This window comes from Nicotiana tomentosiformis, chromosome 6, assembly GCF_000390325.3.
Source record: "Nicotiana tomentosiformis chromosome 6, ASM39032v3, whole genome shotgun sequence".
Taxonomy (NCBI): domain Eukaryota; kingdom Viridiplantae; phylum Streptophyta; class Magnoliopsida; order Solanales; family Solanaceae; genus Nicotiana; species Nicotiana tomentosiformis.
Genome location: NC_090817.1, coordinates 1,452,510 through 1,576,168, shown reverse-complemented (window position 1 = coordinate 1,576,168; position 123,659 = coordinate 1,452,510). Strand labels below are relative to the sequence as shown.

At 39.6% G+C, this 123,659-nt stretch overlaps 1 protein-coding gene and 4 pseudogenes across 1 annotated transcript; 4 read left to right on the top strand and 1 right to left on the bottom strand.

The window, feature by feature from the left end:
* Window positions 1-10,450: 10,450 nt before the first annotated feature.
* LOC117280658 (U2 spliceosomal RNA) lies at window positions 10,451-10,701 on the top strand (annotated as a pseudogene).
* Window positions 10,702-11,078: 377 nt separating this feature from the next.
* LOC117280660 (U2 spliceosomal RNA) lies at window positions 11,079-11,201 on the top strand (annotated as a pseudogene).
* A 7,112-nt stretch (window positions 11,202-18,313) lies between these two features.
* Window positions 18,314-18,460, top strand: LOC117280659 (U2 spliceosomal RNA; annotated as a pseudogene).
* A 14,624-nt stretch (window positions 18,461-33,084) lies between these two features.
* LOC138893471 (uncharacterized) lies at window positions 33,085-34,066 on the bottom strand. The gene is made up of 3 exons (XM_070178086.1): window positions 33,907-34,066; window positions 33,397-33,683; window positions 33,085-33,093 (listed from the first exon to the last, which is right to left on the bottom strand). The coding sequence occupies exons 1-3, from the start codon at window positions 34,064-34,066 to the stop codon at window positions 33,085-33,087; spliced, it is 456 nt and encodes a 151-aa protein (XP_070034187.1).
* Window positions 34,067-36,389: 2,323 nt separating this feature from the next.
* Window positions 36,390-46,733, top strand: LOC104099849 (two-component response regulator ORR24-like; annotated as a pseudogene).
* Window positions 46,734-123,659: the final 76,926 nt, after the last annotated feature.

Below are 123,659 nucleotides of genomic sequence, written 5' to 3'. Positions count from 1 at the left end.
CCCTCCGCCCTGACAATATCAATAGCCACCCTTATCACTCCTATAGCCACTCTTATCGCTCCGCCCAGACAATACCCCAACACACGTAACAACAGTGCAATGCCCCCCATATGCCCACATAATATCAATAGTGATACGCCGCCCTTATATCCTCAAAATGATAACTCAATTATCACAACAATTTACACGGAATATTATCACGACAACGTAACAAAAAGCAATTCATATCACATTTTATTTTCCAATGGCCACAACCAATTTCAAGGATATAACAAAATCAATTAATTTTACAACAAATACCCCAAGGCTTCACACAATATATATAAAACCTAAAAAATAATCAACAGAGATAGAAAAATAATCAACATAGGGCACACCTTCATTTAATCCAAATCTAGATAATTATATTAACACTTCTTCTTAAGCTTGCTTAATTAATTATTTACATAGGAAAAATTCATAATGAAATCAAATTCCAAGAAATATCAAACCATCAAACTCACGGAAATCACATAACTATACAAGTAATAATTACATCGAATTGTCATATAAAAACAAGTTCAATAATTATGATTTGAGGCATGGCAATTACATGATTAAATATTTACCAACAATTATCCAATTTACTACATAATCTGCCCAAGACTTTAACTCAATATATTTTACACATATAAGCTCAAGTACGTACTCATCACCTCGTGTACACGGCTCTTCATATTTCACAAATGTCACATAAGACTCGATGCCTACGGGGTAATTCCCCCACTCGAGGTTAAGCAAGACACTTACCTTTTTGAAGTTAGGCCGATATTCCAAAATAGCCTTCTTGCTTGAATTGACCTCCGGACAGCTCAAATCTATCCAAATTAATTATATAACTTCATTAAAATTCATCAGAAATAATTTCGGATAATAAAACATCGACTTGAAAATTTATTCTAAAAAGTCAACGCGGGGCTAGCGTCTCGAAACCCGACATGATTTTTACAAAATCCGAACACCCGTTCCGATACGAGTTCAACCATACCGATTTTATCAAATTCTGATAACAACTCGACCTCCAAATCATAAATTTTCGTTTTTGGAAGATTTTGCAAAAATCATGATTTTTCTTCCACAAATTCACGAATTTATGTTGTAAATCAGTATGGAATCATGAAATATAATCAATATAGGATAAGGAACACTTACCCCAATGTTTTCCCATAAAAATCGCCTAAGAACCGTACTCCAAAAATCCAAAACGAAATGAAGGAAATGATCATTTTTGGTCCTTAAGTTTCTACCCATCCGTCACTAAAAGTCCATTTTCCGTCACTAAAAGTCCATACCAGAACTTGCTTGCACCAGCCTTCATTCAATCGATCATAACTTTATGTACAAATGTCCAAATGCTAAATGATTTAACTTTATAGAAACTAGAATAAAAAGACTACAACTTTTATGTTTTGATAATTTTTCGATTCTTTATGAATTGCGACATATAAGCTTCTAAAATCAGCTCCACGCATCAGAAATTTCTGACGAAACTGCTCTACCAGCTTTCATTCAATCCATCATAACGTTATGTACAAATGTCCAAATAATGAATGGTTTAACTTTATGGAAACTAAAATCAAAGGGCTACAACTTTGAAATTTTAGAAATTTCAGATTTCTTATTGATTGCGAGATATAAGCTTCCAAAGTTGGCTCCACACACCAAAGATTTCTGGCTAACAACTCTGCAACAGAAATTTCCAGCAACCCTCTATGTCCGAAATCCATTCTGTTTACCTTCCGAAATTTACCCGAGCCCCTCGGGACCTTAACCAATTATACAAATATGTCCCAAAATATAATACGAACTTAGTCGAGGCTTCATAACACGTCAAACAACACCGAAATTACGAATCACGCATCGAATCGAATCGAATTATGAGTTTTTAAATCTTCCAACTTCTATATCTTGCGCCGAAACGTATCAAATCAATCCGGAATGACTTCAAATTTTGCACACAAGTCATAAATGACATAATAGAGCTATTTCAATTTTTAGAATCAAATTACGACCCCGATATCAAAAAGTCAACTCTCGGTAAAACTTTCCAAAAATATTATATTTTCCAACTTTCGTCAAAATGCACCGAATTGTCCTATGGACTTCCAAATCCAAATCCGGATACACGCCGAACTCAGAAATCACCATACAAAGCTATTTACATCATCATAATTTTATTCCGAGGCCGTTTGCTGAAAAGTTAACTATTTCCATTTACGCTTCAAAATGAAAATCTTTCTTTAAATTTAATTCCAAATCTTTCAAAAATCAAACCCGTCGACACACGCGGGTCATAATATATTTTACAAAGCTACTCGAGACCTTTAGTAGCTGAACGAGGCGTAAATTCTTAAAATGATAAATCGGGTCGTTATAGTTTAAATACACTATAAACTATGAATATATATTAAACAACATGTTTAAAAGTGACTGTATGGTGTCATTTTCCACTCTGATATCCCAATAAAGCCCATAAGGTAGTAATGTTAAGTAGGGGTGGGCATTCAATATTTTGATATTTTGATATTTCGGTTGGGTATTAGGAATTTTGGTTCGGTATTTCGGTATTCGATTTATCAATTATGTATACCAAATACTGTACAAAAGTAATTCGGTACAGGTCGGTATTTCTTATTTTGGTTCAGTATGATTTTGGTACTATTTCGGTTTGATACATATTCACGTGTCACGTACTACCAACTGCTAAGAGCGTTAGCAAGCAGAAACAAAATTTCAGTGCATTCCTAATTAAGGAAAATCTTTCCTTAATTAATATGAAAGGGAATGGAATCCAGAGGCATCAACATTCAACACCACTAATAAGTAATATCTTTCATTTGGAAAGAAAAATGATATTGACTAAATTTAATACTACTATGAAAGGAAAGATTCTGACTATAAGGAAAATCTTTCTTAAATGAATCAAATCCATAGGCATCACTAGTCAGCACCACTAAAACCAAAAATGTACTGCTAAATCATTCTGAAAATTCTTAGCAGCAGCCGAGCATCAGAATTTCTAACCTAACATCATAGTTTTTAACTCAAATTTACACTTTACACAGATGCAACCAAAACATAGATGCATCATGCAACAACCACTAACGAGTAGTAGCAGCAGTAAACACAATGCAACAAAAACAGAGTGAATTCAAGTTTACACCAATAAGTAATAACAACTAAAGTGCCACACACTCACAAGTCACAACAGCAACATTATGCAAAGTTTGCAAACCTACTGGCTACTGCCATTCTGCCAAGCACAAAGTTGTAAGTTTAACTAATCAGCAGGCAACCAACAACAATATCAACATAAGATGATAAGAACATAATGCCATAAGTCTAAGTGTCTAACACATTAAGCTTAAATATGTTTAACAAATTCTTAAAAATCGAAATAACATAAATAGTCTCGACTCTCGAATCAACTTTAGGAGCACGTGGCATGATTGAACCTAAAAAAAAGAAGATAAAATAATAAGTTAGAATACTATATTTTGATGATAAAAGAACAAAACTACAAAAGTATACCACTAAACAAATAGGGTATTAAACTCACCACTCAAGTTGCAACTATATGTGAAAGTGATCAAATAATGGTAGTAGTGCTTCCATTATTTTCCATATCTAAAGATAATTAGACAAAATAAATATGTCAAATATATAAACAAGTGTAATATATTATTTTGAACTAAAATACACAAAACAAATTAAAGCTTACCAAGCTCGAGTTCCTCAAGATACTCCAAGTCTTCTTCAACACTAATATGATTCTTCTCTTATTTAAGCCAATCTTGAACACAAACAAGAGCTTGCACGCATTTAGGAGTCAATGAACTCCTAAATAAATCAAGAATACGGCCACCGGTGCAAAACGCATATTCTGACGCCACACTAGAAATTGGAATGGCCAACACATCACGAGCCAACTCTGGAAGAATAGAAAATCTAGGAGCATGTGTTTTTCACCAACTTAAGATATCAAATTCTTCACTAAAAGGATATTGCTCTTCACTAATGTATTTATCCAACTCTGATTTAGCACCCCCACTTCCATTGTCTTCCTTTTGTTTCTTCAAGTGAAGCTTCGTCCTTATTAATGGTGTAGTTATAACACTTCCACTAGATGTATTAGATGTGTTATTAGATGAAGTAGATCTAGATGGAGGTTGAGGACATGATCCTGCTGAATACCTTTTTAGATATTCTCCAAACAAATAATTTATATAAACATACAGCTCATCATTTATTTTCTTCCCCTTTTCCTCCCCCAAAAAGTTCTTCAAGTGCAAGACTAACATATTCAAATTTATTACGTGGATCCAATACGGAAGCAATAAAAATTATTTTATTCATATTTTCAGGTTAGGTCACCCAGAGCCATGTATATGATGTGGGCTAAAGCACATGAATATCTAAGAATCGGAGGAAATTCTAGTTTGATGGCCCTAAAATGCCAAAACAATGAACAATCATGGCGAGGTGATGATTATTGTTCTTTATGTCATTTTTGATGGGTAGAAAAGTTTTTTGGCCATCTGGGTTTGATCGTCCGGACCTATGCAGATGGCGGAGCACACAAAAATCTGGGAATCAGGCGTAATTCTAGTTTTATTGCCCTAAATGCCGAAAAATATGAAACAGTCTTGGCCAGGCGATGACTATTGCTCCTTAGGCCATTTTTTGTAGACCGACAAAGCTTTAGGAGACCTGGGTCTATTTCGTACGTATCCATGCAGATGGCGTGGGCTATAGCACATGGAAATTTGAAAATCAAGCGAAATTTCAATTTTACGGCCCTAAAAAGCCAAATAACGAGGAACAGTCATGGGGAAGCAATGACTCTTGTTCCTTAGGTTATTTTTGATGGGCCGATAAAATTTTAGGATATTCGAGTCTGGTCGCCCGACCCATGCAGATGGCATGGGCTATAGCATTAGAAAATTTGGGAATTAGGTAGAATTAGACTTGTATAGCCCTAATATACCAAAAAATAAGTAACGATCATGGCGAAACGATGACTATTGTTCCTTGGGTCATTTTTTATGAGCCAGAAATATTTTAGGTGATTCGGGTCCGGTCGCCCGGGGCATGTAGATGGCGTGGTCTATAGCACAAAAGAATATGAGAATTGGGCGGAATTCTAGTTTTATGACCCTAAAACGCCAAAAAATAAGCAACGGTCATGGAAAAGCGATGGCTATATTTTCTTAGGTCATTTATTATGGGCTGACAAAATTTTAGATGATTCGTCTAGTTTCCTGGATGCATGCCGAATGCATGAGCTATACAACACACGAAAATCTGAGAATTGGGTTGAATTCTAGTTATATGGCCCTAATACGCCAATAAAAGAGGAACGATCATGGAGAAGTGATCACTATTGTTCCTTAGATCATTTTTTATGGGCCGATAAAATTTTAGACAATTCGGGTCCGGTTGTCCAGACCCATGTAGATGACGTACATGAAAATTTGAGAATCAGACAGAATTTCAGTTTTATGGCCTTAAACGCCAAAAATAAGGATCGGCCATGGCGAGGTGATGACTATTCTTACTTAGGTCATTTTTGATAGGACAGTAATATATTGGGCGATCAGGGTCAGGTCACCCAGAGCCATGCAGATGGTGTGGGCTATAGCACATGAATATATGAGAATCATACGAAATTCCAGTTTGGTGGACGTAAAACGCCAAAAAGAGGAATGATCATGGTGAGGCGATGACTATTGTTACTTATGTCGTATTTGATGGGTCGGCAAAATTTTTGTCCATCCGGGTTCGATCGCCCATTCCATGCAAATGGCGGGACACACGAAAATCTAGGAATCTAGCAAAATTCTAGTTTTATGTCCCTAAATGCCAAAACATGCGGAACGGTCTTGGCCAGGCGATGACTATTTCTCCTTAGGTAAATTTTGATGGATTAACAAAACTTTAGAAGATCTGGGTCTGGTCGCACATACCCATGCAGATGGTGTGGGCTATACCACATGAAAGTTTGAAAATCAGGCGAAATTCCAGTTTTACGGCCCCAAAAAACCAAATAACGAGGAACGGTCATGGAGAGGTGATGACTCTTATTCCTTAGGTTGTGTAACGACCCGACCGGTCATTTTGAGACTTTATGTCTTTTTCGGCAGCATAAGGCTCTGAGAAACCTCATATAATGTGTATTGACTTGCGTGCATTGTTGAATTCGGTTACCAGTTGTTTCGGAGTGATTTGGGACACTTAGTCCCTAAAACAGAAGCTTAAGTCTTAGAATTTTGACCGTAGTCGGAACTATGTGAAGACGACTCCAGAATGGAGTTTCGTAGGTTCCGTTAGCTCCGTTGGATGATTTTGGACTTAGGGGCGTGTCCGTACTGTAAATCCGAGGTCTGTAGCTGATTTAGGCTCGAAATGGCAAAAGTCAAATTTTTGGAGATTTGGACCGGAAGTGGACTTTTTGATATCAGGGTTAGAATGCGATTCCAAGAGTTGGAACGACTCTGTTATGTTATTTAGGACTTGCTTGTAAAATTTGACGTCATTCCGGGTTGATTTGATAGGTTTTGGCACGGGTTTCAGAAGTAGAAAGATTTAAAATTTATAAGTTAGATTCATGGTGCGATTCGTAGTTTCGACGTTGTTTGATGTGATTTGAGGGCTCGACTAAGTTTGTATGGTGTATTAAGATTGGTTGGTATGTTTGGTTGAGGTCCCGGGGGCCTCGAGTGAGTTTCAGGTGCTTAACGGATTTAAAAGTTTGATTTGTGTTACTGCTAAGTCTTCAGGCTTCTGGTATTTTCGCAGCTGCGAAGAAGAGACCGCAGGTGCGAGAGCACACATACGGAGAAGCAAGTACAAAAGAGGAAAGGTGGAGGAGTGCCAAGGGTTGCAGGTGCGAGGAAAATTCCGCATCTGCAATGCCCACAGATGCGAAGGTTTATGCGCAGGTGCTAGAAAAGTTAGACTCGACAGTCTCCGTAGGTGCGGAGAAATTGTGCGCATCAGCGGCTCCGCAGAAATGAATTTTGGCACGTAGAAGTGAGAGGAAGTGCATGTGCGGTTTGGACGTGCGTACCTGCGGTCGCGCAAATGCGGCTAATTATGCGCAGGGCAGAAAAGAGAAATCCGAGGGTTTGGTTTCATTCTTTGTTTTTGGACTTGAGAGCTTGGAATTTGGTAATTTTTCGAGGGATTTTCAGAGGAAACTTTGGGGTAATGATTCCTAACTCATTTTTGGTTGTATTCTATTAATCTATAGTTATTTTCTCCATTTAGTGTCGGATTTTTGGGGTTGAAATTGGGAAATATTGGAAGAACTTCTTCAATAACGATTTCGAGTTTTGAAAAGGGATTTGTGGTCGGATTTGAGTAATTCTTATATGGTTGGACTCGTGAGTGAATGGGTGTTCATATTTTGTGATTTTTACCCGATTCTGAGATATGGGCCCGAGTCGACCTTTTAGGGCAAATTTTGGAATTTTTATTAAAATATTGATTTCATTAATTAGATGAGTCTATTATCGTTGTATTCATGATATGCAATTGTGTTTGGTTAGATTTGGACCATTCAGAGTCGGATAATTGAGGAAAGGACATTCTTACAGACCGTTTGAGCTTGGTTCGAGGTAAGTATCTAGCCTAACTATGTGTGGGGGATTTTTCTCTTAGGATTTGAGTCTTCTATGTTGATTGTAGCCCGTGTGCACGAGGTGACGAGTGCGTGCACGGACTTATTTGTGGAAAGTTGGCCTTTTAGGATTCTTAGGTCCTTATATTCACTGAGTATGAAGTTGTTTTTGATATGTTTAAGTTCCTACTTACTAGTTTCACCTCTGCATGCTTTAATTAGAATTAATTTCTTTCAGGATTCACTCTTATTGCCTATTGGACTCTTATTTGACTTAACTAAAGATTTTATCTCTTCTATCGCCGTGCTATATTTTTTATAACTGCTTATCTTTAATTGAAATTATTATTTTCTCACCCTATAATTGTTTAGTCTTAATTGGAGTTATGATTATCTTTCGCTGCTTATCCTTACTTGAATTATTGAATTTTCCTCGTAATTGCTCAACCTCAAAAGAAGTTTAGATAACCTATATCTTAGTTGACTTGCCATTATTTGGAACTATTTGACTAGTGTTGGCTTCTTATTGTTGACTTGAATATTGTGGAATTGTTGCTACATTTTTGTTTTGTTTTCCCTTGTTAAGCTGCTCTCCTTGTGCCTAACATTCTTTACTGTGGTTATTCCTTGTGAATGAGTTATACCATTCTTGTGATTTAAATTCTTGAGTTGATTTGCTCGCCGTACTTTGCATTTCTGTCATTGTTGCTTTTGTACTCGTTGTGGTGATTTACGAGGTTTCTGTCGTGTTATAGTTGTTATCTCTATTGTTTGCGCTGCATATTTAAATTGGGACTATAGACGTATTCCGGGAGATCCCCCAACATTGCATATTTAAGTTGGGACTACGGACGTATTCCGGGAGATTCCCCCGTCTTGCATATTTACTTTGGGACTACGGACGTATTCCGGGAGATCCCCCAACACTGCATATTTATTTTGAGATTACGGGACGGTATTCTGATAGATCCCCCAGCACTGCATATTTAAATTGGGACTACGGACGTATTTCGGAAGATCCCCCTGTCTTGCATATTTACTTTGGGACTACAGACGTATTCCGGGAGATTCCCTAGCACTGTATATTTATTTTGAGATTACGGGACGGTATTCTGATAGATTTCCCCTGTGGTTATATCTGTGTTCGGAGCTGCAGATCTTCCATGATTAGGTGTCATAGGGTGACTTATACTCGAAGGATATTATTTGAAAAGTTTATATTTGAAAATTATTTATCTTGAAGGAACTATATTTGAAGATATTTATTTTAAAGGGTTATACTTGGAAAGTATTTATCTTGAAAGAACTATGTTTGAAGGCTAATTATTTGAAAAGTTTATATTTGAAAAGTATTTATCTCGAAGGAACTATATTTGAAGATATTTATTTGAAGGGGTTATACTTGAAAAGTATTTATCTTGAAAGAGCTATGTTTGAAGGTTAATTATTTGAAAAGTTTATATTTGAAAGGTTTTATCTTGAAAGAACTATGTTTGAAGGAAGTATATTTCAAAAATAATTTCTTATTGGAAAGGATTATATTCTAAAGACCTCAATTTAAAATCTTACGGGTGAAAGTTTACACTTGAAGGATTTGACTAATTTATTGGGGTTGTTGGCTGAGACCTGATGTGAAAACTATTGCAGTAGCTGAGTTACTACTTGCCTTTACTGTATTGTGATTTTTGCATTGGGTTATGTTTTCGTTCATTCTTCTGTGTCTTATTCTGGTGTTCCGCTGTTACTTGATGTTTTTCTTTCCTTATTGCAGTTACTATGTCGTTAGCCATATTGCGGGGTACTTAGATAGATGTCATGTTTATACTATAATGCACTCACAACTCTTAAGAGGTAGTAAAAATGATAAGTCCTTTCTTTTACAGCATCTCTTACCGTAGGAGGGAACCTATGCTATACAGAGAGGGGTCACCGACACATGTAAAGTTCGGCAAAAATTCAATGTATACATGTATATGTCTTTAGAAAATAGTGATGTATTAGTAGTGAGTACCCTATATTCGAAACAAATTTTAGTTGAATCCAAAAGTGCACCCGCGACCTTTAGATACTGGGTCCGCCTCTGGTCATGGCGAAGCGATGAGTATTAATCATTAGACCTTTCCTATGGACCTACGAAATTTCAGGTCAATTAGAGCCGGTCAATTTTTTTTTATAACTCTAAGAAATTTCAAGTCGTTCCGGGTACATTTTTGGTTCACCGCGGTAGCTTGCTATCGGGACTTTCTAGTGTCACCTTGGTGTTGCACTATTACCTTGGCCAGGCGCACCCCACCAAAGTTTTATTTGCCCAAATATAAGTGCATGCAATGAATGCTGTACTCGTGCCTTTCTAAGAGCATGCAAAATTTCTTTTGTTCATTGTTTCTCTTAAATGGTTACCTTAGTTTAAGAAGCAGATGCTAAATTTAATTGATAAGCAAGAAATGTGCTCTGCTGAGAAACGGTATACAAAAATAAAAACTGAGTTGCACTATATATATGAAAGAGTATAAATTAATAGTGCATTTGGAAAATCAAAACGTTCTGATTAGCTGATAATACTAGAATTAATTGAAAATTTTTGTGATGGATTCAAGAGACAAGTTCCATAATTGGAACCTTTGGTTTAGGCAAAAGAGTTTATTCTATTACTTTTGGTTTATGATAATTTTATTCCTCTAGGTACAATGCTTGCAGTTTCCATTGTGTAGCGTCCCACACTGGAAGTAGAAGAAAGCAGAACAAAAGGGAACTAGTAATAAAACAGATGGGCTTTGCACTTTAAAAAGCATGTCTTTCTCTGCCTTTTTGCTAAGATAAGTATAGTATCAGGCGCGGAGGGAGAGTATAACTTATGGGTTCGGCCAAACTCAGTAGATTTCGTTCAAACCATGTATTTATCTTTAATATTCTATATGCGAGTCATTGACTCACACGATATTAACTCAATTTTAGGGAAAAGTTCACTACTGTGGCTTGCTATCGAGACTTTCAAATGTTGCCTTGGTGTTACACTATAGCCGTGGCCTGGCATACCCCTCCAATTGTAGTCTAAAAGTGTTTTGGTCTAAATATAGCGATGATTTTCTTTTCTACAGCAGCTAATTGGATTTTCAAGAGCTATTGTTATGAGTATTTTTGGCTCTTTAATATTCTGATTGGACAGCTTTGACTTGAACAAGAATTCTAAATTAAAATGACGCATTTCTTTATTCCTTGCCTCATTTTTAAGGAAAAAAGTAAAAGAAACTAAGATGATTTCAAATAAAATATTTCCAGCAAGTCGGTGCTCAAAGATTTTAACCTTGGAGCAATGGTAAAGGTGTCTCCGTATGACCTATAGATCACGGGTTCGAGCCGTAGAAACAATCACTCTCCTTGGGGTGCAGCCTTCTGCCGGACTCTACATGAACGCACAATACTTTAATACTTTATAATAACTCAATTTTCTTAGGGAGAAAGTACACCACGATAGCTTGCTATGGGGGCTTTCAAGTGTCGCCTTGGTGTTGCAATACTGCCATGGCCTGGCACATCTCTCCAATTGTAGTCCAGAGTGTTTTAAATACATGCAATCGATGTTGTTCTCATGCATATGTTGGGAAACGTGCCAGGTTAATAGAAGAAAAAAATATTTGAAAGAGAAAAGCAAGAAATTGCACAAGGCAAGACAAGATAAGATTTACGTGGTTCAGCAATTTTGTCTACTCCACGGCCACACAAAGAATAACTCTTTATTAATTGAAGAGAGAAAGAAGAAGTTGAGGGATGATTTGTAAATGATAATGCGTACCCCTTTTATAGGCATTTGAATGTCCTGCCGAGGTAAACGCTTATATCATAGGAATGCCGATGTAAGCACTTATATCATACGAATGCCGATGTAAGCGCATACATCATAAGAATGCCGATGTAAGCGCTTACATCATAAGTTCATCTCTTTTTGATTTTTCTTTCTTTTGTTTTGTCCACTTTTCTTTCTTTCACATACAATAACAGGTTTGCTACTATCAATCTCCCCTTCAAACCTATGTTACATCAAGAAAGAAATTAAAATAAAGATTTGTTATTCTCTAGTGGTGCCTTCAACCTATCAGTCTTGAAGGCTAACTGAGGCAGTGCACAACCTCAGTTTGTCAATACCGACAACTTTGGTCAACATGTCTGACGGGTTCTTTGATCCTGGTATCTTTTGCAGGAAAAAAGTTTTTCACTTATCAACTCTCGGATATGATGATACCTCAACTAGATATGCTTTGATATTGCATGAAACACTGGATTCTTGGCAAGATGAATTGCACACTGGCTATCGCTGAAAAGCTCACAATTGTCCTGCTCTTTACCTAGCTCTTTAAGAAAATTCTTGAGCCAAATCATCTCTTTTCTAGCTTCTGAGATTGCCATGTACTCTGCTTCAGTGGTAGATAGAGTAGCACTTTTCTGAAGTCTAGACATCCAGCTAACAGCAGTACCACCCAAGGTGAACACGTAGCCTATGGTACTTTTTTGACTATCCAGATCGCCGCCTAAATTTGCATCAGCAAAATCTTGTAAGATAATATTGCTCCTATTAAAATAAAGTGCAATACCTGAGGTGCCTTTGAGATATCGCAATATCCATTTTACACCTTCCTAATGCTCCTTTCCTGGATTTGACATGTATCTATTGACAACTACAACTGCATGGGATATGTCAAGTCTAGTGCAAACCATAGCATAAATCAAACTTTCTACTGCTGAAGCATATGGAACTTCAGACATGTACTTCCTTTCTTCATTTGTCTTAGGTGATTGGTCCTTCGACAGATTAAGATGGCTTCCGAGTGGAGTGCTTCTAGTCTTTGCATCATGAAGACTAAACCTGCTTAGTACCTTCTGTATGTACTTTTCTTGAGATAATTTTAAGGTTCCTTCAGACCTGTTTCTGCTAATCCTCATCCCAAGCATTTGCTTAGCTGGTCCTAAGTCTTTCATTTCAAACTCCTCCGCCAGTTGTTGCTTAACCCTGTTGATCTCATTTATGCTAGATCCTGCAATTAACATATTATCAACGTACAACAGTAAAATGATATAAGATTTATCAAGATTTTTGATATAACAACAATGGTCCATCTCATATCGTGTGAAACCATTATTATGCATGAATCCATCAAATTTCTTGTACCATTGTCGGGGTGCTTGTTTCAACTTACACACAACTTACTTCAGGTTCCTTCATGTAGATGTCTTCTTCAAGGTCACCATGTAAGAAAGCAATTTTAACATCTAGCTGCTCCAAATGTAAATTTTCTACAGCTACGATACTTAGGACCAACATGATAGTAGTTAATTTGACTACATGAGAGAAGATCTCGGTGTAGTCAATCCCTTCCTGCTGCTGAAATCCTTTTACTACTAATCGTACTTTGTATCTCTTCTTACTATCATGCTCTTCCTTGATCCTGTACACCCACTTATTTTGCAATGCCTTCTTTTGTTTTGGTAACTCTATAAGTATCCATGTTTTATTCTTTTGAAGAGAATTAGTCTATTCTTTCATGGCTAGCTTCCACTTATCAGAGCTTATCACATGCATTGCTTCAACAAAATGCTCTGGTTCTCCAACAACAGTCAGAAGTAAATAGTGGAGAGAGAGAGTTAACCTATCTGGAGCATTCATGACTTTTTTAGATCTCCTTAATGTAGGTTCATGATTAACCAATCCCGAATTTGATTCAAGTCCTGACTCCAGATTTGGTTCTCCATCTGATTTTATCTCTAGTTCTGGTTCTGATTCTGATCTAGATTCGGCATCTTCAATTTCAAATCCAGTTGTAGTCTCTCTAGCCACTTTATTTTTTGAGATTTATTATAAGTCAACTGCTTCAGATATCTGTCTACTGGTGCTGGTTGGTTCTACTTCAAGCTTGTCTTTGTACATCACATTTTAATTAAATGTGACATTCTTGTGTCTTAGGATCTTTCTATTATGATCATCCCAAAATCGATAACCAAAATTATCATCACCATAGCCAATAAGGAAACATTTTTTGGCCTTAGGATCAAGTTTATCTCTATCATTAGAGTTTACATGCACATAAGCAACATAACAAAATATTTTCAGATGTGAGAGAGTTACCTTCTTTCCTGTCCATACCTCTTCAGGAATTTCACAATTCAGCAGTATAGAGGGTCCCCTATTTATGAGGTAATATGCCGTGTTAACAGCCTCAACCCAAAAATATTCTAGCAATCCAGAATGTATTCTCATACTTCTGGCTCGTTCATTCAGGGTTTTGTTCATCCTCTCAGCAATGCCATTTTGTTCCGGTGTTCCAGGAACTGTCTTGATCATTCTGATACCATTATGAGAGCATAATGCTTTAAACTCTTAACTATCATACTGTCCTCCATTGTCAGACTTTAGATATTTTAACTTTAGACTTGTCTGATTTTCAACTTCAACTTTCCATCTTTTAAAGGTAACAAACACATCAGATTTATTTTTCATAAAATAAATCCATACCTTTCTTGTGGAATCATCAATGCAGGTGACATAATAGTTTGAGCCTCCCAGAGAAGTTACAGGTGTTGGTCCCCACACATCTGTATGCACTAGTTCCAACTTCTCTTTCTTTGGCGTCATTCCCACCTTTGAGAAACTAACTCTCTTTTGTTTCCCGTAAATGCAATCTTCGTACAAACCTAATTCAACACGCTTTAGGTTTGGAAACTTTTCTTTGGATGCCAACAACTTCATTCCCTTCTCACTCATATGCCCGAGACTCCGGTGCCACAATGTTGTATCATGACCATGATCAATTGTTGTTATAGTATCTCGCTGTATTGCAGTTGCATATAGTGTTCCCTTCTTGAAGCCTCGTGCCACAACCAAATTTCCTTTGGTTATCTTCCATGATCCATTACCAAATGTTGTTGTATATCCTTCACTATCAATCTGACCCATAGATATCAGATTTTACTTGAGGCCAGGAACATGTCAGACATTTTGCAATTTCCATAGCGTGCCTTGTAAAGTCTTTATATGAACTTCACCTTTCCTGACAATGTCCAGAGGTTCGCCGTCTGCTAGATAAACTTTTCCAAATCTTCCAGCAATATATTTATGCAATAATTCTTTGCATGATGTAGAGTGAAAGGAAGCACCTGAGTCGAGAATCCAAGATTCGACTGGACTGTCTGCACAACAAATTAGTGCATCACCTACTTGTTCAGCAATTGCATTTGCTGAATTATCATACTTGTATTGATCGTTCTTCTTCTTCTTTGGCTCTCTACACTAACTACTGTAGTGGCCCTTTTTATTGCAATTCCAATACATTATGTCTTTGCGATTTTTGAATTGCCCTCTTCTCCTTGACTTTAATCTGCCACGACCATGACTTTGTCCCCTTTGGTTGTTTATCCCCCTACTTTCGATATTCAAAGAAGATCCTGGGGAATCACTTGATTCTCTCCGGTGAATATCTTCGCTTAGAACCAAGTCTCTAATATCATCCAATTTGAGTTTGATACTTCACGATGAACTGCTAACTGCAGTTACTGTTACAAACCAACTCTCCGGTAGAGATGATAATAGAATCAACGCCCTAACTTCGTCATCGAATGTTACATTGACAGAACTCAACTGAGTTGATATTACATTAAACTCATTGATATGTTCTGTGATAGATCCACCTTCTGTCATCTTTAAGTTGAACAATCGACGCATCAAATAGACTTTATTTGAAGCAGATGGCTTCTCGTACATATTTGATAACGCTTTCATCAGACCTGCAGTGGTCTTCTCGTTAATGATGTTAAACGGCACATTTCGTGTCAACGCCAAACGAATCACACCATGAGCTTGGCGATCTAATAGATCCCAATCCGCTTTGGCCATATTCTTTGATTTTACCTCGATCAGAGGTAAGTGTAGTTTTTTCTGGTACAAATAATCCTCTATTTGCATTTTACAGAATCCAAAATCTTTGCCATTGAATTTGTCAATCTTAACCTTCCCTTCTTCCGATGTTATTTTTCAAAAAACTAATTTATGTGAATAGTGTCGGTGAATAGTAACGATGATCAATAATGTCGCACTATTCTTGAGAATAGTACCTGCACCGATACCGTACTTTTCTACCAGAATTACACTGTCTGTGCTCTGATACCAGTTGTTGGAAAATATGTCAAGCTAATAGAAGAAAACAATATTTGAAAGAGAAAAGGCCAAATAGGTGTACGGCCCCTTAAACTTGGCTCCAGTTTCCATTTTGACACCTTAACTAAGTCCATTACCTATTAAACACTTCAACCCAAATCAATGTATGCCGATTAAACACAAAAACTGACATGGCAAGAGAGTTGTATTTCACCCCCTCTTGCGCGCGTGAATTTAATGGGTTTGAGATCATATATTTTTTTTGTTTAAATCAAAATTGACTTTTTTTTATAAAGGCCATCCATAACCACCTGATCCCCGACGAGTAACGAAAACAGAAGAAGAACGACAATAAATTTTATTGCCGAAATTAATGGAGATCGCCGAAAAAGTCAGAACTCCGGCCAGGTTCAAAGAGGCGACAAGCAACAGTAATATGTTATCAAGATTTTAACATTTACACACCAACCACGAAATCAGTAATAGATAGAACAAGAATGAATCTCTGATACCACAACGATGGAAGACCAAAAATGGCGATAATATCGCTGATTTTAATTGTAACCCTCAAAATATTAAATGTCCAGTTACTTCTTTCAGTTTTGCTCTTTTATCAGTTAAAACAACAACGAAATATAATAATAGAGATAAGGAGGAAAGGAAATGAGCAATGGTCGGTGGTTGCTAGAATCGCCATATTCTTTTTTGTTTCTTCCCTTTTTTCTCAACTTAGATTTTTTCTTCTCCACTTAGCTAAGAGAAGGGATTTTAAACCCAAAAAAGAAAGAAAAAAATTGACATAAATTTCTCCCTTCCCCAGATCTGAAAATTCAAAAACGGTACCTGTATTTTTTCCTTTTGGCAGATGAAAATGGTAGTCTTCTGGTGGTTGAAGAGCCAAGGAGATTTGGGAAGGCGGAGGTGGGTTTCTATGGAAGGGGCTGGTGGGATTCCATGGAATGAAAAAAGAAAGGGGGTGGTTGGGAAGAAGGTGACGATGGGAGGGGGGTGTTTAAAATAAATCTTTTTTGTTTTCAAAACTTCTTTTTGACTATTTGGACCCAAATGTCATGTGTCTCCCTCTTATTTGTCATTTTGCTAAGTCATTCATGTGTAAATTACACGCACCTTATTGTTTTTACTGGTTATGAGTAAAGAGTTCAATAGATCACTTTATATAATATTAAAGTGTTCAATAGGAAAAACGCTAAGTTAAAGTATCAAAATGGAAACTGAAGCCAAGTTTAAGGGGTCGTACACCTATTTGGCTAAGAGAAAAATAATAAATTGCACAAGACAAGACAAGATTTACGTTGTTCAGCAATTTTGCCTACTCCACGGTCACACAAAGAATAAATCTTTAATAATTGAATAGAGAAAGAAGAAGTTGATGGATGATTTGCAAATGAAAATGCATACCCCTTTTATAGGCATTTGAATGCCCTGCCGAGGTAAACGCTTATATCATAGGAATGTCGATGTAAGCGTTTATATCATACGAATGCCGATGTAAGTGCATACATCATAAGAATGCCAATGTAAGCGCTTACATCATAAGTTTATCTCTTTTTGATTTTTTTTTCTTTGGTTTTGTCCACTTTTCTTTCTTTCACTTACAACAACAAGTTTGCTACTATCAACCTAACCTTTCAAATAGATTTTTTTTTAAAGGACACAGAAATCAGTCAGATGATTTGAAACAAAAATTTCCATCATCTTGGTGCTCAAAATTTAGCTTCTCAGTAAAACTTTAAGAATTCACAATGAGTAGCTTTTCTCTTGTGTTACTCCACTGTGCCATCTTTTGATGATAAAAGCCAAAATGTTTACATGTCCTGCTTATAGTTCTAATTTGGTTAAAAATGAGAACGCCTATGAATTATTAGGATGGCCGAAGATTGATTTGGTCTTTGGACGACAAGAGAACTAGACATCGTGGACGAGAGGTTTGCGAGGAAGAGTCAATGGCTAATGATTCTACAACCACAATTACAGCACTCATTCCAGTTTAAGGTATTAGTCAATCAATTAATAGATAGTAAATGGACCGGTTTGATGAAAATTTTCTTTCCTTTAGGCACCGCTAATTAACCTAAGTTTAAGTAAGATAAATGCGAGCTTGATGATTTGCTTGCATTTTTGTATCATAGAGTGCAGATCTATTTCATTTCTTTTCTACTATTTTCTTTCCCATTTCCTGATTATAATATTTCTAGTATTCTACATGTCACAACATTTAGGAACTGAGAATGTATATCTTTAGATCAAAAAATAGTGTAGGCTTTCTTCTATTTTGCTTCTAGGGAAGCATTCAAGTTGAATAAAAGAAGAAACATTGATTGAGTCAGAAAAGAGTTTAATTTTTCCCTTTTGTCCTTTTGAATTGTCATTTTTCGGTTTGGAAGAATTCTTGGCAGTTTCTATTGTGTATTGTCCCATACCGGAAGCAGAATGACGCTAAGATAGCAGGGAACTAGCATAAAAAAAATGGACCTTGCACTTTTAAAAGCATACCTTTCTCGGCCTTTTGGCTATATCTGTTCTTATCATTATATTAACTTAATTTTTAGGGTGAAAATCACTACGGTAGCTTGCTATCGGGACTTTCAAGTGCCGTCTTGGTGTTAGCACTATAGCCTTGGCCTGGCACACCCCACCAGATCTATTTAAAACCTAGGTAAATGGTGTTAGCACTATAGCCTTGGCCTGGCACACCCCACCAGATCTATTTAAAACCTAGGTAAATTGCCCGCGCTTCGCGCAGTCATAAACTGCCTCATTAAGTTTACAAATGATCCTTTGCTAATATTCAAAAAACAAAATAGCGAAAAGATAGATTCTTCTAAAAACTAAACATATTAAGAGCATTTAACAAAAATGGAAAGATTTAGCATTATCACATATCTGAAGAACCTCTAACGAATGATAACAAAAGTCTTCCCTCTTATCATTTTATCTTCTACTTATTTTTCAATAGTAACATTTGTTCCTTGATACAATTGGCTTTTCAATATTGAATGATTTTTCACAAAATAATCAAGTATCCCTTTCTCTATTTTTATGTTCACAAAATGTATACAATGTTCTGTTTCACGACGTGCACTATACTTGTTGGCAAGAGATTCAGGTTCCGCAATCAATCCCAGATCCATCTATTTGAGGGAGGTCCAATTTCGCGCTCTTCTAATTGCTTAGAAGGGTTCAAGAACCCCTTTACATCTAGGTCTCATCGAAGCCCTATTCTGTGTATATTCAGGAACAGGGCTATCAAATGGTCGACTGCGAAACCCATAAGGTTTTCTAATGTCACGACCCGAAATTTTTCACCGACGGGACCGTGATGGCGCCTAACATTTCACTTGCTAAGCAAGCCAACATTAGAAAATCGTTAAACCAATTCCTTATTTCCATTTAGTAAATAACAATAATTAACTAAGATGAAATATAAGAGGTGCGGAATTTTATAAAACTGTATTAATTACTACCACCCGGATCTGGAGTCACAATTCACGAGTATTCTAGAATTTACTACAAGTAATAGTCTGAAAGAAATACAGCAGTCTCAATGAAGAAATAATAGAACAGAAAAGACAGAGGGGGACTTCAAGGTCTGTGAACGCCGACAGATCTACCTTGAGTCTCCGGACAGCGGACCAATAGCAAAATCTAGATCAACCCGAGCCGGTATCAAAATCTGAACAGAAAGTGCAGAGTGCAGTATCAGTACAACGACCCCATGTACTGGTAAGTGTCGAGCCTAACCTCGACGAAGTAGTGGCGAGGCTAAGGCAAGGCACCTACAAATCAACCTGTACAATTTAATAACGTATATGCAAATAACAGAAATGAAGAACTAAACAGGAAATGTCGGGAGGAAAAATATACTAAGGGGAATACAAGATAAAGAACTACAACAGAATGATCCCCGGAGAAGTCAATATACCATGAATCAACAAGAATAGTGAATACGGTAAGAAAACAAAATGCACGGCATCACCCTTCGTGCTTTTACTCTCAATCTCACCATAAAATTAATAGAAACGACACGGCATCACCCTTCGTGCATTAACACTCTCAATATGGCACGGCATCACCCTTCGTGCATTAACACTCACAATATGGCACGACATCACCCTTCGTGCATTAACACTCACAATATGGCACGACATCACCCTTCATGCATTAACACTCACAATATGGCATGACATCACCCTTCGTGCATTAACACTCTCATTTACCATAATGCATTGCATAAATAATAACAGGGAGATAGAATAACAAGTACAAACCTTACTTCAACATTTGGTTCCATAATATCAATCTCAACTTTGAAATAAAAACTCAGTTATCACCAGAAAAATCTGTAAACATGATAAGAACGATAATTTGAACAACACTAGTATAACACGTAGCAATTTGGCATAGGAATGAGACAATATCAGAAAAACAAAGAAACATGGAAAAACAGGTAAATTGGCGACGCATAGGTACTCGCCACCTCACATATGCGCCGCTCACATGAATTTCACTTAGCAAATAATCTAAGGTTCCTAATTTTCTCAAGTCAGGGTTAGCCACAATACTTACCTCGCTCTGAAGGCCGCTTAATTTTCAATCACAACTTTTCCTTTGGAATTCACCTCCAAACCACTCGTATCTATTCAAAAATGACTCAATAATATCAAATATTGATAAAGGAATCAATTATATTGCATAAATTAAATTTCCCTAATTTTCCTCCAAAAAGTTAAAAAATCGACCCCGTGCCCGCTTGGTCAAAACTCGAGGTTCGAACCAAAATCCTTTTACCCATTCACCCCCGAGCCCGAATATGTAATTAGTTTTGGAATCCGACCTCAAATTGAGGTCTAAATACCCAAATTCCAGAAATCCCTAGTTTCTACCCTAACCCCTAATTCTACCATGAAAACTCTAGATTTTAGGTTGAAAATTCAAGAAATGTAATGGGTAATTGAAAGAAAATGGTTTAGAATAACTTACAAACAATTTGGGGAAGAAATAATTCTTGAAACATCGCCTCTCACCGTTTGGTTTTTGAGAAAAATGAGTTTTTGGCTAAAATCCCGTTTTTGGGTTCTGTTAAGTTTTGGGCGACAATGTTCATCGCGTTCGCGAGGCTACCCTTCCCTGGTCTTTGCGTTCGCGAGACATTGTTCGCGTTCGCGATGAAGAAAAAGCTGACTCCCCCTCCCCAGTGCCTAACACTACGCGTTCGTTAAGGGTAACGCCCCTATCGTTTCGCGTTTGCGACCAAGCCTTCGCGTTCGTGAAGAAGATATCCTCAGCTGCCCAGTTTACTCTTCGTGTTCGCAAGAGTACCTTCGCGAACGCGAAGAAGGACATTCCAGAACACATATTATGCAGAAAAACCAGATTTTCAAAGTCCAAAACATCCTGTGGCCTATCCGAAACTCACCCGAGCCCTCGGGGCACCAAACCAAACATGCACACAACTCTATAACTATCATACGAACTTGCTCGCGCGATCAAATCGACAAAATAACACCTAGAACTCTAAATTTAGTACCAATTCAAATAAAATTCTCAAGAATACTTTAAAACTTCTAATTTCTCAACTGGTCGTCCGAATCACGTCAAATCTACTCCATTTCTTACCATATTTCACAGACATGTCTTAAATATCTTAATGAACCTGTATCGGGCTCCGGAACTAAAATACGGACCCGATACTAACAATGCCAAATATCAATCAATTCTTAAAAACAAATAATTTTCAAACTTTTAATGTTCATCAAAAATCCATAACTCAAGCTAGGGAAATCCAAATTCAATTCCGGGCATACGCCCAAGTCCCATAATTCGATACGGACCTACTCGGAGTGTCAAAGTACGAATCCAGACCCATTTACCAAAAATATTGACCGAAGTCAACTAAAATTAACTTTTAAGGTAAAAATTCTTATTTTCATTAGTTTTCAACATAAAATCTTCTGGAAACCTGCCCGGACTACGCACGCAAATCGAGGAGGGTAAAAATGAGATTTTTAAGGCTTAAGAGCGCAGCTTCAAGTTCTAAAATATAAGATGACCTTTTGGGTCATCACATTCTCCACCTCTAAAACAACCGTTCATCCTCGAATGAACATAGAAAAATACCTGGGTTGGTGAAAAGATGGGGATATCTACTCCGTATGTCAGACTCAGACTCCCAAGTAGCTGCCTCAATAGGCTGACCTATCCACTGCACTCGAACTGAAGGGTAACTCTTGTATCTCAACTAGCAAACTTGCCGGGCTACAATTGCCACCGGCTCCTCTTCGTAAGTCAAATCCTTGTCCAACTGGACATAGCTGAAATCTAACATGTGGGACGGGTCACTATGATATTTTCGGAGCAAAGACACGACCAGATGAATTGAGGATAACCTTGGAGGCAACGCAAGTCTATAAGCTACCTCCCCCACTTTCTCGAGGATCTCAAATGACCTGATATACCTGGGGATCAACTTCCCCTTCTTTCGGAACCTCATTACATCCTTCATAGGTGATACACGAAGTAACACTCTCTCTCCGACCATGCATGCAACATCACAAACTCTACGGTCGGCATAACGCGTTTGCCTGGACTGAGCTGTACGAAGTCGATCCTATATAATCTTGACCTTGTCCAAGGCCTCCTGAACTAAATCTGTACCCAATAACCAAGCCTCCTCCGGCTCAAACCACCCAACTGGTGACCTACATCGTCTACTATATAATGCCTCATAGGGAGCCATCTGAATGCTCAACTGGTAGCTGTTATTGTAGGCAAACTCCGCTAACGGCAAAATCTGATCCCAAGAACCTCCAAAGTCAATAACACAGGCGCGTAGAATATCCTCCAAGATCTGAATAGTGCGCTCGGACTGCCAGTCCGTTTGAGGATGAAATATTGTGCTTAACTCAACCTACGTACCCACCTCACGCTGAACTACCCTCCAAAAGTGCGAGGTAAACTGCGTACCTCGATCAGAAATGATAAACATGGGAACACCGTGAAGATGGAAGATCTCACTAATATAAATATCTGCCAACCGCTCCGAGGAATAGGTAACTGCCGCAGGAATGAAATGCGTTGACTTAGTCAGCCTGTCCACAATGACCCTGTCACGACCCAAAATCTTACCATAGTCGTGATGACGCCTATCGTGTTACAAGGCAAGCCTACTTTCCAAAATATTTCTACTAAACCAATTATAAGAATTTAACAAAACATTTTAACATTTGAATTTCTCATAAACTAAATCAACTTTAAATATAATTTTAGAAATACGAAAACTAGCCCCAAACATCGGGGTGTCACTAAGTCATGAGAGTCTAAATCTATGAACTAAGAAATGAAACTGTCTAACTGTCAATACAATCCAAAAGAAGAAATGATAATAAGAGTAACAAGGTCTTGCGGACGCTAGCAGCTACCTTGCAATCTCCACAGATAGCCGGCCTGAACTCAATGATCGCCGAGCTCTAACTCACCTGAATCTGCACATAAAGTGCAGGGTGTAGCATGAGTACAACCACCTCAGCATGTAACATAAATAACTAAGGAACTGAGCAATAGTGACGAGCTAAGTAAAACAGTCCAATTATTTATTTTTCACAATTTTAAAATAAACAGAAATAAACAGGTAAATTCCATAACTCAGTAAATGCCACAAAGAAGTTTAACAGATAAATGCAGCAACACAAATAAATACAACCTCACAGTAGTGTCACTCCATCACTCATCACTCGTACTCAGCACTCAATACTGAAAACACTCAACACTTTGAGCTCATTGGGGGGGAGGGTGTACAGACTCCGGAGGGGCTCCCAAAGCCCAAGCGCTAAGCACGAACAACTCACGTGCCATCATATCAATACTTGGATCCACATGGTCAACTCACATGCTACACGGACAACTCACACGCTATGGTATTAATATCCTCACAAGCACGCCCTCAGCCTCACTCAATCATGTACCTCACTAGCCTCATCATCACCAACAAATAAGGGAACAAAGCCCACATCAAGTATCACAACATATTAGCAAATAATAGAGACTGAGGTAAACATGTACGATAATTTCTATGACTAAGTAGAATAATGTGAGCATGAATAAAGCCTAAGCATGATCTCTAACATGAAGGCAAACAAGTTCAACAACAATTAAACACATAACCACAGATAATAGTCATTAGGCCTCACGGGACGGACCAAGTCTCAATCCCTCGCGGTGAACAGCCACAGACCCGTCGCCTAGCGTGGGTATCACTTCCAAACAATCACGTGATGTCAAATCTCTGGGTTTATACACTCAAAGTCAGAGTTAAAACTGTTACTTACCTTAACAGCGTAAACATCCTACTTCGGGATGCCCTCGTCTCTGGACCCCATCTCCAAATGTTCTGAATCTAATCATAATCAGTACAATACCATCAATATACGCTAATGGAAGGAATTCCACAAGAAAAACTACAAAATATACCAAAAATCTGAAACCGACCAAAACCTGACCCCCGAGCCCACGTCTCGAAATCAGTAAAAAATGGCAAAATAATAAACCTTGTCCTCTCCCGAGTCTAACCATACCAAATTCATTAAAATCTGATATCGTTTGGTTCTTTAAATCCTTAAATTACTCCCAAAATATTCCAAGCCCTAACCCCTCATTTTCACTAATTACCATGATTAAACAACGGAGAATCACCATATATACAAGTATTCAGGCTCAAGTAACTTACCTCAATGAATTCCCTTGATTCCCTCTTCAAATCTCTCCCAAAAGCTCCAAACATCGAATAGAAATGGTGAAGAATGCACAAAAATCGCCAAGGGTTCTATTTATGGTTTCTGCCCAAGTTTTTCGCACTTGCGCTTCCGCATCTGCGGACACAGGTGCGCACCTGCGCATTCCACTTCACCGACCAGACTTCACACCTGCGGCAGCCTCCTCACACCTGCGAGCCCGCATGTGCGATCCACTCTTCGCATATGCGACCATCTCCGCATCTGCGAGCCTCCCATGCACCTGCGATCATCGCACCTACGGTTCCCAATCCGTAGGTGCGGACACACCAGAACAGCAGCTCCCGCTGCATTTTCCAACTTCCAAACTCCCCGATACCCATCCAAAATAACCCCGAGAACCTCGGGACCTCAACCAAAAATACCAACAAGTCATATATCAACATACCAACTTAGTAGAACCTTCGAATCATTCAAAACAACACCAAATTATCAAATTACCCTCAGATTCAAGCCTAAGAACTTCTAAATTTCTAAATTCGGCACCCGATGCCGAAACCAACCAAACCACGTCCGAATTACCTCACATTTTGCACACACATCAAAAATGACACTACAAACCTACTCCAACTTCCGAAATTCCATTCCAACCCCGATATCAAATTTTTCCACTGCCGACCAAAATCGCCAAATTTCCAATTTCGCCAATTCAAGCATAATTCTACCACGGACCTCCAAATCACATTCCGGACGCACTTTTAAGTCCAAAATCACCTAATAGAGCTAACAGAGTCATCAGAATTCAAATCCGAGATCGTTTACACATAGGTCCATTTCCGGTCCACTTTTCTAACTTAAATTTTGCAATTGTGAGACTAAGTTCCTCATTTCACTCCGAGTTCCTTCCGGACCCGAACCAACTAACACGATAATTCATAAATCAATTGCAAGACAAAAATTGAGTAGTAAATGGGGGAACGAGGTTATAATATTTAAAATGACTGGTCGGGTCGTTACATTCTCCTCCTCTTAAACAAACGTTCGTCCTCAAATGCGTCTAGCAGAAGAACATACCTGAAATCACAACATCTGAAGCAATAGCATCTGGCCTGGATGGGAGGCATAGAAACGAGTCTGACCACCCCCTGATCTGCCTCCCCCTCTCGGGCGACCCATAGCTGACAAGGCTCTGCCCCTAGCTGGCTGAACTCCACCCCTAGATGGTTGGGCGGGTGGTGAGGTAACTGGTGCTGTAGTCGGAGGCTGAGTACTCCGTTGCGGAGTCCCACCCAACATCCTAGGGAAATATCTCGCAATGTGACCAAAATCCCCGCACTCGAAACAACCCCTCCTCTGACGAAATTGTTGCTCCTCATGCCCAAAAATATTATCCGAAAATACCTGAGCGGGCGGGGCATAATGAGAACTTTGTGCTGGCAATGCACTGAATGATGACGGGCCCTGCTAAAACTGGTCCTGCTGAAACTGGCCTCCCTGAGGAGCACCACTGAAACCACCCTGACCACGAGGCCTTTTAGCCTCCCGCTCAGTCCTCTCCTGACCTCGAACCATCTTAATCTATCGAGTAATGTCTACAACTTCATCAAAGGTAACCCCAGATGCTCTCTCCCTAGTCATAAGCAATCGAAACTGAAACCCGAGGCCATCTATAAACCTCTTGATCCTCTCTGGGTCTGTGGGAACCAACCAGACCGCATGACAAGCTAACTCGGAGAACCGCATCTCATACTGTGTAACAGACATCTCACCCTGGCGATGCTGCTCAAACTGCCTGCGTAGCTCCTCTCTGCGGGACTCAGGTACAAGCTTCTCCAGAAAAAGAACGGAGAACTGCTGCCAAGTAAGAGGTGCTGCGCCAACAGGCCTACGCCTCTCGTAAGTCTCCCACCATCTGAGTGCAGCCCCAGAAAATTGAAAGGTAGTGAATGAGACCCCACAAGTCTCCAAGATACCAGCAGTACGGAGTATCCTCTGACACATGTCCAAGAAATCCCGAGCGTCCTCTCTCTCTGTGCCACTGAAAGGTGGCGGATGGAGTCTCCCAAACCTCTCCAACCTACGCTGATCATCCTCGGGCATAGCAGGAACCACATAGTCCTGTGTAGCTACAACCGGCTGGGCTGGTGGTGCCTTGGGTGTCTTAAATCCCTGAACAACCTGCTCGAGTGTGCGAGCGATGGGAGTCTGAGTTCCTCCCCCATCCTGAGAAGTGGCTGCGACCGTCGAAATAGAGACCGCCTGAGCAAGGCTGGTACACGCTGTCAAAATCTGAGCTAGGGCCTCCTGAAGGCCAGGAATCACAATAGGCACAGGTGGTGCCTGAGCTGGTGTATCAACAAATGGAATCTGGTCCTGTTCTGGGACAACCGGTGGATCTGCAGATACTGCCCCAGCTGCTGTACGGGCTGCACCTCTGCCCCTACCACGGCCTCTACCGCGGCCTCGACCTCTTGCGACCCGAACCGGTGACTGACCCTCTTGACCGGTAGCACGAGTCCTCACCATCTGTGAGAGAATGAAATACAGATGTTTAGTTACTAGAATACACAGAACGCTGCTCTCGATTACAGCTTGTAGACATAGAATTACTGTTGCCTTTTAGAATGTAAACTAATTGGGGGTTCTATCAGTATGCTCGATGAAGAATTCCCGAGACAAGATTGTGACAAATGTGAGCACGAGTACATTCATACAAAACGACTAAAAAATTGGAAAAACAAGAAAAGTTGATAAAGGAATATATATCAAGTATTCCTTGTCCACAATTGTATTAACTGTGGCATGGAACTCGACATATTGCGTGTCTATTAACGTTCAAATTACATCAATCCTTGCACTGTAAATCTCATAGCACAACAAAAACCTTGGATAAAAGGCCAACTCGATCATTCCCATGTAGTTGTAGAGCTGTCAAACCATTATAGTCTTTTGAACGTTAATGATGAATTGCCTCAAGTGACTATTTAACAATAGCCAAGAAATTTAGATTTATTCTAAACTCATTCAAGCACATTCGTAATGTATGTTAAACTGATATGATCATGCGTATCAAAAAATTGATATCAAAGCAAATAAAGAACCCAAAGTAACAGAGTTTATATGTAATTATTGGAATCACATCTATATAAAAACCTGTTCAATACAACTGATGATACTTCCGCCTGTAAACTTCTTTCCATCCAAGTCATGAGTAATGTGATAAAGTACATATAAAGGAGAATTCGAATGGCAACAATCAATTAAAACTGTTACGTAAAATTCTTCTACACTAAAACGTTTAATGAATTGAGCACACAATAGATACAAGCTTTCTTAATTGCAATGATTAAAATATAATACGGAAGACATATTTCTTGGTAATACATTAATTCTAGTATTCAATTAACCATATTTAAAGTTATAAAAATGAAAACAAAAAATTACAAAAATAAATAAATACATTGCGACACTAATCGCTATTACTTACCTAATTCCTTCATAGCACTGCAATTCAAGTCTATCATTAATATAATACGTCAAAATTAGCAGTAAGAAGAGTGAAGGGTGCTGGCTACTTCTCTTTCTCTGAAGTTGTAATGCATGAAACTTCTTTTATATTTGCATCCCAAAAGGATAAAATTCAAGCTCAAACCCTAAAATCACGAATTTTGTAGCATAATTGAGAAACAACCTTAGATTTTTTAGCCTAGTTTTGCATATTTCAAAAAAAGAACCCAACAGAAAGAAGGAAAAATTTAACTCCATAGAAAGAAGGCAGGAACAACATACATATGAACTTGCTGGTTAAAAGGAAGAATAGGACTTTCATGGTAGGGCTTGTAAACCTGACACACTCTATCTCTTGCAGAAAAGTGATTGTGCAATACTTGGCAAAGGAGATCAGAGTACTCTCACCAGAGAGTAGGAATAAGATGAAAGCCATAACATGGATTGTACTGTGGTTTTGTTTGAAGGAATAAGGGATCCTCAATAAAAAAATGATGGTTGTGGAATCGTGGGTTTGGTTTTAGCACCGATAAAAACTTTGCGCTTCTTGGAATAAAGAGAAAAAGGAACAAATAGAGTAGAAGAGCCGTTTTTTTTAATCGGTATCTTTTGTATGCGAAGGTTGTTTTTTCTTTATGATGTAAATCCGTATAAAATTCCAAAAGGTTGTGGGAAAAGATAAGTGTTATTCCTATTCAAATAGAATGCCACGTATCTGGCTAATTCCCCTGAATTATATATATATTGATTTTGGAAAACTTAAAAACAATGATGATTAGTTGAGGTAACTATATACTGTAGTTCATTTGTTTAACTTGGAACATTATAGTTGGATTTTAAATGTTTAGTTACTTAAAATTTGAACCCAAGGTTCTTAATTTTGTACTTCCCTTAGGTAAATATAAGTATCTCCACTAGTACACAAACATTCATGGATATGCTAAAATGCCTGATATTTTCACTTGTTTGTCCTGATTTACTGAAAGTTGTAAAGAAGCCAACTGAAACAAATTTTATTATCATACTAAAAGTAGTTATAAACAGAATCATTAGAGACAGTTTATTGCTTCATAAAGCCAAAGAAGAGTCTCAATCTATCATGAGCTAAGCAGTTTTTGGTGAGATATGCGTAGTAGCACTTGTAATGTCAAGCTTCTAATCTCTCACAACATTATTGTCACTGATACATAAATCTGCAGACGTGGTCGACTCGCCTCTTGAGGCGAATCAGGATCCAGAGTCAATGAGTTCAACATGAGTGCAATCTTATTATATGTATAAACTTTAAACCTTTTCCGCATATAACTACATAGTTTGAAATGAAAGCAATCGGTTAAGTTGAACTTCCAGAACCGATCCTTCAAAAGCAACAAGTAATTAGCATTTGAGTGTTTTCTACGATCAATAACAATATTCAGCTTTCGAAAGGAACAATGGAAAAGAAGGCAGGGGTGCAGTGGTAGTACTTGTAGACTTATTGTTAGACTCCTGAATGAGCAAATAAATCTTCCTAATATGATAGTTACAGAACCTCATAAACCTGACCCAAAAGAATAAGCAGCAAATCCAAATTCTCCCCCTTCTAACATGGCTCCATCTTGTTGCTCCTGCATCACGCAAATAAAATCATTTAATATGTTAATTTATGTCATGCAATATGCGATATCAATAAAGAGTGCATTTTTTCCTCCTGCTAAAGTACTAATATTATAATGACTGATAATCTGATCTTTGTGGAGAAATAAGAAATATTAGGATCATATATTCCTATTAGGATACATTAATTTGCATCCATGACATAGAATTCCTAGAGTCAGGGGCAAGATGCAGCTAAGTAGTACCGGATTTATCTGAACCCAATACTTCTGAAGCAGGGTATAAATTTATATATAAAAATCTATCAAAATTATAGTAAATAGTAAATATGAACTCATAACTTAAAAATATAATGAGTCAAATGCTCAATATCTAAAAGGTTTAACCTATAGATCTATTTCATGAGTTGGATACATGGTTACCGAGGTATAACTTATATCATTCTCAATTCATATAAAAAGAATTATATACTCTAATCAAGGATACCAATTTAAGAGTTATTTCCTCTAGAAAAGCTTGATCAGTCACACACTTGATATTGATTACACAACTAAATATGGAATACACATGTTTAGGCAGTTTCGTTTTAGCACATAAAACATTTTTCTCTACTGTGGAATAAGTAACAAATCAATTACATTATTCTTGTGTGCACATGAGGAAATTAATTTTTAAATTTTGTGCGCTCCCTATCGTTCTAGCTCAGTCTTTTAATGACGGTAAAAACAGTCGTCGGAACGAAGCCTATTATTACATCGGCCATCAAAATATGCCCTTCTCAAAGATTTGATGAAGTGACACACTCCATGGAAGGCTGATCGGTTGAACATAATTTGCCAAAAAAATATAGTATTATGTATTTAGATTAAATATTACGTATTTTGTACATTTATATACTAAAATTTGAACATCTTTATATCTCTCCATATACATATTAATTGGAGCGGATCCATGATCTAATTTAATGAGTCAACTATTAAGATTTTTAGCATTGAAATAATTATACTGTTAAAATTATGGGTTGAAACATAATATTTGTTAAGAGTTTAGTAGGTTTTTACATATAAATTCATATTATGCGTCGAAAGTTAAATCAAACCAGAACCAAAAGGCTAGATCCGCCTTTACTATATATAGACACACACATTTAGTGAGTATCATTTTATCTAGGCTATCGAAATTCATGGCTTTTTCAGCCAACTATGAAGTGATGAAAGCGCCCCAACCCCTCTTTTCTACAAAACTAACCAAACTATCGTTTGGTTATTGATTTCCAAATTTGTTTTGAAAAATATGATTTGAGTGAAGTTTGGTTTGAAAATGAGAATGTGTTTGAACATTAGTTTTTAAAATATATTTCACCTTTTTTTTTTTGAAAAAACATGAAACATGACTTATACCTACAAGTTCTAAAAACTATCACAAAAACCCAACAATACATTCATCAATAACATACATTATCATTATCACAAACCATAGTTAACATAAATAAATTTGGTACAAAATTATCATTTTTATAATGAACTACATAATATATTATCAGATGACTGAGAAGACGAAACAACATTGTTACAAAATAATAAATCGTGGGCTCTTTTATAAAATACAAAAGTTTGGGATAATTTTTAAAAAATGTAATAGTAATATTTTGGGCCAAAACCATCTCTTGCACTAGTTTTGGGTTTTGGGCCAAAGTATGGATAAAATTTATGAACAAACATGTATTTTCCAAAAAGAATTTGGCAAAAAATTGGCAAAATCTATGGTCAAACGGGTCCTAATTATTTTCATTTATAAACCCCTATTTTCTAATGAAATACAGTGTCGTACTAAAAAAATGCCTCATGAATGGGATAAATAGTCATTTCATACACTAATTAATGGGAAATTGTTTCCTTAAAAGTTGAATATAAAAGTTGATATCCTAAATATTTGATCGTTTCTTCAGTTATTGGAAAACTATCATGAGCAGTTAAGAGACAAGATTCTCCATTCTACTCATCCACGAAGACTATAAACAAAACTATACTATATATATTGATCTTTTTAGTGATAACTGTGGAGGAAAGGGAAAATTTTGATAATTTTCCTATTGGTATGAGAGTTATTGCTATTGATGATGATGACCCTATTTGTTTGAAGTTATTGGATGGATTGCTTAGGGAATGCCAATATCAGGGTATGTTGCTTCAATGGTTTTTGCTAAATTCTTTTGGTGTCTTACAAATTCCATTTTGGGGCATTAATTAAAAGGTGTTGTAAAGTTTTTTGAATTGGTTTGTACTTTGAGGCTAATTGCAATTTCTGTTGTTTGAGAAGTTGTTTTCTGTTCCATTGTTCTGATTTAGACTTTCAAAAGGAACAATTTAGATCTTTTATTTTTATTTTTATTTTTGAACTGTAATAGGAGCAGTTTTTTTTTAAACAACTATACCACTCGACAACACTTGCTTAGTGGCTAATATATAAATAAAATTCCAAAATGGGTCCAATGCTTACAAGATGTCCAAATCAAAATAGAAGTTGCATGAAGCTACTAGCTATTAAGAAGAAAGAAAAGCTAAAATCTAATGAACTAGCTATTACAACATGATAAGTTGAATGCTTCCTTCTCCTATTAGTGCATGTGAATTCAATTGTCATTGGCAAATACCAAGCAGCACCTATCAAGCTCTCACCAGGCGCCGGGGTATATCGTCCATAGGCTAAAATGAATTCCAAACATCTTCACCATAGAGTTGAAGTCAGCATAGTCTTCCAAGTGTCGCTACTATATGATCTCCACATGCAGTGGACTAATTTTGTTCTAGTATTAATCATGTGCTCACTTATCAAGATTAATTTGTAGAAGAGGAGCCTGGCTTTAGGCAGGCTATGCAAGGCAAAAGTCAGGCTTGAGTTGGCTTTAGGCAGGCTTTACAAGGCAAAAGCTAGGCGTGAGCTGGCTTTAGCCAGGTTTTACGAGGCAAAAGCCAGGCATGAGCTGGCTTTAGCCAGGCTTTACAAGGCAAAAGCCAGGCATGAGCTGACTTTAGGCAGGCTTTGCAGGCCAAAGGCCAGGCGTGACCGGGCTTTAGGCAGGCTTTACAAGGCAAAAGCCAGGCATGAGCTGGCTTTAGGCAGGCTTTACAAGGCAAAAGCCAGGCATGAGCTGGCTTTAGGCAGACTTTACAAGGAAAAAACCAGGCATGAGCTAGCTTTAACTAGGCTTTACAAGGCAAAAGCCAGGCATGCGGTGGCTTTAGGCTGGCTTTACAAGGTAAAAGCCAGGCATGATCTGGCTTTAGGCATGATTTGCAAGGCAAATGCCAGCCTTTGAAATTGTGCCTTTTTGAGATCTTGTAAGCTCAGATCCTTCCCTACTAGAACCTTTAATGTAGACATCATTCTAAACATAGCTAAACCATCCCCAGATTGAGCATGAAAGCATGTTAATACCACTGAGAAATGATTCAACAATCTCCAAAAATACCATATGCTGGGTTCAGCAGTTTCCTTAGTATTTGGACATATCAGTTTGTGCAGAGTCCAATCTTGTGAAGCCATCAGTCTGGGGTCCTTCTCTTTGCTATCCTAATCCTATGGTTAGGTGATTGAGATTTTTCTAGATTGATCAACCTCCTCCCTGCACTAGGCAGTTCAGAGAATGAATGAAACTCAAATGTACCTGCAAAAGAGAACACAATGTTAGCTATAAAATCCGCCACTGCGTTGCCTTCTCTGAACACATGTCGAAAGATCACATTGAAGTTGTCCTTCATCTCTATAATTTTCTTCACATCTTGTTCAATTACCCAAGAAGGATCCCATTCCCCTTCTATCGCCTTCTTCATCACCAATGAATCAGTCTTTAGTATGAGAGGGTAAAAATCATGCTCCACACAATATTCCAACCCTTGAAGAATAGCCTTAGCTTCCGCCGCCATATTAGTTTTCACTCCCAGGTCTACTGCCCTAGCATACACCACATCACCTTCATCATCCCTCTTACAAAAGCCTAGGGAGCTAGGTCCAGGATTGCCCTTTGAAGCTCCATCAGTATTACATTTGTACCAACCATGACAAGGAAGTTGTCATGTTACTCTTGTAGTGATCAATATATGTTTATATCCTTCAAAGTATTGAATCATGTCTGGCCATAACAATGGAATATTAGGGATCCAAGCATACCTCACCCTTGCCAGTTGATGCAATGTCCTATTTATCTCATGAATCACCCTATTTGTGGACCTTGAGCCACTATGTTTACCTACATTTCTTCTCTTCCACAGCTCCCAAGTGATGATAGCTGGTACTGCTTGAAATAGTGGATTTAATTTCGGACAACACAGAGCATACCACCAATGCCTCATAATCTACTTCAATTGAATCAATTGCACAGAAATTCCAGCAGCCCTCATGAACAAGTTCCATACCTTAGAGGCAGTAGGACTTGTGACAAATATATGCTCAATGGATTTCTCTTGGGGCTGTTGACAACACTAACATCTAGACATCACCATTTGCCTTTGCCTCCTCCACATGTCATCAGTGGCTATTTTCTGCCTCCACAATCTCCACAAGAAGAAGGATATCTTGAATGGCAAACCTTTAATCCACATTAACTTGAATTCCTGATTAGGATTAGTCCTATGCCTTAATATTTGCCAAGCACTGCTAACACTAAACTTGCCTGAAGGAGTTGGCATCCAATATGGCCTATCCCAATATCCCTCACTGCCTTCATAGTGCACATTTAGCCTTATATGTTCTGCAATTTCCTCATTGAAAGTTTGATCTAGCATCTGATCATCCCATGTTTCCCCTTGCCATAGTTCTGCCACCTCCTGAAGACCTTCATTGATTGAAAAGTCTTTAGGTAATACATGATAAAGTGCACCCAATCCAGTACAATTTTCATGCCAAATAATAGTTGTTCCACTCTTCAATTCCCATACGATCTCATGTTCTACTTCTTCCCTAGCATTCAGCATTTGTTTCCAAACATGAGACCCTCTCCTAAAATGCACCACTGTTGGTGGCTCCTTCTTATAATACTTATTCTACATGAAATTAGACCACAAAAATTTTGTGGTCCTAAACCTCCACCATAGTTTAGCAAACAGTGCCTTTGAGACATCATTTAAGGACCTAAAACCTAGCCCTCCTTCCTCTTTAGGAAGGCAAAGATTTTGCCATGAAGCCCAGTGTCTGCTTCTCTCTTCTTCCTTTATGCTCCAAAAGAACCTAGCAAAAGTCTTATGTAGATGCCCCAGGATGCTGTTTGGTGGATCAAGGACTGATAACATGTGAACTGACATACTTAGCAACACACTAGAGATGAGTGTTGCCTTTCCTCCAAATGATAGCAGCTTTCCTTTCCATGAATACAATTTAGCCTTTACCTTCTTGATAAGATCCTCATAATAGTCCTTCCTTCTTCTAGTGTAAAAAATAGGACACCCTAGATATGTGAAGGAAAATTTACCTCATGCAAATCCAGTAATAGCTCCAACTGCTTGAAACAATCCATTAGCAACCTTTGAATGCATGTAGTATGAACTCTTATCTATGTTGATCATCTGACCTGATATCTTCTCATAGTTCCCAAACACTGCCATAATCTTGCTCAAAGAGAGAGGATAAGCAGATGCAAAGATTATCGTATCTTCAGCATACGTCAAGTGGTTTAAAGAATCAGACCTCTTAGGCATTCCAAATCCCACAAATGACTTGTCTTCAAAGAGCTTATTCAAAGACGTGAAAAGTACCTCAGTTGACAGAATGAACAATGCTGGAGATAGGGGATCCCCTTGTTTCACACCCCTTGTCGACTTAAAGAACCCTGAGGACTGCCCATTCACCAATACTAAATTCCAGTTATTTGACATCAAGTTCCACACCATGTTGATGAAGTGTTCAGAAAATTCCATCTTCCTTAGCACATGCAATAAGTACTTCCACGAGACCCTATCATAGTCCTTAGTCATATCAAGCTTGATCACCACATTAGCTGGATTTCCCCTTAACCTTATGTCAGTGACAATTTCTTGAGTCAATAAGATGTTCTCAAATATACTCCTACCCTTTACAAATCCGGATTGATTAGGAGCTATTAGAGATGGCAAAAAGCTCTCCAATATATCATGTAACACCCTAGACAAGACCTTGTTAATGAAGTTGCTCAAACTAATAGGTCTTAAGTCAGAGAAGGTCTCAACTCTAGGTTTCTTGGGCAGCAACACTAGATAAGAGCAGTTTGGCTCTCAACTTCCAGAAAAAGGTTTTCAATTTTGTTTTGCATAGTTCCAAGACCTTTTCATGTTTTTCGATCGCTTTTAATCATTCCTTTTTATTTTGGTATTGTTTCTTTTTCAAGTAATTGGACTTATTTTGATTTGATTTTAGGCCTTTTTTTTAGTTTTTAATATGTAAATGTTAATAACAAAGTCCAAATTCTCCATTTTGTACTCTCATTCTGAGTTAAAGTTCTCAATATGGTTCCTAAGAATATCTGAGTATCTGATCTTTCAATTTGTCCTATGGATAGTCTAGTTTGAAGCCTAGGTTTCTCTCAGATGTTCATTGGAGTTCAACTAAACTCATATACCACTGTAAATTTGTTAGGAGATTTGAATGATTTGCTCTCTGTCATTTGAATCTTCCTAGGACTGATTTTGTTGTTCATTTATTTTGAGTTCTTCTCTCCCCCCCCCCCCCCAAATAAAATCTTTAATTACATTGCAATTTTTTGAATATGATCTGTTGTGTCACAATAACTACGACAAGTCATGCAAAAACAACATTGAAGATGTTGAGGAAAAATCGAGATAGATTTGACCTGGTAATCAGTGATGTCCACATACCTGAAATGGATGGCTTTAAACTTCTGGAGCTTGTCGGTCTTGAGATGGATCTTCCCGTTATAAGTACGTGCAATCAAATATCCCTAAAACAACTTTGTTTGTCCTGATGCTTTCTTGGCTTTTATAGTGAAAGGTTTCACACCAATAACAACATTTGACGTTTAAATATTATTTGATTATTATAAAGAGATAAATTATAACATAAAAAATTGGTTACGAGAAAAACGACTTTTATAGTGTGAGCGATATATAAGATGTTATTATAGAAAGGTCTGAATGCATAAATGCTTCATTTAACTTAATTGTAGATCTATCCTTGATGTTCTTTTCCCCCTGGCTTCCTTTAGACAAAATATTCTTGCATCAAGCTTTGAATATCCTTCCCTTTACTTATATTGAGCTATTTTGTCTAGTGTTGTCAACAAACAGTGATAGCAGACTTGTAATGAAAGGAATAACTCATGGTGCTTGCGACTATTGGTGAAACCTGTCTGGCTTGAGGAGCTGAAGAATATATGGCAACATGTAATAAGGAAAAAAAAGTTGAACCTAAGAACCACATCAAGTTTGATGATCAAGACAAGGCAGATCAGGGAGGTGGGGAAGGTGGCAAAGGACCACAACTTTCAGATAACGCAGATCAAAACGGGAAGCTTAACAAGAAAAGGAAAGATGAAGAAAACGAAAGCGATGAAAATGGAAATGACGATGACGATCCAACAACTCAGAAGAAACCTCGTGTTGTTTGGTCTATAGAGCTTCAAATGAAGTTTGTTGAAGCTGTTAATCAGTTATGCCTTAAAAGTGAGTTCTTTAGCTTTAATATGTTAGTGTTTTTCTATCTTTATTATGTATGTTTCCATATTAGCAGAATGGTTACTCATCCTGTTTGTGACGCAGAAGATGTTCATAAGAGGATTCTCGACATGATGAATGTTGATGGACTTACAAGAGAGAATGTGGCTAGCCATCTTCAGGCATTAACCTCTCTTTGTTATTTTATAATTCTATATATTGCGATTGAGTCCCGTGTCTTTACAGGTTTAGCTAGCTATTTGTCACGACCCAAAATCCCAACTTGTCGTGATGACGCCCAAATACAATACAAAATCCCACAAATACTGATACAAACACTCCCCAAAACCTGGTGTCACTGAGTATACGAGTATCTAATATGGATACAAGTCAAAAGGAAACTGTCTATAATAGTCTAAGACCAAATACAGTAAAAAAGGAGATAGGGAAGGAGAGACAAGGTCTGCGAAACATGACAAGTACCTCTAAATCTTCGTATAATCAACTATGCGAGAAAAATCATCACCTGCTATGTCCAGAAGCACCTGGATCCGCATACGAATTGCAGGGTGTAGTATGAGTACAACCAACTCAGCAAGTAACAATAAAAAATAAGGAATTGAAAATAGTGACGAGCTACATAGTTATAGTTCATTTTCAGTAATTCCAACAGTGAATAGACATGCTTTCAAATCCAATAGTTTAAGTCAAATCAATTTATACAGTTCATGTAATCCGGATATAAAATCTTTCAGAGAACTTCACAACAATGATAAATAGCAACTAAGTGCAACAACAAATGAAAAGCAAGCGCCATAATCTGCACGGACAACTCACGTGCTGCATGAACAACTCACGTGCTATTGCAGGGATAACTCACGTACCATAATATCCTTACCTCACCGACAGGCCCTCGGCCTTGCTCCGTCCTCAACCTCTCTAGTCTCTCGTGCTCTCAGAAATCAAAAAGATCAGCCCAAAAATAGATAACATAGTGTATCAACAAATATCCAGAATAGTAAGGTATAATACACAAGAAAAATCATGACTGAGTACAAGACAACAATTAGCAAATAATTAAACAAGTACGTGACCATTGCGGATCCCAACAGTACTATAACATAGCCTAAGCATGATTTACAGTCAAATTTCTTCAACACATAAAGAGCATAGAGCTAACAATAAATTATTCAACTATACAATTTCCACGGGACGGACCAAGTCACAATCCCCTCGGTGCATGCCCACACGCCCGTCACCTAGCATGTGCGTCATCTCTAAAATAATCACATGACACAAAATTTGGGGTTTCATACCCTCCGGACCAGATTTATAACTGTTACTTACCTTAAACCGCGTAATGTTTTATTCCGTTATGCCCTTGCCACGAGAATTGGTCTCTGAAAACCTCGAATCTAGTCATAAATAATTAATTTCAGTTATTTAAATTTATTGGAATTAATTCCAAAAGCAAAATACTATTTTTCCATAAAAATCCGAAATTTAGCTCAAACATCGCCTGTGGGGCCCATATATCGAAACCCGGCAAAAGTTTCAAAATATGAATGCTCATTAAACCATGAGTCGAACCGTACAAATTTTACTTAAATCCGACATCAACTCGACCCTCAAATCTCTAATTTAATCCAAGAGAGTTTTCATAATTTTCCAACTTAATTCACCGATTAAATGTTAAAAATAACCACGGATTCGGGTAATTTAACCAATATTGAGTTAAGAACACTTACCCCGTTGTTTCCTCTGAAAATCTCTCAAAAATCGCCTCTTCCCCGAGCTCTAATTTGTCAAAAATGGAAAATGGGACGCAAAATTAAACTCTCTGCCCAGATATTTGCTCTACGCGATCGCGGGCAAACACATGCGATCGCGAAGCACAATTTTCCACTGCCCAGAAAAGACCCTAAGCAATCGTGAACTTTCCCATGCGATCACGATGCACACCATCACAGACCTACGCGATCGCGTAGTAGTCCACGTGATCGCGAAGCTCAAACGCGTCATTTCCATTTCTGCCCATCTCCTCTATGCGAATGCGACCTTTTTCACGTGTTCGCGAATAACAAACTCGCATAGGTACGCGATCACGAAGTACAAAATGTCACCGCCTCAAATGAACCCTACGCGATCGCAGATATCTCCACGCAATCGCGTAGAACAAAACCCCCACTGACCAACTATTCCTACGCGATTGCATACGCATTCACGCGATCGCGTAGAAGAAAAACAACATCAGATATCAGAAAATTCCAGCAGTTCTTCAAGTCCAAATGTCAATTCTTTTAACCCAACTGGTGCCATACGATACGGAGGAATAGAAATGGGCTGAGTGCCCTACACCAAGTCAATACCAAAATCAATATCCATGTCGGGTGGCATACACGATAGGTCTGTAAGAAATACATCTGAAAAGTCTTGCATGACCGGTACTGAATCAATAATAGGAGTATCAACATCAACATCTCTCACAAAGTCCAAATATGACAGACATCCCTTTCCAAACATACATTGGGCCTTCAAATAAGAAATTACCCTGCTAGGAACAAAATCTAGAGAACCTCTCCATTCAACCTTTGGCAACCCCGACATCGTCAACGTCATAATTTTTGCGTGATAGTCCAGAATAGCATGACATGGAGAAAACCAATACATACCCAGGATTACATCAAAATCAACCATACTGAGTAATAAGAGATCAATTCTAGTCTCCAGTTCCCCAATACTTACCACACACGAACGATACGCATAATCTACAATAATAATATCGCCCACCGGTGTAGATACACAAACTGATGAAACTAAGTACTCACAAGGTATATCCAGATAATGAGAAAAATATGATGATACATATGAATAGGTGGAACCGGTGTCAAATAATATAGAAGCCTCCATGTGGCACACTAAAACAATACTTGTAATCACTACATCTGAGGCACCAACATCTGGCCTAGCAGGAAAAGCATAGAATCGGGCCTGACCGCCACCTGACCGACCTCCCCCTCTTGGGCGACCCCTAGCTGCCTGACCCCCACCCCGAGCTCGCTGGGCGGATGGTGTAACTGCTGGTGCTGTTGGTCGAGAACTGTGCTGCAGAGTCCCACTCAATTGCCTAGGACAATCTCTCTTGAAACGACTCAATTCTCCGCACTCAAAATAACCCCTCATCTGATGGAATTGCTGCTCCTGATAATCCGAAGGATAACTTGTAGAAGCCTGAGTGGACGATGCATGATGAGAACTCTGCGTTGGTAGTGCACTGAATAAATACTAGCCTAGTGAGCAATGTAAAAATCGTGGCTAGCTGATGCACCACAATTAGCGGGATGACCTGCCTGAGCATGTCTGTAGAAACGACCCATACCGTGGTAAACCTGACCCTCTGAAGGAACACCACTGAAATCACCTTAACCACGAGGCCTCTTAGCCTCCCGCTCAACCCGTTCCTGGCTGTGAACCATCTCAATTTGACTAGCAATGTCGACAACCTCATCGAAAGTAGCACCAGACACTTTCTCTCTAGTCATGAGTAATCGTAACTGAATAGTGAGGCCATCTATGAACCTCTTGATCCTTTCTCTGTATGTGGGAATCAACCAGATAGCATGTCATGCCAATTCTAAATATCTCATCTCATACTGTGTCACAGACATATACCTTTACGAAGCTGATCAAACTGGCAGCTCCTCTTTATGGGACTAGGGCACGAACTTCTCCAGGAATAGACCGTAGAACTGCTGCCAGGTAAGGGGTGCTGCACCGACTGACCTACACCTCTCGTAAGCATCACACCATCTGAAGGCAACCCCAAAAAACTGAAAAGTAGTGAATGAGACCCCACTGGTCTCTAGAATACCCACTGTCCGAAGCATCCGTTGACACTTAACCAGAAAACCCTAAGCATCATCTCACTCTGCAATGCTAAATGATGGAGGTCGAAGCCTCTCAAATCTCTCAAGTCTCCTTTGCTCATCATCTACCATAACAGGAACTACGGAGGTAAGAGAAGCTGCAGCCGGCTAGGCTGGTAGTGCCCTCGGTATCTGAAGTCCCTGTACTACTTGTTCTGGAGTACGGGCAACATGGGTATGTGTACCTCCCCTGGATTGAGAAGTGGCAGGTGCATCCTGAGCCGAAACCGCCTAAGCCAGACCAGTGCAAGCTGCCAATATCTGGGCCAAAGTCTCCTGAAGGCCTGGAACCTCAATGGGCACAACTCGTGCCTGAGATGATCTTGTCAGCTCAACTATAATAGGAATCTGCTCTTGTGCTAGAGAAACTGGTAGTACTACAGGTGTTGGTGCAACTGTGGTACGAGCTATACCTCGACCTCTACCTAGACCCCGACCTCTACCACGGCTCAGGCCTCTCGCGACTCTAACTGGTAGCACTGGTGGTTGACCATCCGATCCGGTAGTATTTGTCCTCACTATATATGAGAGAATAGATTAACATTAATTTAGTTTCCGAAATCAACAAATTCGCACGACAGAATACAAGAAAGTGAAATTCTCCTAAGGGTTCTGCAGCCTCTCGAAGATAAATACAGACGTCTCCGTACCGATCCGCAAGACTCTACTAAACCTGCTCATGACTCATGAGACCTATGTAACCTAGGCTCTAATACCAACTTGTCATGACCCAAAATCCCATCCTTGTCGTGATGACGCCTATTTCGATACTAGGCAAGACGATAATATCATAAACCATAATTTCCCTTACGTTTGAAAATATAATATTTAAATACAATACAAAATCCCACAAATACTGATATAAACACTCCCAAAAACCTAGTGTCACTGAGTACATGGGCATCTAATATGGATACAAGTTAAAAGGAAATGGTATATAATAGTCTAAGACCAAATACAGTAAACAATGAGATAGAGAAGGAGAGACAAGGTCTGCGAAACATGGCGGCTACCTCTAAATCTCCGGATAATCAACTGTGCGAGAAAACTCAACACCCGCTATGTCCAGAAGCACCTGAATCTGTACACGAAGTGCAGGGTCTAGTATGAGTACAACCAACTCAGCAAGTAACAATAATACATAAGGAATTGAAGATAGTGACGAGCTACACAGTTATAGTTCATTTACAATAATTCCAACAGTGAATAGGTATGCTTTCAAATTCAGCAGTTTAAGTCAAATCAATTTATACAGTTCAAGTTCATGTAATCCGGATATAAAATCTTTCAGAGAATTTCACAACAATGATAATTAGCAACTAAATGCAACAACAAATGAAAAGCAAGTATAGCCACTCAGGGCAACAATGACTCCACTCGTCACAACAACTCAACCACTCGGCTCTCAGCCCTCAGCACTCACACTCAATGGGTACCCGCACTCACTGGGGTTGTACATACTCCGGAGGGGCTCCTACAACCCAAGCGACATAATCTGCACAGATAACTCACATGCTGCACAGACAACTCACGTGCCATAATATCCTTACCTCACCGACATACCCTCGACCTTACTCCGTCCTCAACCTCTCTAGTCTCTCGGGCTCTTAGAAATCACAAAGATCAGCCCAAACAAAGATAACATAGTGTATCGATAAAGATCTTGAAAGACAGAGGTATAATACGCAAGAAAAGTCATGACTGAGTACAAGACAATAATTAGCAAATAATTCAACAAGTACGTGACCTCTGTGGGTCCCAACAGTACTATGACATAGCCTAAGCATGATTTACAGTTAAATTTCTTCAACACATAGACAGCATAAAGCTAACAATAAATTATTCGCCTATATAGTTTCCACGGGACAGACCAAGTCACAATGCCCTCGGTGCACGCCCGCACGCCTATCACCTAGCATGTGCGTCACCTCCAAAACAATCGCATGACACAAAATTTCGGGGTTTCATACCCCTAGGACAAGATTTATAACTAGTACTTACCTCAAACCGCGTAATTCTTTATTCTGCTATGCCCTTACTACGAGAATTAGTCTCCAAAAATCTCGAATCTAGTCACAAATAATTAGTTTCAGTCAATAAAATTTATTGAAATTAATTGCATAAGAAAATACTATTTTTTTATAAAAATCCAAAATTTAGCTAAAAAATCGTCCATGGAGCCCACGACTCAGAACCGGATAAAAGTTATAAAATATGAACGCTCATTCAACCATGACTCCAACCATATAAAATTTACTCAAATCCGACATCAACTCGACCCTCAAATCTCTAATTTAAACCAAGAGGGTTTTCACAATTTTCCAACTTAATTCACCGATTAAATGTTAAAAACAACCGTGGATTCATGTAATTTAACCAATATTGAGTTAAGAAAACTTATCCCGTTATTTCCTCTGAATATCTCCCAAACATCACCTCTTCCCGAACTCCAATCCGTAAAAAATATCCCATTTTCAGAACTTAAACTCTTTTCCCAGACATTTACTCTACGCGATCGCGAAGCACAATTTTCCACTTCCTAGAAAAGACCCTACGCGATCGCGTACTTTCCCACGCGATCGCAATGCACAACATCACAGACCTACGCGATCGCGAAGCACAAAAGCGTGATTTTCATTTCTGCCCATTTCCTCTACGCGAACACCACCTTCTTCACGCATTCGCGAATAACAAATTCACATAGCTACGCGACCACATTCCGCTTCACGCGATCGCGAATCACAAAATGCCACTACCTCAAATTAACCGTACGCGATCGCAGATATCCCCACGCGATCATGTAGAACAAAACCCCCACTAACCAACTATGCCTATGCTATCACATACGCGTTCACGCTATCGCGTAGAAGAAAAACAGCATCAGATATCAGAAAATTTCAGCAGCTATTCAAATCCAATTTTTTGATCCTTTAACCATCCAAAAACTCACCCGAGCCCTTCGGACCTCAACCAAATATACCAACTCCCGGTCAAACTTCCCAAAAATTAAATTTTTGGCATTTCAAGCCTAATTCCACCACGAACCTCCAAATAATTTTCCGGACACGCTCCTAAGTCATAAATTACCATACAGAGCTATTGGATTCATCAAAGTTCAAATATGAGGTTGTTTACACATATGTCCATATCCGGTCAACTTTTCTAACTTATATTTTTAATTACGAGACTAAGTGTCTCATTTCACTCTGAATTTCTTCCGGACCCGAACCAACTAACCCGGTAAGTTATAAAACAGTTATAAAGCATAAATTGAGCAGTAAATGAGAAAACGAGATTATAATACCCAAAACGACCGACCGGATCGTTCCACTATTAAACTTAAGAATGGGAAAGACCATATAAAAATTTTCTTGCTACCTTTTCTCAAATGTTAGTTAGCTAATGTTTGCATTTTATTTTTAATTAATACAACGAAGGGAAGCATTGCAGTAATTCTCTATAACAATCACAATGGTGTTTATGAGTTGTCCTGTGCGTGGTTTCCTTTTCTTAAGAAAAGCACAAAGGTATATAGTTTGAAAAGTTTTAATAAGGCTTTTCTTTTTGTGTCACAGAAATATAGGCTCTACTTGACAAAGATCAGCTCAGAATATACCTGTTAATCGGGCCGGGCTGACCCGTTTACAGTCCGGTTCAACCCGGTACTGTAGTGTGTGTGGGGGGAGGTGGGGGCTGGGACGGATTGGGTGGGGAGAGGGTTTCAACCGAACAGTTGTTTGATACCGGTGCACCGGAACTCGCTAAGCCCGTTAATCCGTTAACGGGTTGTTAACGGGCTACAGCCCGGTTCAGCCCGTTTTTAACTTCTTCTTTTTTTATTTTTTTTAATGGACTAACTGAAACTCGTGATATTGACACTTGTATTTCTGATCTACACAAACATTTAGAAACATTATATAATTATTATGCTAATATTGTTGATGCTTTTTCTGATGTAGATGCAAATATTCCTTCAAGTTTAGTTTCAACATCTGGGACCAGTGCTTTGGATGATAATGATGGTGTTGAAGATTATTTGATTTGGTCTACACTAGGGGAGCATCAACAAACTAGTAGCAGGAATATTGATGAACTTCAATTCAACTTGCAAAAGTCAGCAGACCCCCGCACAAAGCAATTTCTACCATTGGGTTGGTGGAAGAGCAACTCAAATAAATTTTCTGTTTTTTCGGTCATGGCTCGAGACGTGCTAAATGTGCCGATTTCAACAGTCGCATTAGAGAGCGCATTTAGCCAAGCAAGGCAGCAACTAGGAGATACCCGTCATTCATTGGGTAGCAACGCTTTGGAAATTCTAGTGTGCTTCAGAGATTGGATAAGATCGTAACGACGAAATCAAGGGCGTGACGAGGTAGATTAAGCGGAGGACCAAGAAATTGGAGATATAATGATTTATGGTGCTGATTCAACCAATGCCGGAAACCAAGAACCTCATGTTGACATGGATGAACTTACAAAAATGATGCAAAGCATGTGATGTACTTTTTTCTTTTTTTTTTATAATTGTTATAAACTTTTAATTTGCAAGTTCAAAAATAACAAAATCAAAAAAGAACTTGCAACTTAATTTAAAGTATTATATATTATTCAATAAAAATATCAAATGAAAGTCTTCGGAGATTGATCCTTATATATTGCCTATTGGCCTTATTAAATAATTTTTTGTAGCCACTTACTTTCAAATTTTAATTTTAAAATTATAAAATTCAAATATCAAATTTAAAACTTTAAACTTCAAAGTTTAATTCTAAACTTTAAAAGTTTGCAAACACTTAAGTATCAATAACATTGAATAAGAAAAAAAAATTACTTTTTAAAAAAAAAAATCCATGGCTCACTAATAACCCACTAACAGCCCGAACCCGGACAGACAAAAAAAAACCCGAAAAAATATAGCCCGTTAATAGCCCGCAACGCTAAACTGACGGGCTACTTTTTTTTGTGTCCAGCGTGTCCCAGCCCGCTCGTTAAACACCCATAGGTCAGAAGTAACCCAGCAAGCCAACATGGTTACCGCATTAGGTTGAAAAGATTCTGCGTACATGCGAATGGGTTCACTTGACGGGCTTGGTGGTTTACGAACATTGGCTGGATCCGGAAGGTATGGTCATGCCATCTTATCAGCATCATATGCATCAGGAGGTGTAAGCCTTCACAGTCTGGCATCATCGCCGCTGCTCCAACCTAATCATGGTCAAAGTTTAAGCAACTCCATAAATTCTTTTACGAAGTTGAATCCAAATGCTCCACCTGTAAGCCAGAATGCTAGTTTATTCCATGGAATTCCTACATCTTTGGAGCTTGATCAATTGCAGTAGAGTAACCGTGCTATACACATGGGAGAACTGAATCCTTTGGATGAGCACGGACTGCTCACAGCGGGCAGTAGTACATTCACGGACTCTAGAATCTATGGTTGGTAACTCAAACAGCTCGTTGTCTAATGTCTTAAATAATCCTATATTGCTTCAAGTGAACTCCCAACAATCAGCCGTTTGCCTCAAGATAGGGTAAGAGAGAATAGCACTTCAGCCGGCCCTCATTTGCAGAACAACACTGTTGATTTTCCTTCCTCAACCATAGTATCCCTACCTTTTGAAGCTTTAAGAGGAGAAACACAATGCCTGGAAAGTTTAGGGGATGGTGTTCAGATTATGAACCAAGCGTACTGCCAATGGTGGCCAGATCAGAACCAACATTATTCCCAGAACTCAAACCATATTTTTGGCAACATGAGCTCTCAAGTTTCCAGCAATGGCGGCGTGGCGTCTTTACCAAAACAATGAAGTGGTCTACAGAGGGGTGGACGTCTCTTTGATTGGCAGATCAAATGGAGGTTCTTCAGCACTCATACAACATAGTCCCGACTCGAGGACGAGGACAAGGGAAGACTATCTCTTGGAGACAACAAAGCAACAAGTTGGTTTTCTTCCTCAGGGCTATGGCTCCCTTGATGATCTAATGAGTGCAATGAAACGGGTAAGATAACTTTTTTTTTGACTTGTCTTTCTTATTTTTGAAGCTTTCAAAATTTTATTTCTATAGTTCTATTGTTAACTATTCATTGATTCTGAAATCTGAACGACAATCTAGAAAACCACATACATATGTTAGTTGCATGTACTATTGATTTTGAAATAAAGATGAATATCATTACTTGACCTCAATCCTCAGTGTATCAAGTGTGTGACTGATCAAGCTTTTCTGGAGGAAATGACTCTTAAATTGGTATCCTTGGTTAGAGTACATAATTCTTTTTATATGAATTGAGAATGATATAAGTTATACCTCGGTAACCATGTATCCAACTCATGAAATAGATCTATGGGTTAAACCTTATAGATATTGAGCATTTGACCCATTATATTTTTAAGTTATGAGTTCATATTTACTATTTATTACAATTTTGATGGATTTTTATATATAAATTTATACACTGCTTCAGAAGTACTGGGTTCAGATGAATCCGGTGTTACATCTTGCCTCTGACTATCCTAAGTCATTATAACATTAGTACTTTAGCAGGAGGAAAAAATGCACTCTTTATTGATATCTCATATTGCATGACATAAATTAACATATTAAAGGATTTTATTTGCGTGATGCAGGAGCAACAAGATGGAGCCATGCTAGAAGGGGGAGAATTTGGATTTGATACTTATCCTTTTGGGTCAGGTTTATGAGGTTTTGTAACTATCATATTAGGAGGATTTATATGCTCATTTAGGAGTCTAACAATATGTCTACAAGTACTACCACTGCACCCCTGCCTTCTTTTCCCCTGTTCCTTTCGAAAGCTGAATATTGTTATTGATCGTAGAAAACACTCAAATGCTAATTACTTGTCGCTTCTGAATGGCTGGTTCTGGAAGTTCAACTGAACCGATTGCTTTGATTTCAAACTATGTAGTTATATGCAGAAAAAATTTAAAGTTTATACATATAATATGATTGCACTCATGTTGAACTCATTGACTTAGGATCCTTATTCGCTTCAAGAGGCGAGCGACCACGTCTGTAGATTCATGTATCAGTGACAATAATGTTGTGAGAGATCAAAAGCTTGACAGTAGAAGTACTACTACACATATCTCACCAAAAACTGCTTAGCTCATGATAGATTGAGACTCTTCTTTGGCTTTATGAAGCAATAAATTGTCTCTAATGATTTTGTTTAAAACTACTTTTAGTATGATATTAAAATTTGTTTCAGTTGGCTTCTCTACAACTTTCAGTAAATCAGGACAAATAAGTGAAAATATCAGGCATTTTAGCATATCTATGAATGTTTGTGTACTAGTGGAGATACTCATATTTACCTAATGGAAGTAAAAAATTAAGAACCTTGGGTTCAAATTTGAAGTAACTAAACATTTAAAATCCAACTATAATGTTCCAAGTTAAAATGAATTGCAGTATATAGTTTACCTCAACCAATTATCATTGTTTTAAATTTTCCAAAATCTATATATATATAATTTAGGGGAATTAGCCAGATACGCGGCATTCTATTTGAGTACGAATTACACTTAACTTTTCCCACAAAACCTTCGCATACAAAAGACACAGATTAAAAAATAACGGCCCTTCTACTCTATTTGTTCTTTTTTCTATTTATTCCAAGAAGCGCAAAGTTTTTATCGTTTCTAAAACCAAACCCACGATTCCAAAACCATCACTTCTTTATTGAGGATCCCTTACTCCTTCGAACAAAACCACAGTACAATCCATGTTATGGCTTTCATCTTATTCCTACTCTCTGGTGAGAGTACTCTGATCTCCTTTGCCAAGTATTGCACAATCACTTTTCTGCCAGAGATAGAGTGTATCAGGTTTACAAGCCCTACCATGAAAGTGTTATTCTTCCTTTTAACCAGCAAGTTAATATATATGTTAGTTTTCTGCCTTCTTTCTATGGAGTTAAATTTTTCCTTCTTTCTGTTGGGTTCGTTTTTTGATATATGCAAAAATAGGCTCCAAAATTTAAGGTTGTTTCTCAATTATGCTATAAAATTCCTTAGTGCAAGATATGAACAGATTTATGCAACGACTCGGCCGGTCGTTTTGAGTATTACAACCCCATTTCCTCATTTACTGCTCAAATTGTACTTTATAATTATTTTGTAAATTACCGAGGTAAATGGTTCGGTTCCGGTGAAGTTTTGGAATGAATTGGAATACTTAGTTTCAAGGTTTAAAGGTTAAGTTAAAATAGTGACCGGATGTCGACTTATGTGTAAACGACTCCGGAATAGAATTTTGATGATTCCAATAGTTCCGTATGGTGATTTTGGACTTGAGAGAGTGTCCGAAAAATTATTTGCAGGTCTGTAGTGGAATTAAGCTTTTTTGTTTAGTCAAATATTCCACTAGGCATACTGCCTAGTGGCTAATATATATATATAAATAAACAATAACTAGGATCCAATGTTTACAATTTGTCCAAACAAAATATCAAAAATGGAAATCTAAGGCTAATGCTACTGAAGTATAAATTCTAGCTATTACAACTTCTGTCCAATCCAACTCCCCTCTAAAGATGTTTTTATCCTAGCCAAGTGCAAAACCTCAATGTAGCATCTCCAAATCTCTCATCAGGCGCCAAGTTTTACGTTCCATAGGAAAGGCAAATGTGAATCTCCAAACAACATCTTCAACTGGGGTTGTCCAAACATCCATCCAGCTGATCAAAATATGCATCAAAACTGATTTCCATGTGTGAATTAGCCGAAGCACAGTCCAAGGTGAACCTATGAAGAATAATGTAGTCCAGCAATAGACAGTAGAGGATGAAGTTCTATGAAACTTATTCCATGTGATAGTATTGTTGAGACACCTCCAGATTGGACATGAATATATATCAATACCACTGAATAATGTCCCAACCTTACCATTCACACTGCTATGAAATCCTACACCCTCCAAAAACCCTTGTAAACGAATTTGTAGGGCTATGTATGTGTGATCCAATAACCTACTGCACATGCCTACATAAAGTATCAACATTAGCCAGCAACACCCTTTAACTTTATGCCAACTCTGATGAATGAGAGACTCGTGTGCACTGCCAGACCATCTCCAGGTTGGGTATAAAATACCAATACCACTGGATGATGTCCTAGCAACACACACAAGCATATAGTTAAACAACCAACCTAATGTATCATTTGGATACTATCTTTCTGAAGCAAAAGCCATATAATCAGATCATATCTAGCACCATTGTTGTTGACAATCCAATCTATGTTCTTATTCCTTTGAGTAGCATTTGTATAAGCCAGAAATAGTATGAAATACACTATCCTTAGCCTGCTTAACATAACGGATCTATACACTAACAAAGCACCTCCATAATGAGCATGTAACCATGCTAATACCACTGAATAGTACCCTATTAGTTCACAAAATGTGATCAAATAATTGTGCCAAGCAGGCAAGTGCAATATCAAACCTTTTGTAGCCATTAATCTGGAGCTCTTATCTTAGCTATCCTAACCCTGAGATTAGAAGTTTGTGACTTGTTAAGATTGATTAATCTCCTCCCTACAGAAGGCAGTTCAGAGAATAAATGAAACTCAGATGTACCTGCAAAAGAGAAAGCCAAATTAGTTAAATAGCCTGCTAGTGTATTGCCCTCCCTGAGTACATGTTAAAAAATGACATAGAAGTTGTTCTTCAGTTCCTTGATCCTCTTCACCTCCTTTGTTATGCACCATGGTGTTTCCTATTGACCTTCTATTATATTTTTCATCTCAAGTGAACCAGTCCTTATTATAAGTTAATGAATTTGTTGGGTAACACAAAAGGTTAGACCAACTGCAATTGCTTTTGCTTCTGCAACCATGTTAGTTGTTTCTTCAATTTGTTTTTCCTTAGGAAATATCAAGTCACCTCTTCAGTCTCTCACACAGAAACCATAAAAGCTTTGTCCAGAATTTCCTTTTGATACTCCATCAGTATTGCATTTGACCCATCCTTCATCAGGTGAGTGCCAAGCTACTCTCTTGGTAACACCATACGGTTTGTATCCTTCCAGGAAAGCAATAATATCTGGCCACAGGGGTGGTATGTTTTATCATTCTTGCTAAGTTGTGTAATGTATTATTCACCTCATGAACTACCCTGCTGTAAGAGGTTGTTCCTCCATGCTTCATTGTGTTTCTTTTCTTCCAAATTTCCCAGGTTATCACTGCTGGAGCTGCCTGGTATAGAGGTTTTAGTTTTGGACAATATTTAACATTCCACCATATTCTTATAGCTTGTTAAACCTGCACTAAGCTACCTATTATACTTGCTGCTTGTCCAAAGAATCTCCACACTCTAGTAGCTGTAGAACTTGTCAAGAAAAAATGTTGAATAGAGTCTGTCTCAGGTTGTAGACAACACCAATATTTTGATACCACCATGTAGCCATTCTTTCTCCACATATCATTTGTTGGAACTTTTCCTTTCCATAGTCGCCAAAGAAAGAAAGAAATTTTGAAGGGCAGACCTTTTGTCCAAAGTAGTTTATATTCATGTTTTGGATGTGCTCTGTACCTCATTAATTGCCAAGCAGTAGTTAATGAGAACCTCATTAAAGCTTCTGTATTTAGGAGTGTCCCAGCCTTCTTCTGTATTTCCAAAATTAAGCTTATGGCTGATGAGAGCGGCAATCTCTGCGGGAAAGGTATTCTCCAGCATTTGATGATTCCAGGCATTCCCTTCTCTTAATTCACTTACATCCTGAACGTTTTTATTTGTGTCAAAGTCTGGTGGCACCACATGATACAAAGCACCTAGACCAGTCCAATTTTCATGCCAAATATTGGTGGTGCCTCTCTTCAATTCCCATAGAATTTCATGCTCTACTTCTTCCATTGCCTCTAACATTTTCCTCCAAACATGTGAGCCTTTTTTAAATTGGACAGTAGTGGGGAGTTCATTTTTGCAGTACTTATTCCACATGAAGTTGGCCCAAAGAGTTTTTGTTGTCCTGAAGTTCCACCATAGTTTGGCAAATAATGCTCTTGAGAGATCAAAAAGAGATCTGAATCCCAAGCCATCTTCCTCCTTTGGCAACCAAAAGTTTTGCCATTTGCTTCAATGCCTACTTCTGCCTTCATCTTTGTTGCTCCAGAAGAACCTAGCAAATGTTTTGTGTAGGTGTTCCAAGATGTTGTTTGGTGGATGAAGCACTGATAGTATGTGTGTTGGCATACTTTGTAGGACTGTTGAAATCAATGTAGCTTTACCTCCATAAGAAAGTAGTTTACCCTTCCATGAGTGTAGCTGGTTCTTGATCTTTTTAATAAGGTCATTGTAATATTTTTTTCTTCTTCTTTAGTAGAAGACAGTGCAACCAAGATATGTGAAAGGGAATTCTCCTTTAGTGAAGCCAGTGATAAGTCCCACATTATTAACCAGATCTATAGCAGTGTTGGCATGCATATAATATAAGGTTTTTGCCTTGTTGATCAGTTGGCCAGAGGTCTGCTCATATTTGGACAAAACCTCCATTATCTTCTGTAGGGAGTAAGGATCAGCATATGCAAAGATAATGGTGTTATCTGCGTATGCTAAGTGATTCAATGGATCAGTCCATTTAGGCCTACCATATCCTTTGAAATGCTTGTCTTCAAACAATTTGTTCAGTGTTCTGGAGAGAATTTCTGCTGATAGTATATACAGTGCTAGAGATAAAGGGTCATCTTGTTTGACACCTCTTGTTGAGTGGAAAAAATTGGAAGCCTGACCATTAATCAGAATTGAGTACAAATTGTTTGATAGAAGATTCTACACCATATTGATGAAACATTCTGTGAATCCCATCTTCCTCAGTACATGCATCAAATACTTCCAGGAAACTCTATCATATGCCTTTTCCATGTCAAGTTTTATAGCTGCATTCGCAGGTTTACCTCTCATTCTAGTGTCCATTATAATTTTTTGAGTTAACAAAATATTTTCAAATATGCTTCTCCCCTTGACAAAGCCTGACTGATTTGAGGAGATCATGTATGGCAGTAGCATTTCCACCCTATTATACACCACTCTAGAGATTACTTTGTTGATAAAGTTGTTGAGACTTATAGGTCTGAGATCTGAAAATATTTGCACATTTGTCTTCTTTGGTAGCAGAACAATGTTTGTATGAGTTATGAATTTAGGCAGGGAACTTCCTCCATAAAATAATTTCAGCATGTTGTGTATGTCTTCTTCTATTATACCCCAGCAGACCTGAAAGAATAATCCAATGAAGCCATCTGGACCACTTGAACTTTCACCACTTAAAGCAAAAATAACTGCTTTGACCTCCTCTTTTGTAGGTATTCTACATAGCTCTAAGCTTTGCTCAGCAGTCACCATGGTCGGAACATTGTCCAAAAGTTCAAAGTCACTAGTCTCCTCCTGTTGTGTGAATTGTTTTTGGTAGAATTCCACTGCAGCAGTAGCTATACTTTCCTGTGAATCAGTACATGAACCTTCATTATTCTGAATTTTTTCAACTGGAGCTTCTGTCTTTTACTATTAACATGGTTGTGGAAGAATCTTGTGTTTCTCTCACCTTCTGCAAACCAAGACATTCCTTCTTTTTGTTTCCAAAATTGTTCCTCAAAGTTCATATATCTCTTTAGCTCAGCTTGTGCTTTCTAAAGTACAATTCTATTTTCCACTGTTGGTTCTTCTTCAAATACCAATTCCTTTATTCTGACCACATCTTCCCTTAAAGCAAGTTGTTTGAAAATATCCCCATAAGTAATCTTGCTCCACTTTGATAGAGAAATATTAGTTCCTTTTAGTTTCTATTTGAACATCAAGAGGCTTGAAATGGCGAAAGTTGATTTTTTTTGGAAGTTTGACCAGGGGTTGACTTTTTGATATCGGAATCGAAATCCAATTCTGGAAATTGAAAAAGGTCCGTAATGTGAAATGCGACTCGTATGCAAATTTTGTGGTCAATCAGACATGATTTGATGTGTTTCGGTACAAGATATAGAATTTAAAGTTTCAAACTTCACTGATTTCGAATTGAGGTGTGATTCGTCGTTTCAATGTTGTTATTTGTGTTTAGAGGCCTCGAGTAGGTCCGTATTATGTTATGGGACTTGTTGGTATGTGTCACAACCCGAAATTCCCACCTTCGGACCGTGATGACACCTAACAATTCACTTGCTAGGCAAGCTGACGTTAGAATAATATTATCCATTTTAGAAATAATTTTTAAATTTATTAATAACAAAGAACAATTGCGGAATTAAAGTCTAAAATATAGTGAATAACCCATAAAAACTAACGGTGTCTAAATACCATCCTAGAATTAGTGTCACAAGTGCACGAGCTTCGAGAATTATACAAATAAGGGCCTGAATAAAATAAAGCTGTCTGGAAATGAACACACAACTAAAGTAAAATAGACGGGAACTTCAGAACTGCAAATGCCATGCAGATTTACCTCAAGTCTCCTCTGGTAGCTGAAATCCGAGCAAGTCTATAGTGCAACACTGGGACCATCTCCGAAATCTGCACAAGAAGTGCAGAGTGTAGTATCAGTACTACTGACCCCATGTACTGGTAAGTGCTGAGCCTAGCCTTGACGAAGTAGTGACAAGGCTAAGGCGGGTCACTTACATTAACCAGTACACAATATTAGTAACAACAACAAATAGTAGAAATGAATCAGGTAACTTATTTATAATAATTAAACCTCACTCAGTAGTCATAATCCATTATTATTTCCATCAATTCTGTTGTAGCGTGCAACCCGCTCTCACAATATATTCATATTTTATTCTTTTGCGGCATGCAACCCACTCCTCCAATATACTCATTATAATCAAGTCTGTCATATATTTATTTCAATCAAGTATATATAGACGTTTAAATAAGTCTGTTGAAGTGTGCAATCCGATCCCCCAATATTGACTTTTAAATAAGTCTATTGCGGCGTGCAATCTGATCCCCCAATATTGACTTTTAAAAAGGTCTATTGCGGCGTGCAATCCGATCCGACAATAATGACTTTTAATAAGTCTGTTGTGGCGTGCACATGCGAACTTTTGCCCAGCCACGCTCGGGCGCATCTGTGATGGAAGGCTCGCTTCTGCGAGCTCACACCTGCGGTCCAAAATCCGCAGGTGCTATTACACTAGAAGGCCAAATTTCAGATTTTGCTTAAGTCCAATTCTTGTTCCGATTTCGATTCGAGTCACACTCGAGGTACTTGGAACCCTGTCTGAATATACCAACAAGTCCCGTAACATAATACGGAATTACTCGGGGTCTAAAAGCACGTCAAACAATATTGAAATTACAATTCACCCCTCGATTCAAACTTTGAGTTTTAAACTTTTTAGTTTGCAATTCTCGTGCCAAAACATATTAAATGAATCCAGAATGACTTCAAATTTGGCACACAAGTCATAAATGACCTAACGGAGCTATTCAAATTTCCAAAAACGTATTCCGGCTCCGATATCAAAAAGTCAACATGGTCTAACTTGAAAATATTTAGCCTTTAAATTACTAGTTTCCGTTAAATGGTCATAACTTGATCGAGGGACCTCCAAATTAAATTCCGGGCATACGCGCAAGTCCCAAATCATGATACGGAGTTACCGAAACTGTCAAAACACTGATCCGGGTCTGTTTGCTCAAAATGTTGATCAAAGTCAACTCAGTTGAGTTTTTAAGGAACTATTTCATATTTTAATCTATTTTTCACATAAAAACTTTCCGAAAAATTTTACGGACTGCTCACGCAAGTCGAGGAATGATAATTAGTGATTTTCAAGGTCTTAGAATATAGAATTACTTATTAAATTTAAAGATGACATTTTGGGTCATCACATTCTCTACCTCTAAAACAAACGTTCATCCTCGAACGGAGTTAGAAAACGTACATGAGCTGGAGAAAAGGTGTGGATATTTACTCAGCATGTCCAACTCGGACTCGTAGGTGGATACCTCTCCATTGCACTTGAACTGAAGGATAACTCTTAGACCTCAACTGCCGGACCTATCGGGCTAAAATAGCCACCGGCTCCTCCTCGTAAGTCAAATCTTTGTCCAAATTGGACGGAGCTGAAATCTAACACATGGGACGGATCACCGTGATATTTTCGTAGCATAGACACATGGAACATATGATGAACCGTTGATAAACTAGGTGGTAATGCAAGCCTGTAGGCTACTTCAACCACCCATTCAAGAATTTTAAAGGGTCCAATATACCTGGGGCTCAACTTGCCCTTCTTTCCGAACCTCATTACACCTTTCATAGGTGAAACTCAGAGCAATATTCTTTCTCCAACTATGCATGCAATATCACGAACTTTACGGTCGGCATAACACTTTAGCCTAGACTGAGTTGTGCGAAGTCGATCCTGAATAATCTTGACCTTATCCAAGGCATCCTGTACCAAATCGGTACCCAACAACCGAGCCTCTCCGGGTTCAAACCAACCGACTGGCTATCGGTATCGCCTTCCGTATAATGCCTCATATGGAGCCATCTGAATGCTCGACTGGTAGCTATTATGGTAAGCAAACTCCGCAAATGGCAAGAAATGATCCCAAGAACATCCAAAGTCTATAATACAACCGTGGAGCATATCTTCCAATATCTGAGTAGTGCGCTCTGACTGTTCGTCTATCTGTGGATGAAATGTTGTATTCAACTCCACCCACGTGCCTAACTCACGTTGTACAACCCTCCAGAAATGTGAGGTAAATTACCTACCTCGATCTGAAATAATAGACACGGGCACACCGTGAAGAACGACAATCTCACGAATGTAAATTTCAGCTAACCTTTTTGAAGAATAGGTAACTGCCACTGGAATGAAATGTGCTGACTTGGTCAACCTGTCCACAATGACCCAAACTGCGTCAAATTTCCTCTAAGTCTGTGGGATCCCAATAACAAAATCCATAGTGATTCGCACCCACTTCCACTCAGGAATTTCTAATTTCTGAAGCAAACCATCAGGTCTCTGATGCTCGTACTTAATTTGCTGACAGTTCAGACACCGAGCTACATATGTAACTATATCCTTTTTCATTCTCCTCCATCAATAATGTTTCCGCAAATCTTGATACATTTTGGCAGTACATGGATGAATAGAATACCTGGAACTGTGTGCCTCTTCAAGAATTAATTCATGAATCACATCCACATTAGGCACACAAATACGACCCTATATTCGCAGAACCCCATCTTTCCCCACAACAACCTGTTTGGCATCACTGTGCCTCACCGTGTCCTTAAGGACATGTAAATGAGGATCATCATACTGCCTCTCTCTAATGCACTCATATAAAGAAGATCGAGTGACTGTGCAAGCTAGAATCCGACTGGGCTCTGAAACATATAATCTCACAAACTGATTAGCCAAAGTCTGAGCATCCTCAGCTAATGGCCTCTCACCAACTGGAATATATGCAAGACTGCCCATACTCACAACCTTTCTACTCAAAGCATCGACCACCACATTGGCCTTTCCGGTGTGATACAACATGGTGATATCATAGTCTTTCAACAACTCCAACTATCTTCTCTGCCTCAAATTAAGATCTTTTTGTTTGAACAAATATTGAAGGCTAGGATGATCAGTAAATACCTCACACGAGACACCGTATAAGTAATGCCTCCAAATATTGAGTGCATGAACAATGGCTGCCAATTCTAAGTCATGAACATGATAATTCTTCTCGTGAACTTTCAACTACCGCGACACATATGCAATCACCCTGCCATCTTGCATTAATACTGTACCAAGCCCAATGTGAGATGTGTCACAATATATCGTATAACATCCTGAACTTGTGGGTAATAATAACACTGGCGCTGTAGTCAAAGCAGTCTTGAGCTTCTGAAAGCTCAACTCACACTCATATGACAATTTGATTGGGGCACCTTTCTGGGTCAGTCTGGTCAATGGGCTTGCTATAGATGAAAACCTTTCCACTAACCGACGATAATAACCTGCTAGACCCAAGAAACTTCAGATTTCTGTAACTGAAGTAGGTCAAGGCCAGTTCTGAACAACCTCAATCTTCTTAGGATCTGCCTTTATGCCTTCTACCGATGCAACATGCCCCAAAAGGCAATTGAGTCTAACCAAAACTCACATTTGGAAAATTTGGCATATAACTGATTATTCTTCAAGGTATGAAGCACACTCCGAAGATCCTGCTCATGCTCCTCTTGACTACTGGAGTAAATCAAGATATCATCAATGAATACAGCCAAAAGAATCCAAATAGGTCTTGAACACCTGATTCATTAAATCCATAAATATTGCTGGGGTATTTGTCAACCCAAGTGACATCACTAGAAATTCGTAATGCCCATACCGAGTTCGAAAAGCTGTCTTAGGGATATCAGATGCCTCAATCCTCAACTGATGGTAACCATACCTCAAATAGATCTTTGAAAATACCTTGGCACCCTGAAGCTGATCAAATAGGTCATCATTTCTTGGCAACAGATATTTGTCTTTGATAGTGGCCTTATTTAACTGCCGATAATCTATACACATCTGCATGGAACCCTCTTTCTTCTTTACAAATAATACTGATGCACCCAGGGCGAGATATTGGGTCTAATAAATCCTTGATCAAGCAAATCTTATAACTTCTCCTTCAATTCTTTCAATTCCGACGAGGCCATACGGTATGGTGGAATAGAAATGGGCTGGGTTCCCGGAGCCAAATCAATACATAAGTCAATATCTCTGTCGGGTGGCATCCCCGGCAAATCTGCAGGAAATACTTCTGGAAATTCACGAACAACTGGTACTGAGTCCATAGAACGAACATCCGCACTTGGATCAGGAATATAAGACAAATAGGCTAGACACCCTTTTTCGACCATATGCCGAGCTTTCACATATCAAATAACCCTGCTGGCAGAATAACCAAAAGTTCCTTTCCACACTAACCGAGGTAATCCCGACATGGCTAGGGTTACTGTCTTGGCATGACAATCCAATATAGCATGATAAGGTGACAACCAATCCATACCCAAGATGACATCAAAATCTACCATATCAAGAAGTAAAAGATCTACACTAGTCTCAAGACTACCAACAGTAATCACACACGAACGATAGACATGGTCTACTATAATAGAGTCTCCCACCGGTGTAGATACACACACAGAAGCACTCAGAGAATCACAAGTCACAACCAAATATGAAGCAAAATAGGAGGACACATAGAAATAAGTAGATCCTGGATCAAATAGAACTGAAGCATCTCAATGGAAAACTGGAATAATACCTATGATCACAGCATCAGATGACTCGGCCTCAGGCCTAGATGGAAAATAATAAAATCGGGGCTGAGCTCCACCACTCTGAACTGCGTTTCTAGGACGACCTCTAACTGGCTGGCCTCCACCTCTAACAGTCTGACCTCCACCTTTAATGACTTGACCTCCACCTCTAACTTCCTGACCCCTACCTCTAGTTGGCTGAGCAGGCGGTGAAGCAACCGATTCCGTTATGAGGGTATGTGAATCCTTCCGAGATCTGTTTCTCGCCAATCTAGGGCAATACCTCCTGATGTGACCAGTGTTCCCACACTCATAACACCCATCCTGATGTCGTGGCTACTGAAGCTGAAGCTTACCCAGATGGTCCGGATAACCACTATCGTAACTCTAGAGTGGTGGTGCACTGATAGGAGCTGAATGTGCACTAAATGATGGTTTCCCATAGTAAGGCATAATCGGACTGTGACTCCCTGAAGCACCGTGAGATGCATGAAGTGCTGAATGAAAGGGTGTGGGAGGATGACCCCTACCAAAATTACCCCTACCTCCAGACGAGGCACCACTGAAACCACCAAACTGACGAGGCCTATTATCAGACCTATGCCCTCTCTCCTATGCAAGAACTATCTCGATCCTCCTCGCGACATTAGCAGCCACCTAAAAAGAAATTTCACTTCCGGTCTCCTTGGCCATCTGAAGCCTGATAGGGTGAGTGAGTCTTTGAATAAACCTCCTCACTCTCTCTCCCCCCGTAGGTAGTAAAGGAGAGCATGACAGGCCAAATCCACAAAACGGGACTCATACTGAGTAGCAGTCATATTGCCCTACTGTAGACGCTTAAATTGCTTGCGAAATTCCTTTCTTAGTGTGATAGGAAAGAACTTCTCCAGAAATAGCTGAGAGAACTGCTCCCATGTAAGTGCAGGTGATCCAACTGGTCTGGTAAATTTATAATCTCTCCACCATCTTTTGGCAGAAGCCGTCATCTGAAATACAGCAAAATCAACCTCATTGGTCTCAACGATACCCATATTCCGCAGCACCTCTTGGCAACGTTCAAGATAATCCTGTGGGTCCTCATAAGGTGTACCACTGAAGTGAACTGGAAAGATCTTAGTAAACTTATCCAGTCTCAATAAGGAATCAAAAGACATGGCGGGCCTATCACCGATCTATGCCGCAACAACTAGCTGAACTACCCCAACTGGCAGGGCTGCTGGAGCCTAATTCTGGGTAGCCATCTGCTCCAAAGAGGGAGTAGTGGGAGTTTGTGCTCCTCCCTCAGCCTGTGAGATGGTCGGTTCTACTGGAAATGTACCATTCTGGGCCACGCCCTCCATAAGGCTCACCAAATGGACCAAAGCGTCCTGAAGCACTGGAGTAGCTATGAATCCTTCCGGGACCTGAACTGGTCCAGCTGGTACATTCTAAACTGGAACCTCCTCCTGAAGGTCTACCTGAGGTTCAACAACAGGTGCAGTTGCTCGAGCTCTAGACTGAGCTCTACCTCGGCCTCTAGCACGACCTCGGCCTCGACCTCTACCCCTGGCCATAGTTTCCACCGAAGGCTCTAGTCCCTGTCCATTGGTAGAGGTATTACGTGTTCTCACTATCTGCGAGAGAATAAGAGTAGAATGGTTCAATAATCGATGATAGAATAAAATCGCACGACAGAATAAGAAAGAAGTGATATTGTTCCTAAACTTTATAGCCTCTGAGAGATAAGTATGGACGTCTCCATACCGATCCTACTAAGCTTGCTCATGACTCGTGAGACCTATGTAACCTAGTGCTCTGATACCAACTGTCACGACCCGAAATTTTCACCTTCGGACCGTGATGGCGCCTAACATTTCACTTGCTAGGTAAGCTAACGTTAGAATAATATTATCCATTTTCAAAATAATTAATAAATTTATTAATAACTAAGAACAATTGCGGAACTAAAGTCTAAAATATAGTGAATAATCCATAAAAACCAACGGTGTCTAAATACCATCCCAGAATTGGTGTCACAAGTGCACGAGCTTCTAAAATTATATAAATAAGGGCCAGAATAAACTAAATCTATATGAAAATGAACACACAGCTAAAGTAAAATAGACGGGGACTTCAGAACTGCGAACGCCATGCAGTTTTACCTCAAGTCACATATGGTAACTGAAATCCGATGCAACACTATAGTGCGCCGCTGGGACCAACTCCAAAATCTGCACAAGAAGTGCAGAGTGTAGTATCAGTACAACCGACCCCATGTACTGGTAAGTGATGAGCCTAACCTCGACGAAGTAGTGACGAGGCTAAGGCGGGTCACTTACATTACCCTGTACGCAATGTTACTAACAACAAAAAATGATAGAAATAAATCAAGTAACTTATTTATAATAATTGAAACAAACTCAGCAGTCATAATCCATTATTATTTCCATCAATTCTGTTGCAGCGTGCAACCCGCTCTCACAATATATTCATATTTCATTCTGTTGTGGTGTGCAACCCGCTCCTCCAATATACTCATTTTAATCAAGTCTGTCATATATTTATTTCAATAAAGTATAGACTTTTAAATAAGTCTGTTACGGCGTGCAACCCGTTCCACTAATATTGACTTTCAAATAAGTCTATTGTGGCGTGCAATCCGATCCCCCAATATTGACTTTTAAATAAGTCTATTGCGGCGTGCAATCCGATCCCCCAATATTGACTTTTAATAAGTCTGTTGCGGCGTGTAACCCGCTCCACCAATATATTCATTTACCAATTCTTATAGAAGAAATTTCCCCAATAAATATAAAAGTTTAAGACAACAAGCATATAATAATTATGATTTAATTATGAAACAAACAATGACAAATAACAATTTATTATGGAAATTAGGGAATAAATAAACAGTTTAATATTTAATTTACTAAATGTCAAGTAACAATTAATGCACATAATTCAAATAAGTATGTAGCAATTATTACAGGAATTCAAGAACTAATATTTGACAAGGAATTATGAGTGAAGCAATTAATATAATAATTCATTCATGATTTAAAATGATTTATAATTTTTAATTAATTATGCAAACAATTAATTCGACGACGTATAGATCCAACCTAGATCTTTATCCTCGTCTATGCTCGAGAAAAATACTTTGGTAGCTGGTGTTGGAGTTTTATTAACCCGCCTCGATAGAGGCGGGGGCTGCACAACCTGATGAGGTGGTCGAGGGTAAAAGGCATCCCTTCGATTTTGCTCACGAAGAATCAGAGCAGAATAATAATTCGCCAAAAGGAAGGATGGATTTGGCCCAGGGTTATTTGGTACTGGCGGCAAAAATCAACGACAACAGGGTCGAAGGGGCCCAGTGAGAAAGGGTAAGTGTAAACACTTAAAAATCCTTCCATATGGGTGGTGATATCTTCTTCGGGAGCCGGGATCACCACTTCTTTGCTCTCTCAGTTGCAATCTTTCCTTACCTGCTTAAGGTGTCCCTCAGTTATCGAGCACATATACCTCGATACTGGCTCGCATCGACCAGGAATCGACGAGGCTTTATTGATCTTAAAATCAGAAGTGAGAACACACACCCCGGGAACACACTCCTCAGGTCGTGGCTCCACCGATGTTTTGTCACCGGCCGATCGCGATGAAGAAGCATTTTCTTTTAGAGGAACAGTTTTTGAAGTTTTTGCCATTTGGATTTGAAGTTAAAAATAGAGGGATATGATAAGATTTGGTTTTCTAAGAAGAAGTTAGGAGTAAAAATCGCATATTTGCAGATGAACTTCTTAGAAGATGCAAAAAAGAACTTAGTAGATTTGGAGACTAGAAATTTAAAAGTAAAAAATGGTAAAGAGATGAGCTATTTATAGATTTGGTGATGACGGTTCAATATCAGTAGTGGCCAACCATCGTCTGACGCACATTTAATGCCTTGGTAACCGAACTGACGGGACATGTATCACGTACGTCATGGTCGGGCTCGATGCAAACGTCAGTGTATATCTAGTCATATCGTTGGAAAATTATATCGTTTCTCGCCACATTCTTTTCAAAAATCGAGGGGACTATTTGTGTATGGTCAAAACCGAGTTTTCCTTTCGTGTAATTTGTCAAGATTGGAGCATGATGAACCGAGGGTCAGCATTGTAACATCAAGATAAGAAGTAAAGTCGGGTGATCGAGCTCAAGATTCAGGGGCCTATCAGTATCGAGCTCGGGTCAATAACGAGCTCTGATATGAAGTAGTGTTATCGAGCTCAAGATTCAAGAACCGATTAATACTGATCCCGAGATAATATCGAGCTCGAGTGAACATTGAGCTCGAAATCTGGAGAATGGCCAATACCAAGTCCGACCAAAATCGAGCTATGAGACAAGGAGTCGTTATAGACACACTAAGGGAGAGAATTAAGGAATAGCTTATCTATCATGCGATCCCACTATGTATTTTTTATTATATCCAAAGTAGGATATTTTTTCACTATATTAAGAGTAGGTATCATATCTGTAGAGAAAAGGAGAAAAAGAAAAGCATACATTGATACACTCTCATATTCAGAAATTATTGAGATTTATAGATAGAGAGTAAAGATTATCCTTTTTGAGCTTTGTCTATTAGTTCATCTTGTTCGCAGAAATATTAATCCTCACTCAATTGCGGTTTGTTTTAGTTCCCTTTTACAATCAATATTCGATATATCTCTACTTACTTTTTCAATTTGTACCAAGTTACACCACGTATCCTTAGAACTACGTATAAATTCAATTCTATCCGTTTTTCGGGTAAACAATCTCTTGAATAATATTTCCCAAAAAATAAATGTTACGAAAGGAAATTATGGCCATTGTATACATGTAACCTGATGGCCATGACCAGGTTTGTCTTCAGACAGCATTAAGGAGTTCACACATTCATATAAATAGTATTCTCTGTTGGATAACCTCGACGCTAATGGCGTATAAAATGCTGAATGCCGTAGAATAATTTTCTCGAAATTTTAAGTTAAAAAGTTGGAGTTCTTTTTAGAATCTACGGAAATAGGTGCACGCATATAATATACATTAGAGGAACACAATATGTATTTGCTTAATCAATGTGGAGATACAGTACCACCAGAATTTAAATATTACTTGTTAGATAGTAATTTTTTGTGTAAAGTGATGTATTATAGTATTAGAGGAACGCTTGTTCAGTTCATTTTTTTTAGTTTATTCGGGCAATTTAATTGGTATTTTTTATTTGCAAATATGAAAATTACATCTTTATCGCATACCCTACTTGTGAGATTTCACTCGATATGTTGTTGTTGTTGTTAAATGAAAATTAAATCTTAGACATCAAGAAGCAAATGTAATTAGCATTTTAAAGAAGGAATCACACCTTCATTATTAATAATACAAGTAAAATCAATATTTTCAATTGGGAACTATAACTTTTTTGTATGCTAAAATAAATTTGCACAAGTAAAATAACATCTTCAATAAGGGAATTTCACCAATCAGAATAAGAATAATAAAAAATAATTTCAATAGATAAATTATACTCTATGAGTAAATAAATTAGATAAACTACAAGATCCCAAAAAGTAAAATAATAAATCTCATATTTTTCTAGGCAATGCTCGCAAAATATTCATCATAATTCAATAGTAAAGAGATTTAAGTTGTATTTAACAATTATAGAATATCACAAATTTTTATGTTATAATAAAAAAATTATAAAAATTAAATTTGATCTCAATCCAAAAGTCCTATCCAGACCGAAATTTTTTTATTTTGAAAGAAAAAAATTTAAAAGATTTGAGATTAAGAGATATGCTTATTTTATATAATTTTAAATTTTGGAGGCTCTTTTTTGAGTGATCTTGTTAAGGATCGCAGATAAAATAATAGAATATAGGAAAACATATTTTTTTTAAATAAACGATAAATAAAAAATTAGGAGGTAGCCGAAAAGGAAAATGATTGGGACAATGGAAATAAAAAGCACAACGAATAGGGAAAGTCATATAAGATTCAAGATAAATTCGAACTTGAATTTCACACAGGAGAAAAGCTTTTAAAAAGGTCTACCGGCTAATTTGCAACTGGGATGACGGGATCAAATATTTAACCTCGTTTAAGAAAATTTCTATATAAATATATGATAATTTTACCAACGTAGCGGGTGCCATACCACCCCCACCCCACAGGGTGGATCCACCACTGGCCATGACATTCAGGTTCATTTTATGGTGTTTCGGGATCATTCAATATAAATTTATAATTATATTTATTTTTTCGTCTGTATTAGTACATGCTAATTTTTTATTTTTTTACGGGCTCTGATTGGCTTGAAGTTTCGTAGGTCTATAAGAAACGACATAGTGACCAATACTTATCACTTAACCATGACTTTCAGGTTTATTTATTTGGTGTTTCGAGGTCATGCAACATAATTTTATGATTATAACCACTTTTTGTGTATATTAGTACATGCTGATTTTGTAAAAAATATTGACGGACTCTGATTGGCCTGAAATCCGTAGATCCATAGGAAACTGCATAGTGACCAATACGCATTGCTTCTGATGACTTTGGGTTCTTTTTATGACATTTTGGCATCATGAAACACGAATTTGTGATTATATTTATTTTTTTCTGTATATTCGTACATGCCGATTTTGTAGAATATTTTATATGGACTCCGATTAACTTGAAATTTCGTAGGTCCATAAAACATGTCCTAGTGACCAATACTCATCGCTTCGCCATGACGTTCGGGTATATTATTTTATGTTTCGATGCCATGCAATACAAATTTATGATTGTATCCACTTTTTCGTGTGTAGTACATGCCAATTTTGTAAAAAACTTTTAAGTCCATAGGAAACAAATAGTGACCAATACTCATTGCTTTGCCATGACTTTCGGGTTCAATTTATGGCATTTGCAAGGTCATGCAATACGAATTTGTGAAAATTCATGTGTATTAGTAGATGCTAATTTTGTACAAATTTTCTAACGGGCTCTAATTTCATGAAACTTCGTAGGTCCATAGGAAACTAACTAGTGAATAACACTCATCGTTTTCACCATGACTTTTGACCCCTTTTTTTTGGCGCTTCACGGTCACGCAACATACATTTATGACTATATCAATTATTTTCGTGTGTATTACTACATACTGATTTTGTAATATTTTTTGGTAAACTCCTATTGGCCTAAACTTTTATAGGTAAACGACCTAATGATAAATACTCATGAGTACATGAATTCAGGACGATTCTCAGATATTCATGTGCTATAGTCCAGGCTATCTGCATGAATTTGGGACACCGACTTCGAATCTCCTAAAATTTTACGGGCTCATAAAAAATAATCTAATAAACAATAATCAATCGCATTGCCCTGATCGTTCCTCATTTTTTGGCATTTCAGGGCCATAAAACTGGAATTCTTCCCGGTTCCCAAACTTTCGTAATAATATTCCAGTTCTATGGCCCTAAAATGCCATAAAACTAATGCATGCATATGGTATTTTTTACCATTTTAGGGCCATAAAACGGTCACGCAATAATCTACATGCATACGGGTGATCAATCCCGAATCGCCTAAAATTTTGTCAGACAATAAAAAATAACCAAAGTAAAAATAGTCATCTCTTCTCCATGATCGTTCCTCTTTTTTGACGTTTTAGAGCCATAAAACTGGAATTTCGCCTGATTCGCATATTTTTGTGTGCTATAACCAATACCATTTGCATGCATCTGGGCGACCAAACCCGAATCGACTACAATTGTTTCGGCCCATGAAAAATGACCTAAGGAACAATAGTCATCGCTTCGCCATGACTATTCCTCGGTATTTTGTACTTTATGGCCATAAAACTGAAATTTCACTCGATTCTTAGATTTTCGTGTGCTATAACCCATGTCATTTGCATGCATCACAGCGACCAAACATGAATTGCCTAAAATTTTACCAACCCATCAAAAATGACTTAAGGAATAATAGTCATCGCTTCACCACGACAACTCCTCATTTTTATGTTATATGGTCATAAAAATGGAATTCTGCCCGATTCATAATTGTTTTTTGTGCTATATCCCACGCCATATGCATGCACCGGGAGGGCGGACCCGAATCACCTAAAATTATTCTGGCCCATTAAAAATGACCCAAGGAACAATAGTCATCGTTTCGCCATTACCGTTCCTCATTTTTGGCATGCATCCGGCTGACCGGACCTGAATCGCCTAAAATTTAGTTGGCCCATAAAATTACATATGGAATAATACTCATTGCATCGCCATAATCGTTCCTCATGTTTTTGGTATTTTAGGACCATAAAGCTGGAATTCCGACCTATTCTCACATTTTCGTATTCTATACCTCACGCCATCTACATGCATCCAGGCAATCAGACCCGAATCTCCTAAAATGTTGTCGGCCCGTTAAAAATGACCAAAGGAACAATAGTCATCGATTTTCCATGACCATTCCTTGTTATTCACCGCTTTAGGGCCACAACACATGAATTCCAAGATTTTCATGTGTTATAGCCCAATCCATCTGCATGGCTTTGGTGATCGGACCCTGATCAACTAAAATTTTGCTCGCCTATCAAAACAACCTAAGGAAAAATATTCATCGCCTCACCATGATCGGTTCTCATATTTTTGGCACTTTAGGGCCATAAAACTAGAATTTTGTCCGATTCCGATATTGTCGTGTGCTATACGCCATCTACATGGGTCCGGACAACCGGACCCGAATCGCCTAAAATTTTTCCGGCCCATAAAACAACCTAAGGAACAATAATCTTCGCCTCTTCATGATCGCTCCTCGTGTTTTGGTGTATTGGGGCCATAAAACTGGAATTCAACCTAACTCTCAGATTTTCATTTGCTATATAGCCCACTCTATCGGCATGCATCCAGGAGACTAGATGAATTGCCTAAAATTTTGCGAGCCCATAAAAATGACCTAAGGAAAAATAGTCATCACTTTGCCTTGATCGTTGCTCATTTTTTGGCATTTTAGGGTCATAAAACTATAATTTTGCCTGATTCTCATATTTTCATGTGCCATAACCCATGCCATTTGCATGCATCCGGACGACCGGACCCAAATCGCCTAAAATATTTCTGACCCTTAAGAAACGACCTAAGGAACAATAGCCATCGCTTCAACATTACCGTTCTTCATGTTTTGTTATTTTAGGGCAATAAAACTGGAATTTCCATATGGATGCATCTGACAGATCGGACCCGAAACACCTAAAATGTTTACGGCTCATAACAAATTATCTAATGATCAATAATCATTGCTTCTCCATGACCGCTCCTAGTTTTTTGGTATTTTAGGGCCATAAAACTAGAATTCCGTCTGATTCCCAAATTTTGTTGTGCTATAGTCCACGCCATCTACATGCACCCGGGCGACCGGACCCGAATCGCCTAAAATATGCCCATCAAAAATGACCTAAGGAATAATAGTCATCGCTTCGCCATGACCGTTACTTATTTTATGGTATATTAGGGCTATACAACTCTAATTCTACCTGATTCCCAAATTTTCTTGTGATATAGCCATGCCATCTGCATGGGTCGGGCGACCAGACCCGAATCTCTTAAAATTTGACCGGCCCATCAAAAACAACCTGTTACGATCCAATTTTCTCTCCGCCTGGGTATCGTGATGGCACCTAGTCTTAGGGACTAGGTAACCCTAATAATAATTAAAACAATATTATTTAAATAGAATCTCTTAAAATTTCCAAAACCGGTAGTACAAGTCATAAGCTCTACAGAGTATTTTCTAAAAAACTTCGAAGTCTGAATTGTAACCGTGGGTCTCACTTGCACTGTGATCATTGAAGTCCTTTGAGGTGGGATCCTTGCGGCCTCTGCATTTCCTATTATGACAATAGTTCATTTTAAATATATTCTTCATCCAAGGTGATCAAGTTGACCCCCTGATTTCAGTGATTTGGCAGCGGATTGCGATTAACATTGGGTAGAGATGGAATGCACTGAATGGCTCCACTCTTGATCAGTGTTTTAATTTCATTTTTTCAGCTTGAAACAATATTTATTATCATACTCAAACACATTTGAATGGTACTCACACCTTTTGGTTGCATCCAAAATACTTCGAGGATACTCATGAACCCTTCCTTCCACCGGATGTATCAATCCTTCTCTCCTAAATCTTTCGAACAATTGGGCTGGAGGGTTAGCAATCGGGGTATAATTTCTGGGACCTCTATCTTAAAAATTTGGATGAGGGAGTGGTGCATAAGTGGGTCAGTTTTGGTGAGTAGTGATTTGTACAAGAGCATGTAGTCGTTGTGGATTTGGGTTGTTGTGGGCTCGAGGAGGATTATATTGAGGTTAGGGTGGTAATATGGTTGGTTGTTGTAGACTGGAGCATAAGCGGGTGGTGGTAAATGGTTGTTTGGGGAATAGGAAGAGTTTTCATGATGTAGGTTGGATTGATAGTAAGGGACGACTGCTGAGACTTCTTCTTTTTTATTCTTTCCACTACCTGATTGGATTGCCTTGTTGACCTCTTGCAGTACAACTATGGATTGTACTTTGCCAGATTTTATACCTTCTTCTAAGAAATCTTCCATCTTGACCAGTTTCGAGAATTTTTGTCCCATCATTCCCATCATCTTATCAAAGTATATCCCTTCCTAGGCCGTGATGAAATACTTGGTTAATTCAATGTCGTCCAATGGAGGTTGTTCCCTGGCGGCTTCTGACCTCCACCGACATGCATATTCTTGGAATGACTCGGACAACTTTTTCTGCATGTTTACCAGTGCAAACCAATCGGGAGTGATCTCTGTGTTGATTTGAAAGTGATTCATGAAATCTTCTGCCATATCTGGCCATGTCCTCCAGTTTTGTGGATCTTGTCGAGTATACCAGGTAATAGCTACACTCGTCGGGCTTCTTATGAACAAATTCATTCTCAGTTTCTCGTTCCTTCCCACTCCAACTAACTTGTCACAATATTAACTCAAATGTGCGTTGGGATCACCCGTCCCATCAAAGATATCAAAATTTGGAGGCTTATACCCTATTGGCATATCCATATCCTAATGGATACACAAATCCTCGTAGTCCAAACTTTCACTTCCCCTAGCGACTTATAGGTTCTTCATTTGTTTTTTAAAGATTTGTAGGTACTTAGACACTGAGTCCTCTTCCTTACACCTAGATTCCCTTTCTATCTTACCATATTGGTCAATCTCAAAAGGCACCCTGACCGTGATAGGCACTGTAAAGGTAGGTTCAGAAATGGCATATACAGTAGGAACATATCGCTCATGGGCAGCGGTATGTACCACGAGTATGTGCTAATTTGAGTGAGTAGTAAAAGTGACTCCATCACGAGGATGGGTGTGGGTTGTGTTAGTGATAATAGGCGAGTTTTGTGGAATTTGAATGTACTGTGGTACACAGGGAGTGTGGATAGGGGGATTTGGTGGGCTTGCAGGGGTTACTGGAGGTATGACTTGAGTGGTAGGTATTGAAGTTGGGGTGTTATTTGTTTGGTGTGTTGTGGAAGGAAAATGATCATGGATTGAATCCAACGAAGGAAAGAGAGGTAGTTGAGGGAGCATTTTCCCGACCAGATGTGCTACTTCCCTGATATCATGTACTTCCTCCCTTAAAGACTCCATCTCTTAGGCCATCCTGGCCACGTGTTCATCATTCCTTGTATCGTCCTACTCTCTCGATCTCCTCGGGCAATAGGCTATTACCAGAGCATGTTCGGTCGGGTTTTCTGTGGCAGACATCTTCCTATTTGATCTTAAGTTGTACGGTGGTTCTGCCAAATTTGGGTCGACACAAACCAACTTTCTTTTGGGGAGTAATAATACAAAAAGAAACGAAAATGAAAGAAAAATAAAATGAAACAGAAGCCAGTTTCTTCTTTTATACATGTAGAAGATCACATAGAGAAATTAGTTTATGTATTCAGGCAAGCGCGTTTTCATAAACTTCGTGGGACCTCTCATTGTCCCAGGTGGGACTAAATCGCGAATGTTTGACAACCAATTAGACTTGACACATTTAGATCTGAAACAAGTTTTGTTTTCATTGATAATGTTTGGATTGAGATAAGTGGGAGCATAGACTACGTCACTATTTTTTGTATTCATAGAAATGCATGGACTTAGACAATTTGTTCTTAGGAAAAATTCTAAAGACTGGGGATAAATATACATTGTGGGAAAGAAGTGGAAATCAACCAACTTCTAGTAATCATCCCCGGAATCATTCCATATCTCCGCTTCTTCTTCTGGCTCGTCCTCCAGATCTTCCTCCAGATCTTCTTCAAACTCCTCTTCATCATCGTTGAGCTCAGACTATTCTCCGGATCTTCATTCTACTTCCCGGTTATCATCTTCAGCAGGTGGCATCATGTGATCGATGGATCCTGGGACTACTTGACAGTGCATCAAGGTAGTCACAAGGTAATGTGGCAGAATCTCATGGTAGATTTGCAAAGCAGACACTGCGTCCTCCAGCCAGGCTATGCCCTCTCTGCTTGGTTGGGCTAGCTTGTCTTCCTCTTTGATCCAGACATAATACTCCGGAGGGCACCGCGAGTTTTGACCCATCAGCATTGTGACCAGATCGTTCCACTCTTCTTGGTGCCTTCTTATCCTTGGTATTGGAATATGTCTGTTGTACTCATCCTCATATAGTGTTGTCCTCGTCCATAGTGGCACATCCCTGATCTAAAGTATAAAGTTACAACCCTTAAAGAAATCATACCCTCGTGCACATGTAGACAAAACCCTTAGAATCTAAACTAGCACCATCGGTACCATAGTAGCTTGGAGATTGCCACGGAAGGTCGCCAGAACCACAACAAGTTGATGTTTATCCGACCTCTTCTCTGTGGGAAAGCCAACAATCCCAATAGCGCTAAATGAGAAAATGATCGGCCTGAGACTCTCCCACTTTTCTTGATCATACTTAAATTGCCCCAAGTACCAATCATAGCTTTCACAATGTCTGAACCTATCGAATAACTAATCTAGACTCACCCATCCATCCTTGATATTTCTCAGACCTCGGCTGTTAGCCAGACCCAGAGCATCTAAGAACATGTAACTGGGCTTAGTGACTGGTAGTATTGGTTTCCTCCCTATAAATGGCAGCTCTGTGAAACTAGTAGCTTCTTCCAATGTGGGTACTAGCTAACAATCAACAAACTTGAACACCACCTTAGCCAGATCCAAGAACACTATCAGCAGGCGAGTGAGCACCCTATCTGCTCAAATATTTAGCAAAGCGATCAGTCCCCCAGGTGTGTCCGAATCTTATCTCCGTGTTCTCGACGGATGTTCTTCCATCATTGCTTCAATTTGTGTGGCGCTCCCATCACCATATTGATCTCGGGGATATTTTAGTTGATTTACAATTCTGAAGTGGGTAAAGAAAGATTTTTGTAAGTGGTTGCTTCGGATATTTAGGTGTCTCGTGAGGTTTTTTTTGTCTTTCCACAGAAGTCATGTCTTTGGGTGCATGACCCATTGGCATTAGGGTGGTTTTCCTATTTGTGTGACGATGCCAAGGAACGACTCACCTAAGGTTTATGCAATATGACCTATTTTTGCTAGAGTAGAGTGTTTCCTACTTTTGAATTGGACTGAAGACTATGGAAAGTTATGTCAGTTGACCTGACAAAGCCATTCTCTAAAACTAATGAGATTATAAAAGAAGGCTCGGAGGGGTGTAAAATACAACCCTCGCATACCATTGTATGTGATAGTGTATTACCATGACTCGATAGGAAGAAGTGTGATGCTAATATATGTAAAGTGGTAACAGATAAAGGATGTAATAATAATAAGCATGATAATAAGCAAACATAAAGAGCAAATAAAGCAGGTAAGCATGTAGTTGCAAATAAAATACAATTAAAGCGATGTACAAACAAATCTAAGTGCCAAATTCAATCTAAGTCTGCTAAGGTCAGAACTTAAGTGTGAAATCCCCAGCAGAGTCGCCATGTTGTGGCACCCTATTTTGCATTAGTCAAAACAAGACTCAACTTCTGGTTTCTCTATTGTTGATGAAAGAGAGTTTTCACCTAATATTTAAAGGTATACTAGGGTACCTATTTAATTACTAAAGGTCATATTCTTCATTAGTATGCTAACCGGTGAGATTATGGGTAAGGGCTCTTGTTCTTCTAAAGGGAAGTATTAGGAACCCTTTAAAATCTACCTGAGGTAGCACTATAGGACTTAGGCTAGATTTAGGACTAATTGTTTGTACCATGCTTAACTAGTGCTTAAAGAGTCAAACTTACCATATATTAGGACATAATACCTATAAAGGAAGAGTGTAGTTTAAAGAGTTATGGGTTTTATAAAAGAATCTTAGGGAAATAATATTAGTATATATATGCTTGGAAAGAACTTTAAAAGATGTATGATGTTTGTGTGAAAATATGTAAAAGAGAAGATAAGTTAAAGCACATTGTTTCCTAAAGCATGGAAGTTCATATTACTCTAATGAGGTGAAAGTGTTATGGAAATAAGCCTAAGATTTACCTTGGTTTTAAATATTAGGATTGAAGAAAACCATTTGAAAGTCCTTGTTTTGATGTAGAAACACCTTGGTTTTCGAAAGGAGTTGATTTCCTTTTAGAAAATTAAGCTCACAATTCAATTATGTTTTTTCCTTTTTGAAAGAGGAACTGCCACCTTTTGTTAGGCCTTTGGGCTTCAAATCTTTAAGAAGGGTAAGCAAAGCATGATGAATTAATAATATACACAACTCATGATTAACGAATGTAAAAGTAATTGCTAACTAATGGTTCTTTAAGGCTTGCCTAAGTCATTTTTATATGAATCAAAAGATAAAATAAAGCATTCAATCGAATATAGGCTTGTCATATACATGTAATATAAAACAACAGGAACACAATAAATAATAACGACATAGTGAAACTATAGAATAACGAGAACGGTAAATAATGGAGTGAAGGGAAAGAAAGGACTCTAGTTTTTGGGCCTCAAAGAGGTAGGGCCAAATTGTCCGTCAATAGTTGTCCCTCTTTGTTCGGAGACGATGAAAGAGTTTTTGAGCTAAGAAATTGAAACAAAGTTAATTTTATCCCGACTTTAGGTAGACAATGCAGGAATGACACAAAGATTATAAACTGCAAGATTGGGAGTTAAGGAAGTTTCTGGGAGGATTTTGGGAAGTTGGGGCCGAATTCTAGCTTTGAATTACTTGCATACCTCAGGCTTAACAAGGATCATGCCTCATGTAGTTCTAACTTAGTTGTATGAAGACAAAATTCAAGCTCTTGAGCAGGGAAGAAACTCAGAAACAAAAGGAATAGAGATTAAAACAGAAAAGAAACCTAGTCTCGTGTCTCGTATGAAATTTTAGACTATTATTTGGTGTGATCGTAAGTTGTTCGATGATGTTAGGTGTCTCTTAGGTTGTTAGCTTAGAGCAATCAAGGCTCTATTTATAGTGCAATTAATGGCTTAAGGTTTCAGCAAAATTCAAACTCGATAGTGGAAGATGACATTGAGGTAGTGATGTGAGTATAAGTGGGTGAAATCAGAAAGAACAAGCAGTGAGGATTTTTACCTGAGAAGGGAGAAGGTTGACCGTTGATAGAAAAATCCATCGGATAACGCCCCAATATCCAGAGGTCAATGCATTTGACCTCTGGACCTCGAATAATCATAATGAGGTTCTGAGGAGGCTTCTCATGCTCTTTGATTTGAAAGAACACAACAAAATGTCAGACGATTTGAGATTTCATCCTTTGTTCTGTGACTTCAACATTAGGGCTTTTGAAACGGAAATAAAATGAAGAGATTCGTAGTACATAGACAAGACGGGTGGCCATGTATGCCATGGATTTGAAAAGCCACAGTCGATTTAAAGTTTCATCTCTAGGTTAGGGTTTTCGAATTTGGGGATTTTGAATCTAAAAGGCGAAATGGGCAAAGACTCAGCGAGAATCTTGGGTAATGATGGCAAAAAGAATGATTTCTGGTCCTGATTTATGACCTTGCACTAATTAGTGCAAGGTTTTGTGATTGACGGGTCTGGTGAGTTTGAGAGAGATGAGAGAATAAGGGGAAAAGTGAAGGCTGGGTCTTTGGAGTGAATGATTAGGGTTAAGGGATTGAGCGTTGGTCTTGTAGTTTTAAACGTGGAGATGGGATCTAGGCCGTTGGATCATTTGATCAATGACCCTGATAATTCGGGTATTAAAGGGTTTAAATAAGGAAAAACAGAGACCGCTGGATCCTTGTAATCTAACGTTAATATAAAATCTTGTAGTGGTTTTAAAATAATGTGAAATGAAAGATTAAATATGGTTCATTGATGACGAGGATCGACGATCAGGATTTATTGTGTTTGTTTTATGAGTGATAAGGATGGGTGATATGGCGCAATTTGATTGGTTCAAATGGGTTGGGGCGGATTGCCAACTTGGAGAGAAGGAGTTGTTTGGACTGGTCGATGTCCGGATTTGAGCCTGATATTTGGGCTAGAATTATTTTAAAGAATAGCCATTGTATAATTAATCAAGGAATTGCAATTGTAGTCATTTGGTCGTTAACCTTTTTAAAATTAATTTAATCAAACTTAATTAATTTCCAATGAAAATGTCGTAAAATTACAATTATCAAATATACTTCTAACTATAGTAATTAATTATTTATAAAATAATTTGTTTTCTAAATTATTACACTAATTTCAAATTATTAACATAGCAGCCTATTTAACTAAAATTGAGAAATAATTTGTTAAATTAATTATAAAGCGTATGTGGTGTGTATACAAGATTGCTTTAACAATAATAAAATAGTAAATATAGTTATACTTACATATTACTAATACTGGGTTATTAATTTCAAAATTAATACTTAATTTATTTGTAAAAATAGGTATGTATCGATAGAATTTACCCCAAAATATTTATTGTAAACTATTAAGTATACATAAATAATTTTTAAAAAAGAGGGTCAAAATTGGCCGTCAATAGCTATCCCTCTTTGATCGGAGACGATGAAATTGTTTTTGAGCTAATAAATTGAACTAAAGCTAATTTTATCCTGACTTTAGGCAGACAATGCAGGAATGACACGAAGATTATGAATTGCAAGATTGGGAGATAAGGAAGTCTCTGGGAGGATTTTGGGAAGTTGGGACCGAATTCTGGCTTTGAATTGATTACATACCCCAAGCTTAACAAGGATCATGCCTCATGTAGTTGTGGAGTGATAATTTTGAGGAAGCGATGCTCGCAGGAATTTCCCCAATATAGTATTATGATGATACGATATGATGGAAATGATAGCTTGAATTTTGCGCCTTGACTTGGAGGATTTGAAAATTTGGAGCTCCACTAGTCATTTTGTGCTTGAACTTGGATCCTTGGCCCGCTAATGAGTTTGTTATCCCTCATAGTGTTGTAGTTTGGTTTGCTTCTTAGAAAGAGTTCTATATTGCGATATTTGTTCCTACAAAAAATAAAACACACACATACCCATATATTCCAATGGTGAATATATAAGATGTGATATAAATGATGCAGGAATGATGATGTCTATCTTCCGGCGAGCCGTTATTTGGGATCGGGATGATGGGATACTTGAACATGACTCGATTTGTTAGCGGGGGTTGTGTACCATTCCATAGCTATCGGAGCATTGAAACATGTCTCGGCTTGTTGGGAGAGCTTGACTTGTTGAGTGCATCTCGGCTTATTGGGAGAGCTTTGCACAGAGAAATATCACCGCTTGTTGGGAGAACTTGATTTGTAGATAGCGTCTCTGCTTGTTGGGAGAGCTTTGCACTGAGAAATGTAAAGTAATCTCTGCATGGGAGCGATTGAATTAAATCGTAATCATGCATGAAGTTGCATAAGCATAATGTCATAGCATTCAAGGTAGTATCAAAGGAAAAGAAAAGCATGCCAAAGTGATACTCTTGACTACGAAACTAAGTTGCGACCATCGATTGGCAGAACGTCCGCGACGAGGTTTGCGACTGTCTATTCTGGCCCCCATCGCGATGGAGCAACGGTGCGGATTATTCAATTGGTGGAATGAACAGTTTGCTATATACAAGGCTTCGATTGGCGAAGTCGACGTTTGATTTTTACAGGACGCTCTGATCGATTGAGCTGACGATTTGCTATATAAAAGGCTCCAATTCATGAAGTTGGAGAATCGTTTTGTACAAGGTGCTCTGATTGGTTGAGCAAGCGGCTTGCTATATAAAGGGCTTCAATTGGTGAAGCCAGTAGTTCGTTTTGTGCAAGGTGCTCCGATTGTTTGAGCTGGAAGTTTGCTATATACAGTGTGCCTTTTCTGCATCAGCGGTCTGACTCCGAGGTACCTGCAAAGGATTCAAGGATTAGCTTTAATTGTACCCGAAAAAAATAAGTAAAGGCGAAATGAGGATAATCCTGGAAAAATGGAGGATCCATCATTTGCCCTTGTGTTGTCCCAACATTTCCTTACTTCGACCCTTCGTGATGCTTGACAACGCAGCTGCTTGCAGTTGCGACTACGTACAAATTCGAACAAATGCATTAGAAAGGTTTTTCCTAAGGTTATGACCGAACCCATTTAGGTTGCCTACGTATCCAAAACAAAATCAGGTCTAAATGTAGTTCGTGGATGATAATAAAAATATGATAAAGATGACCGAGCCTGACTCAGGTAGCTTATGTATCCAAATGGAATCAAGTATGAATGTAGGTCGTTACAATAAGTGCATAAATGATGAGATTAAGAATGAACGACCGAGTGTTACTCAGACTGCCTACATATCCAAATGGAATCAGGCCAGAATGTAGTTCAATTACAAAAGATGACTGAATCCGATGAGGATTGCCTACATATTCCTTCCTGAGGAAATCAAGCCGGCGTAGTTCCAAAGCACAAAAATGATATTTGGATTTTCTATTACAAAAGAAAGGAGGGAGAGAAACGGATCCCTACGTGGGTTGCCTATGTATTCCTCCATGGGAAGTGAGGTTGAACGTAGTTCTGTTACAACAAAGCCTAACTTTATTTGTCTTCAAACATAGTATCTCTTGATTGCGTTAGAGTTGATGGGCTTCATGTTGATTCTTCTGTCCATTTCTGCCAAGGTTAGAGCTCCTCCCGACAACACTCGGTGAACCACGTAAGAATCTTGCCTATTTAGTGCAAACTTTCCTTTGGCTTCCTCCTGCTAGGGAAAGATTTTCTTCAGGATCAGCTGCCCCGGTGTGAACTGGCAAGGCTTCACTCTTTTGTTAATTGCACTGGACATCCAGTTCTAATATAGCTGACCATGGCATACTGCATCCATTCTCTTCTCGTCGATGAGCATGAGTTGCTCATGTCTGACCCGTATCCACTCTGCATCGTCCAACTTGGCCTCTGTAATGATTCTTGAAGATGGTATCTTGACCTCTGCGGGTATCACAACTTCAATACCGTATACTAACATGTATGGTGTTGCCCCAGTGAATGCTATCATGGTGGTCCGATGAACCAGTAAGGCGAAGGATAGTTTCTAATGCCATTTCCTGTGATTGTCCACTATCTTTCGCAGATTTCTCTTAATATTCTTGTTGGCTGCCTCAACTGCCCCATTCATTTATGGTCTATAGGCCGTGGAGTTCCGGGGACGATTCTGAGCGTCTCGCAGATTTCTCTCATGACATAGCTATTTAGGTTAGCAGCGTTGTAGGTGATGATTGACTCAGGTATCCCAAATCGGCATACAATGGTGTTTCGAACAAAATCCATCACTACCTTATTTGTAACGGCCTTGTAGGTTGATGCTTCGACCCATTTAGTGAAGTAGTCGACGGCTACCAAGATGAAGCGGTACCCATTTTATGCAGCGGGCACTATCGGTCCAATCACGTCCATGCCCTAAGGGCCGAACGGTACTGGTGATGCTTCTGTATGTAGCAGATACTATCGCTTCCCATAGCCATCCAAAAGTATCCAACTCTCACGATCTTCTTGGTTAATTGTCACGACCCAAAATTCAATCAGTCGTGATGGCACCTAACCCAAGCTGCTAGGTAAGCCAGTTAATAATAAACCAGTTCAAATGAGATTCATTAAGAGAAGAAATGATAATACAACTAAACGTTTAAACAAAGAATTCTCAATTAATGGTAGAACAAATCATGAGCTTCTAAGATTTAGAATTTACAAAGTTGGTATGAAATAAATACATCATCTATTTGAAATATACAGGAACAGATTAAAATTTCTAAAGCTACCAAGAACAAGAGGCAACTATGACCGGAATGCAGGTACATTTTCAAATCCAGCTCCCGCCATACACAGCAACATCGAACATCTGCACGCAAGGTGCAGAAGTGTCGTATGAGTACAACCGACCCCATGTACTCAATAAGTAAGAAACCTAACCTTAGGTTGAAAGCACTGACGAGCTTGGACAAAGGTAAGAGTCCAACACCAATAGCCAACAACAGTTTGTAACAATATAAGAAAAGCAGTACAAGAAATGACATAAAAATATGTTTCTCAGCTCGTTCACAGTTACGAAAAAAAATAGTCATGCTTCTTAGGTATAACAGTAAAACCCAAATCTTTCACCGAAAACACAAAAGTATGAGTAAGTTAGTAAAACTGTGATTTTTCCCAAAAATCTTCAACAATAAACAAGATGTTTTATTATCAGATAGCATGAGAAAAATATTTCTCTATGCGTACATGTCAGTGTGCACGTGAATCACGTTACTAATGAAATTATTAACATAATAATTGTCACATTCAAATATAGTTTAACATAATTAATCTGAATAAAATCTCACACGATGACACTTTATTTTATGACTCTCAGCCACAACCTAAATTTTAAAATCACATAAGAGTTATAACATGAATGTATACTTTAGAAGGTCAGGAATCCACACTACCGACTCATATTACATAGTCCAAACTGCCTTGCCAGGATCATAATGTTTCTGGAAAAAAAAAAAACTTACCCACGTCCTTTGTTGAACCAAATTAATAAATACAAGACATGTCTTTCTTTGATGCAAATATCGGCCGCAAGTTCTTTTCCATGTTTTAGGGGTTTCTCTTTCAAATGTCCAATTTCAAAAGTATTCCTTAAATGTTTTGTATTCTCAATATATTTGTATACGGTCAAAATCGAGTTTGCCCTTCGTGTAATTAGTCAAGATTGCAGCGTGATGAACCGAGGGTTGGCATTGTAACATCAAGATGAGAAGTAAAGTCGGGTTATCGAGCTCAAGATTCAGGGGTCGATCAGTATCGAGCTCGGGTCAATACCGAGCTCTGATATGAAGTAGTGTTATCGAGCTCAAGATTCAAGGACCGATCAATACTGAGCCCGAGACAATATCGAGCTCGAGTGAACATCGAGCTCGAAATCCGGAGATCGGTCAATACCAAGTCCGACCAAAATCGAGCTATGAGACAAAGAGCCGTTATAGCCGTACTAAGGGAGAGAATCTCGGCGGAAATTAAAGAGTAGCTAATCTATCATGGGATCCCCACTATATATTTTTTATTATATCCAAAGTAGAATTTTTTTCTACTATATTAAGAGTAGGTATCATTTCTCTAGAGAAAAGGAGAAAAAGAAAAACATATATTGATCTACTCTCATATTCAGAGATTATTGAGATTTACAGATAGAGAGTAAAGATTATCCTTTTTGATCTTTGTACATTGGTTCATCTTGTTCAAAGAAATTTTAATCCCCACTCAATTGTGGTTTGTTTTAATTTCCTTTTACAATCAATATTCGATATATCTCTACTTACTTTTTAAATTTGTACCAAGTTACACCACGTATCCTTAGAACTACGTATAAATTAAACTTTATCCGTTTTTCGGGTAAACAGTTTAGTGTCCACCATGGGTCTAAGGATAATACTGGTTATTTGGTACGAATATCTGCGAAACACACAATTTTACGCTTGCTCTCGGAAGTATTTTTGATTTCAGGTTAAAAATAACGAATTATCAATCAATGGTCCTACCTATTGACAACGAAGTTAGCCTTCAAGGTGAGAACAGCAACCTGATGACCGGTGATGAAATTCCACTCGTCGATCCCGGTGGAACTCGAACCGCAGATCCAATCGATGTCAATTCTCATGTGGCCATCGAGGCGAACCAATGTTCCGACCCCGAAAACAGCATCCATGGTGGAACTCGATCCGCAGTTCGAAATATCCAAAATGTTGAGAAAAACAGATTCAGCCTGCGTATGATCCTCGAAATGTTACAAGCTCAACAGATAGCAATAGCTCAGTTGCAGAGCAAAACCCAGGCACCAAGCAGGGCCAAGCTCGGTCCATCCCAAGAAATCACCCACGAAACGAGGCTAGCCGTAGTAAGATCAAATGAACAAAAATCGGGGACTAATCTCGAAATTGTCAAGATGTTAGAGGAACTGATAAAATGAATTGAGTCAGGAGAAAAGAGGATTGCAGCAAACGACAAAAAAATAGAAACGTATAACTCCAGGGTTGATCAGATCCCGGGGGAACCACCGGTATTGAAGGGCTTGGATTCCAAAAAATTCATACAAATGCCTTTCTCCCCAAGTGCAGCTCCTAAACCGATCCCCAAGAAGTTTCGCATGCCCGAAATTCCTAAATATAATGGAACGACTGACCCCAACAAACACGTCACCTCTTACACATGTGCCATTAAAGGGAATGATCTGGAAGACGATGAGATCGAATCTATATTGTTGAAAAAAATCGGTGAAACCCTGTCAAAAGGAGCAAGGATATGGTATCATAATTTACCGCCTAACTCTATCGATTCTTTTCCTATGCTTGCAGATTCTTTCGTAAAAGCACATGCCGGAGCCATAAAGGTCGAGACCAGGAAGTCGGACCTTTTCAAGGTAAGACAAAAAGATAACGAGATGCTAAGAGAATTCGTATCTCATTTCCAAATGGAACGAATGGATCTACCACCAGTCATAGACGATTGGGTTCTTCAAGCTTTCACTTAAGGTCTAAACAAACGAAACTCGATGGCTTCACGGCGGTTGAAACAGAACATGATCGAGTACCCATATATTACCTGGGTCGATGTACACAATTGGTATCAATCATAAATTCGAGTTGAAGACGACCAGTTGGGTTTTGGATCCGTTAATAAAAGGACGTCAACCGAGAACCAAAGTCGATCAGGGACCGATACCGGCCGTGTAGTGGAGATCATAGGGGTAACGGACCAAGACATAATCCCATACAAGGCGATAAAAGAAGTGATTGAGGCCAAGGGTCTCGGGGGCTGATGAACAAGAATGGGTTCGACAGGCATACTGGACCTAAGGAAGCACCACAGTTATCAGAATATAACTTCAACATCGATGCACCCGTCATTGTGTCGGCTATCGGGTGCATCAAAGATACTAAATGGCCTCTACCTCTGTTGACCGACCCAGCCTAGAGGAATACCAATCAAATGTGCGAATATCATGGCACTCATGGCCATAGAACGGAAGATTACAAGCAACTGAGAGAGGAGGTAGCCCGACTATTCAATAAAAGGCACCTTCGAGAATTTTTAAGTGACCGGGCCAAAAACCATTTCAAAAATAGGGATTTAAATAGACAGAATGAACAAGAGGAGCCACAACACATCATCCACATGATCATTAGTAGGATCGATATCCCCTAGGGCCAGTGCTTAAACGCTAAGATGTCGTTTGTAAGAAAGAAGCGATCTCGGACTCAGGATTACGCACCCATATGAACCTTGTCCTTTAATGATGAAGACGTAGAAGGAGTCATGCAACCCCCCAATGATGCACTGGTAATATCTGTACTTATGAATAAAACTCAAGTTAAGCGTGTGTTAATTGATCCAGGAAGTTCGACCAACATTATTAGATCGAAGCTCATAGAGCAGCTCGGTCTACAGGACCAGGTCGTGCCCGCAACCCTGGTTATAAACGGATTCAATATGGCATGTGAAACTACTAAGGGAGAGATAATTCTGCCAATAAACATGGCCGAAACCATCCAAGAAATGAAGTTGCACGTAATCGAAGGCGACATGAGGTATAACGCCATTTTTGGAAGACCGTGGATCCACAATATGAGAGTTGTACCCTCGAACCTCCGCCATGTTCTGAAATTCCCTACATCGGAGGGAGTCAAAACGGTCTACAGAGAGCAACCGTTAAAGAAAATGTATGTCGTCGATGAAGTAATTCTGATATATTTGCTATCATCGACAAAAAGATCGGATTCGATGGGGGAACGGGATACAAAATAGCAATCACAAATGTCAGCATCGACCCTACTAGAGGATCAGAAGATTGACGAAGATGATGAACACGGGGTTCCTCGATTCTTCGTGGTCCCCGATGATTCCAACGCTACCCAATCAACGGTCGAAGAACTGGAGCAAATCACGATAATCAAACATCTTCCCGAACGAAAGGTATACCTGGCCACGGGGTTTGATCCCGAGCTCGGGAAAAACTTATTCAATTTTTTATAGCTAACATGAACTATTTTTCTTGGTCCCATCTTGATATGACAGGGATCCCACCGGGAATCATCAGTCATAGACTAGGATTGGATCCAAAATTCCGTCCGGTTAAACAAAAAAGAAGGCCCTAGTCCGAGGTATAATATGCCTTCATCAAAGACGAGGTAACCAAACTTCTTAAAATAGGATCCATTAGGGAAGTAAAATACCCCGAATGGCTAGCAAATGTGGTGGTAGTCCCTAAAAAGGGGAACAAACTTCGAATGTGTATAGATTATAAAGACTTGAATAAAGCATGCCCTAAGGATTCTTTTTCTTTGCCTAATATCGATCGTATGATCGATCCCACGGCCGGCCAAGAGACTCTCAATTTTCTCAATGCCTATTCCGGGTACAACCAAATACAGATGAACCTGGAGGATCAGGAAAAGACCTCGTTTATCACTAAATACGGTACCTACTATTACAATGTGATGTCATTCGGCCTAAAAAATGCTAGTGCAACTTATCAACGCCTAGTAAACCGAATGTTAGAAAATCAAATAGGAAAATCAATAGAAGTTTATCGTGATGACATGTTAGTTGAATCCCTGCGAGCAGATGAACAGTTAAAGCATTTGCAGGAAACTTTTGACATACTGATGGAGTACAACATGAAACTCAACCCAAAAAAATGTACATTCGGGGTTGGCTCGGGCAAGTTTCTTGATTTTGTGGTTTCCAATCTAGGAATCGAGATTAACCTCGATAAAATCAAAGCTATCGAGGATATCACAGTGGCAGATAATGTAAAGGTCGTACAGAGGCTAACGAGATGGATAGTCGCCCTGGGATGATTCATTTCGAGATCCTCAGATAGGAGTCACCGATATTTCTCTCTGCTTAAGAAGAAAAGTAATCTTGCATGGACTCCGGAATGTCAGCAGGCTTTGGAAGAACTAAAACGGTATTTATCGAACCCGCCATTTCTTCATACCCCGAAGGTAGATGTCACGACCCAATTTTCCCTTTGTATGACGTCGTGACGGCACTTAGTCTCAACGACTAGGTAAACCTAACATTTTGCGGAATAATAAAATAAAAACATAAATTTAACAACTAACTGTAGCAATAGCAACATAACTAGGTACCATGCCGCTTAACATGTACAATAACCAGCTATTCAAAAATACATAGAAAATCCCAAAACCCGAAACATCATGAATCACAAACTTTGGAAGGAAAATCTAGTATCTCTATACAACAAAGTCTAACAAAAGAAAAATACATAAGATAATGGACATGAGGGAGAGTAGAAGGGGACTCCGAGGTTTGCGTACATGACATTTATACTTTGAAGTCTCCAAAGATGTCCTGGCTCAATGATAGTACGACCGATAAGGAACACCTGTATTTGCACACAAAAACATGTGCAGAAGAGTAGCATAAGTACACCACAGTCGGTACCCAGTAAGTTCCAAGCCTAACCTCAATAAAAATAATAATAAAGCAGCGCAAGAATGAAATATCGCAATAAAATAAAGACTGAAATTTAATAAGAAAGAATTAATAGAAGGTAAAAGCTCAGTACGCAGAAATACAACAGGGGATCTCCCGAGATACAGTCTCGTAGTCTCAAACGTAAATGTGCAGGGTAATCTCCCGGAATACCTTTCCGTAGTCCCAAAGTAAATATACAAGACATGGGGATCTCCCAGAATACCGTTCTGTAGTCCCAAAGTAAATATACAAGACAGGGGGATCTCCCAAAATACCATTCCGTAGTCCCAAAGTAAATATGCAAGATAGGGGGATCTCTCGGAATACCGTTCCGTAGTCCCAAAGTAAATATGCAGCTCAAACAATAGAACTCGACAACTACAACACGAAATCTTACAAATTAGACTAAGTGCAAGTCAAGGAAAAATAGGAAAATTCACTAAACATGCTGCATGGAATTCAGATAAACAATTAAGGTAAGTAGGCATGCTATTTTAGTCTAGCAGGATACTACACATGTTGATAAGACTCAATTCAGAAGGAAAAATAGGTTATTACTTAGTAGAAATCATTTTTTCACAAATATTACTATGTGTATGTACTCGTCACCTCACGTACACAACGCTCACATATCAAACAGTACCAAATCCTAAGGAGTTTTCTCCCACACAAAGTTAGGCAAGCCACTTACCTCGAGTCAAGCTCAATCAATCCGTAAGAATGCCCTTTCCTCGATTATCTGACTCCAAATGACCCAAATCTATCCAAACATAATTGCATATCATGAATACAACCATAATAGACTCATCTAATTAATAAAATTAATATTTTAACAAAAATTCCAAAATTCGTCCTAAAAAGTCGACCCGGACCCATGTCTCGGAATCGGGTAAAAGTCATAAAATATGAACATTCATTCACTCACGAGTCTAACCATATCAAATTTACTAAAATCCGATACCAAATGGTCCTACAAATCCACAAATCAAAATTTCCAAATCCCTCGTCTCAAACTCCCAAATTACACCTTAAATACACACTAACTAGGTGAAAACCTAAATGGGGAAGCTAGATTATTGATCAAAGATAAGCACAAGGGACTTACCTCAAGAAACCCCTCAAAAATGCTCTCAAGAAATCGCCAAACCCGAGCTCAAAATGTTGAAAATGAGCAAAAAGAGTGAACCTTTGCATTTAAGTGTTCTGTCCAGAAATCTCGCACCTGCGGAAATACCATCGTAGGTTCGGATTCCACTTAGAATCCCAGGCTCCACTCCTGCGGCTATGCAATTGCATCTGTGACTATTGCAGGTGGGATGCATCTCCCCCTTGCACCTGCGCCCAGCTACCCGCATCTGCGACTCTCGCAGGTGCGGGAAATCTTCGCACATGCGGTTCCTGCCCAGCTCCTTCTTGGCCGCATCTGCGTCTCCTCCTTCGCTTATGCGGGCTCACACCTGCGATTCCCACTCCGCAGGTGCAGTTACACCAGTAGCAGCAACACCTCAGCTGCAAATTCCTAACTCCAATCAAGCCGCTAACCACCCGAAATCACCCCGAGGCCCTCGGGACCTTACCGAACATACCAACAAGTCCTATAACCCAATACCAACTTAGTCGAATCCTCAAACTACCTCAAATACCATCCAAAACATCGATTATACCCGAATTCAAGCCTAAAGAACTTTGAAATTTCCAAAATCTACAAACGATGCCGAAACCTATCAAATGACGTTCGATTGACTTCAAATTTTACACACAAGTCATAATCAATATTACGGACCTACTCCAACTTCCGGAATTGGAATCCGACCCCGATATCAAAATTTTCACTACCGATCCAAATCCCTAAAAATTCAACTTTCGCCATTTCATGCCTAAATAAGCTACGGACCTCCAAAACATAATACGGATACGCCCCTAAGTCCAAAATCACCTAACGGAGCTAGCGAAACCGACAAAATTCCATTCCGGAGTCGTCTTCACACAGTTTTGACTACGGTCGAAATACTAAGGCTTAAACTTCCATTAAGGACTAAGTGTCCCAAAACACTCCAAAAACCAAAACGAAACCTCCATGCAAGTCACAATAGTAGAAATAGATATGAGAGAAGAGTAAATAGGGGATCGGGGATAATACTCTCAAAACGACCGGCCGGGTCGTTATATCTTCCCCCTTTTAAAACAATCGTTCATCCTCGAACGAGTATATAGACATACCTGAAGTGGTGAAAGGATGAGGATAACGGTTGCGCATATCTTGCTCGGTCTTCCAAGTCTCCTCCTCAACCGACCGTCCCCTCCACTGAACCTTCATAGAAGCAATGTTCTTTGACCTTAGATTTTTGACCCGCCTGCCTGAAATATCCACTAGCTCCTCAACATAAGATAAATCCTTGTCCATTGGACTGAGTTGAAATACAACACAAGAAACGGATCGCCGTGATACTTCCGGAGCATCGAAACATAAAATACCGGATGAACTCCTGCTAGGCCGAGAGGTAAGGCAAGCTCGTAAGAAACTTCCCCAACTCGTCGCAACACCTCAAAGGGACCAATAAATTGTGGGCTCAGTTTGCCCTTCTTTCTGAACCTCATGATGCCCTTCATAGGCGAAATCCGGAGCAAGACCCACTCTCCAACCATGAATGCAACATCGCAAACCTTCCGATCCGCATAGCTCTTCTGTCTGGACTGGGCTGTGCGAAGTCGATCCTGAATCACCTTCACCTTATCCAGGGCATCCTAAACTAAGTCTTTACCCAATAATCTAGCCTCGCCCGGCTCGAACCAACCTACTGGGGACCGACACCGCCTACCATACAAAGCCTCATATGGTGCCATCTGAATGCTGGACTGATAACTATTATTGTAAGCAAACTCAGAAAGTGGCAAGAACTGATCCCAAGCACCCCCAAAATCTATCACACATACACGGAGCATATCCTCCAGTATCTGAATAGTGCGTTCGGACTATCCATCCATCTGAGGGTGAAATGTTGTGCTCAACTCAACCCGAGTACCCAACTCATGTTGTACATTTATCCAGAATCGTGATGTAAACTGGGTACCCCGGTCAGAGATGATAGATATCGGTACGCCATGAAACGTGAAGATCTTGCGGATGTAAATTCGAGCTAGCTGCTCGGAAGAATAGGTAGTCATCACAGGAATGAAATGAGCTGACTTGGTCAGCCTATCCACAATTACCCATACTGCATCAAACTTCTGCTGAGTCCGTGGGAGTCCAACAACGAAATCCAAAGTGATTCGCTCCCGTTTCTTCTCCAGAATCTCTAACTTCTGAAGTAACCCATCTGGCCGTTGATGCTCATACTTCACCTACTAGCAATTTAGATATGGGGCCACATACTCTATTATGTCCTTCTTTATCCTCCTCTACCAGTAATGCTGCCTCAGGTCCCGGTACATCTTTGCGGCGCCCGGATGAATGGAATACCATGAGCTGTGAGCCTTCTAGAGAATCAACTCACGCAAACCATCTACATTGAGCACACATAGCCTGCCTTACATCCTCAATGCATCATCATTTCCAATAGTGATCTCCTTAGCATCACCGTGTTGGACTGTGTCCTTAAGGATAAGCAGATTAGGGTCATCATACTGACGCTCCTTGATTCGATCATAAAAAGAAGACCGAGATACCACACAAGCCAATACTCGACTCGGCTCAGAAATATCCAATCTCACAAACTGGCTAGCTAAGGCTTGAACATCCAATGCCATGGGCCTCTCTGCTACTGGTAGATATGCTAAGCTCCCCAAACTCTCTGTCCGATGACTGAAACATTGGCCACCACATTGGCCTTCCCAGCGTGGTACAAAATAGTGATAGCATAATCTTTAAGTAGCTCCAACTACCTCTACTGATGTAAGTTAAGATCGTTTTTCTTAAACAGAGGCTGCAAACTCCGATCATCGGTGTAAATCTCACAAGGAACACCGAACAAATAATGTTGCCAAATCTTCAAGGAATGAACAATAACTGCTAACTCAAGGTTGTGGACATGAAAGTTCTTTTCATGCACCTTCAGTTGTCTAGACATGTAGGCAATCAACCTACCATCCTGCATCAACACCGCACCGAGACCAATCCACGACGCATTACAATATATAGTATAAGACCCTGAGCTTGTAGGCAATACCAATACTCGGGCTGTAGTCAAAGTTGTCTTGAGCTTCTGAAAGCTCTCCTCACATTCCTCTATCCACCTGAACGGAGCACCCTTCTGGGTCATCCAGGTCATAGGTGCTGCAAAAGATGAGTAACCCTCTACAAATCGATGGCAATACCCTGTCAAACCAAGAAAACTCCAAATCTCAGTAGTTGAGGACGGTCTGGGGCATCTCTGCACTACTTCAATCTTCTTCGGATCCACCTGGTTCCATCACTTGATATTATATGACCCAAGAATGCCACTGAATCTAGCCAAAACTCACACTTTGAAAATTTCGCATATAACTCCTTTTCTCTCAAGGTCTGAAGCGTAGTTCTCAAGTGTTGCTTATGATCCTCCCGAGTCTGGGAGTACACCTGAATGTAAGTCAATCTTGGAAAACATTCTCGCACCCTGTAACTGATCAAATAAGTCATCAATATGAGCCAATGGATACATGTTCTTCACTGTGACTTTGTTCAACTGGCGGTAATCAATACACATCCGCATAGAACCATTCTTCTTATTCACAAATAAGATAGGAGCACCCTAAGGTGATACACTGAGATGAATGAAGCCCTTATCAAGCAACTCTTGTAACTGCTCCTTTAACTCCTTCAACTCAGGAGGGGCCATACGGTACGGAGGAATAGAGATGGGTTGAGTGCCCGACAATAGATCAATGCCAAAATTAATATCTCTGTGGGGCGGCATGCCCGGAAGATCAGCTGGAAACGCATCTGGAAACGCATCTGGAAACGCATCTGGAAAGTCCCTCAATACTGAAACTGACTATGTAGGGGTATCAATGGTGACATCTCTCACATAAGCTATATATACGTCACACCTATTCCCAACCCTTCGTTGAGCTTTAAGAAATGAAATAACTCTGCTGGGAGTATACTCTAAGGTACCTCTCCACTCTAATAGCACAAATTATGGGGAGACAATCAGTCCATGCCCAAAATAATATCAAAGTCCACCATGATGAGCAATAATAAATCAGCTCTGGTCTCAAAACCAGTAAGAGCAATCAAACACGACCGATACACGTGTTCCACAACAAGAGAATCTCCCAAATTAGTAGACACATAAATAGGGGAACTCAAAGAATCCCGAGATACGCCCAATTACGAGGCAAAATAAGAGGACACATAAGAATATGTAGAGCCTGGGTTAAATAATACTGACACATCTTTATGACAGACCGGAACAATACTTGTAATGACATAATCAGAAGCAATTGCCTTTGTACGAGCAGGATGGGCATAATATCTAGCCTGGACTCCCCCTTTAGGGCGACCTCTACCTCCCCGGCCTACACCTCGAGCTGGCTGAGCAGGTGTGGTGGCGACAGGTGCTGTAATCATAGCCTGAGGACCCAGTGGAGCACGTTGTGGCTGAGAAGTTTGTGAAGGTGCACTCCTCCTAATCCTTGGGCAATCCCTCACCATATGGAGAGTATCGCCACACTCAAAACAAGCTCTCGGAGGGCGTGGCTTCTATGGCTGACTTGGGGCAGATCTGCTGGACTGGCCGCTATGAACATCCGGTGCAGGATGCACACTAGATATTGGCGGTGCATAATAAGGATCCTGGGGTCTAGAAGGAGCTGGAACACCGCTGGTGGCTAGACGAGATGAATGAACGGGGCGGCTCACAAAACCCCTACCATGGAGAGTTGCTGGGTCACAAGCTCCAGAATAATAACCAGTCACTCAAGACCTCTTGACCTCTCTCTTCTCTCTATCCTGGGCAAGCATGCCCTCAAACTTCTTGGCAATACTCACAGCCTGTTGATAAGAAATATTCATCTCCAACTCCCTGGCCATACTATTTCGGATGTTGGGGTAGAGTCCCTTAATAAACCGTCGAACCCTCTCTCAAACTGTGGCAACCAAGGCTGGTGCATGTTGGGCCAAATCACTAAAACGGACTGCATACTCTGACACAGTCATAGATTCCTGACGCAGCTACTCAAACTCCACGCGCCATGAGTCCCTAAGGCTCTGAAGGACATACTCTCTCAAAAACATGTCCAAGAACTGAGTCCATGTAAGCGAAACTGCCTCATATGGACTACTCAACTCATAAGCATGTCACCACTGATAGACTGCTCCTCTAAGCTAGAATGTAGTAAAAGAAACCTCACTCATCTCCGCTATGCCCATAGTACGGAGAATACAATGACACTCCTCCAGAAAACCCTGAGCATCATCTGCAGCCAATCCGCCGAAGGTATTTAGTGAGAAGTTGATGCCCTAACCTCGGGCTAAACTGGATCTATCGGCTGCACTGGTATGATATCTTGATCCTGGTCTACCTGATCTCGCTGCTCTGGGGTACCGGCGATAGGAGTCTATGCTCCTCTCCTGGCCTGAGATGTGGCAGGAGAAAGTGGAATCAATCCCGCTTGAGCTAAGGTGCTGAACTTGCTCATAAACTGGGTTAGAGTCTCCTAGATGGCTGGTGCAGAAATAGGTGCCTCAGGTGTCTGCCCTCCAGCTGGAGCTACTGGGGGTACCTCTGTAGCAGCTCGTGCGGGTGCTCTGGCTGCACCACGTGGACGTCCTCGACCTCTACCCCGACCCTGGCCTCTCGCAGCTCTAGTAGGGGGCGCGGGTGCCCGGTCATCAGATCCGCTTGTACATGTCCTCTCCATCTGTGAGAGAATAAAATACATAAGTATAGAATTTTGAAGTCAACAATTTCGCACGACAAGGAATCAATGAAGTGAAATTTTTCCTAACAATTCCATAGCCTTCCGAAGATAAGTACAGACATCACCGTACCGATCCGCGAGACTCTAATAACCCTGCTTGTGACTCACGACACCTATGAACCTAGAACTCTGATACCAACTTGTCATGACCTAATTTCCCCTTTGTATGACGTCGTGACGGCACCTAGTCTCTACGAATATGTAAGCCTAACATTTTGCGGAATAATGAAATAAAAGCATAAATTTAACAACTAATTGTAGCAATAGCAACATAACTGGGTACCATGCCGCTTGGCATGTACAATAACCAACTATTCAAAAGTACACAGAAAATCCCAAAACCTGGAACATCGTGAATCACAAAATCCGGAAGGAAAATCTAGTGTTTTTATACATCAGAATCTAACAAAAGAAAAATACAAAAGATAATAGACATGGTAAACAGTAGAAGGAGACTCCTAGGTCTACGAGAGAGATAGATATACCTTGAAGTTTCCAAAACTGTCCCGGCTCACTTATAGTGCGACTGATAAGGAACCCCTGGATTGGCACACGAAAACATGTGCAGAAGAGTAGCATGAGTACACCACAATAAGTACCCAGTAAGTGTCAAGCCTAACCTTAGTCGATTAGTGACGAGGTCAGGTCAGGACCCTACTGGTGTAAATAATAATAAAGCAAGGCAAGAATGAAATATCGCAGTAAAATAAAGACTGAAATTTAGCAAGAAAGAATTCATAAAAGGTAACAGCTCAGTACACAGAAATACAATAGGGGATCTCGCGAGATACCGTCTCGTAGTCCCAAACGTAAATGTGCAGGGGGGTCTCATAGAATACCATTCCGTAGTCCCAAAGTAAATATGCAAGATAGAGGAATCTCCCAGAATACTGTTCCGTAGTCCCAAAGTAAATATGCAAGACAAAAGGATCTACTAGAATACCGTTCCATAGTCCCAAAGTAAATATGTAAGAGATGGAGATCTCCTGAAATATCATTCCGTTGTCCCAAAGTAAATATGCAGCTCAAACAATAGAACTCGACAACTACAACACAAAATCTTACAAATTAGACTAAGTACAAGTCAAGGAAAAATGAGAAAATCCACTAACATGTTGCATAGAATTTAGATAAATAATTAAGGCAAGTAGGCATGCTATTTTAGTCTAGCAGGATACTACACATGTTGATAAGACACAATTAAGAAAGAAAAATAGGTTATTACTTAGTAGAAATCGGGTTTCTTTTTACAAATATTAGCCTGTGCACGTACACGGTGCTCACATATCAAATAGTATCAAATCCTATGGGGATTTCCCCCACACAAGATTAGGCAAGCCACTTACCTCGAGTCAAGCTCAATCAGAGTCCGCATGTGCGAGATTTCTGGACATAACACTTAAATGCAAAGGTTCGCGATTTTTGCTCATTTTTAACATTTTGAGCTCGGGTTTGGCGATTTATTGAGAGCATTTTTGAGGGGTTTCTTGAAGTAAGTCCCTTGTGCTTATGTTTGATCAATAATCTTCCTTCCGCATGTATGTTTTCACCTAGTTAGTATGTATTTAAGGTGGAATTTGAGTGTTTGAGACTAGGGATTTGGAAAGTTTGATTTGTGGATTTGAAGGACCATTTAGTGTCAGATTTTAGTAAATTTGATATGGTTGGACTCGTGAGTGAATGAGTGTTTATATTTTGTGACTTTTATCTGATTTTGAGACATGGGTCTGAGTCAACATTTTAGGGTGAATTTTGGAATTTTTGTTAAAATATTGATTTCATTAATTAGATGAGTCTATTATGGTTGTATTCATGATATGCAATTGTGTTTGGATAAATTTGGGCCATTCAGAGTCGGATAATCGATGAAGGAGCATTCTGCGATCTGAAAATATTTGCACATTTGTCTTCTTTGGTAGCAGAACAATGTTTGTATGAGTTATGGATTTAGGCAAGGATCTTCCTCCATAAAATAATTTCAGCATGTTGTGTATGTCTTATTCTATTATACCCCAGCAGACCTGAAAGAATAAGCTAGTGAAGCCATCTGGACCACTTGAACTTTCACCACTTAAAGCAAAAACAACTACTTTGACCTCCTCTTTTGTAGGCATTCTACATAGCTCCAAGCTTTGCTCAGCAGTCACCATGGTAGGAACATTGTACAGAAGTTCAAAGTCACTAGTCTTCTCCTGTTGTGTGAATTGTTTTTGGTAGAATTCCACTGCAACAGTAGCTATACTTTCATGTGAATCAATAAATGAACCTTCATTATTCTAAATTCTTTTCCACTAGAGCTTCTATCTTTTACCATTAATATGGTTGTGGAAGAATCTTGTGTTTCTCTCACCTTCTGCAAACCAGGTCATTCCTTCTTTTTGTTTCCAAAATTATTCCTCAATGCTCAGATATCTCTTTAGCTCAGCTTGTGCTTTCTGAAGTACAGTTCTATTTTCCACTGTTGGTTCTTCTTCAAATAGAAATTCCTTTATTCTGACCACATCTTCCCTTAATGCAAGTTGTTTGAAAATATCCCCATAAGTAATCTTGCTCCACTTTGATAGAGCAATATTAGTTCCTTTTAGTTTCTGTTTGAACATCAAGAGGCTTGAATTGGCGAAAGTTGAATTTTTTTGGAAGTTTGACAAGGGGTTGACTTTTTAATATCGGGATCGAAATCCAATTCTGGAAATTGAAACAGGTCCGTAATGTGAAATGCGACTCGTTTGCAAAATTTGTGGTCAATCAGACGTGATTTGATGTGTTTCGACACAAGATATAGAATTTGAAGTTTCAAAGTTCAATGATTTCGAATTGAGGTGTAATTCGTCGTTTTGATTATGTTATTTGTGTTTAGAGGCCTCAAGTAGTCTTTTATTATGTTATGGGACTTGTTGGTATGTGTCACAACCCGAAATTACCACATTCGGACCGTGATGACACCTAACATTTCACTTGCTAGGCAAGCCGACGTTAGTATAATATTATCCATTTTTAAAATAATTTTTAAATTTATTAATAACAAAGAACAATTGCGGAAATAAAGTCTAAAATATAGTGAATAATCCATAAAAACCAACGGTGTTTAAATACCATCCCAGAAATTGGTGTCACAAGTGCACGAGCTTCGAGAATTATACAATTAAGGGCCTCAATAAAATAAAGCTGTCTGGAAATGAACAGACAACTAAAGTAAAATAGACAGGAACTTCAGAACTGCAAATGCCATGCAGTTTTACCTCAAGTCTCCTTTGGTAGCTGAAATCTGAGTAAGTCTATAGTGCGACACTGGGACCAACTCCGAAATCTGCATAAGAAGTGCAGAGTGTAGTATCAGTACTACTGACCCCATGTACTGGTAAGTGCTGAGCCTAACCTCGACGAAGTAGTGACGAGGCTAAGGCGGGTCACTTACATTAACCTGTACGCAATATTAGTAACAACAACAAATAATATAAATGAATCAGGTAACTTATTTATAATAATTGAAGCTCACTCAGCAGTCATAATCCATTATTATTTCCATCAATTCTGTTGCAGCGTGCAACCCGCTCTCACAATATATTCATATTTCATTCTGTTGCGGCGTGCAATCCACTCCTCCAATATACTCATTTTAATCAAGTCTGTCATATATTTATTTCAATCAAGTATATATAGACGTTTAAATAAGTCTGTTGCAGCGTGCAACCCGATCCCCTAATACTGATTTTTAAATAAGTCTATTGCGGCGTGCAATTCGATCCCCCAATAATGAATTTTCATAAGTATGTTGCGGCGTGCACTTGCGAACTTTTGTCCAGCCACGCCCGGACGCATCTGCAAGCTCGCACCTGCGGTCCAAATCCACAGGTGCGATTACACCTGAAGGCCAAATTTCAGATTTTGCTTAAGTCCAATTCTTGTTTCGATTTCTGTTCGAGTCACACTCGGGGTACTTGGGACCCTGTCTGAATATACCAACAAGTCCCGTAATATAGTACGGACTTACTCGGGGTATAAAAGCACGCCAAACAGTACTGAAATTACAATTCACCCCTCGATTCGAACTTTGAGTTTTAAAGTTTTCAATTTGCAAATCTCGTGCCAAAACATATTAAATGAATCCAGAATGACTTCAAATTTGGCACACAAGTCATAAATGACATAACAAAGCTATTCAAATTTCTAGAAATGTATTCCGGCTCCGATATGAAAAAGTCAACCCCGTGGTCTAACTTGGAAATCTTTAGCCTTTAAATTACTAGTTTCCGTTAAATGGTCATTACTTGAGCTAAGGACCTCCAAATTAAATTCCGGGCATACACCCAAGTCCCAAATCATGATACAGAGCTACCGGAGCTGTCAAAATACTGATCCGGATCTGTTTGCTCGAAATGTTGATCAAAGTCAACTCAGTTGAGTTTTTAAGGCACTATTTCACATTTTAATCTATTGTTCACATAAAAACTTTCCAGAAAATTTTACGGACTGTGCACACAAGTCGAGGAATGATAGTTAGTGATTTTTGAGGTCTTAGAACATAGAATTACTTGTTCAATTTAAAGATGACATTTTAGGTTATCACATTCTCCACCTCTAAAACAAACATTCGTCCTCGAACGGAGTTAGAAAACGTACCTGAGCTGGAGAAAAGGTGTAGATATTTACTCTGCATGTGCAACTCGGACTCCTAGGTGGATGCCTCTACCGGCTGATCTCTCCATTGCACTCAAACTGAAGGATAACTCTTAGACCTCAACAACCGGACCTATCGGGCTAGAATAGCCACGGCTCCTCCTCGTAAGTCAAATCTTTGTCCAAATTGGACTGAGCTGAAATCTAACAAATGGGACGGATCACCATGATATTTCCGTAGCATAGACACATGGAACACCGGATGAACCATTGATAAACTAGGTGGTAATGCAAGCCTGTAGGCTACTTCACCCACCCATTCAAGAATTTCAAAGGGTCCAATATACCTGGGGCTCAACTTGCCCTTGTTTCTGAACCTCATTACACCTTTCATAGGTGAAACTCAGAGCAATATTCTTTCTCCAACTATGCATGGAATATCACGAACTTTACGGTCGGCATAACACTTTTGCCTAGACTGAGCTGTGCGAAGTCGATCCTGAATAATCGTGACCTTATCCAAGGCATCCTATACCAAATCGGTACCCAACAACCGAGCCTCTCCGGGTTCAAACCAACCAACTGGCTATCGGCATCGTCTTCCGTATAAGGCCTCATATGGAGCCATCTGAATGCTCGACTGGTAGCTATTATTATAAGAAAACTCTGCAAGTGGCAAGAAATGATCCCAAGAACATCCAAAGTCTATAACACAAGCGCAGAGCATATCTTCCAATATCCGAATAGTGCGCTCTGACTGTCCGTCTGTCTGTGGATGAAATGTTGTACTCAACTCCACCTACGTGCCTAACTCACGTTGTACAGCCCTCCAGAAATGTGAGGTAAACTGCCTACCTCGATCTGAAATAATAGACACGGGCACACCGTGAAGGCGGACAATCTCACGAATGTAAATTTCAGCTAACCTTTCTGAAGAATAGGTAACTGCCACTGGAATGAAATGTGATGACTTGGTCAACCTGTCCACAATGACCCAAACTGCGTCAAAGTTTCTCTAAGTCTGTGGGATCCCAATAACAAAATCCATAGTGATTCGCACCCACTTTCACTCAGGAATTTCTAACTTTTGAAGCAAACCATCAGGTCTCTGATGCTCATACTTAACTTGCTGATAGTTCAAACACCGAGCTACATATGTAACTATATACTTTTTCATTCTCCTCCACCAATAATGTTTCCACAAATCTTGATACATTTTGGCGGTACATGGATGAATAGAATACCTGGAACTGTGTGCCTCTTCAAGAATTAATTCACGAAGACCATCCACACTAGGCACACAAATACGAACCCTATATTCGCAGAACCCCATCTTTCCCCACAACAACCTGTTTGGCATCACCGTGCCTCACCGTGTCCTTAAGGACATATAAATGAGGATCATCATACTGCCTCTCTCTGATGCGCTCATATAAAGAAGATCGAGTGACTGTGCAAGCTAGATCCCGATTGGGATCTGAAACATCTAACCTCACGAACTTATTAGCCAAAGTCTGAACATCCTCAGCTAATGGCCTCTCACCAACTGGAATATATGCAAAACTTCCCCTAGTCACAACCTTTCTACTCAAAGCATCGGCCACCACATTGGCCTTTCCGGTGTGATACAACATGGTGATATCATAGTCTTTCAACAACTCCAACCATCTTCTCTGCCTCAAATTAAGATTTTTTTATTTGAACAAATATTAAAGTCAACGAAGATCAGTAAATACCTCACACGAGACACCATAGAGGTAATGCCTCAAAATATTCAGCGCATGAACAATGGCTGCCAATTCTAAGTCATGAACAAGATAATTCTTCTCGTGAAATTTCAACTGTCGCGACACATATGCAATCACCCTGCCATCTTGCATTAATACTACACCAAGCCCAATGTGAGATGCGTCATAATATACCGTATACCATCCTGAACCTGTGGGTAATACCAACACTGGCGCCGTAGTGAAAACAGTCTTGAGCTTCTGAAATCTCAACTCACACTCGTCTGACCATCTGAATGGGACACCTTTCTGGGTCAGTCTGGTCAATGGGCTTGCTATAGATGAAAACCATTCCACGAACTGATGATAATAACCTGCTAGACCCAAGAAACTTCGGATTTCTGTAACTGAAGTAGGTCTAGGCCAGTTCTGAACAGACTCAATCTTCTTAGGATCCACCTTTATGCCTTCTACCGATACAACATGCCCCAAAAGGCAACTGAGTCTAACCAAAACTTACATTTGGAAAATTTGGCATATAACTGATTATTCTTCAAGGTATGAAGCACACTCCTAAGATGCTGCTCATGCTCCTCTTGACTGCTGGAGTAAATCAAGATATCATCAATGAATACAGCTAAAAAGAATCCAAATAGGTCTTGAACACCCGATTCATCAAATCCATAAATGTTGCTGGGGTATTTGTCAACCCAAGTGACATCACTAGGAATTCACAATGCCCATTCCGAGTTTGAAAAGCTGTCTTAGGGATATCAGATGCCCTAATCTTTAACTGATGGTAACCAGACCTCAATAGTTCTTTGAAAATACCTTGGCACCCTGAAGCTGATCAAATACGTCATCATTTCTTGGCAACAGATATTTGTCTTTGATAGTGGCCTTATTCAACTGTCGATAATCTATACACATCTACATGGAACCATCTTTCTTCTTTACAAATAATATTGATGCACCCCAGGGCAAGATACCGGGTCTAATAAATCCCAGATAAAGCAAATCTTGTAACTGCTCCTTCAATTCTTTCAATTCCGGCGGGGCCATATGGTATGGTGGAATGGAAATGGGCTGGGTGTCCGGAGCCAAATCAATACATAAGTCAATATCTCTGTCGGGTGGCATCCCTGACAAATCTGTAGGAAATACTTCTAGAAATTCATGAACAACTAGTACTGAGTCCATAGAAAGAACATCCGCACTTGGATCGCGAATATAAGACAAATAGGCTATACACCCTTTCTCGACCATAAGATGAGCTTTCACATATCAGATAACCCTGCTGGCAGAATGACCAAGAGTTCCTTTCCACACTAATCGAGGTAACCCCGACATGGCTAAGGTTACTATCTTAGCATGACAATCCAATATAGCAAGATAAGGTGACAACCAATCCATACCCAAGATGACATCAAAATCTACCATATCAAGAAGTAGAAGATCCACACTAGTCTCAAGACTACCAATAGTAACCACACACGAACGATAGACATGGTCTACTACAATAAAGTCTCCCACCGGTGTAGATACACACACAGAAGCACTCAGAGAATCACAAGGGACAACCAAATATGAAGCAAAAAAGGAGGACACATAGAAATAAGTACATCCTGGATCAAATAGAACTGAAGCATCTCAATGGAAAACTGGAATAATACCTGTGATCACAACATCAGATGACTCGGCCTCAGGCTTAGATGGAAAATAACAAAATCGGGGCTAAGCTCCACCACTCTGAACTACGTTTCTAGGATGACCTCTAATTGGCTGGCCTCCATCTCTAACAGTCTGACCTCCACCTCTAATGACCTGATCTCTACCTCTAGCTTCCTAACCCCTACCTCTAGTTGGCTGAGCAGGTGGTGAAGAAATCGGTGCCGGTATGAGGGAACGTGAATCCTTCCGAGATCTATTACTCGCCAATCTATGGCAATACATCCCGATGTGACCAATGCTCCCACACTCATAACACCCATCCTGATGTCGTGGCTGCTGAAGCTGAAGCTTACCCTGATGGTCCAGATAGCCACTGTAGTAACTCTAGAGTGGTGGTGCACTGATAAGAGTTGAATGTGCACTAAATGATGGTTGCCCATAGTAAGGCATAATAGGACTGTGACTCCCTGAAGCACCGTGAGATGCATGAAGTGTTGAATGAAAGGGTGTGGGAGGATGTCCCCTACCAAAATTACCCCTGCCTCCAGAAGAGGCACTACTGAAACCACCAAACTGACGAGGCCTATTATTAGACCTCTTCCCTCTCTCCTGTGCAAGAACCATCTCGATCCTCCACGCGACATTAGCAGCCGCCTAAAAAGAAATTTCACTTCCGGTCTCCTTGGCCATCTGAAGCCTGATAGGGTGAGTGAGTCATTGAATAAACCACCTCACTCTCTATCCCTCCGTAGATAGCAAAGGAGAGCATGACTGGCCATATCCACAAAACGGGACTCATACTGAGTAACAGTCATACTGCCTTGCTGTAGACGCTCAAATTTCTTGCGAAATTCCTTTCTTAGTGTGATAGGAAGGAACTTCTCCAGAAATAGCTGAGAGAACTGCTCCCATGTAAGTGCAGGTGATCCAACTGGTCTGTCAATTTATAATCTCTCCACCATCTTTTAGCGGAAGCTGTCATCTAAAATACAGCAAAATCAACCTCATTGGCCTCAACGATACCCATGTTCCGCAGCACCTTGTGGCAGCATTCAAGATAATCACGTGGGTCCTCAGAAGGTGTACCACTCAAGTGAACTGGAAAGATCTTAGTAAACTTATCCAGTCTCAATAAGGCATCAAAAGACATGGTAGGCCTATCACCAGTCTATGCCGCAACAACTGGCTGAACAACCCCAACTGGCAGGGCTACTGGAGCCTGATTCTGTGGATCCATCTTCTCCAGAGAGGGAGTAGTGGGAGTTTGTGCTCCTCCCCCAGCCTGTGAGATGGTCGGTTCCACTGAAAATGTACCATTCTAGGCCACGCCCTCAATATGACTCACCAAATGGACCAAAGCGTCCTGAAGCACTAGAGTAGTTATGAATCCTTCCGGGACCTGAACTGGTCCAGCTGGTACATTCTGAACTGGAACCTCCTCCTGAAGGTCTACCTGAGGTTCAACAGCAGGTGCAACTGCTCGAGCTCTAGACTGAGCTCTACCTCGGCCTCTAGCACGACCTCGGCCTCGACCTCTACCCCTGGCCATAGTTGCCACTGGAGGCTCTGGTCCCTGTCCATCGATAGAGGTATTACGTGTTCTCACCATCTGCGAGAGAATAAGAGTAGAATGGTTCAATAATCGATGATAAAATAAAATCGCACGACAGAATAAGAAAGAAGTGATATTGTTCCTAAACTTCATAGCCTCTGAGAGATAAGTACAGATGTCTCCGTACCGATCCTTCAGACTCTACTAAGCTTGCTCGTGACTCGTGAGACCTATGTAACCTAGTGCTCTGATACCAACTGTCACAACCCGAAATTCCCACCTTCTGACCGTGATGGCGCCTAACATTTCACTTGCTAGGCAAGCTAATGTTATAATAATATTATCCATTTTTAAAATAATTTTTAAATTTATTAATAACTAAGAACAATTGCGGAAGTAAAGTCTAATATATAGTAAATAATCCATAAAAACCAACGGTGTCTAAATACTATCCCAGAATTTGTGTCACAAGTGCACGAGCTTCTAGAATTATACAAATAAGGGACTGAATAAAATAAATCTATCTGGAAATGAACACACAACTAAAGTAAAATAGATGGGGACTTCAGAACTACAAACGCCATGCAGTTTTACTTCAAGTCTCTTCTGGTAGCTGAAATCCGAGCAAGTCTATAGTGCGCCGCTGAGACCAACTCCGAAATCTGCACAAGAAGTGCAGAGTGTAGTATCAGTACAACCGACCCCATGTACTGGTAAGTGCTGAGCCTAACCTCGACGAAGTAGTGATGAGGCTAAGGCGGGTCACTTACATTAACCTGTACGCAATATTAGTAACAACAACAAATGATAGAAATAAATCAAGTAACTCATTTACAATAATTGAAGCAAACTCAGCAGTCATAATCCATTATTTTTTCCATCAATTTTGTTGCAGCGTGCAACCCGCTCTCACAATATATTCATATATTATTCTGTTGTGGTGTGTAACCCGCTCCTCCAATATACTCATTTTAATCAAGTCTGTCATATATTTATTTTAATCAAGTATATATAGACTTTTAAATAAGTCTGTTGCGGCGTGCAACCCGTTCCCCCAATATTGACTTTCAAATAAGTCTATTGCGGCGTGCAACCCGATCCCCCAATATTGATTTTTAAATAAGTCTATTGCGACGTGCAATCCGATCCCCCAATATTGACTTTTAATAAGTCTGTTGTGGCATTCAACCCGCTCCACCAATATATTCATTTACCAATTCTTATAGAAGAAATTTTCCTAATAAATACAACAATAAATTTAAAAGTTTAAGACAACAAGCATACAATAATTATGATTTAATTATGAAAACAACAATGACAAATAACAATTTATTATGGAAATCAGGGAGAAAATAGATAGTTTAATATTTAATATACTAAATGTCAAGTAACAATTAATTCACATAATTCAAATAAGCATGTAGCAATTATTACAGGAATTCAAGAACTAATATTTGACAAGGAATTATGAGTGAAGCAATTAATATAATAATTCATTCATGATTTAAAATGATTTATAATTTTCAATTAATTATGCAAACAATTAATTCGACGACGTATAGACACTCGTCACCTCGCCTATACGTCGTTCACACGCAATTCACATAACAAATAATTTAAGGATTCTATTCCCTCAAGTCAAGGTTAACCACAATAATTATCTCGCATTGCAAATTTCAATCAATTACTCAACCACAGCTTTTCCTTTTAAATTTGTCTCCGAAAGCTTCACATCTATTCACAAATAATTTGAAAGAATCATAGGAATTAATTCCATATGAATTTACTTATTTTCCGGATAAAATCCAAAATTTATTAAAATATTCGACAGTAAGACCCACGTCTTAAATTTTGGAAAACATTTGCAAAATCTGGACAGCCGTTCTGCTACGAGTTCAACCATATAAAAATTATCCAATTCCGATGTCAAATGGACCTTCAAATCTAAAAAATTCTAATTTCTTCCATCTAATTCTGAAATAAGGGATGAATATAGACATGGATTCATAAAATATAATCATTTGGTTATAGAACACTTACCCAATTCAAAGTCGTGGAAAACCTCTCAAAACTTCGCCTTAACCGAGCTCAAAATGACCAAAATGAGTAAAAATGTCGGACTCTTCGATATATACACTGCCTAGGCATTTTCGCACCGACGGTGCCTGGGCTCGCACATGTGAGATCGCACCTGCGAAAAAATTTTGCATCTGCAAAATGGGGCTTCCAGGAGAGGCCTCGCATCTGTGGAGGAAATATGTGCACCTGCGCTGACCTCCACTTTTGCGATTATTGTGTTCGCTTCTGCGGACGCGCGGGTGCATGCAGGTTTCCGCACCTGTTGACTTTTTCCCAGCCACGCCTGGGCACTTCTGCGATGGAAGGCTCGCTTCTGTGAGTTCGCACCTGCGGTCCAAAATCCGCATGTGCGATTACACTAGAAGACCAAATTTTAGATTTTGCTTAAGTCCAATTCTTGTCCCGATTTCGATTCGAGTCACACTCGAGGTACTTGGGATCCTGTCTGAATATACCAACAAATCCCGTAATATAATACGGACTTACTCGGGGTCTAAAATCACGTCAAACATCACTGAAATTATAATTCACCCCTCGATTCGAACTTTATGTTTTAAACTATTCAATTTGCAATTCTCGTGCCAAAACATATTAAATATCCGAAATGACTTCACATCTAGCACACAAGTCATAAATGACATAACAGAGCTATTCAAATTTCCAGAAACAGATTCCATCTTCGATTTCAAAAAGTCAAATCCGTGGTCAAACTTAAAAATATTTAGCCTTTAAATTACTAATTTCCGTTAAATGGTCATAACTTGAGCTAGGGACCTCCAAATTAAATTTCGGGCATACGCCCAAGTCGCAAATCACGATACGGAGCTACCAAAATTGTCAAAACATTGATCCGAGTCCATTTTCTCAAAATATTGATCAAAGTCAACTCATTTAAGTTTTTAAGGCTCTATTTCACATTTTATTCCATTTATCACATAAAAACTTTTTGGAAAATTTTACGGACTGCGCACGCAAGTCGAGGAATAATAATTAGTGATTTTCGAGGTCTTAGAACATAAAATTACTTATTAAATTTAAAGACAACATTTTGGGTCATCACAGTATGTTCGGACGGGGTCCCGAAGGGCTCGCGTGAGATTCGGATGAGGTATAGATCATTTTCATTCATGTTGCAGTTGCTGAAGGTTTTTGGTTCTGGTATGGCCGCACTTGTGGCTAGTTTGCGTAGGTGCGACGCTTTTGGCGCTATCACGACCCAGAATTTCCCACCGACGGGACCGTGATGGCGCCTAACATTTGACTTGCCAAGCAAGCCAACGTTAGAGAATCATTAAACCAATTCCTTATTTTCATTTAGTAAATAACAATAATTAGCTAAAATGAAATATAATTAGCAAATCATTTATTACTAACACCCGGATCTGGAGTCATAATTCACGAGCATTCTAGAATTTACTACAAGTAATAGTCTGAAAGAAATACAACTGTCTGAATGAAAGAAACAGTAGGACATAAAAACATAGACATGGACTTCAAGGTCTGTGAACGCCGACAGATCTACCTTGAGCCTCCGGACAGCGGACCAATCGCAAATCTCGATCAACCTGAGCCGGTATCAAAATCTGCACAGAAAGTGCAGAGCGCAGCATCAGTACAATCGACCCCATGTACTGGTAAGTGTCGAGCCTAACTTCGACGAAGTAGTGACTAGGCTAAGGCAAGGCACCTGCAGTCAACCTGTACAATTTAACAATGTATACGCAAATAACATGAATGAAGAACTAAACAATAAATGTCGGGAGGGGAGACATACTAGGTCGAATACAAGATGAAGAACTACAACAGAATGATCACCGGAGCAGTCAATATGACATGAATCAATAGAAATAGTGAATACAGTAAAGAAAAATACACAGCATCACCATTCGTGCTTTTACTCTCAATCTCACCATAAAATTAATAGAAACGACACGGCATCACCCTTCGTGCTTTTACTCTCATATCATGGCACGGCATCACCATTCGTGCATTAACACTAACAATATGGCACGGTATCACCCTTCGTTTATTAACACTCACAATATGACACGGCATCACCATTCGTGCATTAATACTCACAATATGACACGACATCACCCTTCGTGCATTAACACTCTCTCTTACCATAATGCAATGCATAAATAGCAGGGAGATAGAATAACAAGTACAAGCCTTACTTCAACATTTGGTTCCATAATTTCAATCTCAACTTGATATAAAACCTCAATTATCACCAGAAAATCCCGTAAACATGATAAGAACGATAATTTGAACAACACTAGTATAATACATAACAATTTGGCATAGGAATGAAACAATATCAGAAAACAGAGAAACATGGAAAAATAGGTAAATTGGTGGTATATAGTTACTCGTCACCTCACATATACGCCGCTCACATGAATTTCACTTAGCAAATAATCTAAGGTTCCTAATTCCTTCAAGTCAGGGTTAGACACAACACTTACCTCGCTCCGAAGGCCACTTAATTCTCAATCACAACTTTTCCTTTGGAATTAACCACCAAACCACTCGTATCTATTCAAAATTGACTCAATAATATAAAATATTGCTAAAGGAATCAATTATACTGCATAAATTAAATTTTCCAATTTTCCTGCAAAGAGTCGAAAAATCGACCCCGGGCCCGCTTGGTCAAAACCCTAGGTTCGGACCAAAATCTTTTTACCCATTCACCCCCGAGCCCGAATATGTAATTAGTTTTGGAATCCGACCTCAAATTGAGGTCTAAATCCCTAAATTCCCAAAATTCCTATTTTCTACATTAACCCCTAATTCTACCATGAAAACTCTAGAGTTTTGGTTGAAAATTCAAGAAATGTAATGGGTAATTGAAAAAAAAATGGTTTAGAATCACTTACCAACAATTTGGGGAAGGAATGACTCTTGAAAGATCGCCCCTCACCGTTTGGTTTTTGAGAAAAATGAGTTTTTGGCAAAAATCTCATTTTGGATTCTGTTAAGTGCTGGGCGAGAGTGTTCATCGCGTTCGCAAGAGCACTGTCACGTACGCGAAGGGTACTGGCTTCCAACCCTTTGCGTTTGCGATGATCACTCCCCTCTGGCCTTCGCTTTCGCGAGGAATGGCTCGCGTTCGAGCTGATGGAACGACCAACACCCCTCCCCCCCAGGTCCCCACATGTTTCACGTTCGCCGGTCATATTTGCGAAGGGTAAATCCCTCATCACTCCGTGTTCACAACCAGGCCTTCTCGTTCGCGAAGAAGAAGTCTCAACCTTATTAGGTTACTCTTCGCGTTTGCGAGAGGACATTCGTGAACACAATGAAGGATATGAAAGACACCAGAATCTGCAGAAATCAGATTTTCCCCAACTCCAAAACATCTCATGGCCTATCCGAAACTCACCCGAGCCCTCGGGTGTCACGACCCAAAATCCAACTAGTCGTAATGACACCTAACCCAACCCGTTAGGTAAGTCGATTACTAACTATATAATTTCAATAAAAATTATTAAAGAAATTTAAGTGACTAAAGGTCTTAATCGCGTACAATCCCTAAGAACTGGTAGTACAAATCATGAGCTTCTAAGAATAGAGTATACAAAGCGGAAATGAAATAAATACATAGTCTGTTTGAATAATACATAAATAGAGCTTTTATAAATCTAAGGCTACCCTGAACAAGAGGCAACTACAACAGGAACGTAGGTACATCTTCAAGTCCAGCAACCATCGAGCACAGCAACAACAACAGCCAACATCTGCATACAATGTGCAGAAGTGTAGTATCAGTACAACCGACCCCATGTACTAAGTAAGTAACAAACCTAGCCGTAAGTTGAAAGTAGTGATAAGCTTCCACCAAGTCGGGTCCAAAACTAATAGTCCACAACAATCCATAACAACATAAAGCAAATAATACCAGAAGTAACTCAGAGACAAAATTCTTAGCCAAATCATGATTTCAAAATAGTAGTTGATTCTTTCAAATACATCAGTGAAAACCCAAATCGTTTGCTGGAGTTGCCAAAAATATGAATAGTTTGAAAACAATAAATTTCTCCCAAAATATTGTCAATAATAAATAAGATGTTTCATTTTTCTTCCGGATAATCCGTGTAAAAACAAATGCATCACTATGCCCATCTGTCAACAATGTGTGAAAAATTATGAATGATGTGATGCAGTACAACACGAGGAAATACATCTCTATGCATGTATGTCGTGTGTGCATGCCAATGTGATGCAACCTAATGATAAGAATCATAAACAGCCCCTCGGGCAGAACATCACTCATTTATAGCCCCTCGGGCAAACCTCACAGTCACTCGTGCCACTCGGGCATACCTCACAATCACTCTTGCCACTCGGGCATACCTCAAAATCACTCATGCCTCCCAGTCACTCATCACTCGGCACTCAACACTCGGCACTCGCACTCAGTAGGTACCTGCGCTCACTGGGGGTGTGTACAGATTCCGAAGGGGATCCTTTATCCCACGCGCTATAATCTGCACGGACAACTCACGTGCCATCATATTAATACCTGGGTCCGCACGGTCAACTCACGTGCTACGCGGACAACTCACGTGCTACGCGGACAACTCACGCTCCATGGTATTAATATCCTCACAACCAGGCCCTCGGCCGATATCAACATGCTGTTGCGTGCAGCCCGATCCCATAAATATACAAAATAAATCAGGCCCTCGGCCTCACTCAGTCATAAACCTCTCAAGCCACTCGGGCATCTCAGTAAAAGAGGGCATTCGGCCCAAAACATTTTTATGCATCAAAATAGAGTCATAAAACTGAGTTATGATATGCAATGAAATGAATATGAATGAGTATGACTTTTCAATTTAACACAATAATTCACAGTAATATGACCTCTGTGGGTCCCAATAATACTGGCACATAGCCTTGTAATATGCTTTTCAGCTCAATTTCTTTAACACAATAAACCGCATGAAAAAATACCAAGGTTATTTAACTATAAAATTCCACATAAACAATTATGTCACAATTTCTATAGTGCACGCCCACACGCCCGTCACCTAGCATGTGCGTCACCTCCCAACAATTCAAAAAATACATATATTTAGGGTTCATACCCTCAACTCCAAGATTAGAAGAGTTACTTACCTCAATCCAAGCAAATTCTTTATTCCAATAAAGCTTTTTCTCTTGATTCGGCCTCCGAACGCCTCGAATCTTAGTCAAAATAATTTGATACAATCAACACGAGGTATAGGAATCAATTCCATATGAAAATACTAATTTTCCATAAAAATCTGATATCGGAACCCGATAAAATTTACAAAATCCGAACGCCCGTTCCTATACGAGTCCAACCATACAAAAATTATCAAATTCCGACATCGGATTGACCTTCAAATCTTCATTTTACATTTTTGGAAGATTTAATAAAAATCTGATTCTTCTTCCATAAATTCATGATGTAAATGAGTATGGAATAATGAAATATAATCAATATAGGATAAGGAACACTTACCCCAATATTTTCCCGCGACAATCGCCCAAATATCGCCTAAACCGAGCTTTATAAATTCAAAAATGAGTAAAAATGGCAAGAACCCCGTTGTATAGACCCTCAGCTGTTTCAGGCATCACAGGTAGCGTGGGGTGCTGCCTGTGGCGGAGTTTCCAGCATCCCAAAATTCCCAGCGCCAGGGCTAGCGCCCCACGCTATGCTGGGCGCTCGCGGCAACGGAAAATCGTTCCTGACACGGAAATAGGCATAACTCTCTCATACGATGTCCGAATTCAATGATTCTTTTTGCTATGGCTCCGTAATTTCAATACGGATCTAATACTTCAATCAAAACTGAATTTGGAACTCATTTTCTTAATGTGATACCACATATTCTTGAAGAATTGACATCCGGTCACTATTTTAACTTAAGCTTTAAACCTTGGAACTAGATGTTCCAATTCATTCCAAAATCTCACTGGACCCGAACAAATTGCCCCGACAAGTCACACAAAAAATATAAAGCCCAATTTGAGTAGTAAATGGGGAAACGGTGTAGTAATACTCAAAACGACTGGCCGAGTCGTTACATTCTCCCCCACTTAAACATACGTTCGTCCTCGAACGTGCTAAGAGTTGTTTCCAAGCCATCAAATCACTGTTCCATCTTACCACACACGTACCCGGGGGTGAACCCGCGTCACCCTATTCCATATAGGCTTGACCACACAATCCAACTGAATTCATTAATTTAACTCTAGCCCATAAACTTGGAATTAAATTTCCAACCTTTAGAATTTCTTTCAAGACACAAGTCTTACATTTACACACCGTATAAATCCGAACAAGTTGCATCGAGCTATAACTATCACCATGGATATAATCAACCAAATGACACATCCCTCAACAATAGCAGTATGGATCCAACCATTCCGGCTCGGTGTAGAATACACATCTTAATTGGGCCTACCTATGGACCCCCAAATCAACTCGGGTTACCCACAATAGATAAAAATTCTTCCGTTAACTGACAATTTGAATATCAGCAGTCTATAAAGCATGTGAGTACCGCAATACTAATTTATACATCTGTAAGTAAAAATACAATGCGCCTTCTGAAGTCCGCCCCTTTTCTCATACAACACCAAGTAGTAATAATATTTATCTAGTTATTTGAAACCGTTCATGTAGTCCAACATTAGTTACCTTATTTTCAAGAATGTACTGCCACATTGTACATGAAAATCTAGCTTTCGTACAACCCATAAGCAACTGTACTCTTCTTATGCATCTTCAAAACTACTACAACTGTAACCCTTACTCTGAGAATACCTTATGTGAACTTGAAAATTTTCTTCTTACCTTCCTTATGCAAAAGTGTAGAATCCATAGTTATACAGAATTTCCGTAAGTCCAGGCACCATCAAACAAAAATCTCAGATTTTATCCATACGCGAGTCCGAAAACATTCTCAATTGCTATATATAATTCTCATACCCACTAGAATTTTCTCGGGAGTCACCCACTTTACTCAAAGCCATAGATTAAAACATTCCATAACTCACAATGCCAATACTCTCTTACTGCCATAATGTCACAGTCAGTCCAACGAAACTTCTTCCCAAGTTCTTACAATGCCAACCATAAAAATACCTCAATCATCCGCTAAGCTTGTATTCATCCTCTTAACATACAAGTCAACTTTCTCAACCAGATTCAGATTCAAGTATCCACCCATACACCCCATCGTTAGAAAAGAAACTCTCTACTCACATCATAAAGAATACTCCTACGTAGATTACTCCGCAGGGGATAATCCACCTGCTTAGCCTCAATCTGGTATCTTGTTATATCCTTTCGCATTCACAATTACTAAGCAATCACTAAGTCTATCTGAGTCCAAACTCATTAACCAGACGTGAGAATTTAGTTTTACCCCAAAATTTAACAATGTGAAAGATCCTTCAAAATATTTATACTGGAGACTGTATGCCACATCAATTAGAAAATCAAGCACCCAATGGCCTTTCCTTTACATTTCAAGGAAACACTTCTCGTCATATTCACAGAGTCTTAACAAATCCCTCAGTTACATCATACTCATCACAAAGCCATTTCACCGCTCATCGAGCCATAAATTTCCACTCGTAGGGACATTACCAGACATATGAGTCCAAATGTACATGTTATAACTGAAGCTACCGAGCTCAAGCTGTGGCCTAACCATGGCCTCAAGTACTCCAGACTGGCCCATCACCAAAACACAGAATAATCTCACACATCATCCCTGAAATCACAAGCCGGCGATGCACAACTCATACCGAGCGCTCATGTGCGTATATGAATACGTGGAAGGAATTCAAAGAGTTATGTCTCAAGCTGAATCAATCTCGCACGATAAGGAAAGAAAGATGGGAAGTATATATCCTAAATGCCCTGTAGCCTCTCGAAGATAAGTATGGACGTCATCATACCGATCCGCAAGACTCTACTAGACACTTGCTCATGACTTGTAGAACCTATGAACCTAGAGCTCTGATACCAACTTGTCACGACCCAAAATCTAACTAGTCGTGATGGCACCTAACCAAACCCGTTAGGTAAGCCGATTACTAACTATACAATTTCAATAATAATTATTAAAGAAATTTAAGTGAATAAAGGTCTTAATCGCATATAATCCCTAAGAACTGGTAGTACAAATCACGAGCTTCTAAGAATAGAGTATACAAAGCGGAAATGAAATAAATACATAGTCTGTTTGAATAATACATAAACAGAGCTTTTATAAATCTAAGGCTACCCTGAACAAGAGGCAGCTATAACGGGAACGTAGGTACATCTTCAAGTCCCGCAACCATCAAGCACAGCAATAACAACAACCAACATCTGCATGCAATGTGCAGAAGTATAGTATTAGTACAACCGACCCCATGTACTGAGTAAGTAACAAACCTAGTCGTAGGTTGAAAGTAGTGACGAGCTTCCACCAAGTCGGGTCCAAAACCAATAGTCCACAACAATCCATAACAACATAAAAGTAAATAATACCAGAAGTATCTCAGAGACAAAATGCTCAGCCAAATCATGATTTCAAAATAGTAGTTGTTTCTTTCAAATACATCAGTGAAAACCCAAATCATTTGCTGGAGTTGCCAAAAATATGAATAGTTTGAAAACAATAAATTTCTCCCAAAATCTTGTCAATAATAAATGAGATGTTTCATTTTCCTTCCGGATAACCCGTGTAAAAACAAATGCATCACTATGACCATCTGTCAGCAATGTGTGAAAAATCATGAATTCTGTGATGTAGTACAACACGAGGAAATACATCTCTATGCATGTATGTCATGTGTGCATGCCAATGCGATGAAACCTAATGATAAGAATCATAAACAGCCCCTCGGGCAGAACATCACTCATATACAGCCTCTCGGGCAAACCTCACAGTCACTCGTGCCACTCGGGCATACCTCACAATCACTCTTGCCACTCGGGCATACCTCACAATCACTCATGCCTCCCAGTCACTCATTACTCGGCAGTCAGCACTCGACACTCTCACTTAGTAGGTACCTGCGCTCACTGGGGGTGTGTACAGATTCCGGAGGGGATCCTTCATCCCAAGCGCTATAATCTGCACGGACAACTCACGTGCCATCATATCAATACCTGGATCCGCACGGTAAACTCACGTGCTATGCGGACAACTCACGCGCTATGGTATAAATACCTGGACCCGCATGGTCAACTCACGTGCTACGCGGACAACTCACGCTCTATGGTATTAATATCCTCACAACCAGGCCCTCGGCCGATATCAACATGCTGCAGCATGCAGCCCGATCCATAATATGCAACATGCTGTGGCGTGCAGCCCGATCCCATAAATATGCAACATAAATCAGGCCCTCGGCCTCACTCAGTCATAAACCTCTCAAGCCACTCGGGCATCTCAGTAAAAGAGGGCATTCGGCCCAAAAAAATTTTATGCATCAAAATAGAGTCATAAAACTGAGTTATGATATGCAATGAAATGAATATGACTGAGTATGACTTTTCAATTTAACACAATAATTCACAACAATATGACCTCTGTGGGTCCCAATAATACTGGCACATAGCCTCAATATGATTTGTAATATGTTTTTCAGCTCAATTTCTTTAACACAATAAAACGCATGGAAAAATACCAAGGTTATTTAACTATAAAATTCCACATAAACAATTATGTCACAATTTCTATAGTGCACGCCCACACGCCCGTCACCTAGCATGTGTGTCACCTCCCAACAATTCACAAAATACATATATTCAGGGTTCATACCCTCAACTCCAAGATTAGAAGAGTTACTTACCTCAATCCAAGTAAATTCTTTATTCCAATAAACCTTTTCCTCTAGATTCGATGTATAGGAATCAATTCTTAAGCTTAGTCATACCCTCAACTCCAAAATTAGAAGAGTTACTTACCTCAATCCAAGCAAATTCTTAAGCTTTAAACCTTGGAACTAGATGTTCCAATTCATTCCAAAATCTCACTGGACCCAAACCAATTGCCCCAGAAAGTCACACAACAACTGTAAAGCCCAATTTGAGAAGTAAATGGGGAAACGGGGTTGTAATACTCAAAATGACCGGCCGGGTCGTTACATCGGGTCTCCATACCAAACATGCACACAAATCTAAAAATAATATACGAACTTGCTCACACGATCAAATCGCCAAATTAACACCTAGAACTACGACTTTAGCACCAAATCAAATGAAATTCTCAAGAACACTTTAAAACTTCTAATTTCTCAACTGGATGTCCGAATCACATCAAATCAACTCCGTTTCTCACCAAATTTCACAGGCATGTCTTAAATATCATAACGAACCTGTACCGGGCTTCGGAACCAAAATACAGACCCGATACTAACAATGCCAAACATCAATCAATTCTTAAAACACAATTAATTTTCATCAAAAATTCATATCTTGAGCTAGGAACTTCCGAATTCGATTCCGGGCATACGCCTAGGTCCCATAATGCGATACGGACCCACCGGGACTGTCCAAATATAGATCCAGGCCTGTTTCCCAAAAATGTTGACCGAAGTCAACTAAAATCAACTTTTAAGAAAAAAATTCTTATTTTCATTAGTCTTCAACATAAAAGCTTTCCGGAAGCTTGTCCGGATTATGCACGCAAATCGAGGAGGGTAAAAAATGAGATTTTAAAGGCTTAAGAGTGTAGATTCGAGTTCTAAAATATAAGATGACCTTTTGGGTCATCACATTCTCCACCTCTAAAACAACCATTCGTCCTTGAACGGACATAGAAAAATAACTGGGCTGGTGAAAAGGTGGGATATCTACTCCGCATATCGGACTCGGACTCCCAAGTAGCTACCTCAATAGGCTGACCTCTCCACTGCACTCGCACTGAATGGTAACTTTTTGACCTCAACTCACGAACCTGCTGGTCTAGAATGGCCATCGGCTCCTCCTCGTAAGTCAAATCCTTGTCCAACTGGACAAGGCTGAAATTTAACACGTGGGACGGGTCACCATGATATTTTCGGAGCATAGACACATGGAAAATCGGATGATTTGAGGATAACCCTGGAAGCAACTCAAGTTTATAAGCTACCTCCCCCACTCTCTTGAGGATCTCAAATGGCCCGATATACCTAGGGCTCAACTTGCCCTTCTTTCTGAACCTCATTACACCCTTCATGGGCGATACCCAAAGCAATATTCTTTCTCTAACCATGAATGCAATATCACAAACTTTAAGGTCAACATAACTCTTTTGCCTGGACTGAGCTGTACGAAGTCAATCCTATATAATCTTAACCTTGTCCATGGCCTCCTGAACTAAATCTGTACCTAATAACCGAGCTTCCCACGGCTCAAACCACCCAACTAGCGACCTACACCGTCTACCATATAATGCCTCATAGAGGGCTATCTGAATGCTCGACTGGTAGTTGTTATTATAGGCAAACTACGCTAACGGCAAAAACTGATCCCAAGAACCTCCAAAGTCAATAACACAGGCGCAGAGCATATCCTCCAAAATCTGAATAGTACGCTCGAACTGCCCGTCTGTCTGAGGATGAAATGTTGTGCTCAACTAAACCCACGTATCCAACTCACGCTGAACTGCCCTCCAAAAGTGCGAGGTAAACTGCGTACCTCGATCAGAAATGATAAACACGGGCACACCGTGAAGACGAATGATCTCACGAGTATAAATCTCTGCCAACCGCTCCGAGGAATAGGTAACTGCCATATTAATGAAATGTGCTGACTTAGTCAGCCTATCCACAATGACCCAAACTGCATCGAACTTCCTCAGAGTCTTTGGGAGTCCAACAACAAAGTCCATAGTGATACGCTCCTACTTTCACTCAGGAATATCTAACCTCTGAAGTAAACCACCAGGTCTCTAATGCTCACACTTTACCTGCTAGCAATTTAGGCACCGAGCTACATAGGAAACTATGTCCTTCTTCATTCGCCTCCAGCAATAATGCTGCCTCAAGTCCTGATACATCTTGGCGGTGCCCGGATGAATAGAATACCGAGAACTGTGGGACTCCTCAAGGATCAACTCACGAAGTCCATCCGCATTAGGCACACAAATACGACCCTGCATCCTCAAAACTCCGTCATCTCCAACAGTAACCTGCTTGGCACCACCGTGCCGCACTGTGTCTCTAAGGACAAGTAAATGAGAACCGTCATCTTGCCGATCCCAGATGCACTCAAATAAAGAAGACCGAGCAACTGTACAAGCTAGAACACGGATGGGCTCAGAAACATCTAACCTCATGAACTGGTTGTCCAAGGCTTGAACATCCAATGCAAGTGGTCTCTCACCAACTGGAATATATGCAAGGCTACCCATACTGACTGACTTTCTACTCAAAGCATCAGCCATAACATTGGCCTTCCCGGGATGATACAATATGGTGATATCATAGTCTTTCTATAGCTTCAGCAAGGCTGTTCTGCCTCAAATTGAGTTCGTTCTACTTGAATAAATACTGCAAGCTCCGATGATCAGTGAATACCTCACATCGCATGCCGTAAAGATAGTGCCTCCGAATCTCCAGCGCGTAAACAATGGCTGCCAACTCTAGATCATGAACAGGGTAATTCTTCTCGTGAACCTTTAGTTTCCATGAAGCATATGAAATAACCTTGCCACCCTGCATCAATACCCACCCAAAATAATACGAGATGCATCATAATATATTGTATAAGATCTTGAACGTGTGGGTAACACCGTAGTCAAGGCTGCCTTGAGCTTCTGAAAGCTCGCTTCACACTCGTCTGACCACCTGAATGGAGCACCCTTCTGGGTCAATCTGGTCAACGAAGCTGCTATAGATGAAATCCCCTCCACAAATCGACGGTAATAGCCTGCCAAATACAGGAAACTACGGATCTCTGTAGCTGATGTGGGTCTAGGCCAGTTCTGGACTGCCTCAATCTTCTTAGGATCCACCTGAATACCCTCTGCTGACACAATATTTTGAGAACTTAGCATATAACTGGCTGTCTTTCAGAGTCTGAAGAACGATCCGAAGATTTTGCTCATGCTCCTCTCGACTGTGGGAGTAGATTAAGATATCATCAATAAACACAACCATAATGGAATCCAAGTCGGGTTTAAACACCTGGTTCATCAAATCCATGAAGGTTGTTGGGGCATTTGTCAGCCCAAATGACATCACTAGAAACTCATAATGCCCATACCGAGTTTGAAAAGTTGTCTTAGGAACATCGGATGCCCTAAAACTCAACTGATGGTAGCCAGATCTCAAATCAATCTTTGTAAACACCTTGGCACCCTGAAGCTAGTCAAATATATCATCAATCCTCGGCAATGGATATTTATTCTTGATGGTGACTTTATTTAACTGTCGATAATCTATACACATCCTCATCGATCCATCTTCCTTCTTCACAAACAACACATGTGCACCCCAGGGTGAGACACTAGGTCTAATGAAGCCCTTATTAATAAAATCTTGCAACTGCTCCTTCAATTCTTTCAACTCTGGCGGGGCCATGTGATATGGCGGAATGGAAATAGACTGAGTGGCCGGAGCTAAATTAATGCAGAAATCAATATCCCTGTTGGGTGGCATCCCCGGCAAGTCTATAGGAAACACCTCTGGAAACTCACGAACAACCGGCACCGAATCTATGGAAGGAACCTCCGCACTAGAATCGTGGACATAAGCCAAATAAGCTAGGCACCGCTTCTCGACCATATGCCGAGCCTTCACATAAGAGATAACCCAGCTAGAAGAATAGACAAGATTCCCTCCACTCTAATCGAGGCAACCCCTGCAAGGCTAAGGTCACTGTCTTGGCGTGACAATCTAATATAGCATGATAAGGTGACAACCAATCCATGCCCAGTATGACATCAAAAGCAACCATGTCGAGAAGTAGAAGATCTACACGAGTCTCAAGACTCCCAATGGTGACCACACACGAATGATAAACACGATCTACAACAATAGCATCTCCCACTGGTATGGACACATACACAGAAGCACACAAAGAATCACGGGGCACAACCAAATAGGAAGCAAAATAGGAAGACACATAAGAGTAAGTAGATCCTGGATCAAATATAATTGAAGTATCTCTACTGCAAACTGAAACAATACCTGTGATAACAGCGTCGGATGGCTCAGCCTCAGGCCTGGTTAGGAAAGAATAACACCGGGGCTGGGCCCCACCACTCTGAACTACGTCCCTAGGACGGCCTCTAGCTGGCTGGTCTCCACCTCTAACGGCTTGACCTCCACCTCTAACTGTCTGGCCCTTACCTCTGGCTGCCTGGCCCCTGCCTCTGGCCGGCTGAGAAGGTGGTGCAGCAACTGGTGCCGGAACCATGGCACGATAACTCTAATACTGTAAGCTGCCCGTTGCCCAAGGGCAAACTCTAGCAATGTGCCTAGGATCACTACAAGTATAACATAACCTTGGCTGTTGTGACTGCTGACCCTGAAGCTGACCCTGTCGACCCTAATAACCACCCTGATAACTCTAGAGTGGAGGTGCACTAATAGGAGCTGGTGGTGCGCTATAGGCTAGCTGGTCGGAATAATGCATCTGAGGACCACGACCACCTGAGGCACCGTGGGATCCCTGGAGCGCTAAGTGAAACGGCTTGGGAGGATGGCCTCTACCAAAAGTACTCCTGCCTCTAGATGAGGCACTGCTGAACTCACCGGAATGACGAGGCCTCTTGTTAGACCCCTGACCTCCCTGAGTAAGAACCATCTCGACTCGTTGGGCCACATTAGCAACCGCCTGAAAAGAAATCGCACTCCCAGTCTCCTTAGACATCTGCAATCTAATAGGCTGAGCAAGTCCATCAATATACCTCCTCACCCTCTCTCTCTCGGTGGGAAGCAGAAGAATGGCATGACGGGCCAAATCCACAAAACGGGTCTCATACTGAGTAATAGTCATACTGCCCTACTGGAGATGCTCAAACTGACGGCGACGCTCCTCTCTCAATGTGATAGGCATAAACTTCTCTATGAAGAGCTGAGAGAACTGGTCCCAAGTAAGGGCGGGCGACCCTGCTGGTCTGGTCAACAAGTAATCTCTCCACCATTTCTTGGTGGAACCAGTCATCTGAAATGCAGCAAAATCGACCCCATTGGTCTCCACTATACCCATGTTCCGTAGAACCTCGTGTCAACTGTCAAGATACTCATGGGGGTCCTTTGAAGGAGCACCACTGAAGTGAATAGGAAAGAGCTTAGTAAATCTGTCCAATCTCCATAAATCCTCAAAAGACATAGCTAGCCCATCTCCAACCTGCGCCGCAATAACTGGATGAACTAATCCGATTGGTTGAGCTGCTGGAGCCTGATACTGGGGATCTATCTGCTACGGAGCGGGAGTGGTAGGAGTTTGGGCTCCTCCTCCAGCCTGAGAGACTGCCCATGGGAAATGCGCCAATCTGGGGCAAACTCTCCATAAGGCCCACCAAACGGACCAAAGCGTCCTGAAGTACTGGGGTAGCAATGAACCCCTCCGGAACCCTTGCTGGTCCGACAGGAACAATCTAAGCTGGAACCTTCTCGTAAATCTATATATGAGGCTCCACTGCTGGGGCTACTTCTCGGGATCTAGGCTGAGCCCTGCCACTACCTCGTCCTCTGGCACGGTCTCGACCTCTGCCCCGCGTAGGAGCTATCATTGGAGGCTCTGGCTGCTGCTTAGCTGAGGAAGCGGTACGTGTTCTCGCCATTTGCGAGATAATAAGAGTAGAAGAGTTCAAACAGTATTGAGAAAGCAAAATCGCATGACAGAGAAGAATATAAGTGAAACTTGTCCCTAAACTTCATAGCCTCTGGAAGATAAGCACATACGTCTCCATACCGATCCTCCAGACTCTACTAATCTTGCTCGTGAATCGTGAGACCTAAGCAACCTAGTGCTCTGATACCAACTTTCACAACCTGAAATGTCCCACCGACGGGACCGTGATGGCACCTAACATTTCACTTGCCAAGCAAGCCGACGTTGGAGAATCATTAAACCAATTCCTTATTTCCATTCAGTAAATAACAATAATTAGCTAAAATGAAATATAACAAGTCATAAAACTGTGTTAATTACTACCACCCAGATCTGGAGTCACAATTCACGAGTATTCTAGAATTTACTACAAGTAATAGTCTGAAAGAAATATAACTGTCTGAATGAAACAAACAGTAGGACATAAAAAGATAGACAGGGACTTCAAGGTCTGTGAACGCCGACAGATCTACCTTGAGTATCCGGACAGCGGACCAATCGCAAATCTCAATCAACCTGAGCCCATATCAAAATTTGCACAGGAAGTGCACAGTGCATCATCAGTACAACTGACCCCATGTACTGGTAAGTGTCGAGCCTAACCTCGACGAAATAGTGACGAGGCTAAGGTAAGGCACATACAATCAACCTGTACAATTTAATAGTGTATACGCAAATAACAGGAATGAAGAACTAAACAGGAAATGTCGGGAGGGGAGACATACTGAGGGAAATACAAGATGAAGAACTACAACAGAATGATCACCGGAGCAGTCAATATACCATGAATCAACAAGAATAGTAAATACAATAAAGAAAAATACACGACATCACCTTTCGTGTTTTTAATCTCAATCTCACCATAAAATTAATAGAAATGGCACGGCATCACCCTTCGTGCTTTTACTCTCATATCATGGCACAACATCACCCTTCGTGCATTAACACTCACAATATGGTACAACATCACCCTTAGTGCATTAACACTCACAATATGGCACGACACCACCCTTCGTGCATTAATACTCACAATATGGCACGGCATCACCCTTCGTGCATTAATACTCACAATATGGCACGGCATCACCCTTTGTGCATTAACATTCTCCATTACTATAATGCAAAGCATAAATAACAACATGGAGATAGAATAGCAAGTACAAACCTTACTTCAACATTTGGTTCCATAATATCAATCTCAACTTGAAATAAAAACTCAATTATCACCAGAAAATCCCGTAAACATGATAAGAACGATAATTTGAACAACACTAGTATAACACGTAGCAATTTGGCATAGGAATGAAACAATACCAGAAAATAGAGAAACATGGAAAAACAGGTAAATTGGCGGCGCATAGGTACTCTTCACCTCACATATACGCCGCTCACATGAATTTCACTTAGCAAATAATCTAAGGTTCCTAATTCCTTCAAGTCAGGGTTATACACAACACTTACCTCGCTTTGAAGGCCACTTAATTCACAATCACAACTTTTTCTTTGGAATTCACCTCCAAACCACTCGTATCTATTCAAAAATGACTCAATAATATCAAATATTGCTAAAGGAATAAATTATATTGCATAAATTAAATTTTCCAATTTTCCTCCAAAGAGTCGAAAAATTGACCCCGGGCCCGCTTGGTCAAAACCCGAGGTTCGGACCAAAATCTTTTTACCCATTTACCCCCGAGCTCGAATATGTAATTAGTTTTGGAATCCGACCTCAAATTGAGATTTAAATCCCCAAATTCCCGAAATCCCTACTTTCTACCCTAACCACTAATTCTACCATGAAAACTCTAGATTTTTGATTGAAAATTCAAGAAATATAATGGGTAATTGAAAGAAAATGGTTTAGAATCACTTACCAACAATATGGGGAAGGAATGACTCTTGAAAAATCAACCCTCACCGTTTGGTTTTTGAGAAAAATGAGTTTTTGGCAAAAGTCCCGTTTTGGATTCTGTAAAGTGCTCGACGATAGTGTTCATCGCGTTCACGAGAGCACTGCCGCATTTGCGAAGGGTACTGGCTGCCAACCCTTCGCGTTCGCGAGGCCCAGCTTGCATTCGCGATGATCACTCCCCTCTGGCCTTCGCGTTTGCGATGAATGGCTCGCGTTTGCGCTGAAGGAACGACCAAACACCCCTCCCTCCCAGGTCCCCACATGCTTCGCGTTTACGTGAGCCGATCGCGTTCGCGAAGGGTAAATCCCCCATCACTTCGCGTTCGAGACCAAGCCTTCGCGTTCACGAAGAAGAAGTCTCAGCCTCATCAGGTTACTCTTCGCGTTTCCGAGAGGACCTTCGCGAACGTGAAGAAGGATGTGATAGACACCACAATATGTAGAAACCAGATTTTTCCCAAGTCCAAAACATCTCGTGGCCTATCCCGAAACTCACCCGAGCCCTCGGGGCTCCAAACCAAACGTGCACACAAGTCTCAAAATATCATAGGAACTCACTCGCGCAATCAAATCGCCAAAATAACACCTAGAACTATGAATTTAGCACCAAATCAAATGAAATTCTTAAGAACACTTTAAAACTTCTAATTTCTCAACTGGACGTCCGAATCACGTCAAATCAACTCCGTTTCTCACCAACATTTCACAGGCATATCTTAAATATCATAACAAACATGTACCGGGATCCGGAACCAAAATACGGACCCGATACTAACAATGCCAAACATCAATCAATTCTTAAAATTATTAATATTCCGACTTTTAATTTTCATCAAAAAATCATATCTTGAGCTAGGGACCTCCGAATTCGATTTCGGACATACACCCACATCCCATAATTCGATACGGACCCACCGGGACTGTTAAAATACGGATCTAGGCTCATTTACCAAAAATGTTGATTGAAGTCAACTAAAATCAACTTTTAAGGCAAACATTCTTATTTTCATTAGTATTCAACATAAAAGCTTTCCGGAAACCTGTTCGGACTGTGCACGCAAATCGAGAAGGGTAAAAAAATGAGATTTTAAGGCTTATGAGCGCATATTCGAGTTGTAAAACATAAGATGACCTTTTGGGTCATCACGGGTGCAGAAGCGAAAAGAGGTAGGCTGAGGAAGACCGCGAAAGCAGATTTTGTAGCGCAGGTACGAAACTCATCGTAGAAGCAAAATTTGGTATCCGTAGGTGCGGGTGTTGTTGGGCAATTTTATTCACGTAGATGCGAGTTGTTTTCCACATAAGCGAGGGACGCAGGTTCGACATCTAGTCCGCATCTGCGAAAGTGTTGGGCAGAATCCTTTTAAGTTCGAGGGTTTGACATTTTCACCCATTTTTGGATTTTGGAGCTCGGTTTGGGCAATTTTGGAGAGGAATATTTCCACACAACTTAGGGTAAGTGTTCTTGACTCCCTTGTGATTATATTTCATCAATGTATCTTCATTTGTGGTGTAAGATTATCGAACATTCAAGAGAAATAGAAGGAAATTTCTATAATGTCACAAAATAAATTTTTCGAGTTTGAATACCGATTTGTAGTCGGATTTGAGTGAAATTAGTATGGTTGAACTTGTAATTGGACGGGCTGTCATAATTTCTTAGTTTCATCGAATTCTGAGACGTGGACCCCATATGTGATTTTGTGGAAAATATTGGTATTTAGATATGGAATTAATTTCTATAAATTGTGTGGACTGAATCACGTTAATTGTGACTATATTCGAGCCGTTCAGAAGTTGTTACGCGCAGAATGAAATTTTTGGAGCATTGTTTAGCTTGCTCGACATTGGATTCGGCTTGTTCGAGGTAAGTAACTCTTTTAATATTGGAA

Coding starts and splice junctions, on each gene's coding strand:
- LOC138893471 (XM_070178086.1), bottom strand. CDS start 34,066: ATGGAACTTGTTCATGAGGGCTGCTGGAATTTCTGTGCAATTGATTCA. Junction 33,684..33,906: donor AGCTGTGGAAGAGAAGAAAT/GTAGGTAAACAT, acceptor ATACTGATGGAG/CTTCAAAGGGCAATCCTGGA.